Here is a 121,014-nt window from a genome sequence, read left to right as displayed (position 1 = left end):
CTCTACTACATCAGCTGCAGAATGCTAACTAGCTTAGATTAAAGAAATAAAACACTGTATCTGTGAAAGAAAACTCCCTGGTGTCCTTTGCAGCAGACCATAATACTCTGCTTCATAAAATTACAATTAGCCACGCACATTTTTAAAAATTCACGATGAAGTATGCAGAGAAGAAATGCAGAAGTGGCCACATTGCTGCGCGCTCTGCAGAACTTAGATCTCCAGCCTGCCAAAACACATCACTGGATGAGTAACATGACTTGCACTTGGCCAAAAGAAAAACATAAACGTGTTAGACATAACTGATCATTGTCTAATATTTCTTATGGATTAATTCCATTAAGTCTCCCAAAGTGTGGTTGCTATTCCCAAGTATTATCCATACCGTTCACAATAGGAAATTTCAGCATTCAGGTTGAAATACTCACCCTGTGCTGATGTTGTCCATTTGCAATTTGTGCTATTGTTGATTATTCAGCTAAGTCAAACAGTATTTTTTTTTCCATTTCCTAAAGGAACAATTTGAGCATTGTAAACAAGAAAATAACCAGTGATTCACTTTCAAGATTAAGTTTCAGATGACTAGCTGTTAATACAACAAAAAAGCACTTTCAAAAATCATTTAACATCTTCATGAATGCTGCCTGAATGTTAATCACACACAAATTCACATCAACAAATGATGACAAATCACACTCGTCTTTTTCTTTTAAAGGTTTGGTTTTGTACTTTTAAATAAACTATAGCCAAAGGCAACAACGTATCTTGCTGGAAATTCTACTTTTTTCATTGCTGCCTTTTCAAAGAGATGCTTTCTGCACAGCGAACTACTAGTGCGTATTGAGCGCTGTGACCTTTATGATTTTGATTTCAACAACAAGGTCAACATTGCTAAGAAGACAGTTTTGCCTTAAAGGCAAAATCTCTCCAACAACCTAAAACGAATCTTTTAAATGTAATTGAACTGTAACAATTCATTTCCATAGGCTTATGAAAAAAGTTGCCTTCTAAATTCGCAACCAATTTCATAGTATTTGGTCATTGACAATACAAGCAGACAGAGAAGCTAGACCTTTACTTTGGGGATTTTGCGCAATGTTAATTCAGACAAAAGTTTTTTACATGAAGACTGACAGCCAACAAGCAGAGGAATACAGAATATCCAGCGCACATTAGAAAGCAAGAAAGGCACAGAATACATGAGAAACCAAGCCCCCACTCCTGTGAACACTAACAACTGTGCACCGGAGGTGTCTTCCCCTGATGGTCCCCCCTTGGTCAGCACAGTGCATCTCGCTCGAAGCTGTACAGCTGACTCCTCTCAGGGTCTGCACTCTGGCATCACCCCAGGGCAGCTCACAGAGAAACGTGGATCTTGTCATTAAGCCATGGACAATCTCTTTTCCAAGTTAAAACTGTTGCTAACAATCAATGCCTGAAATAAAATTGTCATCATAATCGATGGACATAGTTCTTCATTTTGTATGTCTTGCATAGTCAGACCTACCCCTGCAAGTGTAATAGCGACTGCATATAAGATACCAAATCAGAATGCTAATTTTCCACTTGGATATACATAGACATCACAATATTTTAAGAAAATGCATTCCAAACTTGTAACTTGAAAACTTGCAATTTGATACTGGGGAAAGATATTTAATGTGCTTGGGTAAATCACTACAGGTTGGGTGAGGCAGCAGGAAATGAGGCTTTTGCATTTGCTGGATATCATTGTCATCAGCTCCTGTTTGCAGTTTCCTTTGGGGTAAAAGCTGCACGAAGTGGTCCTTCCCATATTTTCACAAGATCATCTTTGGCAGACAGAAAATTATCTTACAGGGGAAGAAAGGAAATAATGTTTTGTAGATTTCCTTTCTTATTCTGTCATTGCTTCATCTCTGTTACAGGCTTTTTCTAAATTTCCTCCTCCTAGCATGCGCACAGTTGAGTACGAATAACACTCACCGCACAGCAGCCCTGCTTTTTATTCAAGATGCTGTATCAGCGTACTACCTAGTTGATGAAGACTTGATTCTATCAGTGTTTGTTTGAATCTCGCTGTTCTTTTTTTTTTTTTTTTTTCCCCAAACTATCCTGAGAGCAGGATGACCAAGCATTTCCCTTTTCACCTTGTCTCTATTTCCTGAGAGCAAAATGAAACGGAGAGGAGGAATAATAGGAGGGAGGGATTGCTTCTGGTGAAGGTAGCAAATACATCAGCCAACCATCATCAGAACTGTCAGGTGTGAAAATCTGGTACGTGAATCCTCAGAGAATTTCCACTGCACACATCTCTCTCAAAGGCACACAGCAAAATCCTCCATTACAAGAGGATGAGACGGTGAAAGCCACCTTAAAAAGGCTCCACAGTGAATGGATGTCAGGGGAAGGAGGAGGGGAGAAAGAAAAGAGGTGGTCTTTTCTTTCACTGTGACTAAGCTTTGGCAGATTTGCAATCACCAGATACATTTTTTTTTTTTTTTCCAGCTAGCAACATTAACCTCCGTGAAAACAGAAGGGCAGGAAAACTGCACCATCTTTTCTCAGCATCAATATGTTCCCTGCTCAGCACAAAACAATATGTTCTTATTATTCCACCATGTAGTCTTTTATTTTCTATAACTTTCACGTACTTAAATACTACTTGCTGTCATACACATCTTGTTTTCAAAAAAGACCTGGGGGAATACCATTTACATACCTCAATTTAATATAGGTCACATGCAAACAATATATGGCTAATTTATTTGTCAAGCAAAACACAAATTGTGTTAAAACCAGTATCATCCATTTTAGCTGAAGTAGATAGCTAAAATTTGGGGGCTTGGAAGTTGTTTCAGTTAAGGGATGTATAACGGGACCTGTTGTTTTGTTGCTTTAAGTTATTTGCAAAGGATATAAAGAGAATTGTTTCTCTGAGAAAAGCAGCAATCAAACAAGAAGTTTAGGTTCTCATAATTCCAGCTCTCCCTATAAGCTAAACCTTGCCTTACTGCTTCCTTCCTTTCGCTGCAAACTACAACTTCACCTGCAGCTGAGCTGACCAGACATTTGCCATCACAGAAGGGCCATCCCCACCCCACTGCTTCCTTAATTCATCCCTCCCTCTGCCTTCTGCTCTTCCCACTTTCCTACTATATAAGCGATTCTGCTCCTTGCCCTCTGCTCTGGCTCTGCCACTTATCAAGCCCTTTCCACAAGCTGATTTAACTCGCTAAATTAGAAAAGTTCTGCCTGTCTAGTAATCAATTTTCTGCTATTTTAGTGATTTACATCAGTTCACACAACAGTGAAGAAGACCAGAAATAACAGAAGAGGATTCATGGCAAATGATATGGAGGGAGGGGAACAGATGGGAGCAGAAACTCCTTTTTTTGGTTGTGAAATGTTAAAATGCTCTGCTCTCTTAGGAAAACTTTAGTTCATGCAGTAAGTGTTTTTTCTTGGTGGCTTTTCAGCAGCATTGTTCTGTTTCCTGGTCACTGTTTAATGGATGAGACACCTCCACCAAAACTTTGCCATTTTCTGTACCCTGTCTACAACAAAATACGTCTGATCAATAACTGGGCATCCATTATGATGAATTCAGTATACTGGTCTCACTGTTTCAGGTATTTATACCTGAAGGACCTTGCCAAAATTTGTTTTCATGAATTGTGAACTGTAAGTTCTGGTTTGCACCTGATCTCGGCTAAAGCAACAGACGAAAGGAACATCCTCAAGTTGCGCAAGGGGAGGTTCGGGTTGGAAATGAGGGGAAATTTCTTCTCAGGAAGAGTGCTCAGGGGTTGGGACGGGTTGCCCAGGGAGGTGGTGGAGTCACCGTCCCTGGGGGTGTTGAGGGAGAGGTTGGACGTGGTGCTTGGGGACACGGTTTGGTGGCGCCATTGGTGGTAGCGGGGTGGTTGGACCAGGTGATCTTGGAGGTGGTCTTGAGCTCTGTGTGGTGCTGAAGCGGTTCAGCTGTGGCTCCCCACAAGGTGTGCGAGCACCCTGCTCCCCACAAGCCCCGCCTGAAGCCTGTCCCCCCTTCCCCACCCCACGGAGCTGGGGCCGGGGCTGCCTCAGGGAGCCGCAGGCCCGGCCCCGCCCGCCGACATCCGGGCTCCTGGCGCCGCCGCCGCCCGCCCGGCGGCTCGGGGAGGCGGCGGCCGCAGCAGCGAAGATGGCGGCGGCGGCGGGGAGAGCCGCTTCCTTCGGTGCCTCCGCGGCCGGCCTGGGCTCCAACGCCGGCTTCTCCTCGGCTGCGGCCGGCGCCGGGGCAGCCAGCGCCGGCCCCGCGGAGCTGCGGGCGGGGGGCGATGAGGACGACGGGCAGAACCTCTGGTAACTGGGGGGCGGCGGGGCGGGGGCGGGGGGACGCCGAAACCCGCTAAAATCCCCCCAAAATCCCAGCCTCCGCGGCCCCCTCGTTCCGTTTCGCGTTGAGGGGGCGGCGGGGGCCGGGTGTGAGCGGCTCCCCGGCGGTGATCGCTGTGTCTGTGTGCCCCGCTCCAGGTCCTGCATCCTCAGCGAGGTGTCCACGCGCTCCCGCTCCAAGCTGCCCTCGGGGAAAAACGTCCTGCTGCTGGGTGAGGCGCCCCTCCTTCCTCCTCATCATCCTCATCATCCTCCTCTTCATCCTCCTCCTCCTCCTCTTCCTCCTCTGTGTGCCTCCATCCCCGCCCAGCCGGCTTTGGGGCGCAGGGGGGAGCGGGCGCCTTCATGCATGGGTGTATGTGTGTGTGAGGGGGGTGTATCGCAGCTGGAGGGCTGCTGGGTGCTGCTACCAGCAGCTGGATCACTAAATCAGCTGCTCTGCCCCTCCTTTGTCAGCCTTTCCAGCCCTGCAGGGAGCTCTGGTCAGCATCTGGGGACGCACTCCTAACCCCGCACACGGTTACGTGGCCGCTGTGCGCCCGCTGATTCTCCCTAGCCTCGTGGTTTATATTTCCTTGAGTTCTTTCAAGTGTGTTTTTTTTTTCTTCCTCCACGCTCCTAAAGCCGTCGCTGCGACCCTTTTCTTCCTGTCTGGAGAAGTCAAGTGGTGGCCTACAGCGTCTGGTGAAGGAGAAAATTGCGCGAGGGCTGTGGGCTGGCCTAGTGAACCTGTTACATCCTCGCCCTCCGTTTGTTGCTTTTTATGCGGTACAGCTGAGGAGGCTTTCGAGATCGAAAGGTTGTGTTGATCTTAAAGAAAGGAGAGGTTGCATAACGATTGACAGCTTTTTGTGGATACTTTAAAATTAAATTGGACGACTGTCCTTCTTGAAACTTGCATTTCCTTTTTCTTCAAGCTGTGATCCTTGCCAAGAAGATTACATTCTTGGCTTTTTGGCTCTTCGTAGGCTACTGTACAGGATACTGGCAATCTGTAATTCTCAAATTGAGACTGGACTTCTTTCAAAACTAAAGAGGGTATCATGAATGTTTTCAAGCACTCATTTAGCTTATGTTTAATTTGCTGCACAGAAATATGCTATTCTCTCATTTACGTAGAGCTTACAGAATGACTAAGCCTAGCACTTAACTCATGCTTTTCTTGTTTTTTTGTTTTTTTTGTTTTTTTTTTTTAACAAGATGTGCAGATTAGTAGAAGAAATTCTAGTGCTTTCTCAAGAGTTGTATTTTCTAGAAGGATGCGGTCCAGAAAAAAAAAAAAAAGTTTGGCATGTATTTAGGAAAAAGAGCATCAGATCTGTGGACTGGCCAATGAGGATTGTGGTCGTGTTTTTTGTATGAATATGTAATCTATGTATTCTCTTGGCTGATCATTTGCAAGCCAGCGTGCTGGCCCTGAAGTACACTGCCTTTGGAAAAGGAGAGGTCGTGTGTATTCTGTACTGGCCCGTTTCAGGTGTGCAGTATGTGAAGTTTTGTCTCTTCAGGTTCTCAAGCTGTGTATTTGCTATTTCTCTGTTATCTCACACTTCCTCTATTTTTGAGCTTTCTTCCTTTAATTAGTTTTCTACTAACTTTTGTTCTTAGTGTGGATCACTTCTTGTCATGGCTATTTCCAGCTGCATCGCTCTTAGAATACTTTTAAGCAGCAGTTGTAAAGCTGCTGATGAGAATTGATAGCTCTCACTGTTTTGAGTTAGAGGAGTTACAATATTTACAGTATAAACAGTGTATTTGTCAAAATTTCCCAGCTGAAACGTGATTTGTAGTAACAAAGTAATGCTTTTTGATATGAACTGCATCTTAAAAAACAAAACAAAAAAACAGCAACCCACACTTGGTGTTTTTTCTTTTGCCAGGATGTTTTTTTTTTTGGATTTGCCTGCAGCATTTATATTTTTCCAACACTATATATACTTGTATGCCTAATTGTTCTGGGAGCCTGGTTGTTGCAGGCATGCTAATTCTGCTATTTCAGCAATTTATTTTTAGCTTTGTTAACATCTCATTTTTAAGAACCTGGAAAAGCTTTTAAAACATCAAGAAAATAACTAGAGGAAAGCAGAATGCCAAGTGTTAATCTCTGGATAGGACATGTTTTGTGAAGTGAAAGTTACCATAATACTGGTAATTTTCTTCTCAAAATTGTCAAAAAATGAACAAAGGCCAACCTACAGTTGTAGGTCTCCGATATTGTTTCATTTTTTTTTCTGTGGAGACTTCAGGCTTTGGCAGCACATGTAGTATAAAAGCATTTTTCCGTTATTGTGTGAACAAATACTAAAAATGCAATCTTCCCTAAATGTTTCTGTACAGCAGGCATGCTCTGATTCATGGGCAGCTCTGTCATAGTGACGATAGCTACCTCATTTAGCAAATTATACCAGCAGATAACATAAGACAGTCCCTGCTTTCTGAAGGAAATGGGGTGCTCTGGTTGCCATTTCTAGCTACTATTTGCAGATAGCCAAAGGCTTTCGTTGCTGGGATATATTTTTTCCCTTTTCTGCTGGTTTCTTTTTTTTCTGATCGCTTATGTAGTAAAGATAGCTGATCAGAAGAGAGTGATGGTTTTTGTCAAGTATGATGACAAAACTGATGCGGACAACTGGGAGCGCTCTTGCTCATTGCCTTCCTGCTGTAATTACACCTGAATCAGCAGGTGGAATAGATGAGACAGCTAAAAAGCCAAGACTGCGGGTTGTGGATGGAATCCATAGCACTGCACAACGTGTGAAGGGATGAATTCAGAGACCCAGGCTAGTCAATAATTCAATCAATTGCAGCACGTGCTCAAGCAGTAATATTCAGAATCATTCCAGGATGCACAAGCAAACAGGCTCCCTAGCTTGCAAGTGAACTGAATGGCTGCTTTCTATCAGGCTGCACATTTTCTTTTTTACCCCAGACATCTCACTCTGCAGGGCCAGGCCTGTTTGTTTGAATCTCTGAGCTCAGCTCCTGGCTAAGGGCTGTCAGGATGCTCGAGGAGTTCCCGCAGTCCACAGCCAATTTACAGGTACACTTTTCTGTGTGCACGTGTTTGGGAAATGACTGTTATTGTGGGAAGCTGCCGCATCTCAAGGAGCTGTTTCAACTTGCCGCTTTCTTTTAGCGGACCCTTGAACTATAGCACGCTTCAACATTCAACATTTGAACATTAAACAGCAAATTGTCATGAGAGGATATAAATTCATTAAGAAATCTGCTTACTTCTTTTTTAGCGTTGAGCACAAATTTACTTTTCCATTTGATTTTTTACCTGTTCAAATAGCTGAAAGTTTTGCTGCGATCATTTCATCGTTACAGCTGATGAAACGTCGCTTGTTGATGGAAGCCTGATCATTCATCTCAAATGCTTCTTAATTCTCTAGTCCTGCAGTTGTTCGATAACTATTCTTCCTCTTCAAATCTAAACTTGCAACCTTTTCCACCCTCTGCATGAAATTAAAGCCTTCCAGATGTAAGACAAGTTTTATTTCAGTCAACAGTCATAGTTCTAAAGTGTCAATTGTTTTGGTGGGACACTGACCTAGGTAGTATTTTAATTGTTAGCTTTGCATCTACGTTTCTTAGAACCCCAAATGTACTTTTGGAGAATGTTCTTCCTGCTATAATACGTTTCCAAAAAGCCAGAATTAAATGAATGTTGTGTGGTAAGCCTTATTTAGTCAGAACCAGCATGGGAAGTTCTAGAATTGTTGAATTGCATTTATTTAATTTGCCTGCTTTGCCAGAGGTGCTGCTGATTACTGGATTTCTCTCAGAAATAGCTCTGAAGGTGAGGATCGTGGAAGGAATTGTGTTTCTGTGTTCTCCAGGTAGGATAGTGACAGGAATACCAATAAAGACGTCCCTTCAATACCAGCACAGGATTATTCTATTTCAGTAGTGAGCCTGGGTAAAATGCACTAGATGACTTACAGGACTTAGTAGGTGATGTTACAGGTGGCTCAGTGCTTGCATTCGAGATGTGTGCTGCTCATACTCATTGTAGAAATTTCTGCAACGTTTGGCTTTCTCTGCCTTAGGTTTTTCCAAGCATAAGTAACACTGCTGTACCTGTTTCCACTGTCAGACCAGGTGTTCTTGTGTTGCAGGACTTAGCAAAAGGCATGCTGGAACAGTTGCCTACGGTCTGCTTTCCATCATGTTGTGCAGAAACGCAATTAATGTGCTCCTGGTTTAATTTTGTACTGCCAGAAAAAAAAAAACAAAAACAACAACAAAAAAACAAACAAACAAAAAAAAGGCAAGTGAATGATATGTGAGGAAAAAGGTGCATTCAGTGGAGTAGAACAAACTCAGAGGAGGAAGGTTTTTGTCTAATGAGTAAATTGTAATTTAGTGGCAAGTTATTTGAAGACTTGGTAGCTCTTACTTACTGTGAACTTGTGTGTCGTTTTTGAGGAATTCTGGGGAGGAATCTCATCAGCATAATTAATTTTGTGCCTCAACTCTCTGAAAGCAAACTAAATTTGGCTTACTCTGATTATTTTGGTCTTGCTCTGCAAAAGGCATTCTTCAGTTAGTATAGTATGTGTAAACAAGTCTTTTTCACTAATACGAGGCTGTGGAAAAGGCAGTTATTAGCCTGTGCTTGAGAGAAGTGTTTATCTTGAACGTAGCTGTAGTACACGTGCCCTTGACTCTAGCGGGAAGGCTGTTGTGTCTCCACTCCACTGGATTAAGCTTCAGAAATTCCACGAGGTGTGGAGCAGAGATCAGTCGCTCTGTGACTCTGGGAAAGCTGCTTTGCCCGGTTTGATAACTCAATTTCAGCTTTGACTTTGCTCTATCACATTTAAGTGAGGTTGGCTGTCTTCTATCAATACAAATATCTGGTGTTTTATTAAATGCTGTGAATCTTTCTACCCAAAAACTGTCTTTTTGTAAAAGCATAAAGGTAGTCCACAAAAAGAAAACCACAACCGTTTTCTAGGGAAGGGAGAGGATTAACTAGAACCGTTGTCTGTAGTTTTGCTTGGCTGTGCCTGAATATTGTTTTTAGGGATGAGTTGTAAAATTCCCATATCAGGCTGGATTTTAATTGATATTTTTAAAAAAGCAAACAACAAAATCCATCAAAGAGCCAGTGCCGTTATGATTACACATGTTGGATACATCCATGGCTTTCCAAAGCTGTTGAAAAAAAATCAGAGCCCCTAACGTAAGAGGGACAGACCAACAATGCTGATGACAGAAAGAAAAGGCTTCACTTTGCCTTTGCATATTTTAATCGTGCTTGACAGTTTACAGTGGAGAAAATTGAAATGAAAAGTCCAATGGAGATAATAATTGTATTTATGGCAACTCCTTGTATAGGCTTCTGTGAGAATTCAGTGTCTTGCTTGCTTGTTTTTTGTGCTTCCTTTCTCTTGGAGGTCAGGAGCACGAGGATGGGCACCACATTGCCCTTCCTGGTGGGAGCAGCACCATGGATGGAGATGCTTTGACAAGCACAAAACCAAGCTCGAGGAGCTCTTTGGAGGAGGAAAGGAACAGTATGGGGAGAGAAATGAAATGCCTTTTGTTTAGTTGAATGAAAGGCTTTCCATTTGGTTAACAAGACAGTGAAACACTGTGTGTAAACAGATTGTTTTGACTTAGTTTCAACTGCTTCCTAGCCTGACTTTTCCAGAAGAATTACATCTGTTGTCCCTCTTGTGTTTGTGTTCTGCTGTGGTGTGCAGCACCGCTTGCTGGCAAGCATGGCTTCTGTTTCTTCACTGTATTATTAAAGTACAAGTGCAGCTTGATGTGATGAAGAGCTTTAGTTCTTCAAGATTTATTTTGGAAAAGGAAGATCTTCTATGTTAAAAAGAACAGGATGCAAAATCTTAAATTTGCATCTATCTACCTGAGTTTTATTCTACTTTGCAGTTCTGTATCAGGAATTGTGTGTTGGAAACATTTTGCTCTATGACCTTACATGTAGAAGTTGGTTGTTAATCTGATTGTTGCGTGCTATAGAAATAAAGAAGCCAAAGGATTTTCTGTCTCAATCTTGGAAGAGGAGTTTGATGATTACTCTACTTGGAGGTACTTAGTCCTTTGTCTTATGTAGTATTTTAGTAGAGCTTTAAAATCAACTATAAAACAACTTGTTTAGGAGAACAAACTTTCCCTTTTGTCTGAAACTAAGCAGCATTGCTTTTTCATGTACTTCACAGACATCTGGAGATAACAAAAGATATTCTTAAATATATTAATGTTCATAATGTCGTGCCATATGTGTGTCTGTATATACGTACTCTTGTTTAGGAATAAATGAGTATATGCACACTTTCTTATAAGTGCCTGGCAGCATTTACACTAATTGCATTACAACGCATTACCCAACAAACCTAAAAGAGCCAATAGATTTTAATTTCATCACAAATAATTTCCTCTCCCTCTGGCAGAGAGAGGCTTCATACAGACTAAAAGTATTACTGTAGAAGACTTGAATTTTGAGAGGTCCTAAAGGTTAGCATTGCATGCAAATAGAATTAATTTGCTAACGAAGTTTCTAATAACTATTCAGGAGTTTTAGATTAGCATTGTTTTAAGGTGTTTTTTTTCTTTTCTAATATTCATACTGAAAAATAACTACAAATTAAAATTATATGCTGCTGTTTCCCAGCATGACTTTATATATTCAAGACGTGTTGAATTATCAGATTTGTTTTGAAGATTTTAGGTTGGAAAAAAAAAAAGCAAAGTTACAAATATGTTTTTGCAGCTATCACGGTTTTTAAAAGTGTATGCAACATGCTTAAAAAAAAAAAAAAAAAAAAAAAAAAGACGGAACCTGAAGTCTTAGTTGCTCTCCTGTTAAAGGCGAAGTAACCTCTTCCTAACTTACGAATTGTGTAGGCAAGGGGGAAAAAGTCCTTATGTCATATGTGATGGTCCTGTTATTCCTTTGACAGCTTTTTCAGAATATTGATTGTAATTTGGTTTATGAATATTTTGAGGTGATTGGGTCACCCACAGAATAGGGCACATCTGGGTAGGCAGCTGTCATGCACCCTTGAGAGTGAGTAGTCGTATTTGTAGACTGCTTAGTTGTTTCATTGCTTGTTTTGAACTGCTTGTCAGGATGCCTTTTAATGCTTTTCCCCGTGTATATTTTGCTTTCCCTTATATCATCTGCAAACTTCACTATTCTCTTCATTGACCTGAGTAATTAGTTAAAGTAATTGTGAGCCCTTCAAGCCCCAGTGATGCATCATTCTGGTTTTGTAGTGAGTGATAAGCACTCCTCTCTGCAAGCAGTAACTTGTAGGATAGTTATATATGCCAGTGATCCACCTACCTGATCTTGGTGTTCTGAAATGGGTGGATGTTTGATAAGAATATTCTGATCAGGCTTCACTAATTCCATGATGAGAGGTTGAAATGAGTACTTGGAGAAGAGGAGGCTCAGGGGAGACCTTATGGCTCTCTACAGCTACCTGAACGGAAGGTGTGGGGAGCTGGGGGTCGGCCTCTTCTTGCAGATAACCAGCGATAGGACCAGAGGGAATGGCCTCATGTTGCGCCAGGGGAGGTTCAGGTTGGAAGTTAGGAGACATTTCTGCTCAGAAAGAGCAGCCAGGCACTGGGACGGGTTGCCCAGGGAGTGGTGGAGTCACCGTCCCTGGGGGTGTTCAAGGCAAGGCTGGACGCGGTGTTTGGGGACATGGTTTAGTGGGTGACAGTGGTGGTAGGGGACGGTTGGACCAGGTGATCTTGGAGGGCTTCTCCAACCTTAATGATTCTGTGATTCCATACTGTGCGTGCACGTGTCCAAAGGCACTAATTTTACATCCAGTCAACCTGTCTTATGCTGTTCTGATACTTATTTCTGTGTGTGCGCAGAAGATAATTACTGGGAAATGTTAGGAGTGAAAATAAAAGTCTTTTTCCCCAGGGGAGGTTTACAGCATTGAATTTCTCTTTACTTCAGCTGTTAGGCACTATGGGGAGTAGCAGAGCACACAACACAGCCCTGAAAGAGGGCTGGCTTGTGGGATGTAGATTTCAAGTTTATCTATATTGTTTAGCTTGGGCTCTTTAAAACAACAAACTTGTACAGATAGCATTGGTGCAAGTATGGCTTAGTTTAGAGTGCTTAAGTGTACCTTTGGAAATGGTTAGAATTTTTCATAACCACAGATGTTTCTTAGATTTAAGTTTTAGGCACTTCTGTTAAGGACTGGCAGATGTAGTGTGCAGAAGGTGCTAAACTTTCCCAACACAAACAAGTTGTAATCTTTCTTACCACGTGTGTAAAACGAAGTAGAAGGCAAGATAATGTAGCTAGAGGTCAGCTATCCTGAGAAACTAGGAAAGCTGTGAAGTGCAATCCTCTTTGAAAGGAACAACATTTAGTTTTGTTTCTTGAGCAGTCTGATGGCACAAACGAATTGAAGCTACCTGCGTGTGTGCTTTTATTACCTGGTGAAACGACAGAATGACTCGGACAGATACCTTGGCAGAAGTAACAGCGCCTTCAGCAGCACAGCTTGCCGGTGTAACAGCTCTTAGTAGGGTCTCCTCAGCTATTTCTGGGTGACAAATAGAAGAAATCTGGATAAGTACTTGGGCGAGGGTAAGGGAGCAATTATATTTCATCTGTGGTGAGGAAGCTGGAGTTCTTCACTTTTCAGGCAGAATTTCTTGTTTGAAAGAATGTCCTCACAAGAAGAGGAACACTGATGAACCGAAAATAGCTGTGCTTTCCAGCGTTTCCTGTAAATTATCTGTGATTGTGTTTTCTTAGGTGCATCTACATTTAATAAATATAAGGACCTAGCTAGCTAACTTTTTTCAGATAGACTTAGAGTTTAACTGATACAACTTCATGTTTCAGTTTTAACTTCTCTGCTGTTATCCAGAACTTAAACTTCAATTCTGGTCGTTTTCTCTTTACTCAATGGAAGCAATTTAGTATTTAAAGAAAAGTCTTTCGGGTTAATTAGAGTAAATAGTTATTATGCTTTCTGGTAGCTTCTACACTGTCAGTCAAATCTGAACCTAAAGTTGAATTCTAAATTGAATGTTTCATGTGATTCTCTCTGGAATTTTATGTTGGGGAAATTCAACGCCAGTTCATTTGCCACCTTTTCTGCTCTCTTCTGTGGTTATACCTATGGTATTCTTAATGTAGCCATAATGCTGTCTGGAAGATGATGGTCAAGTTCCTTTGAAGGAGAAACTTCAGTATGTGTAACAGTGAAAATTACTGTCCTAGAACTTTTATTTTTTATGTAGTGTTTATATTTACAGTTTTGCTGTATAGGAGAGTCAAATATTCTGTTTGGCATAAAGCTGATAAGGCCCTTCTTAGGAAGCTGCTTTTAATTTTATAACCTGCGAGTGAGTTTTGAGAACTTACTAATGTCTGTCCTCAGTAACTCTTAGGTACCCATCCTCCTGTTAAACTAGAGAAGCAGAACCCTGATCTGACTTCACATTTAGTTTGATTACTCTTTCAAACTGGAAAAATTGCACATAAAGTCTTTGAGCATATACTTAGAAGATTTTCAAGAAGAGTCTCTTTGACAGGAATTGAGCTGTTTACAGTTTGCTTATGGTGTAAGGTTGACTAGTTATCTGAGCTCCCTTTTGGGGGAGAGAATAGGCGGGCATTAACAGTGGGGTGAATGGATGTGGATTGCAGGCTGTGCATGTACCCAAGTATGTGAATTCTGGTCAGAATGTAAGGCAATGGGTTACAGTTTGAAGAAACTTTAAAAAAGTGACAGAGCTGTAGAAGACAGGGTTGGAAGAAATCACCCAGAAAATGAGAAGGAAACTGTTTTGCCTTGCTCAGCCTGGTGTTCTGCCCTGCTTGATGGGGAGAGTATTCTTCTGATTGTAAGATGAGTTTCCTGTTACATGAACTCAGTAAAGACTTTGTTACCACCTCAGTTGCTACTGAAAGACTGACGTTGTTTGGAGTGTTAAACAAGGCTTAAAATGTGTATAAAAACTTGTTCCAAATAGGGTAGTCACTGCCATACTTGCATTTATAACAAATCAGAAATAAGATTTGAAGGAGAAGCACAGACTTCAAACAAATGAATGAGTTGGGCAAAACCCTCTATATTTTGAAACTTTAATTAGAGTTCAGTCATCTTGTTAGCACAATGTTTCCTTCTTGCCACAAGTGTTTTTCAATACGTAACTGAGATTAAAGATTGAGTGGTTTCTAACTTCTGTCTCTCCAGGTGAAGATGGAGCAGGTAAAACTAGCTTAATAGGAAAAATTCAAGGAATAGAGGAGTACAAGAAAGGAAGAGGAATGGAATATTTGTATTTAAATGTGCATGATGAAGATCGAGATGGTAAGTTTGTATTCATAATAATACCTTAAACCAAAGTAATAGTTCAATAGTGTGATATTTGGAATGAAAGTGGTTGGCTTGCTTTCTTGATTATTTGCAGGAGTTCAGTTTAGTCCACATGAGTGATTTCTATATATCATGAGACAGTTTCTCACTCTAATCTCCTTTAGTATGTATCATGAAAGGAGAAGAGCCAGGAAAAAGGCTGAAAAGACCAGGAAAACAGCCTTATTGTGATGTTCTGAATGGATGCTAAGCAAAAGCATGCTTATCAAACCTAGAAGAAAATGTGTTTTAAGTTCCAGACACCAAATATCTGCACCTATGGAGTGGATAATATCTGGGTATTGTTCTCAAAGATGATTTGACCGAGGTTAAGAGTATTGGGAGTCTGTTCTGAACATCTTCGCCAGAACTTGTGTAATGAGAGAGAAAAACTTACCTAAAGGCAAAATGTAAATATACTAAGCTGTCTAATTTTGAATTGCCAGCTCTTGATTCATCACTGAAGTTGTGTCTATAGGATATAAAAGTACACTGTTTTGGGGGAAGATATTCTATTTGTGTGGTGATTGGCCTTTTGCAAACCTCAGGAATAACTTCCTTGTCCTTTCACTCTCCATCTAATTCATTAAAACTTAGAAGAAAAACTTGCAGTTGTGCTCTAGGTTTCTGACAGGTCAAGGTACCTTGTGTTCTTTAAGAGTTATGTAGACATATATTGGGTGAATTCAGCCATCTCTTCTCAGCCCTTGGTCTGCTCACCTGTCAAAGACTGCCACCTCCCTGTCAAAAACTCCAATTTCCCCTTTCTAAGTTGCTTCTTGAAGCAACCCATTGTCCCTCTCAAATGGAAACGTTGAGTTCCATCTTGGGGCTTTCACTCTCAGGTAATGTGTTTCAGATCTTCAGATATCAGCCATTAAACTAGATTCTATAAACTTCAGGGTTTTAGAGGGGCAGGTCTGCACAAGCTGCTTTCTGCTCTGTTGTTACATATGCATGTTCAACTGATTGATAAAATGTGTCATTTTCTTTTTTCTTTGTATTTTACATGTCTAATTCAGATTTAATAGCTACTATGTAGTGGACTGTTTCGAGTAAATCTCATAAAATGTTTCTGCTTTTGTTGTAGACCAAACAAGGTGTAATGTATGGATTTTGGATGGTGACCTGTATCACAAAGGTCTTCTTAAATTTGCAATGGACGCAAGCTCTCTAAAGGACACTCTAATTATGTTGGTAGTAGACATGTCTAGACCTTGGACTGCACTGGATTCTTTACAAAAATGGGCAAGTGTTGTAAGAGAACACATTGACAAGTTAAAAATTCCGCCTGAAGAAATGAAAGAAATGGAACAGAAGTGTGAGTATTGCACAAATATGTAGGAATCTGTTTAAATCAAATATGCTTAATGCTTTCTGCACCACTTAATGTTTCCACTGCAGCTTTTTTCTTGTTTGGAAAGATGATTTAAAGCTAGGAGTTCCAGATCAAGCAAGTCAAATTTCAGATAAGTCTTAAGTAACTATATGAACAATGCTCAATACTAGTGTTTGTTTCTAATGGAGGTACTTTAAAGAAACAAAAAGCTTTAAGAATAAACACAGCTAGGTCGAGTTTATAATCTTGTTTCTTACAGATTTTTGTAGGTAAGATTTGACAAATTAAAAAAAAATCATAGCTTTCTATTTTATTTAAGTATTGTAAAGGCAAATCGTGGTCTTTCTACACTACATCAGTCTTCTACCTGTTCCTGTAGCTAGTGAATCTTACAGAATTTTGGATCTTTTCTCTGCCTAACAAAAATGTAGATGTTGAAAGGATTCACTATACCATGGTAATGTTTTAGGGCCCTTTCTACCTGAGGTGTTACATTACTATTGATGCTAATGCAGCTATATGGTGTGTGGTTTTGAGATACTATGTAGCTCTATCAGTTTCATGTCTTTTTAGCTTAAATACACAGAGCACAAAGTTCTTGCAGGATTCCTTAAACTATTTGATGGAACTGTCCAACGTCATTACTCCTTATTACTTTCAGGCATCCACTGTATTTCACTTGGGGTACTAAGCATATGAGTCCTTCCCCCTTCACCTCTTGAAATTCCTGCAGGAGTGAACATTTGGGAGAGCTGTGCGTCAAGATCAGATAGCATGAAATCTTACAAAATCTAGGAAATAAAAGTGATTAAGTGAGTCAAGAAACCATCTAGCCATTAAGAGTTTGGTTTCTGGTTTAATACTTAAAGACATTGATGGTCTGTGTGCAGGGTATAGTAGAAACCCTGGACACAATCCAGATATGAATTGGAATATGAATTTGAGCCTCTTACGATGTGACTTCATGCATTCATTTGGGTAGCAGGCTGCTGCTGCTGCCAAAATGAGGGAGGAATCTTGCTTGCCTGAGTTTTTGCTATGTAATCCTATTCTGGTATCAGGCTCATTGCTCATGAGAGGCTCCTGTGAGCTGGTTTAACTTCTGATGGGACTGAAATCTACTGGAGGGTTGTGCATCTAGTTTTCTGGAGGTGTTCTGCTGTGCTCGTCTTCCAGTTTTAGCAACTGAACCCTCCTCAAAGAAGGGACCCTGTGAGAACCAAGACAGATACAGAAGGCATTAAGGGATACGTAGCAGCTGTGTGTGAAGGGTTGTGAGAACTCTTCCTGTTGCTGAATTCAGCAGCCCTATTGCCTGGTTGCTTTAACTGTGCCTCTAAGGAGGACCCGAGATAATACCTCACAGCTCAAAGGCTGTGGAATATAACATTCATCTCTTCCCCTGCTTTTTGTACCCAAATGAAGACGAGTATATCATGATCACACAGCAGCAATTCTGGGAATCCGCCAGAGGACTGCCAGTGCTGGAGTAGTGTGATTTCTATTTTAGCATGTGATTTTCCCAGAACAGACAGGATGCTGTTTGAGAGATGCTCCCTTGACCAGCTGACGTATCTTGGTGAGAGGAGACCAGGGTTTAAGATACGATCGTTCTGGGAGGCGCTCAGATCAGATTGAAGCAGCAGTGTTCCCTGAATAAGAGCCTGAACTGACTGCTGAAGTAGAGATGATAATCTGTACGTGTGCTTTTTGTTAGCGTGAACTTTGAGACCTGTAGAAGGACGGAGTAACCTCACCCTCAGGTCTTCCTCCAGGGCCTCCAATAATTCAGTGGTGTGTTAAATCAGCTGATGCTTTTCTAAGTATGAACTCAGGGCTCCAATCAGTTCGGAGGAAGTAAGGATGGATTAATGTAAATCAGGACAAAGCAGTGAGGAAGTACAAGAGCAGCTAGCTGTGGGTTTGCATGATGCAGCTAAATTTGTCTTGCTGCCTGAGTTCTTAGCTGAATCAGGGAGCGCTGCTCATGGAAAAGTAATCAGTGGTGGTTTTGGGTAAAATACCGTTTCTGCCATGTGAAGCAGGACACGTGATGTGAAAGTACAACATCTGATGCCTAATATTGCATCCATGGCAGCAGGAATATTAAGTGACCCTGTAATTAAAGGCTGGGGTGTTTTGCAGCAGAACCTTGCAAAAGTTACACTTAGAACCTCATTTTTTTTCCTTCTGATTCTTGTTGTGTTCCAACTTATCCTCCTAGCTAAATTTTGAAGTTGTATCTGATCTATTGTGAAAATCATGCTAGATATTTAATACACTGTTAGCTAATAATACATCTAATCAATACTTATTTTATTTGTTTAATAGTATTGTAGATTGACTGTACAGATAGAAGTGTAAACGAGGGGTTTTTAGGTCAAACGTGGTATAAGGTAGCAGCTAAATAATATGTGTAAGGCTTTTTTATGTTTATTCTAACAGACTCTTACTAATTTTACCAAGAAGAATGCAAGGAAATGTGTTTTCTTTAAGGGACATATCAAGCAGTAATGGTTAATAGCAACTGCCTAGTGGTTCCACAGTGATAAAATAAAGATGTGTTAGTGTTGTCCTTGTGGACACTGATCTGGTTGTGTTCTTCTGCCTGTCAGTAAAGCAGATCTGACTTCCTAGTTCTCTCTCGTGCTACACAAAGCCAAGAAATGGGTGGTGCTCGATGCATGTTCAATTTTTTCCAAATAAAGAAGCAGAAAGTACTATACAATCGATAGTGCTAGAGGTCAATGGCAGTGGAAATCAATGTTGAAATAATAAAGTAGCTGATCTTTTAATACAACTTTTTTTACTTTCAGTGGTAAGAGACTTCCAGGAATATGTAGAACCAGGCGAGGATTTTCCAGCTTCTCCACAGAGAAGAAATACTTCATTACAGGAAGACAAAGATGACAGTGTGATTTTACCCCTGGGTGCAGATACACTAACATGTAACTTAGGCATTCCAGTAGTAGTAGTTTGTACAAAGGTTTGTTTCACATTTTAGGTTTTTTTCTGTATATTTTATTTAAGGAACTCTGTCAATTCTGGATTTGGGTTGGGGAAAAGCATGGTTCTTAGTTCATTCTGGATACTTTAGATAAGAATTCTTTAAAACATGTTTAATGTTAAAGATTGGGAATCTTCTGGAAGCCCTGATTGCATGTTAACTTGGAAGTAGTTTTTCCTGTGGTTATGCCAGTTTTCAGGGAATTGAGATATTTTTCAGACCTGGTTTTATGCACAGAAGTGAGCTAGTCAGCAAGCAACTAAAATTCCCTTTAATCACCACAGTCTTCCTTTCTTCTGCAAACAATGTTTTGGATTTTTAGATATTTTTGTTCTTTCTGTGAAAAAGGTTTAGGGTTCTGGTGCTGCTGTACTAACTTTTCTCAGTTGTTGGTGTTTCTGTGGCCTGTTTTGGTTTGTGTTAAATATGTAACATTTTTATTCTAAAAAGAAAGCGCTGTGGTTTTCTTTTGTGTCCCCCAGCTCTTCAGTTCTCATTGGCATTAAGCATACTGCATCTGCAGCCTCTGGCCCATAATGAAAGAGTAAACCTTTTGATGCATATGCTGTTACTTTGCTGGAAGGTTAACCCTCTCATTTGAAAAGCATGTTTTTTCTCTTTTCCCCACCAGCACCATTTTTTTCCTTTTGCTTCCATATTTCTTGCTTTTGCCCCCTTTTGCAAAGTAACTGGACAGAAAGGTGGTGTTCTGTAATACCACCGTGTAAAAACATTGTGCAGAAAATGGTGGTATCATTCAGTGAGACAGTGTTCAGCAGAGGCTTTATCATATAGTGTGGCAGGAGGTAAGGGAATGAGAAGTGTCAAATGCTTAATCTCTCAATTTAATGTTGATCACAGGACATGCATGCCAAGTTATGTATTAGTTTTAAGAGATTTTGCTCAGTTACAGCTTTTAAATGATCTCAGCAGGTTTGTGGGTTTTGTTTTTCTCTCTGCCACTCACCCCGCTCTACCCCTTATTCCCCAGTTGTGCACTGGAGGTGCAGCAGCACTGCTATTTCGGCAGATAACTGAGAGTGGTATATTAATTCTCTGCTTATCTCAACAGTGCGATGCCATCAGTGTTCTGGAAAAAGAGCATGACTACAGAGATGAACACTTTGACTTCATTCAATCACATATCAGACGGTTTTGCTTACAATGTATCCTTAAATGCATCGTAAAGACAAAAAGGACTCAATTTTTTTCATTAATTATGACTAGCTTAAAAGAATTTTTGCATCTGTACCAAAGTAGTACATAACTCCTTTACTGTGACTGGAAGTCTGCTTCAGTTACCCCCCACAGATATTGCTGAACTAAACTCTTCTATTTTCTGCTGGTTGAGTTTAATGTTTTTTACAGACCTATTAGAGCCTAGCATGTCCCCCTACTATGAATTTCGTTACTTGCCTTCATTACCATATTTAGGAGTCAGTTCCTTAATCAGTAAGTCTTAGCCAAAAAGACTAAGCCAGCACGTCCCTAACACAGCAAGAAGATAATTCATATAAACATTAAATCACGTCAGATGTGCATAAGATGATTTTTTTTTTTTTGGCCAAATATGCAGTCCCTTCAGTGTTCAGTAATTCCACAAGCGAAGGTAATAAGGGGAGAAAAACAGTTTGAATTGCTGTAAGAAAGATCCACTGGGTTTTGTGTTGGTGCAGATGCAACATACGTAAGCTGTCACTATGATATTATTACTTTTTTATAAATTAAATATGTATATTACACTGGTTAGTGTCATTTAGTCAGCTAAACATGCCAAGAACTAGATTTAGATGCTAATAATATGCCTTCATTATGTTACCATCATTGTGCTGCGGTAGAGGGAAGTTTAAATACCAGTGGGGAGAGAGCAGTTAGCAGATGGAAAAAATAGTTCAGGAACCTGGCACTTCAGTTAAGTATGGAGATGGCATTTCACTCAAAAAGCTTTTAAGACCTATTTTTCAAAATGGAATTGCAGGTAATTGTAATAAGTTTTGTAGGTGGAGGAAGAATGTGAAAGATTAGTAGGAATTAGTCCCTGCAATTGAATATGCCATGCGTAACCTGGAATTCCATTGTAAACTTCACTGAATGGGAGTTGGATGAGATTAGATTACATTCTTCCTTCAGAATTTGAATTTCATACATGTAGGAAATTCAACATAGGTTAGGGTATTTGGCATTTTTATAATCCCAAAGTGAAAATTACTTAAAACTTCCCTGGCTGCTTTTATTAATCCTGTGTATAAACAGCGTTACTTTAATATTGAAGCATGTTGGAATACTAAGCACTCTCTTAGAGCTCAGGCCCCTAATCTAAAAACACAGCTGGGAAAGCGAGGATGTTTTGCATTTTTGAAGCTACAAGTGTTAATGCTGTAGTGTGTGCATCACATCTCTACGTAGTCCTGCAGGATAGGATAATAACAAGATAAAGATATGGTATGAAAATTTTCCTATGCAAAAAACAAACAAACAAACAAAAAAAACCACAGTTTTGAAGACATCACAGGGAAGCTTTGAGAGTGAGAAAAGCCTGTACTTTAAAAGCAACAGATGAGCTGCCCTAAAATAAATGCAGGAAGAAAGATTTAAATTACTAAAAAGCTTATTTCAAAAATAGTGCTGGTAGTTGTTTGACCTGTATGATTTTGCGTTCCCCCTTTAAATTTTACAGAGGAAGTAACCTTTAAAGCAACAAAAATGCTCAATTCACCATCTCTTACCAACTGCTAAAAATGAATTTTCTTTAACAAGCTTGTTCAGATGGGGCAGCACTTATCTACACCTCAGTAAAGGAGAACAAAAACATTGATTTAGTGTATAAATACATAGTCCAGAAGTTGTATGGGTTTCCTTTCAATGTTCCAGCTGTTGTTGTGGAAAAAGATGCGGTATTTATGTAAGTTACCCGTATTATGTGTAACAGCATTTAGAGCCTGCTTTTTGTCTTATGCTTTTTGAAGTTCCCTGTAACATTCTTGTAAGCTGGGGTTTGTGAATGCCAGTGGGCTGAAATCAGAAATACCGCCCCAAAGAGAAATGTTAATCCAGGAGACACTTCTTCCTCGTTACGGTGGACCAGTCCCAATCTACAACCAGTTGTACCTGATTACGTGGAAGATAGGGAAGGATGACAACTTCCCTGGCTTTCGGTTCTGTGCAGTTGAGGATAGCATACTAGAATAACCTGAAGTAACCATAGAATTTGAAGCCAAATGATCCTTTTTCTAGTCCTGCAGGTTGGGATAATGACAAGAAGATAGGAATATTGCACGAGAACTTTCAAACACTAAAAGCAGAAGACAGTTTTGAAGATAACATCAGAAAACCACCGGTCAGAAAGGTAAATTAAGATGTTTTAAAAGGAGAATAAATATTCCTAACATTTTGGCATTCAGCTTTTTACATACTTATTTCTGTCAGCTTTTGGAGTGTTTCCTTGAGACTTTGCTTCCAGTTTATCGCAAGACTGTGATAAGTTTATCATAAGACTGTGATAAACTTGTTTTTGCTTGTCTTGTTCTCAAAGTTCTTCTTTATTTATAAAAACAAAACAAAACACTCTGTATGTGATTATGCAGCTTCCACAGTATAACCAGTACGTTTCTCTCATAGTCTTTAAGTATGTAGCTTGACAGAACTACATGCTAGCAGCAGTGGACCCATGTGTACAGAAGCTATTCAAGGCAAATATTTTTGTGACTTTTTCTAACAAAGCTAAGAATTTGGGATTGATCGTATTTCTAGATGTGAATATTTTAGCCAGGAAAATGAATACTATGCCCTTTCTGTAATCTTTAGGGGAGAAATCAAGACATACAATGCTACCTAAAATACAAAGTGTCCAACAAAAATACAAGTGGCAGGCTTTTTGCATGCTTCTAAACTCGAGGCATGGATTATAAATTTTGGTGTTGGTCTTTGCCATGTTTGTTTTGGCAGTTTTTGTGCTGAGCTTATTTGGAGGAAAAGTGCTTGAGACTTGATGCTTTGAACTGGGATCTAAGATCTCTGTCCATTTTATAGACCAGTCTAATGTAGCACAGGCAAAGAGTCACTTTTGCAAAAGTTACTAACAGTAACACCAAGGTTAGGTCTGCATAAGTTAACAGAGAAAAGGGAGTGTGCTGTGGAGGGCCTGCGTCTGTGACCAGAAACATAACTGTGTATCACACTTTAAATGCCTTTTAAACTGTTTCCTTGATGATTCTGACACCCCCTGAAGATACCTTGTAATCACTTGTCGTTCCTCTTTTATTGAACATAAAACGGATCTTTCCATAGATACATCTAGATTTATGTCAGACAGGTCAAAGGACTAAATGATCCTTCCATTTCACTTCCAATTAATGTAACTTAAATGGAATTACAAGGTGTCAGTCTTAAATACAGAAAATGTGTAATATAACATGGTGATCACGTTTCATTCATTACTGAACGCTTTGGTCATATTGACTCGGAGGTGTAAAAAGAATACTTCTTCCAGTTAAAATGATGTTTTTGGTTTTTGTATTGCAGTTTGTTCATGAGAAAGAAATTGTGGCAGAGGATGACCAAGTGTTTCTTATGAAGCAGCAGGTAACTTTCTGTCTAAAAAAACAATTAGCCATTTAACAAGATCCTTGATAGAAGTTTGGTTTTGTATTCTTAGTTACTGTAATATCTAACATTACATGGGTTTGTGTGTTTTCTTTTGCAGTCGCAGTTGGCAAAACAACCACCTACTGCTGCAGGAAGGCCAGTGGTTAGTAATAAGAATTTTAAATACCGTTACATGAAAATGATCCACTCTCATATGTTTAGTGTGGTTAAAGCAAGCAACCCTCTATCAAATAGTTTTTAGTCTTTTTTTTTTTTTTAAACTATGTAGTGTTGAAAGCCTACATCTTAACACTGCTCTAAAATGATGATGCTTCTTCACAGCTAGACATAACTTGTATTGCCAGCAAGGGCTAAATGTCATGGCTTTACTTTTCATGTGTTAGAGAACATCTAAACAGTTACATGACTGACCTTCCCATCCAAAGAGTGTGCCAGAGAGCAAATGGCATTTCAGCTGAATTGTCTTGGTGAAACTTTTCCTAAATTTGACACTATCTCTGAGAATATTGAGACTCTGGAGAGGGAAAAGAAAAGAAAAAAAAAAAAAAGGGTCAAATAAGAACTATGACAACAACTACATTTAAAATGCTATTAAAATAACTAAAAAGTTACCAGTTTAATAGAGAGCATGTGATATTTCAAAGGTGGCTTTATCTTGTTTAGATGAACTGCAATTTTACAGAAAAAGGATTTGTTATCTTTGAAGCATTTTTTTTTTTTAAACTGGACTACCTTTAGTCATTTCTACAGTATCTATGGCATGCATTGTCTTTGCAAGAAGCTGGAATAGTTCCTCTGTAATCTCATCAGTACAGTTTTCATTATGGTCAGAGGCACTACTGAACAGCACGTGGACTTCAACGTTTCTTGTTGAGGTGTGGAGGGAGTAAGCTTCGCTAGTTGCTTCAGTTGAACTGATGTTAATGTTTCTAATGATGTCATACAAGTGTGGAAGAAATCACATGCTTCAAGAAAATTCTGTGTCATTTCAGCTGTGTGGGATACTACGTTGTTTCAAAAAAAAGAGAACTGTGAAACAAGTGCTTCATTTCATGCATGATATAATTCTGTAGAAGATTGACAACTTCAAGCTTTGGCTTTTTTTTCTCATCCTCTTTCTTTGTGTAGGATGCCTCACCGAGAGTTCCCGGAGGATCTCCTAGAACACCAAATAGATCTGTGACATCAAATGTCGCCAGTGTTACACCAATCCCTACTGGGTCCAAAAAAATTGATCCCAATATGAAAGGTACCTTTTCTTTTGAAGGCACAAACGCATTTGGGGAAATAAAACAGCTGTTTTACTTCCTTTCTTTAATGTGCTTATTTAGCATAAATAACTGAAACACTAAATCAGTGTTACTAAACCTAATAAATTTTGTGTGTTTTTTGTGTCCCCCCTCCACCTTGTAGCTGGAGCTACTAGTGAAGGAGTCCTGGCTAACTTCTTCAACAGTCTGCTGAGTAAGAAAACTGGTTCCCCTGGTGGCCCTGGTGGTGTTGGTGGCAGTCCTGGAGGTGGCAGCACTGGTGGTGCTGGCAGCAATTTACCACCATCAGCAAAAAAGTCAGGTATGATGAAAGATCAATTTCTAACCTAAACTGTGGCATCATTCTTATTAGTACAGCTCATCAGACGTATGAATGCTTGTGTTTTGTTGGTACTTGATGATAATGTTTTAGACAGCAAGAGAAAAAAACACCTGGCTCCCCACTTACATTTTGTGTAGATTGACCCGGAGATAAGCTTTATTCCATCTGTGTGCTTCCTCCTTCTGTATGCAAATCTCAGTTTGCTGAGCAAAGTGCAGAAGTACTTCCTAACTGGGAAGTCTGCAGCGCTTGTTGGAGCAGCGTCTGGAGAGCGTTGTAACAGGAGCTGTTGTGTGCCACGCAGAGAGCAGAGCACCTGCTGAAACATCCCTGGGGAGTGGCTGGCAGGTGGCTTGGCTGAATTCAGCCAGGTGAGGGCAGCACTGCAGAGAAGTGGTGCATCAGAGCTGTGGCACAAATTTCAAGAATAAAATGAAACTGTTAGGGAGGAAAAAATGTTCTCAGAAATATCCTACTATGCAACAAATGAAGGGTTAGGGGGTAGCCAGTTGAATGTGGCATGTAGTTAGGTTTTCAAGGAGTTACCATGTCACCTCCTCACCTTCATTGGTACTTACTGTCCTGTGTTTAGTGTTATTGATAAAACTCACTTATTTTTTCATCTGAAAATTGGTTGGTTTGGGATCTGAGTATGATTTGAAGAGCAGCACAGGACATTTAGATGAGCTGTATAGATAGTTCCTGTGAAGTTGGATCTTCAGCAAGGATGCTTGAGACATTGCTAAAACGCCGTATACATCAGAATTGTCCTTTAAAGTCTGAGGTACTGTGCCCTACTTGTCATGGTGTGAACAGTCTCTAGTTCTGCTCTGCCTGCCTTTTCCTATGTCATCTTTTCCTCTCCTGTGGTAGAACGTGGCAGATAGAAACCTAGACTGAGTGATAAGAATGACCTGGTGGAAAAATATGGTGTAAGTTAAGCTTGAATCAGGTCTAAGTGTGATTGCACAAATGTCTGTGCCATTCCAAGATACGAGGAGGTAAGCAGGTGAGGAGAGAGAGGGACTTGCCACCTGAGGGTGTGCATGCACCCAGCTGCAGCAGTATCAGGTCTAAGCTGACTGAGTGCGTGAAACTGACCTTATTGGTCTGTGGTGAAAGCCTTGATTGCCATTCAGAATTAGTGTAAAATACAGCTGATACAGGAAAGTATATTTTCTAGCAGTTGTGAATCCTTCTAAACAATGTTATGTATTTTTAACCTTCCATTAACTCTCCATATGCTGACAATTTATATTATAATTATGGAAGTTATTTTGAGATATCTGGAATATAGAAGGATGTGACTTTATCGCTGTTGATTTTTGGCCTTAAGTCTTTACTTTGCAACCCAAAGTGTCCAGTAACAATATTTGGGATTTGTCTGAAGCAAAAATGTAGTTCTTCCATCTTGTTTTTTTTTTTGTTGTTGTTGTTCAGTTTAACAGGTGCTTCTTGAGTATTAAAGAAACCACAGGCTTTCCCAGAACTGTTTCATAAACGTGACTGAATGATGTGCATTTCTTTTGTAGGTCAGAAGCCAGTTTTAACAGATGTTCAGGCAGAGTTGGACAGAATTTCACGGAAACCTGACATGGTCTCTCCAACAACCCCTACATCTCCCACAGAAGGTGAAGCATCTTGAAGACACCAAATAAAACCAATTGTTCAGTTTTCTGGGATAATTCAAACTTGCCTCTGCCTCTTCCTTCAGTGACTGGAACTAAAGAACTGAAAGATCTTTTCAGAACACAAACAGTTTATGTCTGTCTTTCTTTCATGTGTTGCCCAACTTAACAAAAGGGAGCTGTACAGATGGAAAATGGTATCACATCATGTAGGACTGCTGTTCACAGTGCAAGAATAATAAATTTAATTTCTTGGGTTTTGTTGAAAAGTCAGCATAATTCTGTAAAACTGGCAAGTATGTCCACTTATCAGGTAAAGGTTGCTTAGAGCAGGAAACTGATACACACCACAGGCACTTAATTTATATTGATTTCCCGACCTGGTGGTCAGGTTGAATACCATCTTAAGTAGAGCTTAACCTCTAAAGGAGAGAACTACTGCTAGTTTTTGTAAGAGAAAATGAATTGCACAAAACTGTAATGACAACAATAAACTCCAAATATATTTGAACACTTCATTTGGAGTACGTTTGCAAATCTGTTTGATCTCCCCTGAGATTAACACTGCGTTCAAAAACCCATGCAAAAATTTCATTCCAGATATGTCTTCAAATTAGTGGCCAGTTTTTTTGGTTGTTTGATTAATTTCAGACACTGAATAAACGATGTATAAAGAAAAAGCAGAGGTTAAATGTACAGATAATCAGTATCCAGATTTGTCTATATATATGGCTCGGCCTTAATGTCCCCCACTATGTTTCCCACATGAATTATGGTTTAAAATTGGTCATCAAAACTGTAATCAGTTAATAAAGTATTCTCTGCATTCAAATTTAAGTAACTTTCATTGAAGCCATGGTGTTCTTTGTTTACAGTTACGTTTTATACCGCATACTTAATTTTTTTAAAACATGCTTCTTATCTTTAACCTCTCTGTGAATAAGATCACTGGGACAGATTTAAACTTCCTTAAAACATTGGTTCTGGAAGGAACTGCCTGAAGTCTGCTGCATTTGTTGCTAGGAGTAACACCAGCTTATCAGACTTGTGTGGATTCTGCTGTAATGTATTCTGAAAACACCCTAGTTGCACTAAGGATCCTGCTGATGCCTTCGGTATATTGTACGAGAAGTAGTTGACTGAGGTTAGGGCTTTACTTCAGCTTTCGGTACACAGATGTTGAGCATCCCTTTACTGATCTCTTTTAAGCTTACGGTCTCTTCCTACTTGCGGCTACGGGATAGTAAATGTGAAAAGTATATCCTTATTGAGTAATTGCCAAGTGACCTCTTCAGTGTGTTTAGGGTGGGTTTTCATTGTTGGTCGTTTGTTTTAGGTTTTTAAATAGTCTTACATTAATTTCTCTAACTCTTTAGAAAACTTCAGAAACCCCCTGATGAAGAAGAGGTTGATGCATGGAGAAATGCCTCCCTATCAGTACACTTCTGATAGTAGCTTATGCATGTAAACTTCTTGAAACATAACTCTAAGTGCTAATAGGTGCTGTTCCTAACATCAGCAGCATGCTTTTTCGTACATAGAGCTGCAGTGGTACATGTTTGTGGAGTGAAACTTCAGACTTTAGGACAATATCCTAAACTTTCGTACTGCTCAGGTTTTGGAAAGAAAACTTTTAGCTTCTGCATTTTTCATCTGAGCATCTGTCAAAGCCCAGTATCCTTTTTGAAGCTGGAAACTCGGACGTGTTATATTTCCATATATTTTCTAGTTTTCCAGAAATATATTAGGAACTATTGAACTAGGTGGCCTTTTTTTTTTTTCAGAAGCAGGGACAGGGGAAAACCTTACTAATGACTCATTAGAATTTCACTTCATAAAACAAAGTTCTAGAAATAAATGTCACTTCTGCAAATATAAAACTTCTAAATTTATTCCTTCCCTAGCCCGTTAGTTGTTTTATCTATTTTATAAAAAAAAAAAAAATATTTAAAGAACATTGGCCTTTCTATTCTACAATGCTACCTCCCTCCTTAAAGTTAAAATTCTCTTAAAGCTGCTGTCACTATCCCCAGCTTTGTGCTTTTTGGAGCAAAGACTTTAAGGTATTTTTATGGCAAAAAGAAAATGAGAACTTGTTTCTATTTAGCCTGGTGGCTTTGGCTTCTTGTTTCCATTCAGTGAGACCAAGACTACTTGGCTGCTGGCTTTGGCCTTGAGTTGAAATTTCCCTGACTATTGCTCTGACAGGAGTGTCAAGATGCAGACAAGATGAAGGTGTCACCAGAACTATCATGCAAAACAAGCCTATGTAATAGAAGATGTTTTTCACAAAATGTAGTGCCAATTAATCCTCATTCTTTCAGGCACCAAAGTTACCAGTGGGGTAAAACAAGAGAAGGATGCTTGGAAAGGATACTACTTTGTTATCATTTATTGTGCTTCAATGTCCTACCTGTAGATGTGTTAGGTTTGTTATGACCTGGATTCTAAAAGGAATAACAGCGTGAGTAACTTCTAATCACTTTTGTGTGCCTTTAATGCCTTTAGTGTCATTGGGCCCAAGGTTTTAGTCTAGTACACAAGAAATTGGAGATAGTATTGGAAGAACAGATGATTTTTCATTGGAAAAAAAAAAAAACAAAAAAAAAAAAAACAATGTTTTGTGGAATACTACAAAAATGCTATAAAGTAAATAAACCAAGTAAATTCCTTTGTACTTTTAGAGCTACTTCTGTGTAGATAAGGAACTATTAGCCCCAAAATGAATGTTTGAGGGGGATTTTTACAGATCTCCTTCCTCCTCCTTCTCTCCTTCATGTTCCTACATCAGTTCTTTGAGTATACTGGTTGTAATAAGCTTACACTACCAGTTTTAAGCTTGGAAATTTTGGAAACCTGAGCTATATGGACTAGCTACCATACTACATACACTAACTTTTAAGTTTCTAGTGGGTCGTCTGGAACTTAAGTACTAACCTGTTGGGTTGCAGTCCTTTTATGGGTAGCAAACTTAATTTGCAGTAGGACACCTGCAGCTGTAGAACCATTACTTGTCAAATACCTCATGGCTTTGTGATTCTCTTTATGCAGATAAATGCTGAAAAACAGTGACAAGAGTTAGCTTAGCCCAACATTTGGGAAATGTGGAATATTGAAGGTTTGTTTTCTTCTTGTGTCATAAGGGATACTTAGACATAGCTATTAAAAATGCTACTTAGTCTTCAGCTGTTGAAAAATCACACGTTCTAGCTGGTCAGTATGAAGATTGGAGCTTGTGAATTCAATTGCAATACTGAGCCCAAAAATACAGCCTTGAGAGAAGAGGAATCTTCAGCAGATGCAACATGTGCAAGGCCTTTCTGAGTTCTTTGTCACAGTACTTATGTTATTCCCCTTGCTAGCTAGTTGTATTGTACTTAATGCTTGCAATACACAGGGCCAGAGTGATGAAAGAAAACTGTTAGATACCTGTGTGGGAATACCAGAAATGAGACCAGGAGGAGAGCTGTGCCTCCAACTGGCTGACTTAATTGTTCCGTGGTGATGAACCTCATCACCCTTCAAATGAAAAATGGAGCCTGTCTCCTTCAGCTGTTTGGACTTTTAAGCTACTCTCCCATTCCTATAGTTCATTCTCTCTCGCCCTCCTTGAAGGAAAACAAATTAACACAATTGTATTTATGAACATGGGAAAATTGGAATATCAATTTGTGACAAGTCAGGTTAATGGAGCTCTGCTGCTAATTTTGGTTGTGAGGGATTTTGGTTTTAGCTTAATCTGTGTAAATCTGTAACACAATACGAAGCTAGTTCCAAAGGGTCACTGGGGCTTCACTATGAAAACAGGAGGGATGCAGCCCTGGTCTGTGTCCGCTATATTCCAGTGGCTGACATTTACTCAACTGCTTCAAGGAGCTGAAGTCACGCTTCTTTGTAAGTTTTTTTTTTCAGTGCAGCAAGGGGTGATAGCCATGTCATAAAACTATAATGTAATCTCCCCTAATGAGGTAGCTTTCTCAACTTAAAGTATTGCTTTTTGGCCACTATGGTGGAGAAGATGCAATGAGGGAGAAAACTAGGTCACTCATCACTAATCTGCTTCCACCAACCTCGAGCTCTTTGGCTGAATGGAGATGTTGTGGTAGTTTAAGATCTAACTCTAGGGTTGCCTCTCTGCTGCAAGCTCCTGCTTTTAGCTCTGGTTCTGCCGTTCTGGCAGAGGTTGTGTGGGTAAGAAAGGCTTTGTTTTTGGAAAGCTCCATCAGCAGGTAAACAGAAGGAAGTAGATGCACATCTGGAACGGGATTTCCATTGCATCAGAGGCTGGTAATTACAGTTATTTGCATTAAGCAGGCATGTTATGTATCGCAACTATTGTTTTGATCTGCCTTCCCTCTAAAGGAAAGTGAGGTACTTGAAAGACAGCTCTAATGAAAAGGGTAAAGAACGCCTTTAGTTTGCGTGCATAGCAGCATTTGTATGTTTTAACACAATGCCTGAAGTATTTTTAAGCTACCAGGCCCTACCTGGTCTCCTTTTCATTCCTTCTTTGTTACAGTTACTGGAACTTTGTTACTGTTTTGCTTTTCATGAATTCCCTTATAAATAAATGAAGTGGGCTAAATAAGCTAGGATTTAAGTGGCAAGCTAACCTTTATAATTCATGCATCATTGATATGTACTTTCTGGAGAAGGCCTGAACCGAAAAACCAACTCAAAGACAACAGTAAGTAGAAAAAGGTTGCAATCTATTTTATCTTTTGTTGACTTGTGTAGTGTTTATATGACTCCTTGAAAAGCAAACTCAATAGTTACATCTCTGTTCATAATCTAGTAATGTTGCGTTAAGACACTGGTAAAGATTCAGATGGGAACAACTGCAAATATCCCTAGATGCTACCGAACACCTGAAAAGGTAAACTCAGGATTTCTTCTATCTCCCTAAACCCTGTCTCCCTCAGACCAAAGTACAGTCTAGTCACACACAAAATACTAGCAAGGAAGAAAACAAAACAAGGGAAATTCCTTCAGAAAAGAGATGCCAGCCTCTGTAATATAATCTTATTTATGGTTGTACTAATGTGAAAAACAGCAATAAAGGCAAGGCAGACTCCTGAGTGGTAACAGTAAATGTTATGTGCCCAGCCCTGCGTTCTGGGGATGCTGCCAGCAGAACTGCATTAGACTCATCCCAACCCCAGGCAGAAGCTAGGCTGCCCTCGTGGCGATACCTTGCTTATTTTACTGGAAACTCCCGTGCCATGGGAATCGCGGGACTTGCCCTCCTCATTTGCCTCTGAAGCCGATTGCTGCAGCAGGCACTGTTTCTGGCACAAACAAGCCTGTGCTGCCCTGCCCAAGGGCCCTGCAGCGTTCCTCTCGCTTGTGTTTTCTTACTGGGAGGGATCGTGCTTATGGTCTGCTGGTGAATGTTCAACACAGAGCACGAACCGACCGCTTTTAGCAGGGCCACCCTACTTTACCTGGCCGTCCTGGTGGCTCTTGGCAGGGTTACAAAAGGCACCGGGGCTCCTGGGTGGCCGCATGCATCCTCCCTGCTCCTTGTGCTGGCTCTGGAAGGGAGACGGGGGCTGAGCAACCTGATCCTGAGCACAGGCTTCACTTAACCAGCGTGCATACAAAGCTGAGGTTAAGAAAATTGCCATTTATATGACGTTTGACAGAAACTTAAACAAGTGAAGTGTAGCCGAATTTGGCTGTGATGGGTGGTAGCAGTTCTGTGGCTGATAGGTGAATAGTGTAGCAGCCCAAGGCCCTGCTCAGCCCCAGGCAGCCTCCAGCGCCCAGCACCAGCCCGGTTCCTCCTCAAGCAAGGCCGGGGACAGGGCCAGGCTGGCAACCAGCCTGCGGCAGGGAGGGACTGGGACCGCCTCCACCTTCCCCTTCCCCTTCCCCTTCCTTCCCTTTCCCTTCCCTCCCCGCCCTCCTGCCTCGCCCTTTTGCTTTCGCTTCTTCCCTTCAGCTTGGCGGCGGCGGCGCGGCCATGGAGAACGGGGCCGTGTACAGCCCGACCACCGAGCCCCACTGCAAGGAGCCCCGCCAGCCCTGCGGCTGCACCCGGCACCGCCTGAAGGGCTGGAGGCTGCCGGCCAAAGTGCTGCAACCGGTGAGGCCCTTCCCTTCCCTTCCCTTCCCTTCCCTTCCCTTCCCTTCCCTTCCCTTCCCTTCCCTTCCCTTCCCTTCCCTTCCCTTCCCTTCCCTTCCCTTCCCTTCCCTTCCCTTCCCTTCCCTTCCCTTCCCTTCCCTTCCCTTCCCTTCCCTTCCCTTCCCTTCCCTTCCCTTCCCTTCCCTTCCCTTCCCGCCTGCCTTGTTGTTTGCTAAGCTGCACAAATCGGTAACTGAAGGCTGAGGTGGCCACGGTGGCACTGCCTTTTGGGCAGCTTGAGGTTGTTTTGTGGTGAGGAACTAACGGGCTTGCTCCTTCTTCATGTCCTGGCTGCAGGGGCATGTGCTAGCACCGACCTGCTGGTTGTGTGCCTCGCGTGACCGAGGTTCAGCGCTGTGGCCACTGTGGGCCCACTGCTCGGCATCCTCAGGGTTTAAAATCAGAGGCAATCCTCACAGAAAACATAGCGTACTCTCTTCTGAGGGCCTCACTGGATGTAAACAGGCAGTAGAAACCTTTGTAAGGCTGTGGGATTGCTGGGTCCCCCTCATGTCACCCCCACAGCCTGACTGTGAGCGCACCAAGCTGTGCTGTGCTCCACCGCCTCGGGGAGCACATCTCCCTCAGCAAACCTCCTGGCAGAAAGCACACCAAAACGTGCGAGCTGGGTGGTGGCCGGTCTGGATGTGTGTGACACCGCAGTGCCTCGCTTCGTACTGGGCAGCCCCACGCTCTCCTGGAATCTGGGGCTCATATTCTGCTTGTTTTTTGCCACACGTAACATTATTCCTGGATGTGCTCATCACCGGGACACCAGATATTGCTCCTGTGTGTTCCCAGCCTCAGTGATGGATCTTCCCAAGCTTGCTGGTAGCGATGTGAGGAGCACTGGGTGTACGTACCAGCAGCGAGCAGCGAAACCACAGCAGCAAAGGGCAGCTGACTGTAAATGTGTCAGCAAACATTTTCCATCGCAGTGGCTTCTCAGTCAGATGTCTCATGCTGGGAGGAATCATAGGTGATTTCCAGCCCTTTCTTGTTAATTCGCTGTGAAGAAAAGAGGACGTTCGGTTTTTAAACTTTGGCTCACACAGAGTCAAAAGCCCCAGGTGAAAGCTGAAGAAAGCAGTGCTGGTAATGCTAATGCTGCCCGAAGCAATGCTTTCTAAGACTGTTTAATAAAAAAATCACACCCAAGAATACTATATTAAATATAACAGGATGCAAAATGTTACTTCATCTTCTGGAGATTAACAAAGATCTGCTGGATGTTGCTCCCAAACAAACAGATCGTTACAGATCAGTAGTTTAATGAAATAAAACAAACTATTGCATATGCAACTCTACTGGTGTAGCAATGTCTTCAACTGCTTACCTGAGCAGAGGCATTATTTAAAAAGCTTTCTAGGAAGGAAGAAGGTAAGTTATTAAGGCCTGTCCTAACAAGGATGGGTAGCTGCTTGACAGGCTCCTAAAGAAGTAGCAGCTTATGGCCTATAACAGTCTTTCAATAAGAGGAAAAATAAAATTGAATTATAATCATTCACCTTCCTCACTTCCAACAGTTCCTCCGTCCTTTTGTTTCACTTTACCAAAACACACGGATCTTCAGCTCTTGGCCAAAGCACTTACAGCAAGCTGCAGAAATTACTGAAGGTGGAAGCCTCAATATTTCCAGTAGGAGAAGTGTTCCTGTTTTAGGAAAGCATTGGTTTCTTTTTATTGGAAGTCCTGGTGATGGTGGTGGTCATTAACATCTATTAGCCTTGTGTTAGAACAGTGATGGTTCGTTATTGTGGGGATTGCACACTGATAATCAGATGGGTGAGCTGCTAAATGGGAAGGTTTTGTGCTGGGAACACCACTGCTCTGTGTTTTAACAGGCCTGTTGGAAAGTTCATTGATTTGCTTTATTTTTGTAGCCTTTCACTTCTTAAATTTACTTGAGAAACGTGACATTTGTGCAGAAACTCGCAGTAGCATCAGTGTCAATGCAAAGTTCTTGCTGGCAGAGGACCGAGGAAGTTATTTAATGGCCTGTGTGTGTATGGGCACTTGGGACTCATCTGCATCCGCAGCAATGCAGGGCTCTGCACGAGAGGCAAGGAAGGTGGCAGCTGCCTGTTCGTGTCCTCAGGTATTTCCTCGGTCTTCGGTGTGAAAGAGGCTCTGCTCTGAAGGCTTAGCTCTGAAGAAAACGAGGAGCTCCTGAGCTGTCCCTCTCTGCTCATTGCTCAAATAAAACCATAGTGAGATTGTGGGTGCTTGCCACTGGGAAGTTTCCATAGGCTCAGTGTGGAGACAGCAAACATAAAAATACAACAGAGCAAGCTTCAGCTGCTTCATGTAAGCCTGTACTGCTCTGCGCTGACCTAGGCGGGTAGCTGTGCTTGCAGAACTGGGAAACCGAAGAAAACGTAACAACAGAGCCCTCTCATGTTTATTTGTAGTGATGTCAAGAAGCAAATTAACAAACCCAAGCAGAACTCTCTGCAGCTTATAGAGGTGCAGCTGATACACTACATCAAGCAAAGTTCTTCACATCAAAGCTTTTTTAATGATGCACTCTTTTGCTATTCAGCTCATTAATAAAAATTTGAATACTGTTGGAGAAGTCCCACAAAGGACGCCAGATCAATCCTCCCTTCTCCCCCATTTTTTTGACATGAAATCCTTTAAAAGTACTCCTCAAATGTGTTTTTTTTTTTTTTTCCTCCCACTCATTTGCACACTCAGTGGAGAGGGTTTTTTTTGCGGTTACTTAGACCATATTATAGTTACCTGGGCTTCTAAAGCCTTTTTAGGGCAGGTTGCCAAAAAGACCTTTATTTCCTTTCTGTTCTGCCTCTGGTGAAAGTGATGGCATTCAGCTGTCAGTGCTGATATACGGAGGTAGAAATACAAATCCCAGAAGGGAGGGGGAGAAAAATATTCCTTGGGCATCTGCAGTAATCACTGGGTTAGGCGTGAGGGTTTCTGAGAAATTTGCTTTGCCAGCCAAGCACAAGAGAGAAGGGAAGTATGCGGAGGGCTGATTGTAACGTGTCAGTTTACCAACTCGTGTGTGCTTTTCCCTTTCTGAGATCCTGTTTACTTTACACCGTTGGGTATTCAAAGCACGATGTTTTCTGAGGTCTTGCTTAGCTGGTGAATTTACAGTTCCCACTTGCTAAGTCACTTTTCTTATTTTTACTGTCAGAAAACTGAAACTGAAGACAGGTCATTATTTTCCAAAATAAGATGCAGATATAGCATCTGCAGCTGTTTTGACGTGCTAGTAACTCGAAAATGACAATTCTAGAATTAGATTTTTTTCATAGAAGAGCTGTCGACTCCATTATTGCCCAGATAGTATCTTTAAAAATAGGATCATCCTCCCTGTATCAGTCTTGATTTTATGGCTGAGTCTGATTCCTAATAATTGTTCCAGTCCGCTGAACTCCTTACTGCAAGGATCTATATCCTCTGTCAACTCTTTAGGATGAAGAAAACCAGCAAGAAGTGGCCAAAATGAGAGACTATTTAAAAAAAAAAAAAAAAAAAAAAAAAAAAGCAATATCCTTCTTGTACAGTAAGGTGGTAGAAGATCCAGCAGCAGATGCTTGGTGTCTGTATGGGAGTTAACTCATGTTCTGTCCTCAAAAAATACTGCTGCGGGGAGGCTAACGTAAGCTTCTGCAGAGATTAAACACTGCCCAACATAGCTTAAATGTGGTTTAAACATAGTTTGAAGTTTTGGTTCCTGCAATTGAGCTTCTGTTGTTACTGGTCATAAACACACGAGCCATTAGCTGTACTTTCTCTGAAGTTTATCGAGGGAGATAACACCAGCTGCAGGCTTTCAGGGAGGTAAATGGCTGGGTCTTCTGATCCACCCCAATCCCAAATGCATGTAAAACTAAATGCGGTTGTAAGTGGTAAGCAATAGCATTTTTGCTTGTTCTGACTGGAAGCTGTGCTTCTCATGCTGTGTGCCTGCTCTGCTTCCTACTGCTCAAAGCCACAAATGGGAAGGCTTCAGTTAAAAGTGTGTAGATGGTGGAGCTTAACCCAATGGAGTTTGTTGATTGACTTGAACATCAAGCCTAAACTGTGTCATTATATTTCTACCTGTGTTATCCATAGGTAAATAACCATAAAATAGTGCAGAACTTCACCAAGTTCTTTTTAGATTCTTTTGTTGTTGTTGTTGTTGTTTTAATTCTGTCATCATTAACCTTAATATTGCAGACATCTGTTTGCTAAGGATATTGGTGACTTGATCTAACACAAGTATGTTATTTGTTTGCAGTTTCTCTCTCTTCTGGCTGTTATTTTTGAGGAAATTGTGGAGGATTGTAGCAATTGTGGTGGACTTTACTTCTTTGAATTCACAAGCTGCACTGCTTTTCTTCTGAGCCTCCTGATCCTCTGTGTGTATTGCACTGTTGCATATGAAACCTTCGGGAAAGATAAAGTAGAGAAAGTGGTAAGATTTATTTTTTAAAAAAACAAACCATTTAATGCAAGTGCTTAAAGACTACTGTGGAGTAAAAAGGCAATGCAGAGTGAATCATTTATTATTCTCTAATTAAAGGGTAAATTAACATAGGTTATATTACAGTTAATAAATAAGTAACTTTATAACTTTATAATAACTTTAAGGCTTTATAATAACTTTATAATAACTTTAAGATGTTATATATAACTATATATAACTTTATAATAATGTTAAGAGTGTTTTTTGTTGTTGTTTTGTTTTAGATTTAGATGGGAGATTTAGATTAAATGCAAGGAAGAAATTCTTTACTGTGAGGGTGTTGAGGTAGAGGAACAGGCTGCCCAGAGAAGCTGTGGATGCCCCATCCCTGGAGGTGTTCAAGGCCAGGCTGGATGGGGCTTTGGGCAACCTGGGCTGGTGGGAGGTGTCCCTGCCCAAGGGGACAAGTGGGTTGGAACCAGGTGATCTTTAAGGTCCCTTCCAACCCAAACCATTCCATATGATTCCATGATTTTCTGAAGCTTCCATGAGCATCAGAGTTTCAAACTGTAAACTCACTGCGGATTAACTCGGTTGCTGTTAGGATGCTTGTGCTTTTTCAGGTAGTATACCTACAATTCTGTAACATTTATTTTTCATGTTTCCAGAACTTTTGGGCCATGCTAGCCATAGGTGTCATTTTCCTGTTAGCTTCAATAGTTCTTGCTGCAACGAATTCTGGGTTGGTTCATGCAACTATTGCATGGGTAAGTCTCACAATTGTATATTTTACTTTGCATTTATCTTGTATCTTAATTTGTCTACCCTTTAAACCTCACCCAGTTTGCAGGGAAAAAACCGGGCAGGGAACAGAATTCAGTGCATTACAGGTTTCAGGAGGAGCTAGCTGTTTCAGAGCTTCTGAAACTCAGCTTAGGAAATCCAAAGAGTAGGCATTCCCCGGATGCAGAGCTTTCCAGCAGTCCTGCTTGCAGCTCCCCAGCAGCTGTGGCTCACTTCTTGGTTCCTCACTTCATTTCACTGCCTTGGCTCTGTACTATTCCCTGGCATCTGTCACTGTTAATGGCACTGCCATCTCTCACGGCCTCCCAAGCTCTCTGACACTCGCCTCTGAAATGCCAACTTTTTTCCTTAATTGTGCTCCTGTAATGCTATCCTCTTGCAAAGTCAGCAAGAAACCACATCTTTTGTCAGACATTATAAAATATATGTAGAGAACGCTGGCCTGTAAAGGTTGCAATAAGAACGATAGGTTCCTCAGAGACAAAAATAGAAGAGCAACAGAGGTGCATGACAAGGCACTGTAGAAGGTGTGGGTCATAGTTCCTTACTCATTTGGTGCTCTTTTGGAATAACTTTGGAATTGTGAATATGTGAGATTAAAGATCAAATTTTGATTTTCTTCTTGAATGAATAAAAATTGAATTCTGTTCCGTACTCAGCATGAAGATACACACTTCTGTATGGTCATCTGTTGTGATGCTGATATATACAGTTCTAATGGTTTGATTAGTCTTCCTTTTCTGTGTGTGTGTGTGTGGTTTTTTTTTTTGGTGGTGGTGGTGCATTTTTTGTTTGTTTTTGTCCTGGAGCTGGAAAAACAAAAATATCGGGATTCAAGACTTCATAGTACCTAATTGTTTTGGGGCAAACCTGCTGCTTAATTTTATTTAAAAGTTAGCGTAAATGTGTGCGTGTACTTCCTTGCTTGAAAGAAGCTGCTAAAACCAACGGTCTGCTTACCACTACGTTGCTATGACTAATAATGAAAGTGGTCATTAGCAAAAGGTCACGTCAGCCCCACGTGCTGATGCAGCAAGGACTTGCTTAGGCTCTGTTAGTTTATCTCCCTTCACCTTCCATGGGTTATTCTTCTTCACTTAGTCCCTTTAAACAGCAGACATCTCTTGGATAAATAATCTGCTATACCACCACTGCCATGCTTCTTTACTAATTTTACTGCAAAAAAAAATAAAATGATTATACTTCTACTATTAAGATCTGTTTAGAACATATCCTAAGATTCACGCTTGATTACAAGAATGAGAATTGTAACAACTTTTGCATTGAATATGCTAGAATTAAGACTTCTGATCTGTTGCTAATTTAAATGGAACCATTGATTTAATATACCAGCATTATTAACATACATGAATAGTGCAGCAAATCTCTCCAAAATCATAGAATACTGTCAAAGTTTGTACTTTTTTAATTCATACATTTCTTTCACTTTCACAGGTATTTGGATTTTTCGCAAGTGGGGCATTTTTAGCTGAGTTTGTGATGGAGTATTGGGAGAGGCGGAAACAAAGCACCAGAGAACATCCTCAAAATTCAGGCAATACTCAGGGCACTGCAGAAATTCACCCACTGAATGAATCAAGCTGAACTTTCTGAAACTATTTTTTTTTGTGTGTTTTGTTTTGTTTTGTTTTGTTTTTTGAGTGGAGCAAACTAAAATGAAATTTCAGTGCTCTGTAGGTAAAACTTCTGCCTCTTCCTTCGAATCAATTTTTTACACTTTGCTCATCACAAATTGATCCTTAGGTCAAGTAACATCATCTTGAACACCATGTTCTATTTTATTTTGTAGGTAACTTGTTCTGCCATTTCTCTAGGTGGCATACATTTAAAAAAAAAAATAGTCTAAATAGAATAACACAAGGACAACATTGTGCTGATTCAATTTTGGTAGGAGTGACTATGAAAGGATAATCCGTGGTGTATAAATTCTCAGTTATGCCTTAAGGACGTTTTCTATATGAACTGGACCAAATATATCTTCTACTAGTTACAAGTTAGTACGGTAGAACTCATTCTTGTACTCACTGGCCAAACAGTAAGTGTAAAAGGGATAATACCCAATTGCAGCTTTACAAAAATGCTTATCTTTATGGAAGGGTTTTTGTTTTGTTTTTACTAACTACACTTTTTAATTCTGTCTGTGGAGATCAGTTTAATGAAATAGCTTAGGGTTTTTATGCAGGGGGTAATATAATGTGTTTTTTTTTTTTTAAGGAGACAGCTTTGCACCCCATGGTTATTCAAGTTCAGGCTTGTATGCCAGAATATTCCCTCAGACTGTTTCAAAAGTGACAAAAGTCACAGGGGAAAAAAAATAAAATTAAAAATGGACTGGCATCTGTGAGAGATAAAAGTTTAAGTATTTTCACAAAGTCACCCAGAAGTAGCAATCTGAACATCAGTGGGAGAACGATTACAGCATGTTGTAATATTGACTATCATTTGTAGGGTTGATAGCATGCACAGCTTGTTTGTGCATAGTTTTACCAGATTGGTTTGGCAGCACCATTTTCTGTGCTGATATCTATGGCACTAGTATGAGACTTCTTTCTGCTGGCTAACTCAGCTGGTGAACAGGTAAATAAGCACTCGTAACCTCCATTTGTCTTAAAAGCAAGGGGCCGGGAGACTGCAAGAAACACTACTGATGCAACGTGTATCAGACCAGTGAGAGACTAGATGTTGATGGCTACTGTGTAAAAAGTGAAGTGGTTAAAAACAAACAAAAAAAAAGGCATTTTGCAGATGCCTGAGGTAGAAACTAAATGGCTAAACCTCATTTAGAGGGAAGCCCTCAAAAGTAGGGCGAACTGCTGTGTGTCAAGAGACCTTCCAAAATGCCAAAGCAAATGAGAAAAAGCTGATTATGCAAAAACAGTCCGTGTTTGAGTTCTCGTGACATCTGTTGTGTCTTCCAGGCATTAACTCCGCTTCATCAATACCATTGTCTGATAAATGTATAGTCCTGTAACCTGTTGTGGCAGCACTGAGAGTAAGGCCTGCAGAAATTGTCTGAGAGCTATATTTGGAAAAGGATGAGGAAGCCATTGTAAGACAAAGCATTGTAAAAGAGGGTAAAAGGTTTTTCTTGTTGTTGTTGTTGGTTTTTTTTTGTTTGTTTGTTTTTTGTTTTTTTTTTTTTAACTCCCAGTACTGCTACTTTCTGACGAATGTGAGTTTGTGATGTCGTCTCTCTAAGCTCTGAGACCTAACCTTAACACTACACTTCGCTTGGGCAGTGTAACATTTTGACAGCTGGTGTGAATCGTGAGGTTTAAGCTGCAGCTTAGTTTCAGAACCGTGCATAAAATACAGACTTTCCTTCGCCTAATTTCCTGCTTTGTGAGGATGAAATGTTCCTTAGGTTGGAATTGGTTTTCCTTGTATTTATTAGTGTTATTTGCACTAACACTTGATCTTGGTGTAGGTGTGCAGAGCCTGCCGTAGCTGTGCCTGAAAGCTGGGTAGGTTTTGAGATGGTTTTGTTTACAAGCAACCTTACTGCTTACCAAGCTGGCCACAGTGGGAAATATCTCAATATCTCTGCTGCAATTTGCAGTGCCTTACTTTGGGGTTTGTGTCCACAGCTATAATTAATATTTTAAGTTTGGGTTTGGTTTTGCTTGGTTTTGTGGGTTGTTTTATTTTTATTTTTTATTTCTCTTAATTATAATTATTTTTATTGCCTGGCATTCTATCTAATCAATGCACATCAAGAAGCCTGCCGTTTCTAAACCTTGATATATAATCAAAAGCTGTAAATATAGCGTAAGAATAACGCAGTGTTGCTGATATTTTTAAATGATGCAGCACTATGGTGGGGCTTGTGTCATGGGGTAATTTTTCCTTTTTTTTTTTTTTCCTCCTTGAAAATATGTTACGGGAATTATAGGTTTTGACTGCTTTCTCTGAAAGACTTTTCCCCACCAAAGTGCTTTGTTGTTGGTGTCCACTCCTGAATTGGAGATACCGGTACTGAGAGGGATTGGTGAAGTCACCTCTCTACCTTGGCCTCCCTATCTATGTGGTGTCTACTGCCAATCCTTTACAGAGAAACGGAGTGTGCCATTTTCCTTGTAGCTGTTTCAAGTAGCTTTTACCCATTTTCTCACTGACTCACTGATCCCTGTATGGATTTGAGGATCCAGTTCTGTCGCTGACCAAAAGGGATGCTCTGCCATCAGCTAATGAAAACAACAAGTGGGTAGTTTTTTGGAAACTGCTTTATCAGCTCCACAAGACGAAAGGACAGATGCTGTCCCCATCTCCCTCCTGGCACCTCTGCCCTCACAGACTAGTAGGGTGAGAGATTTCCCTACCCCAAAGCTGCGTGGCGTGGCCCCCTGCAGTCTTGAAGTGCCCCCTGTCATGCTTTTGGTGCTGGATCCAGGCTCTGAGTGTCTCTCCCTTGGACCGATCCCAGAGAATGACCCTGGACCTGGATGAAACGTGTTTTTTTGTGGGAGCTGTGTGTGGTTGGATGCCTCTTACCCTCCCGTGCTCTGTCAGCAAAGCGGTTTGCACGTTTCCCAGCCTGTTTCTGATGAAACCAGCCTGCTTTACTTGAAGCAGTTTTTTAATTGCTTAAATTTAAGTTGGCTGATTTTGACTGAGGGTCTGTTCAGGAGAGTGGTGGGAGCTTTGGCAGAAGGGCAGTTATGAGGAACTGCCCTAAATTTCTCTTACTGTTCACGAAGCAACCATCCGTGTACAACCTTAGCTGACAGTAACACCTGGGGACAGGAGCAGTTGGCCGTGCGTCAAGCTGAGGGTTGTCTTCTCCCATCTCCACCGCAGTGCTTGGCAGTGGTGTCATGAGCCTGCTCAGACACATTGCAAGCTTTCACCTTTTCCAGTTGAGCCTGTCCAAAAATACTCCGTGCACTGAATTTCGGGCCTTGTTTACAGTGCCGTGAGAATCGGTGCAGAGGGTTCTCCAGGACGTGTGAGGACTTGCTGTGAAGGGGCTGGTCTGCGAGTTTCTCCTCTGAAAATCTGCAGGTGCCTTGTGTAGGCTGGGAATATTTTCTTGTGTGTGTGTTCTGCATTTGGCCCGCATTAAAATCACGATGCTAGCAATGCCCTTTGGATTCAAGTATGGGAAGGAATTGTGCCCTACTGCTCGTGCTCTGTGCTTTAAAAACAGCAGGGGAGGATCGTGCTCTTCTACAATTCAGATCTGCCTTTCCACCCTCTGACTCAAAACTACAGCGAGTTGTCCTACACAAGTCTCAGAGCTCTGCACAAGATGTTTTTGCATAATGGCCAGCACGGTAATCCTCGTTCTGCTCAAATTTGTGCAATAAAAATACCAAACTTACTACACTGAAGGGAAGCTTTGGTGAGACTTTAAAAACGTTACATAAAGCTGTAATGAATCGAGATGCTGGTAGTGCCTTCAAGATGGAAATTCATCTTTGTTCTGCTTTATTGCTGTAAGCAGCAGCAGATTAAATTTTAGATTAAATCTAAATTATTCATCTAGATTAAATTTTATGCCATTCAGAACTATCACTTTTGTACCTTTGAGAATTTAAGTGACTTAATGATTATTAAATCAGGATGATAACAATGGTTTTATATATTGTATACAATAATTTTTTTTTACAGTTTTGCAGTCATCGTTGCCTTGAACTTCCATTAAAATAATTTTGAAATGTTTAACTATTTTTCCATTCCAAGCCTGTGGTCTTTTTAATGTATTATGCTCTTTTGGACTTAAGAACTTTTAAAAATATTTTGTAATCATTTTTAAAATAAAATATGACTTAAGTATGTGTTTCTCGTTTCTACTGCTGGTGCTTGGTGTCAGTATATAGCTCTCCCAGAACAAACCATAGGAAATAACATCATGCTTTGTTCCTGGTTTGGAGGAAGGAGCTTGCATTGTGTTTGCCCGTTACTGGGGAAGAGGGTCCAGCCTGCAAACCTGCAAAGCCGAGCCTTTTCAGTGGATGTTTCCAGGAGGAAAGGTCCAATAATGTTGGTGTTGTCTCATCCCACGGGGTCCAACCAAGCTAGTTTGTAACAGACTTTACACCTATTGTGTAAATGTGAGTAATTTAAGTGCTGGTTTCATGTTGTCTTGATAAGTTGGAGCTGAAAATTTGAATAAACTGCTAGGGTTGTTAAAGGCAGTAGCACAAACCAGGAAAAGGTGTCACAAGAAAATCCTATCTGCTGGTGGAGAAAAATGCAGGTGACTGAGTTACTAGGTTGAGGAGAAGCCACCTGATCTTTTTAAAATGTTTGTTTGATTGTCAGTAGTGGGGGGTGAGGAAAAGGAAATCGTGTGCTTTCTGGCACACAAGATAGCTTTTTTTGTTTTATAATCCTACAGATTGCTTATTACCTGCATATTTTGTAAGCAGGAGAATGGCACTTTAAGCTGTCAGCACTGAAACTGGAACGACACTGTATTTTTCTGTATGTCATATATTAAAGGTGAAATTCTCTCGATGAAGTCGCTAGAGATGAACATAATTGTAAGGGGAAAAGGTCTCTAATGCTATTAATTAAGTTTAATTTGAAAACGAGGTGCAAGCAATCAGAGCAAAATGTTGTGTTAAAAGGGTACGTCAGTGGTGGAGTTACAAAGCCTGAGAAGACAACTGAGAAGATCTAAGAAACGTGAGAAAGACTAAATAATTTGGAGCATGACCACACAGTTTCGGTGCTGTTACTGCTAGAATCGTGGCGACTCCTTTCTCAGCAGTGTGCTCCAAAATTAATTTGCTGTAAATTAACATTACAGCAGGGCAGAACACAGGCTAGTAGGCTGCAGGTTTCCTTTGTGAGTGGCACAGGCAGCACCTGGGTGCTGCTGCCTGCCTCTTGTTCAAGGCACATCCATCTTTCCTTGCTCTCAGCTGGGCTTTCTCCTTAGAGTGAGGAGCACGACAGCCACCTGCTTGCTCACACAGCCTTCTTCAGGCAGCTCTGCAGGAACCGAGCAAGGTTAACTACGTGGCTGGGCTGTGGGTTTGACTTCCCTTTGACTTCAGGATAGCTATTCTTGGCCTGCTCAAGGGAACACGAGGAAGTCCAGTCATGGTTTTGCATTCTGGCTGTGCTGGCCACACGGTGCAGCTCCCCGCAGACAGCTGGTAAAGCTGCTGAGAAGCTGCAGGAGAGAAGTTTGCCCACAAGAGGGCAAAGATGATCCTGGGATTGAAATGATGTGGCCTGCAGGATTTCGCCCTCCTCCCACCTGGATTTTCACTGAAAGCCCCCTTGCCCTCTCCTCTCATCAGTGTGGCTATAAACTGAAGAGCGCATTTCAGTGATATTTTTTCCAAATGCTTATTTTCCAAAATGTAGCCTGAAGGATTTCTGGTAATAGATAAATGCTGTCTCAAGCAGGTATTCCATCTAAGCAGTTGGGATATGGTAAAGGTTTTGCTCTTATTCCTTTTATTTTGTAACCTGTCGAGATCTTTTTAAAAAATTCATTTTTATTATAAAGTCAGGCTTCAGCTGCATCATGACATCTGCACCTATAATGTGTTGTGCTGCAGCTTTGAAGATTTCCCTGGTCTGTATTATGCTGTGGTTTCCAATGAAAGGGCTGTGGCTCACGGGTAGGCGGGAGGCAGAAGAAAGGAATGGGGAGTACCCGAGCGTTTCTTGGACTCTGGGGAAGTTAAATGAGAGAAGCTTATTATCAAAAAAATGCAAATGATGCATGCTGGAAAAAAATTCAGGGTCTAGAAACAGAAATGTTGGCAGCCACAGCCGCAAAGCATGCCAGACAAGGCTTCTTGCAATTCCAGTCCTCTCCAGGCACCACAGCGAAATTTGCTCTGCCCAGCCCGCACGTCCTGACCACTCATTTCAGTTTGTTTCTTACAACCTATTATCTCTTGGCTGAATATTAGAACAGGACGGGGCAAATAAAACAGCCTTGGCTGTTTTGAAGTTGGCAAGTCCTGAGGTGAGAGTCAGAGCTTCACAAGGAGGTGACAGCACAAGCACATTCTTCTGTAACGCGCTTCATTTGCAGCCTGATGAGAACAGCACACCGTGAGTATCCTGACAGGTATCTGGTGTTAGATATTCTGCATGAAAGCAGGCAGTATTCTGCAGTGCTGTGTCTGGAGAGTGCTGCAAAACGCTCTTTAGCCATCACTTGGGTCTGTCATAAGACTTACTGATGTCGTAATGTTGTAAGGCATAAGCATGACAATTTTCTTTACGCACCCTACCCTGGATTAGGTGAAGTGTTGCCCAAAATAATGCAAGCCTGTCTACCCTCAACAGAGCCCTCCTTTTAACCAGCTGTCATTCCAAAATCTCAGTGCAGACATTATCCTGAAATCCTTGCTCCCACTGAGCTGTAGGTAGGGAAGGAGCGGTTACTTCACAGCTTTGTGGCCCCTGTACGCAACTAACTGAAGGCAGGGAGCTGCTACTGTACAGTAACAAGTGCTTTAGCTACAGCTCTGCTGATTTCTCAAAACAGCTGGGATAAAGTGCCTGTGGAGGTCTAGCAAGGAGGTACAACACAGCATTAGAAACCGCTGTCTAGTTAACGTCAGCCTGGCAGTTTTCTGCCTCACAGTCCTCTTGCCCAGAAAGGCTTGTTTTATGAATGAACAAATGTTGTCCTTGACTTGGTACAGTTTTTTTTTTTTAATTGTAAACTCTTGTTTCTGGCAATTGTGCCTCATTTGAGGGTAACAAGGGCATAATTATTCAGCTCTCATGCATCACAAACTGCTGAGCATGAGGTATTAATGGAGTGCTTTGCTGCCACCATCGCTTAATAGCTACAGCTGCAGCATTGTGCTCCTGTTTGGCTGGGGTTCATGAAGAAGGGGCATGCAGCTCATTAAGTTTTATGTTGAGTGATTTACAGACGTAGAAATAACAGTAGCCTGTGTTGGATGGACAAAGCTCTTCTGATTTAGAAGGCGCTATTACGCCAAGAGAGCTGCAATTCACGCCCGTGTCGGGGAAGCCACCAGCACTGGTCTGCCTTGTACAACCCCCAGTAATCTTAATTAAAAAAATAAATAAATAAAAGTTGTGCTCTGTAATTGTGTGTGCTGGCGGGGCTGTACTTTGGGGGAAAAAAAATCAAGCCCTGCCATTGTGACCAGGGTAGCAGATGTAATGAAAGAGAGCTGCAAGCTGATGCTTTGGGGTCACAGAATCATAGACTGGTGATACCCAGAGCTCCTGGCCTGGTCTCTTCCCACCCAGCTATTGCATTAGTTGTGATATTAGCTGAGAGGCAAGTGCTGGAATTAGGAGGTGTGTGTTCTGCCCCAGATCCACATGACAAAGCAAAAAGGGGGATCCCAGCCCTACCCTGAGATGTTCCACGCTGGTAGCTGGTGGAGGAAGAGGCACATCTGAATCAGAATGGAAAGGTTAACTCCTGCTCTTGAGCCTTGGCTGCTGTGAATCATTCTCTGCCCTCCTCTTTCTTCGTTGAATATTCAGGGGAGAATGGCTGGATATTAAGGCCAGTCCTACGCAAATATCCTCCAAGACACACGGTGCTTTTATTCTCCTTGGGCTGTAAAAATGAGGCTGCAGGATGACCCAATTTCCTAGTCTGTCCTCCTATCCCTACGGGTTAGGTGCCTCTAAGTCTACACCTGTGGGCTGTTTTTTTGTTTTGGGTTTTTCCTCAAGGTTTCTAGGGCCTTGCTGCAACTCCTCCTATGCCAGGAGGGCTGCCTGTCTGCTGCTGATCTACCTGCACCAGTGCAAACACTGAAGAACAGAACAAGTTTCAGAGGCACTGAATTTAGAGATGACTCTGTTAGCGGTTTGGTGGTACTCTCCTGCGGCAGATAGGAATGTCCCACCCCTCTGCTTGGCCTCCCACATCATCCACACATCAGCTCCACCTCGATTGCGGGGCTATTCTTGTCTCTTGGGTAGCCCCTTCATCAGCCACAGAAACGTGCAGGTGTTTCCTTCACCACAACCCTTACACTGTTCTGCACATGCAAACACACTGAGCATGAGGCACTCGCTTCACTCCTTTCTTTCTGTGCTCTCCCCTTTTCCCCAGGTGCTTGGTTTGCCACTCAGCTGCCCACGGCACACCCTCTGGGCTCACAGGCAAGAAGGGCTCAGAAGGTGAGGCACACGGCAGTGCTTCTACACCAGGACAGGGCTAAAATAATTGTAGGGCCAGCCCCAGTAACGTGTGGGCTTTGTAGCAGTGGGCCCTTGCAGTGTTACTTACTGCTGGCTGACTTTCCTGTTGCAGTGAGGAGGGAAGGCCTGCAGCTCGTTTGCGAATGTTTCAGGATGCAGTTCATTAATTTCAAATGGTTGCTTTGTGCAGTGCTGTTACTCTGGACCTGTAAAAAGCTAAAGATCAATATACGAAATCTACAACACCGAGGGCGTCTTGAATTTAACTTCGTTCAAACAAGGAGCCACAGAATTTTGGTTTCATCTCCGCTTTCTTTTCGAGCTCTGCTCTCCTCACTCCCACCACCCCAAAAGGCAGGGTTGTTCTCAGCCTCCTCGTTATTACCCCTCCCTCTCATACTGCTGTCCCTGCACACAACAAGCAGCCAGAGCATCAAGCCTTTGGCTACTCCACACTGTCTTTTTAAAGCCTAGCTTTAAAAACAAAGAAGAGCAATACCAAAGATTTCGGTATTTGAATTCTGTCTCCACGTAAAGCTGAAATCTCTTGGCAGCTCCCTTACCCTTGAGGCAGAAAACTCCTGTGGTGCTGCAGAGGGGCTGGTCCTGGCAGGTGATGAGATCTTGTGTGATACTTAATAAATTGTCAAGTTATTAACCTAATAAATCAGCGCAGAGGAGAAACGACAACCAAAAAGAGCATAAAGCTACTTCACCAGTTGTTTATGGACATTTTTTTTGGACTCCAACTCCAGGCTGGTGGGAACCCACCATATAGGGTCAGTCCCTAGTAATAAACACCAGCACGTACTTACCATGTGAGAAAGCAGCGTGCTGGCCCAGGGGACACGGGGAACAGGCTCTAGAGTAGCCAGCTGTGGGTAATCAGTGACCTCTAGAAGGGACGGCCATAGGAAGGAGCAGCCAACAGCTCTTATTGCTTTTCCTGTTTTCCAGCTGCTGTGCTGGAAAAAAAAATAACCATAGCTCTCCAGGAGAGGACAACAAGCACCAGCGCGACTTTCTGACCTCCTTCCATGCAGCACAGTCAAACTGTTTTGGGACCAGGGACCAAAACCAGGAGCTGCCTGATCCCAGCAGCAGGGAACAGCCTTTGTGAGGTGCAGACCCTGCAGCTGTGAAAACTGACACAGCCCAAAGAGGAGGCTTGCACAGGGCCCCTGCTCAAGAATATCCTAGAGCCCTGGGGTGAGGGCACTCTCCTGCCACGGGGGTTTCCCTCTCCCCCTTCCTCTTTTTTTTTTGGTGTAAAAGTTTCACTTCCTCTTCTCACCTTCCCAGTTTCTACCCTCACAAAGGCATTAGTCATTCTCTAGCTTATCTCAGTCACCCTCTTTTTATTCAGCATGAAACAGTTTGTGCTACCCCTTTTCTTCCTCCAAAATTTTTATTTTAATTTTCAGTGAAACTGAACCCCATGCTCTACCTGTGGTGGCTCAGAGGAACTACTGCCCTCATCTCGGGACTGAAGAGGGTGGACAACTTCTGGTGGGCTAGTCAGAGACCAGTGTATCCACACACAAGAAAAGGGGAATATTTTTTTTCCTGCAGCTTCTACAGCTTTTGTCCTCCAGTTGTAAGAGACATTTGGATGCTCCCAGACAGAAAAACACTGCTCCAGCAAAGGAATGAAGGAAAAAAAAAAAAAAAGGAGCAAGATAACAATCCAATTATCAAAGCCATTTTATCATCCAAATAGCAAACAGTTTATTTTTAGATAAAGAGCTGGAATCCCAAATTTGACAAAGTAACAGACAGATGGAGATTTCAGAACCGGGTTGACACTGAAGGAAAGTTAGAACACTTCTGCTGGCAGAGCTACAGTAGTGAGGTGCCAAAGTCCTTGTCAGACAGAGCTGTCATTCACAGACCTGCTGGTAGAGCTGGTGATACCACCAAAAGCTGTGCTTTTCCTGGTGGATATGTTTCACAAGGATTTGGGAGAAGTGAGGAAGCTGTGCCAGCAGAAGTGTCAGTTTTCCAGCCTCAAAGGCACAAAACCAGAAGCAAACTTGTACTTGATGTCCCTTGATCCAGTACAAACAAGTGCACTTAGAGCAAAATATATTCTTTGGGCTACCACACTGCATCATCCGGGAGTTCTTTGGTTGTTGGACTGCAAGAAATTCCCCTAAAGGCTTCCCCCACGCCATGGGAGCAAGTGACAGAGTGACGTGGGAGGCTGAAAACAGGTGAGCACGTAGTGTCAGCAGAGGGGACACGATCCCAGCAGAACATGGAAACAGCCTTTTCTTCACTGCAAGCCCAGCCTCCAGCCCCAGATGCTTCTCTCCAGTGCCAGCGCTGCTCTGCGGGCCCAGCTGCACTCACACCACGCGTAGCTGAAGACTCCTTCCCACAGGATTGCCAAGGCAGGTGAAAGCTTGTAGAAGGTGCCTACTATCCATCTGAGTGCTGCTTTCAAGAGATGAAGGTGCTACCAACAGAAACAGAGCACTTCTCTTTCCTTTGGGGGAACAGAAGAGATTGTATCCTTAACTAGCTATCTTGTCAATCCAAATTGAAGCCAGGGGATCGTTTTCCAAAAACTGTGGTCAAGTCAGTCTTGGCAGGTGATGAGGCACCTTTGTTGCAAAATGAAAAAGAGACACCCCACCCCGATCATATATTTATATCGCTACCTTCTGCTGGTATTTTCACTCAAAGTGAATAGTTTTATTTGAATAATCTTCCGCACTAATGTCAAAGCAATTTACCTTGGAGTGAATACGGGTATCTTCATCCATATACAGTAGACTTCTGTGCTTTCCAATTGTTTGCTGCTCTGTGTTGTTAGGAATAAGTCACTTATGAAAAGGAACAGCAGTAGTAATCACAGAAACTGTGTGTATCATGAGAAGGGGGATTTCTGCCTTTCCAAGTTTTCTGCTCAGTTATTTCCATTTAATTTCTCTTTTTTTTTTTTTTTTTTTTTTTTTAATGAATTTTAGCAGTTGGCCAATTTCCTTTGTTAAAGAATAAAAAACAAAACCAAAAAACAACCAAAGACATGATAGGATGAGAGAAGAAATTAAGGTGGCAACAAATGGCAATGCATGATAACCTGTAAAGGGGCACAAAAAGCATTTTCTAAAAGCAGATCATTAAATTACTTAGGAGTATTTATGCAGAATTTCAGACAAATAGAAAAATGCATAGCAGGCCAGAAAACACTTCCTCCAGATTGGACCTGGTAAACTAAAAATCCTATTTTTTGCAGAAACCTGCTGCACTGTCATGCAGTTGTCCTGACGTAAGAGACCAACTTAAACATGTCAGCTCTACTTCACAGCTAGATGTGAAAGGGAAGAGCACCAAGGAGGAGGAGCCTACGCTTCCCTTTTTTCTGCAAAGAGTTTCCAGCTCATCAGAGATGGACTGCAAAAGGGCAGAGGTGCCAAGAAGGTAGCAGCATTGTCCCAGCCTCAAAGTTACATAAAGCTTCACAACAACGTCAGGTTGGACAAAACTCTGTCCAGGCTTTGGGCAGAGCCCCTGAAAATATCGACCCCAGCAGAGGCAGAGGAAGGGAAAAACCACATGAAAGAGGGAGAAAGAGGCACTAGACAGATTGTGATAGATTGCTCTATTCACAATGAGCTTTCCATAAACACCATTAGCCTCCAAAGAGAGTACTTTCCTTTCTAGGAAATTCAGCAGAAATTTCCCATACAGCAAGTCTTATGAACGTCCATTCCACCAACAAGTATTTGCGAAAAAGAAAGAAAAAGACCTCGCAAATCATTAAACGCTTATTCTTGGGTAGGTATTTCCCTGCATTTGGCAGAGGGAAGTTTTTAAGAATAATTTTTGATTGTTGATAAACTTAAAATTTGTGAACAAAAAAACCCGAATGTCATCATGTGCTGTTGGGGCTAGAAGAGAGTATTTGCAGTAATTCATACAAATTGCAGTTTGTATTTTTTGACGCTGGCTGAGCTGCTGTCAGAAAAATCCATGGCTCTGGTAGGAAGAGGTAACAAAGACTTGGGTCAGCTTATCCAGGCACAGATCAGTTTGTAACAGTTCCTTTGTTAAACAAACCATCCTTGGAAGTTAAAAAATCAGGTAGGAATTTGCAGGATTTCCCTTCTGTAAACAGATGGAGGAAATTAGAAACAATTCTTCCATCCCTCTGAAAGGAGAATCAAGCAACTCTCCAAATCAGTCTTTTTTTGTAGTACTTATTGCAAATGACTGGCAATGACTGCAGCCCAGCTTGAGAGACACAAGTAGTCTTTCTCTGTAAAGCTCAGAAAAAAGTTGGTTCTCCATTATAAACTTCTTCTGGGGGGAAAGCAAACTTTTTGGATGGGGGAGAAAAAAACAGCTTTGGTTCACAACATCGTTTTGCATAGGAATTCAAGTAGATCTTCAAAGGCTGTCCAGGCTTCTAATGAAATACCCAGGCTTTCTTCTCCATGGTGGATGCTCCTCTTTGGTATGCTATTTCGTAAGGCAGACCTCTTGCAGAGATGGAGGAGTCATACAGCTGCATCTTTGAAAAGGAAGCCAGAGTCACTTTCACTGCCACAAACAAATGAAGCCACTCGATTAAAGAGCACACAGGAAACCTTTGTTTCGTAGAGGGTGGGAGAGGAAGAAGAGACAACACCGACACATTTGCTACTTACTAGAAGCAAATTATTTTGCTCTACTGCTTAGTTGTTAAAAACTGTCAGTAGCTGTGATACACGTGTTAACTGAAAGTATGGGATCATTGCTTTGTGAGGAATTTTGAGTAACAAGCAACAGGCTGTTAATAAAACCTCCCAGGTAGACGCTGCCACAGGAAGATATAAATATTCATTTTGGGAAGCATTTCTGGCAGGCACTAAGCATGATACTTACTTGTTGACTGGGTAATGCAAGAAACCTTGTAGGATGACCAGATGCTTAAAACACAAAGGATCGTAGCTAGGAATCCAAAAGTCTGGGCGAAAAACAAACAAACAAACCACAAATATTTACCACTAGATGACACACATTCCATGAATGTACGGACTCTTGTATATTCACCTACATATTTTATGATGTTAACAGACCAAAAGGAGTTATGCTTTCCTCCAATCTGCCAATATGCTTAATGACAATAATAAAAAATAATAATCCATAGCATAATAGCAGCTTATGCTTTGACAAAACGATGTCTGGAAGATACACTGAGAATCATATACATGGGAGAGAAAAAGCTGGACAGCAACAGTGTCTCACCTGCCAGACTTCTCATTAGGATTCTGCAACAAATAAAATACTTTTCTAACACCTCCAATTTCTATTCTTTTGGCAAACCCCACTCAAACAAGTCTTTCTCTGCCATCTGCCAAATAAACAACTCAGGCAAGTCTTCTAGTCCATTTTCATCTATACAACATCACCAGAACCAAGTTCCTGAAAGCAATTTATTCTGGTGGGGTTGCATTTTAAGTCCTGTTGCTGTGAAAATACTGTTGCCCACAGGCAAAAGTCATGCTTCTAAAAGCCCCTTAGACAACGCAGCCAACAGAGACAGAGTACATCTTCCACTGAGGAGGCGTGGGACTACAGTCAGTTTTAGCTCAGGGGAAATTATCTTGAACAGGGGCAGGAGGAGGCAAAAGACTAGGGTGAAGTGCTTCCAGTTGCCTTTGGTTTCAACTCACAGACAGGCCAAATACCCACTTTAGTGGTGACTCTGGAGTCTCACAACGAAACCTTTTTGCTGGCATTACATTCCAGAACATCCACTGAAATCAGCTAGAAGGCAGTGTACCAACTGAGACACCAGCAAGGCAAGTCAATAAGAAAACAAAGTGACAAGCAAGAGATTTCTAGTGCCCTAGTTAATATACATTGCAATGAAAAAGTGTCTAGACTAATAAACGGCCTTACCGCTCCAGCCACAAGGCCAGTCACATTGTAACTCTTCGATGCTGCTACGATGGATGCAATGAGGAGCAGAATGGTACCAATTAAATAATGAAGAAACTCCTGTAAAGACAAGCACAGGTTGCTTCAGTAGGGAACCTTAACAGGAAAGTATTTCTACACGCACCAGAATCAAAACAAGTTGGCAGAGGTTACTCGAGGCCAGAGGGAAAAAAACAAGTCAAAATGAAAAAAAAAAAAGTTTTGAAAAGAAAGAAAGAGACAAAAAAACAACTTGTGAGCTGTCAGGCAGTGTGCCATACCTGACCTTCTGCTCAAAAGGGAGGGGCGAGCTGCAGGTCTGCTAGTGTCACTGGAATGAGATCTACTTACTGGGTAAGGATCCAGTCCCTTCAGCTCACTATGGTACACTATGGAGGGTGAAACATTTACCTTTATTGCGTCAAATTACTCAAAGAGACAGTTCTGGAGGAAGGAAGAAGTTTTGAGGGGGCACTTCTCTAGTCTACATACATGACATGGCAATGAAGGCAGAGGAAATGCAAACGCTTCTACTTCTCATCGGAAAGTCAGCTAGTTCACTAACAACTTCCATCAACCTCGACTAGAAACAGGAGGGAACCCACAAAAAGCAAGACTGTACAGATATTCATAAGCAATATCAGGTTCCAGAAAATCAGTCCAAGTCTGTAAGGGTGGCTGCAGCTTATTAATGCAGTAAGTAATACATCATGAAGCAGGTTTTTTTTTTTTTTTTTCCTGAGAAAGCACTGAGGCACTGTATTTAAGACTTTCTCTCATGTGTCAAGTATCACTCCAGGAGTTAATTTTACCACGCTGTAAACTGGTGTCATCTGTGGATTTGGACTTTCAGTCCTCGCCAGGTTTAAGGGTGTCTGCAACATACAGGGGTTGTTCCATTTGGGGTGGGCAGGAGGGATTTCTGCTCACTCTACTTGCACTGCGTTACCAGCGTGAGCCAAGCAAATGCCATGTGTAGGGGAGAGGGGAGATTCCTCCTCAAACACAAGGAGAGAGTATAGAGTTTCAAGGAAATCCCAGAAGAGAAATAGTCTGCCATATCACACCACCTGCTAGAATAAAGTATTTCTGCTAGGAGGCTGCTCTGGCTAGTTTGCAATGCATCAGGCATGCCATTGCCTCCTCAGAGACGCCCAGTAAAGCAGTGTACACTGGCCACTACTATTGAAAAGCCCAATAGATGGGGCCAAGGTGTAAATGAATTGTCAAAGGCTAAATTACACGGAGAACCAACCCCTGGCAGGACTGGAAGAGTGCCCCTCTGGAGAAATGCTTTCCAGCTTTAAAAGGTGTCAGTGCAGAGTAACCTCTCGAACCACTTCGACTTTACTGATTGCAAGTCACAGCCCTGCAATGAAGAGATCCTGCCAGGAAACTCAGCCAAACACCAATCCTAGTTTCCCCAAGTCTTTTACAGGCCTTCCTATTCTGTTCTAAAGGTACTTAAATATTTGACTGAAAAGGAAAGTGGTTGGAAAAGAGCAGCAATGTATAAGCATCCCATCCCGTTAAACCTATCGGGGGCTGAGCAGCCACAGTCTGCAGTGCCTTAAACTCACATTTTGGAATGAACAATCGCAACAAAACCAAAAAGCAGGGTTTGCAAAGATCCAAACGGCACAGTTCTATGACAGCAGTGCACACAGCAAGTGGTGCTTGGCAAAACTGTCACTTAGCAGCTTCTTTCATTTGTATTTATCTCGGAATTTGTACTGCCTCTAGATAAAGACAGAAGTGCTTTCTGGAGACAGATAATGGAGGCACGCATTTTTAAGAAGTGTTGCAAGTCTACCCACATTATTCAATTAAAAAGAATTTTTTTTCTCTCTGGTTAGAAGTGGCTGGCTGGATAAACTGTTATCTCAGATCTGTACATTACTTACTGTAGTTTCTATTAAAAGCCATCCAACTGCTTATTGAATTTCAAAATGTGCTCTACATCTCTCCTGGTTGGCATTTTCCACCCCACCGGTTCTTTTGCTGTGGGACTGACACGCCACTATGCATCCGAGAGACGTTTGTAAGAGCTTATTAAAACCTGTGATCCCACACCAGGACGCAGGACTCTTCTGCTAGCTGACCTGATCAAAGCTGCCGAGGAAGTTCAGGTCTCTCATTTTCTGTGCTGCTCGTTAGTTCTCTGCTAGGACAGGAGAGATGGATGTGCAGGGGAAATGGGGGAACGAGGCAGAAACTTCCTGCAGGATATCCTAGGAATGGCCAGGCTACAGCAGTGAGGCTGAGGCTCCCATTCTTTGCTATTGTTTGAAGTTACCTCCAACCCTACCAAAAAGAGTCAAATTTGACTTAAATAGCACACACAGACTTTATTTTGGGACAGGATGTAGCACATCCATTCTAATGCAACGATTTGCTTCTCTAACAGCCACGCAGCTACTATAAATGACCTGAGTTAGGGCCCACCTGCTGAGGCTTCTTTTCAATTGTCTCAGAATCACACCATTGCCTTCCCTGGAGGAAATCTGGATTTCTATCTGTGTAAAGGAGAGCAGGAGCCAATCCAGGCCAGCTAAAAGAATTACTGTGTCTGCTGAACTGCATACTAACGCCAAAAGCAGCTAAAGGATTTGTCCATGAAAGAGAGCCTATCGACGTGTGGCAGCACAAGAAAACAGACTGTATAATCTAGACATCAACCCAGAAGAGAAGCAAGGCACGCAGACTGCCTTACAGACTTACCGCAAGGGGCCAGCTGACACAAGTGAGCATCCTGTAGACTCTGAAAATGTGGATGATGTAGAAGAACAAAACCATAACCAAGTCGCACATGGCGACAATCTGGAAGTAGCTGTATGCACTGTAATTCGTCCACTGAGAATTGTTTACGCTGATGAATGCAACCAGCAGCGAGATCTGAAAGACAAAAAGCACGTTAAAGGTTTTTAGAGTGGCCGTGATGATGGTTTCAAACACACCAAAATGTCATTTAGAAACAGAAGACAAACATCCAAAGTCAACTGGATGGTCCCAGCGAAATGGAGGACAAAGTACCAAGCACGAAAATAATGTTTTAAAATTTGCAGTTAAATTCACTAAAGCAACCACTAAGAGTGGGAAGAGAGCCAACTGCTGGAAGGAAGGCTGCAGTCTCAGCCTGAAGAATCCAACCTGAAGAAGTCTCCGTGTACAAAACAAGAGGCCTCAGATAGAGCAGAGGCACTGACAGCCAGGAGTTGCAGCAGCAGCTGAAGGACCTTAAACGCGTGGACTTTCAGAAGGGCGTGGATTTCTCAGTGCAGTCAAAATCACCAAATGCTGTAAAAATGAACCCACAAACACGTATCTTTACTTCTATTTCGTGAGATTTCCCACACAAAATCGTAAGGCAAGGCTCAAAATGAACTAACTATTTCACCCTTCCTTTTCTTTTTTCTACCACCTACGCAGGAGGAGTATTAGCAGGCTGCAAGGTCGTACCACAAGAAATAATACAAACTTTGGAGGAACTGATTAATTCACCCCATACCCAACGCCGTCATTGAAAAGCTTTGATATGCTAACAGGGTTACATGAGACCACAACGCATTCATGTACACCTTCTGTCAGCTGTAGGCTTGAAAAGGACAAGAGATCTCTTTATTTTTTTTAATCTGAAGCTACTCGTTTATTTTACTGATCTTGCAGGTTGCACCAACGCGGATAAACTGGGTGATAAAAATAAATCTACCCAGGTTATACCCAAATGTTTTGTTATTACAGACTTTGGCACGGAGTGTTTTCAGCCATTGTAATTTTCAGTTCATCCGGGTTCAGCCAGGAGCAGTCATGATTCACACTTTAAGAGTTTCTCCACGACATGAAAAAACTTTCTGAGGAAGCCTGCTCTTCACTACTGCACCACACTTCTGTGCACAATCATCTTTCAACCCCCTAACCTAAACTGCATCCATTAGCAGAGTAATTTAACTAAATTAAAAGGAAAAAAAACAACACCCAGCACCCAAACAACATAGCTCAGATTCTTCCTGCTGTATCTTTGAACTTCACCTGCTCAGTTGGAAGTGGACAGGCTAAACACACGCACCCTCCTGTTCCTTTCTTCCCAGGTGTGCTCCCCTTCCCAAGCACGTAACCCTGCCTGCACCATGCCTGCTCTCTGCCCCTCAGTCCAGGTCTCACAGCGTGGCCACTGGCTACTCCTGAATGCACAGAGTCCTGTATTTTGTGCACGGTGGAGGTTTCTGAGATGTTAGGTTTCTTAGAAGACACCAAAGCAATGCTCTCCACTGTTTAAAGACTTTTGGCCAAGTTCTTCAATTCTGAGATCATTTTGATGAAGCTTTGCCCTATCTGTTTTCATGAGCAGCCTTTGTCTTCTTCTCCTTACCACCCTGACTCCAGTCCCTGTCGTGTACTGGTTGGCCTCCCTGATTCAGGTGCTCTCACAACAACCAGTTATCAGCTTCAATTACACTGTAAAAATCAAGAAAAAAGCTATTCAGAGAAATGTTAGATCTGCCTACTGGCTCATTGCACGCTTGAACCATTACCTTTAGCAGCTTTTGTACCGTGTACAAAGGATAAGAAGGACGGAGGCCTTGAAGTACAACCACCAGCCAAATAACAAGAAGCACTGGTGAGCCTTGCTTTAACAGAGCTGGTTCTTTCAGCTTCTGAAGGTGAAGCACAAAAGTGTGGGGTTTTTTTTTCTTCCTTTAGACAGAAGGTCTAAAAATTTCAGAACAAGCAGAAAGACGAATGTGAGCCATCTAACAAGAAGATCAGAAAATTCACCTGAGGTGTTACATTCCTCCAAAGTAAGAAGATCCAAGGTACCAAACGGCCTGTGAAGAAGCTGTTCAGCTCCCAAGAACAAGGTGGAAGCTTGGATTTGAGCAACCAGGCTCTCCACTCCAAGTGCACTTCCCAAAAACAACTGGCACAGATTCCCCCTTTGCTGCTTTCAGGTGTGCCTCAAACTCAATCATTAAAAAGAATAGCAGCAAGTGCAGCAAACAGAGCCACAGCATATTCTCCCTCCTTTAAAAGTGACAAATATCGAAGTTCCACCACCAGATAGCAGAGTTGATGATGCTATACCAGGAATATATGATGATAGAGCAGGCAATGGCTGTATCTATTTTTTCGTGTAACTCCTGTTCCCAGAAAACTTGTGCAATAAAAAGATTAATATGCAACCGTCTGAGATACAGTTAAACATCCATCAGAATTCAGGTTGTGGCACAGACATAAATATATAAGGGGACAGAGAGAAAAATGAATGGCAAAGTAATAAAATGATCAAGGGTTATGAATGTCCTTTATGTATCTGTGCTCGGGGCAACAGGTTAATACAGCTTGGAAATAAAAAATAGAGGCACAAAAAAAATTCAGGGCATTGCCAATTCCATTTCAATATCGTATTTCACAGGTTGTGAAAGCTGCAGGCTGTGACCCACACCAGCCAGACCAGAAGCACAGGTCAAACGATGCTAAGTCTCGTTGGAAAATTTCGGTGCTTTCCACAAAACGGGACCAGGCTCCAGAGCTGCAGTCCACAAGGGGTGAGGGACACGCTGCAGGAGACTAGGATTTAAAAGCTTTCTGGTTTCTGAAAAGCAACACAAAGAGCATATGCATCAGTCAACTCCAAGGGGCAGTTCTGGGGTTTAACTTAAGTTCCATATTTACCCTGTTTCACCAAAATTGATCAGCTTGAAGTTGACTTTCTGCTGGAGCAGATATTTGAAGTAAGCCATGAGGAATGTTTAGGAACACTGGGATATTTCAGCAACTCTCTCTCAGTGAAGCCAACGTGAGCTGAAGGCAGTCAGCAACTGCCAGGAGGCACTCAACACCTCACCAGAGAGAACAGACACTGTGACAGAGAGACAGGACGAGCCCACATTCCCTTCTCTATTTTGAGCTGGAGACAAGTCAGTCCTCTCCTCAGCAACGTGCCTGCGGAAGATGCTGGCTCTTGAATAGCACTGACAAAAGTTCCCAAGCCTAAACACCACCCTGATTTGAACCAGCTTACACACATCAATGAGAACCCCTGACCCGCCTCTCCTCCAGGCTGAGCAGCTCCATCTCTCTCAGCCTCTCCTCGTGTGAAGGATGCTGCAGTCCTTCAATCACCTTCGTGGCCCTGTGCTGGACTCTTGCAGCAGCTCCAGGTCTCTCTTGTACTGGGGAGCCCAGAACTGGGCACAGCACTCCAGGGGTGGCCTCACCGGTGCTCAGCAGAGGGGAAGGATCACCTCTAAGGATGCCCACACCTTCCTCCTGCATCCCTCTGGCAGGAGAGGAGAGGAGAGGAGAGGAGAGGAGAGGAGAGGAGAGGAGAGGAGAGGAGAGGAGAGGAGAGGAGAGGAGAGGAGAGGAGAGGAGAGGAGAGGAGAGGAGAGGAGAGGAGAGGAGAGGAGAGGAGAGGAGAGGAGAGGAGAGGAGAGGAGAGGAGAGGAGAGGAGAGGAGAGGAGAGGAGAGGAGAGGAGAGGAGAGGAGAGGAGAGGAGAGGAGAGGAGAGGAGAGGAGAGGAGAGGAGAGGACTGGACAAGAGTCATAAATTCTCTCTCCTCGTGCTATAAAACGCTGCTTGAAGTGTTTCCCAGCAATGCTGTTATTCTTTAAAAACGTGCTCTGTTTTTCTCCCAGATTCTTCTTGTCCCTGTCAAAGAATGGAGTAACGAGCACCTAAAGTCCATCGGCCATTCGTCACGCTCAGTAAAAAGCAAGGAAAACGTGTAGCAGGACTTCAAGGAAGTCATCCTTCCACTGCTGGAAAACTCAACAGAAAGGGAAGGAGAGAAGTCACGCCTTTGTATTAGGAAGAGATTGCATCTCAGGATTAATAGGCTGAACTCCCCTGCACAAATAAATAATAATAATAATAAAAAAAAAAGGTGCTGGACTGTATCAGCAAAGACAGAAGAACCTAGACCGACCCTGCAAGCTCAAATCACCTGCTGCAAGGAAAGGGCAGGCAGAAATGAAGAGCTTACAGATACTGCTTTCCTCCCCAGTGCCCTGAGGGAACCATAAGGTACGAAAGGCTGTGCCCTTCACATCCCTCCCTGTACGCTGGCTGGCACCTCTCAGCATTTTCTGAGCCGGTGGTAGGAGGCTGCAGTTTATCTGACCACAGAACGATTTTATAACCCAAGAATAAATCTGGGCGAGTGCTTTATACGGTCCTTTTCTACTGTCCTGCTTTAATGGACATAATAAATAACGCTCTGATTTTATTACCAATGCTTAATTCTTTTGTAACATTTGGAGAGAACTAAATTTTCTTCAGACCAGCTACCTGCACAAATATAAATCCACCTCGATCTCCACTATTGACAACAAGAGGCTACAAAGGAAAGCCTGATGCTCTGAGCGTTAAAGACATTTCCACACACACACACTGACAGAAGATGGGAGGAGTTGAATGTCAGTCCTAGTGTTTGACCACCCTCATGTTAAGAAATTCTTCCTCAACCTCCCCCGGCCCAGCTTTGTGCCGTTCCTTCACATCCTAGTAAAGACTTGTGCTAAAGCTCTGCACCTTCAGAACACCTCAGACATGGAAAACGAGGCAAAAATCCCACCAGCTGACCACTCATGTAGCAGACGAATGTAAAAATCTGTGGGAATGGCCCTAAAGCAATCAAGCAGAGCATCACAGAACAAGTGTAAGAGTAGGAAAAGGCTGGTCTTTTGGGGGTTGTTTTTGGGTTGGTTAGTTGCCATTTCACTTACTATCACTTGCTTACTTACAGTAGACTGATACCAGGCGTTGCAAAAAACCCAAACATCCAGAAGACATCCCAAGTAAACTCCTGTTTTCCACCTGGAAACATGACCTGTAAAGGCAAGGCCACTACTCATCCCTTGACCCTTCCTGACTGTTCCTTCCCCCAAATTATCCCCGGCCTGTACCCAGCTGCTCTTTCACAATCCCATTAATGACCGTGACCAAGTATCCCTCAGAAATGCCGAGAGCCTGCTTTCCAGGCAGCTCCTGGGTGTCCCGCGATGGGCAGCAGTGAAGGAATCCCTCTTTTTGCTTTGCTTGCACGCACAGCGCCTGCTTTCCTTATAAAACTGTCCTTACTTCGATCCACGAGGCCTCTTGCCTTGCTTCTATTTATTTCCCAACCCTACAGGAGAGGGGAGTGTGAGAGCCAGGGTGGGTGCTGGGGTCAACCCGCTGCAGGTGGCTCTCCCTGCCTGGCACTTCAGCTGCTGCAGCAGCACCAGGGGGAGTGTTAAAAACCTTCACTGCAGCAGGGATCTGAAGGTGGATCTTGCAAATCCCAAGGGTGTATCCTGCATCGATAGGCTGAGCCTGCTGTCCTGCCGTGTGACCTTCAGCTATGAAAAATAGCGTGTTTTTTTATATATATATATAAGAAAGATAAGGTAGATAGGAAGCAAAACTGCCTCCAGGTACCCAGCATCCTGATTCCCCTATTCACATGAGAACGAACAACAAGTCCCACTCTTAATGTATTCCAGCTGTCTTCCCCACTGCCTTGCATCAGGCCACGCGCTGCAATTGCATAACAAAATATTTCCAGCGGAGAGGTTCGGCTTGATGCATTTAAGCCAAAACTGTCCAAAAAAAAAAAAAGTCAAAAACTGCACAAAGTATTACAGGGTTGAAGGGAATCAGGGAACTGACACAGCAACAGAGTGATTCTGTCTGTCCGTCTGCGTATCTTTCCCTGTGTGAGTTATTTTTCCAGCTGCTGTCTGTTCTATAATTAGTGCAGCAGCACAGCCCATGTCAGAACAATGGTGCCAGAGGGAGCGGCACAAGCAGCTGGGAGAGGGGGACACAAGGATGCTCTTTCTGGGTGGCACTGCCAGAAATACAAGCCTCGGATGCCCACTAGCCAAAGCACCATTTAAAAAGCAGGTGGAGAGGCAAACAAGGCATCATCTCAGAGCACTGTTAGGGGAAAAGCGTCATGGGACAGGGCTCGGCGTGGTACGAGGCCCGTACAAACACTGCAGGCAGCAGCTCTGGTTTACCAGTCTCCAGCTTGCAGTTGGCAGCATCTGAAACACAGGAAAGTGCTGTTCCTTTCCATCTTTCTTTGATAATTTAACCCTCTGGAAGACAGAAACAGCGTTTTTTTCTTGGATGCTGTAAACAAAATTGAAAGGAGAGCTTCACCAATGTACTAATGAACCACTGCACTGCTTCAATGCTCCCTCCTCCTGAATCTAAGAACAGGAGGACCCTGAGTATTATCCACGAAACTGATAAAAACCAGCTGATTTCCACTCTCTTAACATTTACCCAAGTTCTAGTGTGAGCAAATGTACAACAGCTGTGTGTCTACAGATCTGGAGCAAGGGACAGCAGTGACTCACTTGAAGTTTTATTACAGCATTTTAAAAACAAAAAAAAAAAAAACACAACATAATAAGAGCTAAATGCTTCTTTTATTTGAATGAAAAAAGAAAGTCAAAGTTTCCAGCTTGTGACACCAGCCAAGATACTAAGTGGAATTTTCCATTCTAGGCGTGCCAGGCAGGATAACCAGGCCCTGTTTAGGTGTCCCACACCGAGCAGAAATGTCACTGACTGCAGCTGTACTGTCACCGTGCGTTTCCAGAAGTTACACCTCAAGGCGGTGAAGCAACACCTTTATTATTTATTACGTATTTCTGGACAGAACCAAACGCTTTTTTTTTTTTGAGCAGCTTCCCAAAACAGAAAGACGAGTGGAGCTCGGGCCAAGGTTATGAGTGTAATTCGTGCAAGACTGGTTCAGCTAATTTAAGCAACAAAGCTGGCCGATGCTGCAGTCGAGATTTTCTTTCTCCAAAAAAGTGGTGCTGGAAACGCGGCTGTAACAGCCGAACCCCCGCTAACAAGAGAAAAAAGAGATAAAGAAGCCAGCCCACTTAAAACTTCACTAATGACGGATGAAATCAGCAGCCCTCGAGTGCATGGCTCTGTGAAGCAGTCAGTCTTTGGTCGCGCAGCGATCTCTCAGCCCCTGTGTCTGGGCAGATTTCCTTCTTGTCTGGCTGGTTTGCAAAAATACAGAGGTTGCCTGACCTCTGATAAGCACCTTCTCTTGTGCGCTGCCATCCACGGGCTATTTATTGAAGATAAAAACAGTGGGAGGGTGAGAAGGAGGCAAAATTATCTTATTCAGACCCTCAAAGACTCAGATAAAGGACAAGCAAGTGGCATTCTTTATCTACCAAAAAGAAGTTATCTATCTGTTCAGGAAGAGGCCTCGGTGGTAGAAGAGGACGCGGGGTAATCGTAGAGGCAACGTGTCAATGACATTATTAATGAGCCCTGGTTGCAGGATGTCAGCCACGATTACCAAAAGGGCAAATCTTCGTGACGACCGGCAGCAGTTAGGTGCTGATTGTGCACGTCCCAGTGTGAGCAAGGCGTTGATCCCACCTCTGCCAGCTCAGCCAGCTCCCTGCAGCAGCCCTCCGAGCTGCCTGCTCTGCCAGCACACGGTGCTGGGAGGAAGACAAAGCCTGAAGGTCCTCTTCAGGACGAAGCCAGCTCACAGCTTGCCCATCTATTAACAATGGAGGAGCAAGGCACCTCTGAAACCAGTTGTCTGAGCCATACACAGCATATATTGAGTTGTTTGAAGTCCTTTACTGGAAGTAAGACACGATATAGGAGCTTGATCCTGACTTGTGAGCTACAGAGCTCTTGCACACAAAGGTCACGGCTGTCTGAAGGCGGCTACAGCACCGATGCATGGCAGCACCACCCACAGAGCAGGAGCCCACGCTGGCTGCCCAGCCAAGCCTGGCTCAGACGGGCTGGCTGCTCGAAGCCTGAGGCACGCAGTGTGAACAAACCCCACAAACTCCACACAACAAACCACAAAGTTTCCCTTTTGATGCATATCCAGCAGCACACACCTACTCTAAACCCGATGGGAAGGTGTAACACAAAGCCAGGACCTCGTGGCAACAAACTCCCCGCGGATCTATCAGAAGAGGTCATTTTCCTGAAAAGCTGAAACGTTTTCCTCATTTTCCTGAAAGCTGAAACAAAGAGCACCCTGCAAACCGCTCAGGACAGCCTCTGTGCCTGCTAGCCCTCAGCAAGCAAGCTGTTCAGCCCCTGCCCTCACCGATGCTGCTGACAACACAACCCGCTGTTGTTTGAGGCATTTATTGCTTGGCTGATTCCCATCTCCTGCAGTTAACACCTGCGAGCTCTTCTCCCTGCCCCAGAGAACACCACGCTGACATCTGGCAATCGCACAGACAGCAGTTGAAAAGTTTGTAGCTGTCAGCTCAGCAAAGGCTTTGTTTGCCGTGGCAATGGGCTCCTCAGGTGAGAGGAGGGCTGTTTACCCCCCTGAAGTCCACGTTGTTAGATGTGTTGGCACATCCTAATTGTTTAATCAGGAAAAACCCCACCACTGGAGCGTGTGGGGATTGTGTGGGATCGTGTTTTTGCCTTGTAGATGAGACTTCTTCAAGTGGCCTTCCAGTCCCAGGGTGGGTGTGATTACAGACTTGCAGGAATGTATGCTGAGGCCTTCTGTAGTTCTGCAGTGCCTGCTGGTCATCTCAGGTTAAGAGCACATTTTTCTCCCAGCTGTGAACGCTTGCTTCTTGATGTTTCTCAGAAACAGCATCGGGAAAAAAAAAACACAACACGCCACACCACTACCAAGAACATTCCAAGTAAATTCCTCTTGAAGCAGCTTCTCAATCTTGTAATCACCTTAAGAGCCCAAGTTATGCAAAAAAGAAGCGTACCAGGTGGGGGAAAGAAAATCACAGCAATTTTGAAGTTTCATCTGTGTACCGAAAGCAGCAATTTCTGGCTGCCGTATATTTACCCCTGACCACAAAACAGGAGGGCCAGCCCACGGCGCACACGACGTGACGAGAGCACGAAGGAGGCAACGAGCTGCAGGGCCGAGTGAGTGCCTCGCAAGGACTCCCCTGGGAGGGAGCAGAGGAAACACTTACTCATAGTGGCTGAACGCTGTCTGGCTTTTGGGGACGATACCACCTCGCCCAGGTAATGCAGGGCTGATACCTGACATTCGCGTGGCCAGGAACGCTGCCCTCACTGAGCCTCTGGGGTCGCCCCTGAGCCTCCTCTTCTCCAGGCTGAACAAGCCCAGCTCCCTCAGCTGCTCCTCGTAGGACTTGTTCTCCAGACCCCTCACCAGCTTCGTCGCCCTTCTCTGGACTCGCTCGAGCACCTCCATGTCCTTCTTGTAGCGAGGGGCCCAAAACTGAACACAGTACTCGAGGAAGAGCTGATCCACTGGTTCCTGCTCTCTGTGGCTGGAGAGGCGGATGTCCACAAAGGGACGCTGCCTCCCCAGAGAGCAGATATAACCCCCTTGCACTTCATAAAGTAAAGCAACAGCAGGAAGAATCCGCTTTTCACATCTAACACTCCAGGACACCACGTATACCTGATTAAGATTTTAATTGCTACTGCAAATCTAGCTTCCTGTTAAACGTACATGTCAGGAAACTGCTGCCAATATTTCACTCTGCTCTTTCAAGCGTGCTGAACAGGGCTCAGGTGATGTGGTAAACTTCTAGGCTTCATTTCCTGTTACTTTTTGTTGTTGTTGTTGTTATTGTTTCAGAAGCTGCGCCTGCTCGCCCTTGTTCAGTCATGTCTGTACCAAGAGGACTACGTGCAATAAAGCTCCTAATGAAGGTTTCGCAAGGAATCCTAATGGATGGGAGCTCCCACTCTGTGCTCTTGGGAAGCCTCTTCTGGGATACAAATCAAACAGTCACTGACACCTTTGGATCACAGATTTCCTAACAGTAACCGCATTGCCTTTCTACGAAATGGACTGGAGCTGACTTTTTGGCCTTCTGGAACAGTTTAAAATCAAGAAAAATCACTAATATCTTTTTTGCTGAAAAAAAAAAAAAAAAAGAAAGTAAACAGTAATCTGGTAATTAAACCTCCCTGTAACAAAAGGAAAAGAAAAAAAAAGGAAAAAGAAATAAAAGAAAAAGAAAGGAAAAGGACTAAATTCTTAGCTTGTGGTTTGAAGCACGTGGAACCAATTCAGGCTCATGTAGCTCCTGCCATTATATCCCAGGCACTTGCTCTTGCTGACAATAGTCTCTGTGGCTGCACTGTTCCCTAAAAACTCCTACAGAAAGAAAAAAAAGTGAAGGAGAGTTGCAATGAAGCTACCCCAGGTCCCTGGCTTGGTGTACTCTGCATCTCTGCAGCACTGCGGTGAGGCAGAAAGGGAAAATTCCTCACACAGGGGCTGCCTGTGAAGTTCTGTCCCATGAAATAAAAGCCTGCCAGCCTACCACCAGGCACTGCTTCGGCAGCACACAGGGAGCTCACTGTTTGCTCCCAGCTCGAACACAAATACCTGGGCAGAAATTTCAACTGGCCACCCAGAGCAGAGGCATGGAAAAAACACAACCGGGCAAGTCAGCTGCTTTCAGCGATCTCAGAGTGGAAATAACAAGGCTTCCCAGACCGATTGGGTTTAATTAGTAGGCTCAGGCATTCCTCCCTCAAATGCTCTCGCTTACTTTGGAGACACCTACGATTTAGACAAATTCCTTCTCTCTGGCCAGCATGCCAAGCAAAGTCCTTCACTGGGGCTTCTAGCAGAACAACAGCAATTAGCACCTGCAAGATACAGTTCTGGCCTTTCCTGAAAACAGTAGCTTTGCTGCTAAAAAAACCGTCCAATTTCTTACTGTTTATTCTTATTTCTTCTCTGCATATCACCAGAATCCCTCTCTTCTGACTGAACAGCATTATTACCGTGGAGGCAGAGCCATACATCAGCACACTGCTGCAGAGAATTAGGTGATTTACTTCAATCAGCTCCATAGACAAAAGATGTTTCAGGCTCAAGAGCAAGTCGAAGGATTGAGAGGCTCTCAGATCATTCTAAGCAGCTTCTGCTTTTGTGCATTCCCTTCTCCTGTATCAATGGTTTTGATGAGGAATTTCCTAATTCCACTAGCAGGTTGTGCTTTCTTTTCATATTTTAACATCTTCTGAATGTAGCTCTCCAATAAATTTGGCTGATGTCATCCAACACATTGAGAAGTTGATCTCGGTTTTAACAAGCTAACTACCAACACTTTTTATCTGTCAGAGTTAGATGTATTAATATTCTCTTGAACACCATTATTAACTGTATGTCTGCATACGAATAATCCAGGGAAGTTTCAGCAAACTTGAAAGCCACTCAGAATTAGAGATGCCTTGTTGGCCATTCCAATATCAAGTATATAATTGCTTTTGTCGAGCCATACTTTGGAAATAAAACATACACTCAGCAGAAAAGCTTCAACTATTATTGCCTTAGCATTTTTAACAAGTTGAAATGATTTTGTTAAGTCAACTTTGATTGGGTTTATTCTTTTTTACCTTGCCATGTTTGTCATTTTTTTCCCCAGTCTTGAGATTTCTTTTCTTTTTTGCCTGGTGAAACTACTCTTTCCTGATTCATACTGAGCTGGAAGAACGAGCAAGGCTCTTAGCTTAAAGCACTCTGCATACTGAGGCTGGGCTCACCACGCCAGAACCACTGCCTGCTCCGTAACAGCAGCGTTATTCCGGGAACAAGCTCCCTCCATCCCCAACTGTGGTCACAGCCAGCTTGGCCCACCTTGCAGGAGGGGCCAGAAAGGCACAGGCTGCTGGCCTCCTCTGCTCCTCTCAGGGTCCAGAAGCAAGGAGCAGGCTGAGAATGGTTTGAGAAGTCTGAGGGACCAACACGAGCACATGCCTGTACAGCCTCCACTGGCAAACGTGCACTGAGAGCAGGACCTAGCCCAACGCCGTGCCTTTGCCATCCTCCAGACTTCATCTGGAAAGACACAAAAGGCCCACGAGGGCTCCACCAGGAAGCCAGCCAACACCGACCTGCTTCAACCTACGAACAATGCCACCCGAGCCACCTCGGTGACAACACATGCACAGCGCCGTGTCTAAGGGCACAGGAAACCTCAAAAGACTTCCACCCTTCATCTGAGGTCTGCTGAAAGCCGAGTAAGATAGTTACCAAGAAAGTCTCACTACAAAGCTTGCCAGCAGTAGCATCGAGCTGTGTTCAAGTTACAGCAGCTGAAGTCTGGTAGATGTTGAAGATAACTTCATAACCTCCTGTTAAAATCACAGCAGCAATTCAGACTGCATTTGGAAAACGGAGCCCCTACTAATTACTAATGTTATTATTAATACTCATGCATGAAAAGCAGCTTTCCGACTGCCTTCTTGCCATGTAAAACACACAGGTCGCACACTATTTTTCAATCTCTTCAACTTGTCAAAGATTGCTGAGTTTTAGGCCTTGTGTTAAGATCTTTTGTGCAGGATAAAACCTGTGACATTATCTTCTATTTCCCTGGTATAATTTCCCTGGTGTGTTGATGACATCTATTAAGATAATGTCATGCACATACACATACAATGAAATTATATATGTTAACTTTTTGGCTTACAGGTACTGCAAACAGCCCTTGGCACTACTATAAATGATGAAATCCTAATGTTTCTTTCCTGTTCTCTTTCACAGTTATTTCTTGGTAGAAGGGATTGAGGAAGAAAGAGAAAATAGAAACTGGAGTGTTCCACTTCAGAGCCACAGCCATTCAGAAGCCCAGTACACTACGAAGCGTGTTTTATGTCTGTCCCAAAAGACCTTATCTTCGTCCTCTGTCAGCATAATGGTTCTCCTTCCTAATAAGACTACAGCCCTACGAGACGCCTTAAAACTAATCCAGGAATGTTTTGAGATTTACCGTAGAGAATTCTTTTCGAACACAGATACTGCGAACACTTTTCACTAGGAGAACTACATCCATGGATATAGAAATCTCTGAGAAGAGATAAATTTTAGATAAAGCCTTAGGAAAGTGTCTTACTGGGTGCAGGAGGTCACCTAAAACTAGCCTATTTCTACACACTGCAGCACAAATATTTAGTTTCTTAGTAAATTGCTTGAGAGTAAGACATTATCATGATACCACATCAGAAGTGTTTCATCTGCCCAAAGTTCCTTGGATATCTGAACTAATTTCTAGTGATGTTATTTACAAGCGAGCTGGAAAGCAGAAAAATGTAAGAGGGTAAAGCTGCTCCTGGGAACTCGTTTATGGTATTTAAACCTTTAAGGCCACCACAGAAAACCACCAGCTTAAATTCTGATGAAGCTGATACAGAACAGCATTGATAAAATAGTGCCTGATATAAAGTAAGTGTTGCATTATTACATACATTTACATACACTACATAAAAATATGTAGAGTATGTAAAGCATACACACACGCTTTGCATGTGTGCCAAACCTGAAACTTCAGCAGAAATATGCGTGCCTGTGCTAGCTTTAGGAGGAACGGGGAAGTGTAGCAGCAGCAGGGTGGATCTCAGAGAGGACTCGGTATTTCTAGCCCATAAAAGGCACCGTTCTTCCCAAAGCGGTGAAAGTGAAATCAAAAATGGCCTTTTAGTTAATCAGCAAAGCACAAGTTTTAGCTGTAGGTTCACTTGCAGTGTGGATTTGTGCTCAGCATGGCATTCGTGCCACGTTGGCCCCTGGAAAGATACCACAGATCCTCACGGTGGTTTGGGATCAACCCAAGCGAAGAGAACAGGGCAGGTAACTGTTCATAGACCTCCGTGAGGTGCCCATCGTTACCCAGTGCCAGCAATGGGATCCAGCAGGCAAACCACCTCAGGGACTAACACACAGTGTGCGCCCCAGCAGGGAGAAGGAGCTGCCCCATCCCTTAGCCCTCTGCACACCTGGATGGCGCGAAGCTCCATCTCCTTTCAATTTCTGCTTTCCAGCCGTACTTCCCCCAAATTGCTGTCAGTCCCAGCGGCGGCGCCCACCCCTCCGAGCCCAGCACCTCTTCCAGCCCCTTCCCCACAAAACCTCGCCACAAGCCGAGGCACGACGACACCCCCCCCACACACACCCTTGCCTTCGTACCATCTGGGCCACCTTCAGCATGCCGGCACAGGAGCGGAAATAGGCGCCGTCCACCAGCTCCCCGTCCGAGCTCGCTGAGGCGCTGGAAGAAGCGGCGGGAGGCGATGTGGCCGCCGGCCCGGCGCTGCTGACGCCGGTGCGGATGACCCGCGCCCCGTGCGACATGGCTTCCGGCCCCGCTCCCCTCAGCGCCCACCGGCCCGCCACCGCCGGCACGGAGGCGGCGGGGCTGGGCGGCGCCGAGGGGCCGCTGAGGGGCAGGGCGGAGCGCCGAGCCTCCCCGCCCGGCCGGCTGGGGTGGGGAGAGGGCCGAGGGAGGGTTTTGGGGGATATGGGGTGAAGGAGGAGCCGGCTCGGTCCCCCTCGGACTGTGGTGGCTTGGCTGAGGTGTCCGCTGAGGGGACAGCTTGCCTCACGGAGAGTGCTCTCGCACCAAAACTACACAACGAAGCACCAAATCTCCACAGAAAACCCACAAAAGCACCACCAAACCCCACAAAAGCACCACCAAAACACCACAAAATCCCCCACCAAAGCACCACAGAACCCCCCCACCAAGCCATAAGCCGTCTGATTTGTCCCAAACGTTATTAGCACTAAATGGGGCACGGCAGGCAAAACTGGCAGAATGCCCCGGCACCACGCTTTGGGTGAAATCATGCGGAGTTGCAAACAGCGCTCAGCGAAGGAAGCTATATGTTTCCTCGGGTTTAAAAATAGCTTGCTTTGCTTTCTGATAAGCAGGGTGAGAGGAGGCCTCTGAGCTGGGCACACGGAGCTTCTACACTCAGTAGCACAGTAACCCCATCATACGCTTTGTTCTGAAGTTAGGATGTGTGTTCTGTTCATATTTAGTAATTAACAGGTTCTTGAGCAACTAAGATTGTCTTAGGAGTGAAGACAGGAAAGTTCAGGTGACCTTCAACACAGATATAGGGTCTAGCATAAGGCATTTACACGAGCAAGACAGGGTTTGTGAGTGTAGGCAACAGCTCAGAAGAGGTTTTGGTTTTTATCTAGTAGTTGCAATAAAAGATATTACCTCTCCCACCAACTTGTAACCCATCTCATTAGATATCTAAGCTGCAACATTACCAATCTACATGAGGAAAATGATGAGAAAGCAATTTTTTAATAGCTTTTTATATTTTCCATACTGTTCCACATTTATGGTTTCCTTGCAGGCCCTGTGGAGGAAGGCTCTGGTAATTTCTGTACTTCCTATTAAGAAATATATTTTTCTTGCCTGCTGATTCAGCTAGTTCTTAATTTCTCATGAAAGTATGTATATAATTGGGACCCTGCTGATCTGAGTTTAGCCCAGTGAAACAGAAATACCTTTACACGAATGCATAATAGTCATATTTTCTACTCAAAGATATGGCATTTTCCATAAACCATTGGCACAGACTCGAGTCTAAAACACCGCTGAATTTCCAGTTTTGATTATAATTTTCAAGAATTATAAGGATTTCATCACTTCCCAGCTTACTTTTAACCAAGGCTTCTTTCTATCTTACACACCAAAACAAATGTCTACAGCCACAACTCGTTTTAGTTGTTACATGATAAACCACAGCTAGGTTATCTTCTTTATCAACATTAGAATATACAGAAGCACAGGTGATAGTTGGCAAGTCACTGTTTAAGACTAACACATCTGGAAGAAACCCATGACCTTTTGGATGCTTTTGCCTTTTTTCAGGCCTGAAATAGAAGCAGAAACCTTCAGAAGTAATTCTCAGCTTGTATTGTACCCAATTTTAACTAGACATGCAGATCACTTGAAAAACAATCACTTGGTAGCTGGGGAAGACATGGGAAATGAGAAAATTGAGAAATAGCATGGGAAGTAAGATAGTTATCTTTTCAAATGGAAAGAACAAGGCAGATAAGTTATGGTTTGGGAAACAAAGCAAGGCCAAACACAGAATAAATTTGTGCCTAGTATGTATTTATCTTTTTTTTTTAACTCGGCAGATTTAAAAATTTAATTCCCAGACTTGCCTTTGGAAGACATTCTGCACGTCTTCCCTTGAGGATCAGGGCTGAAGACTCAGAGATGAGGTAGACATTTTGCCAGGAGCATTCCCTAGCTGGCAATATTGTGTTTGTAACCTTCATTAATGGGTTTACTCTGACATATAGTGGCTGTTTTCTAACACGCAGTTTTTTGGTAAACTGGGTGAAACATATTACTCCCGTGTAGCTCTTCTCCCTCTTGCTAACTCTATCCACAAATGTTGTCTAGGTTATGGTGTTAGACCACCCATCACAGTTACCACAAGGTCATGAAACATTCATGCAAAAGCAGTCATGTTCTTTGAACTTAGATATGTATGTCAAATATCATGCAAGAAAGAATTTCTATTACCACTCAAGCATTTTCACAGCTGGGAAATCACTCAGGAGATTTTAATTTTGGCTATATTTCTAGTCACATTTAATCAGGTGACATTTGTATCATTTTATGCCTTTGATTCTTTTCCAGCAATGGGAAAGAGCATATGGGATTTTAATGACACATTTTATCTGTGCAGATAAAATGCATAGTTGGTAGCCCTTCTTCATTCTCAGGACGGGATAATATTAGCAAGCAGCAGACAGCCTGACCTTTGTTACGCAGGCCAGATGCAACTGCAGACAAATATAGGCATTTAAATAATATCTTGGCTTCCCTTATATTGAAATCCTGTGACTCCAATAGATAATCAAGAACAAACCAAGGGGATTGAGAATAGAATTAGCTGGCTGCTGATAAATCTCCCTAGCTGCAGGACATGCACGTAAGTAAGCACACACCACCTACTCACAGGGAGAAATGCTTCTTTGAAGCTGCAAGATTTCTCTACTACCAAATATATTAGTTCAACAACGTCTTCGAAGACCAGAAGAGTCCAAATCCTCTTAATGCAGGAATAAAGGATTTACCAGTAGTTTTACATGAAACTTGAAATAATATCACAAAGTAATCACAATCTTACTCTTCACATAATTCCTGGAAAAGATTCCGTAGGTAATTTCTATTTGAAAGTCATTTTCAAAGGTATTTCTCTTGAAAGTCATAATCTTCCATCATACTTCTGTTTGACTCAAAGATATTTAAATGTGAGTAAAATTAAAAACTTCATTTGTTAAACTAACAACTCACAAATGACGCCAATAAAGAGGGAAGGAGGGAGAAAATTCACTAGTGTCTTGACAATTCTTCTAGGGATTTCATCTTTGTATCATTTAATAAGATTTTGATACCCAGATTTTATTTAGGACAGATTACTGGCCTAATCTGAGGAGAGAAAAAAAAAAAAAAAAGGAACAAAAAGAAACAGTTCTCAGAGAAACAAAAATTATACCTTTAGTAGGTGTTGAGTAGGTTAAACACTGAGCATTACAGGCCTGTTGTCTAGACTTATGCCTTGGAGCCTGCTGGATTTGAGAAACCTGTTGAGATAATGTGTTTCAGACGCACCACTCCTCCAGCAAGCTTCAGACCTACATTAATAGGTTCCAGAACCAATCTCATGACTAAAAGAGGTTATTAAAATATGTAAAATGACAGCATCATTGGAATTCCAAGTAGCATATACTTTCCACTGAAAAAGAGATAAAAAAGCAAACCCGTACTCCCAGGTTACAAAACATGCAAAGTTGGGTCATTTATTTATTTATTTTAAAAGTTTTTAGGGTTTTTCTTCTGCACAATGCCACTTTTTATACATAGTAACTAGACAATATCAACCTCAGTTTTGATTTGTAGCATTCAGTATCAAAATACAACTGTCACATTTTAAAAGTTAAATTTACAAAATTGGCACATCATTTCAGCAAAGTTTATTAAAGGCTTAGTCATAAGAACTACACAATGTCTAGAAAAATACCATGTTAATTTTAAAAGAAGTATGAAATTTTATTATACAGTACAACGTCAATGTTAGGTGTCACTAAATATGATATTGTATTATAAATACCCATTTTAATCTCAGTTAAAATATATTGCCAGTTCTAACAGAAATGTTCGAAAAGATCCGATCCCTCTTCCAAGCTTTCATCAAATGAGTACAATCCTCAAGGTAGTTCATACTACAAAATTCACTTTAACAAAGTATTTACTGCAAAGTTCTTGATCGCCAAGATATAAAGCTAAAATACGTATTTCCAGCATAGCAGGAGGTAACCATGAAGGCAAAGAACTGTAGAGAGAGGGGAAAAAAATAGATATTAGAAAAAAAAAAAAAAAGTATTCTCATTTCTATGAAAAATTAGTTATGGCATTTGGAAAAGGGAAAAGTACCAGATTTACTAAAATGGTGCCCTTTGGCCTCCTCATACTTGGGTTGCCAACAGTCAACACTAAGTAAGCTTATATGTAGAAATATGGGCCTAGAAGCAGCCAAAACGAGGACTATTTCAACACTTACCTCCACATTATATTCCCTCAGTATGGATGGTGTGGACCAGACGCCTGCCAATCCTACATGTGCAGCTTGTAACATCAATTTCTGGTAAAGACTGAGGGATAGCCCATGGGAATGTTTTGTAAATAAATACAATGCTGCTGTGTTCCAGGAATTGCCTAAAGCCCACCCATGCCCCAGCGTGGCACACCTTGCATCCAGGTAGCTTGTTCTTAGAAGAGACCAGGATTGAAAATTCAGGCCTAGGCACGTTCTCAAAGAGCAGTATCAATCGAGTTACTAATTTCAGTGGTCCTCTACTAATGAATAAAGGTATTCCTCAGTGCAAATAATGGTGACAACAACCATGGTGAGATATTACTGCTTTCTCAGAAATCGACTGCAGAGCGAGCCTTCTGCAGCGGGCTAGATTTATTTTATACTGCAGGATTTTAAGAACTACAGAGTATCAGTGGTGCTGCTTCCACAGCCCTTGCAGCATATGCACCCAGAAACCAAAGAACAGCTGTGAACTATTTCAGTTGTACTGATAAAGTCCAATTTGGTGCCAGTGGTTAAGTTCCTGCTAATCACTGCATGCTGTACAAAATAGCTTATGATAAGGCCAGAATGCTTTGTGCTGGTAACTGAACCAAATAAAGCTGACACTGCAGAGAGGATTAACGCTACTTTTCTTGGAGGTCAGCAGGGATAGGGACGAGAGGGAACAAACACAAGTTACAAGAAGGGAAACTTTGGTTAGATATTAGCAAAAAAAAAAAAACAGTGTGAGATTAATCAAATAGGACAAAAGGGGCCCAGAGACATTTTGGAATATCCATCCTTGGAAATGCTCAAAACTCAACTGGCCAAGGCCCTCAGCAGTGTGGTACACGTGAGCACTGCTCTGGAGGAGGACAGGTGGGACCAGATGACCTCTAGAGGTCTCTTTCAGCTGAAAAATATTCTTTTCTGAGAGCAAGGCATTGCTAGGCATGTAAACAGCCAGCAAACCTAGGCCCTCCGATAGAGGACTTTCGGTGAGTCTGATCTAATGTAAATTTAATCTGTGACACCAAAACCTGTAGACGATAATGCAAAAATCGATTACAGTAGAAAATGGTAGCATTCTTCACAAGACTATTGTTTCTTAGGAAATAAAAGCTCCATCCAAAATCTTTCCAACAGAGAGCAACTGTAGGAGATGGATGATTCGCTAAATTATCACAAACATCTATCCACGAAACCCTTAATGGGTTTGGAGAGCAAGAATCTACATTTAATAGTTTATTCAGACAGTGCATTAGATAAACACTATTAGGGGGTATTAGAAGAGATTCCAAATATCCCACGAGACACTGAGCATTGTTGCATTTTGCATAAAATGTTTATCAGCATGGAAGCTTATCTAGCAGCAAGCAAGTTCCCATCAACAGCACTGGCTGAGTAACTGATCAATAATTACACACTGCGAAGAGGAGAAGAACCTGAACAGCACTGAAGTGACAGGGATGTGGATATACCATTCCCAAGGCAAAACACAGAGCAGTTTTCAGGTCTCTGTGTTCATCGCTGTGTAAAATAAGCTTCAGATGGAAGACAGGATTCACGAATAGTCCAGAAAAGAGAACTGCTGATGCATTAACTGTCAGCAAGGTAGCTGTAATTCAGGGTTACTCTGTAAAATTCAATTTCTCTACTGTTGCCAAAACATGCAAAAAGTTCTTTTGCAACTCCCTTAACTGAGCTAGAGAATATCTTCACCTACTCATTAAGTGACACAGCTCTTATATATATATTAAAAAGTTGTTTTTTACCCATATTGAAAGCTTCAGATTCCCAAATCTAAGTAGTAAGACAGTAATGTCAGACACTAACAATTTGCATCCACTTTAAAACACTCAAGAGTTTTCAAGCATTGCCCACCCAGCTCAGAAGGATTATCAAAAGGTGAGGCTGGAACAGGAAGATCACTGTAAAAATGACAATAGCACTTCAGGGCCTTCCCACAGGGGCTCTGTGTATGGCTCAGCCTACAAAAAGCTAAACATACCTTAGCCACATCAGCGCAAAGTCAGCTGAGTTATTTAAACTGCTTTTGAAGTTGTATAAATGCACTACGCAAACCTGGTGCTCACCCAATTTGTCTACTCTGATGTACAGACTATAACTTCTGCCAGAAAGCTAGTAATAAACTGGGGCAAGGAAGGGACAGCTGCATGACCTCAAAAGCATTACAGCCTTTTTCAGACGTGACAGTCATCTCCTGGCTGAATTTCTAGTCGTCTCCAAAAACTATGAACTAAATTACAGCTCTCTATAGATTGTGTGTGTGAGTTTTCATAGCAGTCTGCAGCTTTTAAAAATCCAGAACATGTGCATTTCCACCCTCACTTTCAGAGGGCCTTTGTTTGATAACACTTAGTTAGACGTTGAACTAATTGAAGCAAAAAATGAACTCACTGAAGAAGCTGCCCAACTGTTGTAATTGTGACTGTCCAGTTCTTTGGTAACTGAAGATGCATCTACAATGGCAGCAATGAGGTACAAAATGAAGGCACTCCCATTAAAGCACAGACCCTGTTGAAAAACAAAATAAAATTAGCAATTCATATGACAAAGCATTTGTCACCATTTTGTGTTGAGGCATTACAAAGCTCTCCTCTGAAACATAACGTGCACATGTGATGTACACACAAAATGTGTTCCTCGATTTTACCTTCTTTCAAGTTTCCATCTGTAAGATTAGATTTTAACTGCTCATTTTTAACATTTGTAAATATTAATGCATGGTTTGGACCAACTGCTCTCTCCATCACACTAAATCCAGAAAGGTTTAGTTTAAACAAAAAGTTTAGTTTAAAAGTTTAGTTTAAAGTGGGTGTGCAGTGATTTTCCAAAAGTCAAAATAGAAACACAGTTTGGTTACCACAATCTAGATGTTAAGCAGTAAGAATATGACACTATATGGTAAAAGAAAAGCAAAGAAAAAAAAAGAAAAAAGAAAAAAAGAAAAACAAAGGAAAAGGAAAAGGAAAAGGAAAAGGAAAAGGAAAAGGAAAAGGAAAAGGAAGAGGAAGAGGAAGAGGAAAAGGAAGAGGAAAAGGAAGAGGAAAAGGAAAAAGAGGGAAAAGGATAGGGAAGGGGATAGGGAAGGGGATGGGGATAGGGAAGGGGATGGGGAAAGAGAAAGGGAAAGGGAAAGGGAAAGGGAAAGGGAAAGGGAAAGGGAAAGGGAAAGGGAAAGGGAAAGGGAAAGGGAAAGGGAAAGGGAAAGGGAAAGGGAAAGGGAAAGGGAAAGGGAAAGGGAAAGGGAAAGGGAAAGGGAAAGGGAAAGGGAAAGGGAAAGGGAAAGGGAAAGGGAAAGGGAAAGGGAAGGGAAGGGGAAGGGAAGGGAAGGGAAGGGAAGGGAAGGGAAGGGAAGGGAAGGGAAGGGAAGGGAAGGGAAGGGAAGGGAAGGGAAGGGAAGGGAAGGGAAGGGAAGGGAAGGGAAGGGAAGGGAAGGGAAGGGAAGGGAAGGGAAGAAAACTACAATTTGATTACATTTCTAATCTATAAAAAAATATGCTGTCAGAATGAATGGTTCCTGTCCATATGAAGAATATTTATGATGCTTCCAAAACTTTGTTTTTGCTTTTGAAGGAAATAAAGAGGGTATAATTTTTAGCCACTATTCTTAGTACCATTCAGTACTTTTCCCTTCTACCTGTTTCTGAGAGGAGAAAACAAACAAAAAACAAAAATGAACAAACAAACAAACAAACATAAAACCAATGAGGAGAACAGTCTGAATGATGAAAAGACCCATCCATGGTAGATGCTACATTTTCTCTTCTAAGGAGCCGAGAAATGTCTCCAGGGATCTACGCTCATTACTACAAAAGAAGCAAAGCAGATAACATTGATCTCACACAACACTACAGAGAATGAACAAGAATGATTTTGCATGTGAGAGAGAACAGAAAAGGAAAGGAGGCCGAAAGTCTGAGAAGAGGAAAGAGACAAAAAGGTATGAGGTGTTTTTTTTTTTTTCTTTAAAGTAATTTTAATACTTTGACATTTACTTACTCACTGTTTTGTCATGGCTATAGGAAGTTCGTTCTTGTTTTTAAAAAAATCCCCTAAAACTCCCCCCTGCTGCTTGTCTAAGACATATGAATTTGGCCATAAAATACACTTCTAGTTCACAGGTGCTGTATTTAAGTGGAATACCCCTGACACTCTTTGCACCTCGTTACAATTGCATGAATTAATAACCGTCAGTTTAGACAAGGTCCTACTATTGTAGACGATCTGCTCCCTTCAGCTTCTGGGCCTGTCTTTGTACCCGAGCATCACGCAAATATCATAACCCTTCAATCTGGTGTCCCAGTTGTCTCCAAGCCTTGCCAGACTGGTGCAGCTCCAACTTACTAATTTCCATCGTGTGACCCAGCGGACGCTGGCAATACACATCAATTATTCAGTATTGAATTCACCAGGCAACAACTCTGGCACAATCCAAAAAGAAAAAAAGAAAGGGCGGGAGGGAGGGAGTCCAGTGCCGGAGAGTTCAGTTTGATTCATGAGCTCATTCATGAGTGGTATCTCACCTCTATCAGGTCATCTAATAAAACATGCTTTCTCTCCGTGTAAATCTCATCTCTCCTATCTAAGTATTAGGGTAATAAAATCTCAAACTGTCAATTTTAGGATAGGGTGCCAACAACTGGCAAGCACAACTTTCGCAAAGCACTGATTTTCGAACTTCAAATTTGATTGCCTGGAGTATTTGTTGTTGTTATTTTTAAATTTCCTGTTCCAAAAAGACTCAATTACCCTGGAAAGCTACAAATCCCTGCAATATCTTGTCATGTAGAAAAGGAAAAAAAGCACATAATTTTTTCGAAGTGCTGCTTTGGGAAATAACACTGCTGGGGAAGATGGAATGCAATGCAAGCTGATTGGGTCTTTACTGCCAATATATTACTCAAACCAAATGGTTCATGCTAAATTACCATCTGCTTCTTAAATTCAGATTTACCAGATTTTAAAAGCTTCCATTGATTGTTTTAGCAAAGAACTGGCATTATTAAGGAGAGTCAGTCCTGAAGCACATCCTTTGGGTTAATTTGCAGTAAAGTAACTGCATCTTAAGCAATTTGGTAATGTGCTTAACCTGCAAAAACTGAATTTATGACAAAGAAGTCCAGATGTAATTTTGGGTACTGCAGACAACCGGCACAGTTTGAGCTAAGTGTCGCCTAAGGAGGCAGAGCAATAACTAGCAGAGACTGATACTTTGGGAAATGGGGGGGAGGTGGGTATAAACTCACTCAAAAGGGGTGTGTCCGTCCTGCCCCCTTCAATGAAGACATTAACAACATCTCTCTGAAAAGAGGCCCAGTGTTACTCTTGGCCAGCCAGGAGTAGCAGAAGTTCATTTCACAGGCTGCTCCCAATAGCTCTTTTAATACCCTAGAGCAAACCAAGCTGAAATGCAAGCATCTTTGATTGGTTTTGCATTTATTTTCTCTTTGTATTATCTTTTACTACAAAGGGAGTCTACCTTTTGGATCCACATTTGGGTGATCTTATCTACAGTACATTTGGAACTCAGAGCAAGAAATGCACTCAATTTCAAGTAGAAACAGATCAAAAACTCCAACTTGTCTACCTCATAGATCAGGGGCAACCCATTTACCTGCAGCGGTTGCCTGATGGTATTGTTAAACTGATGAAAGAGGGGTAATAACTAAAACGGTATCCCAGTGGATACGAAAATGCTTTCTTTTTGAATGTACTTACATCTAATGGACGGGGGAGGGACACCACCTTTAAACGTATCCAGACACATTACTGCTGTAATTGAAATAACCCAACATTTCTATAGCACTGTTATAGCCTTAATGGTAATTGCCGGTCATGAAACTTGAAAACAGAGAAGCTGTCTGAACAGAATCCTGCTTGTTCTTATTAGTAATTGCTATAGCTGACTATTTATTACAGCAACAAATGGGAAGGTGAGAAGTGTGTTCAATTTTAGTCACATACACAGTATAGATGATAACAAGCTGTTTGCAACACAGAAGTCAAATATATTTTTTCCATAAAACTAACAGAATTCTCATTAGTAGTCTTTAGCTAGTCAGGAGAAAAAAAAAAAAAAAAAAGCATTTAATTGTATCAGACAAATGCAAAACCAAATTTATATTAATTCTTGGATGGGTAACAAATAGCAGTTGGCTTACGTGACAATGACTTTGAGGATCTACTGCCCTGAACACCAACACGTTATGAAAATCATGTAAAAATATATGCTGCCATGTATAGCTAGCAGGGTTTGTTCAAACCACAAAACTTGGATCTGAATTTCAAGGGCCTGTAAAATTTTTCTCTGTAATTACCTTACTTGTTTATCTAATCTTCATTAAGTCTTGAGCTGAAAGCGAAGGATCACATGGCATGTATTTTACATATATATATATAATACTAATAACTTGCAGCACCATTTTCACTGTAGGCCAAATACTGCTAGCTCTGAACCACGTTCTCTTTTGATTTAGCAGAGGAAGACTCATGCTTTAAGATCCATGGTCCCATTTCCAATTCATGGTGTTGACTCAAGTAGAGATTTCTACTGTTTAAGCCATATGGCTGGATCTGTTAGCTCAGAGGCAGCTACAGCCTCATGGAGTGTAATCGCTACAAAAAAAGGCTGTGCATAAATATGAGTCACACACAGGCTATTAAAAATCAAGTCACTGGATCAACCGATGAACAAAAAGGTGAAACATCATAGGGAGAGTGTTTTAAAAGGGTAGTAGTGTCTGGGTAGTAGGAAGGTTAGACACGGCAGGTGTGCAGACACAAAGAAAGTAGGGAAAAATTGCAAAAAGCACCAGTGCAATTGGTTAACTACAGCTGTAGAAAGCATCAGTATTTTATTCTCTTCATAACACAGCAAAGCTGAAACAACAAAGAACAGGTTTATTTACCACCGTGGTCCATGGCACCTGTGGGATCCTGGTGTAGGTCATGGTCATGTAGATGATCAGAAAGAAGACAGTGAGAACCCAGTAAAACACAGCCACAAACATCACCCAGCCAAAGGCTGGATATAAAAAATACTCAGTTCCAGCAATCAGCGTCCACACCAGCAGCCCTAATACCTGCAAAAGTTATGGAGAAGAAAGAAAACTGTTACACGGTCTTAGACCTCACACATTTGTTCTGGGTCAAATAACAATGCTCCTGCCATTCAGATAACCATTTAATGAGCTGAGCTGGGGTGCTATACCGACACAGTACTAATCTAGCAAAAAAAGAACAAATAAAAGTGTTTTTGCTGTGGCAGGATGTCACAAAGAGAAACACCTTTCACTATTATGGAGCCATAGCTGTGGCAGTTTTATAGCTAGCTCTCAAAAAGATCTCTCATTATAGATAATATAAAAAATATTATAAAGACATCACAGTGAATTGTGTTTGAATACTAGCCTACTAGCTTACGTGCAGGAAGGTAAGTAGTAGGATTTTGCAGTCAGCAAAGTCACTTTAGAAACAGAAGGCTGTGAAGTACCACTGGGGTCTCCAGGTGCCACCTGCCACAATCACGGGTAACTGAGCAGTTGGGTCCAGGTCAAAACAGTCCATAAAACACGTGCTCTGTGGTCTGTCAGGCACCAGGGATACAAATCAACTCCCAAGACCTTATAATAAAGGCAGTAGTGAAATATCCCAGGTCAGGCTGGGAATATCACCGCTTTCCACAGTTCTCAAAACATCTCCCAGGTGACCTGACCATCAGAAGCAGACAGAAACCCACACTCAAGCAATTCCTAGCCCACCAGTCTGGGGGAAAAAAAAAAAATCCAACAAAAAACACCTCCCGCATGATCCTGAATCTGGCAATCTGTTCACAACCAAGTCATGAACAAAATACATCAGCCAGGGATTTTAACTGAGTCTCCCCAGTTTCTCCAGCCTTAGCTGATCTCCAGTGCATCAAGGGGGTGGGGAGCAAACAAAACAGAAGCCAAGCAGATATGCCAAGGGGAGAAAAGTTGTGTGTTTTACAGGTTCTCCAGCAATCATAAAATCTTAATTTTAAAAAGGAAAGGACTATTTTATACCTTTCATATATATATATAGGTATATATAAATATTTAGAAAGCACTTTTGTGGTGCAACCTACTTCTTATTGAACAGACAACAGCCATAGCGGGACAGACTGGAGAACCTTCTACCCCAAGACCCTGTCTCCAGCAGTAGTTAATAACAGCTGCCTGAAGAAGTATATAACAATAAATCACTCAACAGCAATATTTCTTGGTCTTTAGTGTGTAATCACTGACGATAAATCTCAAAACAATACATGCAAGACAAAACTCTCCTGCTAAACAGAAGATTACTGTAATTCACCCTGATAACTTTCAGCAGCGGATACCTACTTATTTTGCCTTCATTTCCCCTTCCAAATTGTCACCCAAACAAAATTCAGCCCTCAAATTGTTGTCTTGTGTATTCATAGGGTATTCCCTTGTATTATTTGTACGTTCATCCACAGCTGCACCATGCATACATAAAAAGCACCACAAGAAGCCCCAATTTTTTTGATTATTTTTGTCTTTTAATAGAAATAATAATGTGTTTATTTTTTAAGGGCAGTTTTTCACCACTTTCCCCACTGCAGCCATTCCTGTTGAGGAAGACTAACAATTCCCAGTGCTTGCAGCACACCAGGGGAGGGCAGCATTGCTTCACAGGAATGGTTCAGATAGTTCAATAGTTATATAGATTTAAAATAGGCTCTTTCTCTTTTAATAGAAAGTTACTGTCTCAGCAATGCTTCTGCTAGTTCACTCTAATTCTAGTCCCAACCACATTTTACTAATAGTAGCAATTCAGTTAATAATGCCTTAAATTGCACAGACTACACATGATTAGATTAAAAAACAACTCAAGTTTTAGTGCAACAACTGCTTTCAGAATATATGATCTGGAGAGACCATTGAGCTCGCAAAACGCCCTTTTCTTAGGATACGAAGTTGCTTTCTGATGTGTCCATCCACATTAATCTACATTTAAATTCATCACCCATAGATTAAATCAATGAATAATTGGACTCAGCAAATTCAAAGAGGGATTTATCCTCAATCTAAGTGTCTGGTACAACACCATCAAAGGAAACTTGGGAGAAGAGACAAAGGAAACAAAGAAATGAAGCATCATTAAACACCCACGGACAACAGTGCGCTATTTGAGAGAGCTTTTAAAAATAGCCAGATTTTTTTTTTTTAATAAAAAGCGCAAGACTATGAAAAATGTTTATGCTAAATTCAACCCAAACGAGATTGATAAAAACATCTCAGCTTATACAATGGGTTATTTCTGAGAACAGCAAAAACTTCACAAGCAGCAAGTTCTTACAGCCAAGAAGGACAATTTTGAAGGTACAGGAGCCCACCAACCTTACATAACCACACGGTGAAGCCGGCTAGGCATGAACTAGAGCATTGGTATTCTCACTGTTAACTGTTTTTTCCCCAGTAATATTCTAACGTGCTATTACCATCTCTCCTTGAAGACCATTTTAATACACAAACAGCCATATATCTTGCACGCAGTCCGAAAAATTGCTTTTAATGCGTGTTTTTAGCTAGCCCATATAAATGGCAGAACAATTTATCTAAGCACCGTGGACGTTTCAGATTTATATTCTTAACCAGTTCCTGGTTCGTATGCATCGTAACTTTGATGGGTTGCAGATTAGAGTGCGTCTGACATTTTCGGTTAGAGCCAGACACTCTCACTGCACATTACCGGAGCTGACAAGCTGAAATAATATTTCACGTTTCTTGATTAGACCTGAAAAGGTCAGAGCAGCTCATGGTCAACAATTCACTCTGTGCATAGTTAAACGATACGGCGAATGGTTTTATTGCGCATGTTTACATCGGCAATAAATTGATTTAAAGTTCACGCCGGCCAACAGCATCTACCAAATATCTAAGGAATCAAAGGAACATGGACAGCTAGACAAGTCTTTCATTATCAGCTTGTCTTTTCAGCACCTTAAGTACGGAGATAGCTTGGGATGTGTTAAAGCCCGTCTCCTAATATTTTGACTGCCCCTTGCATTATGTTTACTGTTCAACAGATCAGGTACAAACTGCACGGCACTGGTGCATCTGCTGGAGCCAAGAGCACCACTTCTCCTGATGACTTGATAACAAACCTCCCTGCTGGGAACAACTGGCCTATGGCTATATTTAAATGCCATCTCAGTGAGCTTCTGGTGTACAGGAGATGGCACATAAGTGATAGGTATGCAATGCTGTAAAGCAAAGACCAGCAGCTGAATACCTGGGGAGTGCTCACAGGCATCCATGTGTACAGAAGCACACAGCTTGCTTCAGGACTTCAGATGGAGAAAGCCCTGCTTAGGAACTGGGAAAGGCCTGTAGCTCATCATACTACATAAATCTAATGATGTGTATTGGTAATAGCCAAGTATTTTGATCTGAACTTATGAGCAAGTCGGAATATTCTTATTGAGAATTACAGGAACACAACATGATCCTGTCTGAAATGACTCTGAGAAAGGGAAGAAAAAACGCCAAGGAGAGAAGAAATAATACTTGTGGTAGTTACTGAAAGGGGGGCTGGCTCATCAGACTGTAAGGGTCCAGTTCTTCAAGTCAGGTATGGATTTCACTCACCAGTAAATCATAAAGGCAGGCAGTTTTCCCTTGTTTATTGCAGTCTATGATTTTACCTCGGACATCTATTCTGTGATCATTTGGCTGCCACTTGATCAGATACCTCCATTACCAGACTGCATTAATATGCCAAAGGTACTAATGCATACTTCAGCAGTTGGCAGATACCGTAAAAAGGAAATAACTTGGTAGCAGCGTCCGATATTATTGAGCGGGCAAGTTTAAAATTAGATGCTTAATTGCGTATTCAAACCCTTAAATAAGTGCCATATTTTTTTCTGCAATGCTGAGAACTTCAGAAGTATCAGACTACTTTAAAAAGAAAGGCTTTGTTGCCTTGTAGATGAGATAGATCTTGTCTCGTGTTGCTGGTGCAAACGAGCAGGTACGAAAGCAGGTGTTGAGCTTGGATCTGTCTACTCAGTTTTGCTTTCAGAAGTAGCTTGAAAATTGCAGAACTAAAACCGTACTTGCAAACTATATTTAAAACGCCTGTGATATATTCCGTGATTCCTCTCCAGTGACGTTAACGTTACAAAAACTGCAGCATTCATCCTGCCTGGTTAACTCAGCAACACAGTTAAAGATGTTTATGCATCCCTTTCAAAGGAAAAAGAAGTCTCTTTGTGGCAGAACTGACAGGGAATAAAACCCAAGGCTCATCTAGCTTCATGAAATAAAAACTTTTTGGCATGTTTGCCTCGAGCTTTTCATATTCTTTATCCTAAAGACGCTTCCCAGGACCGTTTCAGCTAACTGTATGCATAAGTATTACAGGATTTATACAGTGTTGCTACTGGCATAGATGGAAATCATGGTAGAAGGAGACCAGAAGAGCTGTGCATTTGCAGAAACAGTTGTCTCCTGTATTCAGGCACCTAACCATGGATGGGCTCCAGCACGACATCTTGCATCTCCTTCCAAAGGAAGCAGATTTACTATGAGAAGAAAGAGAGACCACTCTAAATTATTGCACTTCTTTATTTCACTATTAAATCACCAGTCAGGAGCTACCTCAGCAGCAGCACACGCAGCCTATGAATGTCTCAGCCTCCATCCTTTTCTTTCCTTGGTTGTCCTCTGCCTGCAAAAAATCCCAGGGGGTCTACTGTGGGCTGGGAGAGCACAAAAATTTCACAGACATCAAAATGTAGGCTCTGATACCACGAACCAAAATATCCAGGAAGGGAGATAGAGGGAATAGATACTTAAAAAATAAAAAGGTGAAAAAGTGGCATTCCTTTTCTATTGTGCCTGTAAGACATGACCAGGACAGGCAGCTGTAGTAACAGGAAGATTTATTTGCCCTATGTTTGACAGATACAGAATGATATTTTCTTCCAGCCAAGATGAAATGGAGTAAAATGTTTGCAATGCATTTAAATACTCTCTTTAATTGGAGTTTTTGAGCTCCCATACATGCTGTTAGTACACGAAGGGATATCCACCGATTTCACCGTCTGTCACTAGAGGGAGCACAGCCATTGCTTTTTCTGAAAAATATTTTAAAAGCTCTAGCACCATCAGCGAGAGTGGGAGTTTTATTTCCTCACACAAGAATCACCTGCCAGGAGAGAAAGGTGGAGGGGGAAGACAGAGAGCAACCTGCCGAAATAACCCCGATGGCCCTGTAATGCCAGAGGGGCGATTTGCACACAATGCTGAAACCTCACAGATTGAAAGGGTTGGAAGGATTTGGAAGGATTCAAATTTGGGTTTCTATTAATGCTCAGTGAAGATGCAAAGACAAATCAATTCAAAAGAGATCTCTCAGCTACAGTTTCTAGAAATGCCAGATCCTTCCTGAACTATCTTTGAAATTTCACGGGCCGTGTTAATTAACGTACTCTGTATTAATTTAAGCAATGCATTGTCTTAGACCTCTGTGTCTCTTCCCCAGTTGCAAATACTTTTTTGACATGAAACACTACAACAACTTGGAATAAAAATGTGCAAAATTCAGCACTTTTTACTTTCATAGAATTTCTGAACACTGTCTGAACATTTCTGAAACTCTTTTAAAGCAGTTTCAGCATCGAATCTGCTCGCTAGTCTTCTAACTTTCTGTCACACTCTTGGCTCCATGGCAGCAAGCACCCCTCATGAAAGGCCAAACATAAGAGCTTGAAATGCTGGCAATGCTCACCGTTACTTGAAAGGAGAAATCTCCCACAGAACTGTTATTGAGAACAGCTTTCACTTGAGAGGAAACTACTGGAAGCATCAAGTGTCCAAGCCTACTCCAGCAGTATGCCTTCTCGACAGAGAGAGTGACCTCTTTTTCTCAGGAGTTTAGTCCAAATCCTACTACAGGCCACACAGAAAAACCTTCTGACCCAGGCTTGAAATTGTTTAACCTCACACCCACTGACAGATTATTTCATTCCAGAGGGAGGACGCCTATCTTACAGTGAGAACTCAGACCATGTCCTTCAAGAGCTGACAGAGTCCTCCAGTGCCTTTCCCACAGCTCCAAGGATCAGAGAAGTCCTCCCACAATGACCTCAGTTCCCCAGAAAAGAGCCCAAAAGTGCCTTCGTGTGTAGTACCAGGCCAGGCCTCTCCACAACTGCGTCAGTAGAGAAGAGCCAGTCCTGGAGCACCAAGTTGCAAACTTACTTTTCTGATCAGAAAGGGTGTGCAATGCTGCAGTGCTGCCTGGGCACAAAATCATACCTCAGCGAAAGGCAGTAGCACACCCCAGTTTCGTGTTGACTTAAGGAGTCTACCGGCAGCTCGGATGAATAAATCACAAAGGCATTCCTCTTCTCGCCTCCACGGCTGATGCCACTGACTCCACCGCAACTCATTCGTGAGGAGTCTTCTGAGATCCAGTGCTCCGGCTCACTGCAGTCAAAAGCTTACAAAAATATCTCAGGGGTGGGAGGGAGTAAAGAAATCATCCTGTCTGTCCCAGCAGCAAATTATGATGTTAAGCCCTTGCTTCACCTGAGAAACAGGCGTGGAATGTGTGAGACTGGAGCTAACAGCAGTAACAGGCCAAAAAGACAAAGCTTCAATTAAAACAACCAAAGATGTTTTCTGGAAAACACAGGGTGTCCCATCACCCATCAAAATCAAGGTGCAGAGAAAGGCTTCTGCAAGGAAAGAAATGTAAGGCCGAAAAAAGATAACTCCAATTTGGTATTTGAGGCCGAAGGAGGATATGATGGAAGCCTGCAGAATGGTGGGTGGCATAGAGAAGGGAGTAAGGGCTGGATTAGGCTTCACAATGCAAGAAGCATCCAATTAAACTATCAGGCAGAAAGCTGGAAAACAAGCAGAAGTGAGTGGTAATGAAAATAAAATAAAATAAAATAAAATAAAATAAAATAAAATAAAATAAAATAAAATAAAATAAAATAAAATAAAATAAAATAAAATAAAATAAAATAAAATAAAATAAAATAAAATGAATAAACAAACAACACATAACCAAATTACAGAATTCATTGCTACGGCATGTCAAGGAAACCAGGAATATGAGAGGTTTAAAAAATATCCCACCAGGCCCTGGAAGACAGATCAGCCCATGGCTATGACCTATATACATGACAGACAACAGGCAGCCTTCAGCTCTGGAAATCCCTACACGTGCAACTTGCCCGAAGCCCTAAAGCTACAGCAAGGATGGATCTTGCTCTGTGTGCCCTCCTTCTTACGCTTTTCTCCAGATTTTCAATATTTGTTGCTAATGCTGAACGAAAGGGGCTGCTGAGCCAATCCATCACAACCACCGTGACCAGCTAATGGCTTTAACTGGCCTCGCCTTCCTGCAGGAGACCCTGGAAACAGAGAACTGGAAGCTGCAAAAGTGTTAATGGGATAGGATGGATCAGGTGCAGGCCACAGCAATATACCACCGCTTGTTTCTAAAGCAGAGCTGCGAGGAACAGGCTCACACCACGGCGAAGAAAGCGGCTTGAATGATATCGTTATGAAATCTATCTTCTCAGCAGAGCAGTGGTTGATCATTAACAGGTCATGAAAATGTGTACAAAGCATAAAGATTGGTCCGTGTCCCAGGGCACTTTCCACATTAAGTGCTTTTAGGTTTTCGTGGGCTGCATTCAGAGCACACATCTGTTTACCGACGGCTTCCCGATGCCTGTAAATTCGAGCTTAATGCTCGTGTTTTGCCTGAGGAGCTGCGCACACAGAGACATTTATATCGGCAGTGCACTTCGCTGTGCATTACACATATTAGCGCGTTATACCCTTGCTAGCCATCACTTTATCTCCCTAAGCAGAAGACACACCCTGGCCTTTGCCCGTACTGTTCCTTTACCTGACAAAAGTACATTTTATGCAGAAGACAGAGTGATGGGTCCTTCCCAGGTCAGTCAGGAGAAAGATCTGGGATCAGCCTCTGTCCTCAAACACCCGGAGCTGCCGCAGCTGACTGGGAACACGCTGGTTCCTGCTATCAGCTCCTCCATCGGTGGCACAGTTTAACGTAAAAATAAAGAGGAGTGGTGCAAAAAATCGCCGCAGACAAACAGCCTGCACAAGAAAAGCACTTAACTGGTTCTTGGGAAGGTCATTTAGTGCAACAGGGGGAAGGCAATGACCTCCACCTCCTCTAAACCTGACCTCAGCCAAGGAGACCGCCCGGCCTCTTCTCCAACAGCGGTGACAGATGTGAATTAAAGGGAAGCTGCTGCTCCCTTTTCCTGCACGGCAGGGGTTACTCCCACCACCTTGCATTTCCACAAGAAACACCTTGTTATTGTGCAGCAACGCTGCTGATTTCAAATTCACCTTTTACTGCCTCCACAGCTTCCTGACAGCGTCAGGAGAAGTAAGTGGTGCTGCTACGGCCAACGCCGTGGGCTGCAGCTGATGGTGTTGTGGGTCCAGGCATTGTTCACTTGAATTCCTGCTGGGCTTTCCTCTTTGGCAGCAGGCAGGGAACATGGAAAGTAAGAGTTTGTTAGATCCAAACACAAAATGATCTGCTTTTTACAGGTACTCTCTGAGACAATTTCACTTAGCACTGTTTCCAAGGATGAACTTCAAAATTACAAAGCAAAATAGTCACACACAAACACATGTTAGATGGGATAAATATTTCTCTGTGTTTCCTAACAGTTGTTTTTGTGCAGCCTCTAGATGTGCGTTTTAGGAAAAAATACTCTTGAAGATCCAATACAACCACCTTTAGTTTTAAAACTAGCAAATCAATTCCATATTTTGTTCTTTTTTTCTCTTAAAACCCTTGTCATAAATCATCAAAATAGGCAAATCAAGGTTAAATGTTCCTGTATTTAACATGCAAATATGAATGCATTTGTAAAGGTTGTAGCTGATTTCTCTGAGGAGTAACATTCACAAACAGGTCATTTGAATAGTCCTGGCCCCATACAGGCAGTACAGATGCAAAAATACAGCCCATGTGACCCATGAATGAGACACACGAGTAATTCATTGAGCTGGTTTCTTTGTGAGTTTGATCACCAAAACCATATGATGCCCGATTTCAATTTTAAAATATCCCCATTCATTTAAAAATTAAACAAACAGGGAAAACATACTGGCTTTTTTTTTTTTTTAATTCTTATTTTGAGATTTGAAGTTGAGGTTTGGACAAGGGAAGCAATCTCTATGGATACCAAATTTCCTATCTCTGCTTGAGACAGAAGGGGGTTCGGGAGCACAGCTGCAGTTGTACCTGTGGGATTGGGTTTGTGCCCCCCAACCCAGTAGTTTTTGGGTTAGGGTTTTTGGAGAACAAGCTGAGCATACCACCTTTCTTTTGTGCAAAATTAGTGCTTTTTAACATTGGTTCACAAAGATACGGTATTTTTTTCTGAGAAGGGCTGCAAACTGTCACCTCAAGTAGAGGATGTATTTCTGGAGGTAAAGACCATGGTGCAGTCCTAGTGCTCTGGATATAATTTCTCCTTGATGATGCACAAACTGTGAGTGTGCAGGTTTAACCTACTGCATACCTTGAATACACGCTTATCCCTGATACTGTTAGGCAGTGACACCGCTTTCAGAGAAAAATTAGAAAGAAAGACTATCAGCTTCAGTAATCTCTAGCTGCCACAAATCTCCTTTTCTTTCTTATCATGATTTAAACAGGAAAAGCTCAAAAGTGAAGTCTGAGCTTCAAAGATACACAGTCATATGTGTCTGGCTGAATGTGTTTTCCCCAGTATGGCTATTAATATCTGTTATTATTATCACTACAAGCACCATTGTTTCTTAATGAACTTAATGGTAGGAGGGTTTGCTATTTTGTTTTAATGCATTCGTATAAATGAAAAGATGTTTGACTTACCATTAGGTTCTACACTGATCTCACCTCTTCTAGCTACATACAGAATTCTCCTTTGGAAGAAGTTTTATAGTACTCTATCTTCCTTTCTCCCCACAAAGATTTCAGGCTCCTGGGGGTAGAAAAATACTGGTTTCTCAATAGACTGCAATGATTTGTACGAGTTATTTTTAAGAATCGGAGCATGTGTACATGCTGAACACACCCATCCACAAAGAGAGTCATTCTGCCATCATTTGTACATTAATAAGGTGAACTATTTTTAAAAGAGAATTCCTAGCCATGGTTACTCATGAATTATGACTGATTATTTATGTAGTGAACTTTGTTTAAACGCTGTCTACGTTCTTCAAGAGAACAATGCTGTGTACAGCTGCTTTTTTAATAATGTCACCATCTCTTTGTTGCTATTTTTACATTTCCATCTTCCTGTTAGGCCATGTAAATAGGGATGCCTATAATTAGCGGACGCACTGTATTGTTTCACAAATCTCTGCTGCTACATTACAGCAAAAAACTCATTACTTCTTTGGGAATAACTTTTATTTTACTCTATACTTACAATACAAAGTCATCAAGCTAGGCATGGTAGAATGGGAAAAACAAAGAGAATATCTAATAGAAAAGCCTATTGCTGCATTCTACTTCCATTTAAAGATGAGTAAAACATTAAATGCTCATTCTATTATATTTTTTTTTTAGACTGAAAGTATCTTTTCATTTCCAGCTGAACACACAGAAATTGGTTTTGTACAATACAAAATTTTTGCTCCCCGTAAGAGGAAGCCTTCCAGTCATCAAAAGCTGAAGCAGTTGTTGCCTGACAAACAGAAGACATATGAAAATGAGACTGCATCCAGATCTGTTGTTGTCTGCCTATCTAGAAGCTTATTGTACCTCTTGGCTACTTCAATATCTAGTCCCATACATAAAAGTTCAACCCCAGGAACCATTATGCACATTTTGGGTAGAGATTACGGATTTCACAAAGAACAATTCTCACCTGGTAGCAGTACATCATTCATGGGAAAATCTTTTTTCTGATCTGGCAAACTTGTTTTCCTTCTCGAATACATTTTGCAGTTAATGTAACAACAACAAAGAATGTCTGTAAATACCTTACATTTGCATGTACTTTTCTGGAGGCATTTGTGTACACAGACTTCACAGTCAGAAAGGCCCCTTTTGGCCACATGGGCAATCGTGCAAAGGCTTCAACCTACAGAGTGCTTTTTGGAAAGAGAGGACATCTTGGTGTACATGTTCAGCATGTGAAGGGATTCACCTTGTTTCTACATAAACTGCCATGATGCCAATTGCTCTGGTTGCTGAAAACCTTGGCTTCACTTCTAATCTCAATTCATCTGAAGTCAGCTTTCAGACGTCCTTTTCTCAAACCTCCATTTGTCACCGCTGTATTAAAGATTGCACTAAAAGCTGTGTTTAAAATTGTTGACAAGACACAACTGATGAAGAGAGAAACATAAATATTGGTGTGTTTTCTTCATCCTAGTAGCAGTATAAGGGATTTACTTTGAAGGAAGCAGCGCCAGGGCTAATAGAGAATTTGCACTAGAGACCTATTTAAGAGCTGTTACCACAATTAATATTTGCAGAGCAGTTTTGGGTGAAAAAGCAATTTTAAGATGAAGGATTGTACACAAGCAAAAATATTAATGCCAAGGGAAGAAAATTAGCTGGACAAACAAGTAACAGACACTGTGGATGAGATATACTTTTAGATCACTGCTTGTCATCATGCTCCATAACTTTGTATTTTTAAGGTTCTGGAGAAAAAAGCCCACAAGCTTGAAGGACTTCCCACAACCAGGCAGCTTTTTGTGATGAATACTCAAGTGGTGCATGCAGCATAAGAGAACAAAGTAAAAAGCTCCATGGGATACCTGACACTTGAAATTCAAACTACCCAAGTCATAAATTAAGTATATATGCCTGCGTGTGAGCCAGGGTATAATGTTCCCCAACTGCTTCAATGGGCCTTGTGTAAACAAAGAACAAAACAACTGGCTGCAAATGTCAGCTTTCTAATTCAAGTAAAACAAGCTTCCAATTAAGAAAAAAAAATCAAGGCCTGAAGACACTGGCTTATTCAGGTTTAAATAGGTGAACAGAAGTGATTTAACGCCCCTCAGATGTCTGCTTTGCTTTTCTGTCAGAGGCTGCTGCCCTGCAAGAGCAGCTCCCAAAGCTGCTCCTGAACTACTGCACTCTGCTGCCCAGCATGGCCAAGGTAAACAAATCTCTGGCTTGGGTTATCACCATACCCTGAGCTGTGTGCTGCTGCGAACAGCAAGGCATGGAGACCTTTTCAGCTGTCTGCGCTGCAGAGCTACTGATCTGGAGTCAGAGCTTCTGAATTTGCCTCCTGGAGTACATAAAAACAGAAGTCAGGAAACAATCGAGAGGACAAGTCCTTCTCGGCTGCTGCTTTCACTGCAGGCATTTGTGCTTCTCTGTTCTCACAGGAGCCTTTGGGTTTTCATGCATATTCAACTCCATTTTTGCCTCTAAATCGTATTTTCCAATACAGCTCCCAGACTTCAGAACTGCTGCAAACTACAGGGGCTATGGATTAGTGGGTGTCATATGCCTGGAAGAGAAGCATTTAGAGCAATTCCAAGTCACAGTGGAAAGATACTCCCCACACATTTTCCTTCTAGCTCCTCTACAGGCATGGCACTTTCTTCTGGGAGACAAGCAGGTTGTTAGCCCGAAGGGCAGTACAACCCCCAAATTAATCTAGCAAAGGGGGCTCACCTCCCTTGCACAGACTGGAATTTTGTCCTAAAGAAGACAGGCAAACCTCAGCCTGAGCTCTGAACGTCAATCTAAAACACAAGCACTGCTTGCTCTTCATCTCACCCTACTGGGCTTGGTCCTCACCCCTTACAGAAGCGGAGTCAGAAGGCCAAGACATCTGGCTGTGTCTCAGGGCACGGCTTCATGCGTAGGCACAGGCTGAACTGTGGGGCAGAGAGGACAAGGTTATGGCCCTGCACACTGCCGACCTTCAGCAGGGCAGCGTGGCAGTCAGCCAGGCAGAGGGCAGTCACCCCGCCAGCCTTCAGCACCAAATTTCCAATCGCTTACCATCCATCAGCTGCCTCTGCCGTGCTCGGCTCACAGCTCGTCACGGGTTAAGGCAGCAGGACCTGTGCTGGGGTCAGGCACTGGCTGGGTGGAGGTGGTCACGACCTGGCGGTACCGATACCCAAAAAATGCAGCAACCGACTCTGAAGGCTGTCTGCATTTGACCTGCAATTCAGAAACAGCAAGCGATGCAGCCTGCATGCCAAGTGTCAGGGGGAGAGCTGTACGTAGCACAGCAACACCCAGGGAGCGAGGGGGTTACAGGGCTTGCTCTGGTCTAGGAGCAGGCTCCGTTCCCACCCAAACAGCTCTTCTAAAAAACTCTAAGCCTTTTCCTGTAGTTTTGTTTATAACATCCCCGATGTATACAACCACCTAAGTGCTATTTACTTAGCTCACTTCCACACCTTTCCCCTTTCCCTCCTCCCAGATTGAGATCACAGCTTGCTAGCCAGGATTTTCAGCCGCCCTGGACCTCTGAGAGAGAGCGGGCAGAATGAAGAGGTGTTAGCAGCCTTTGTTCACATACTCTTTGCTGAGTATTTCAGCTATTTACCTCCCGCTCTGAAGTTCCTGTTTTCCCACTGAGGGGGAAGGGAAGGCCAGCAGCCCGCACAGCGACACCGCGGCATTTGGTTTAGAAAGCCTGCCTGCAGACAGGGATATTTAGTATGTTTTTCCCCAAAAGTTTCAAATAAAAAAAGGAAAATTCAAATTGAAGAGTGAAAATTCCTTAGAAAACTGGGGAAAAATAAAAATATATATATACACAAGTTGTATTTTAGAGATATCCCTTCCTTCAAGCTACCAACTATTCCTAAATGCACAGATGCTCACGTTGAAAACTCAGCCTGCTACGATGAACCACAGACAGACACATGATATAACTTCCTAGGCCACACAATATTACCTGTGTTAGTAAATAAAACCAAGGGAGCAGAAAGCAATTAGGCCACTTAAAACCATCACTAGGTGGGAGTTTTGCAAGTTCACACAAAAGGAAAAGGAAGAACACAGCGTGCACAGTGATTTGCTTTTGATACAGGAGAAAGCATATGTTGCTTGATAACCCAGTGATGAGGCAGGAAAGCCATGGGACACATTCATTTGTTGGGCTGGGACACGTTTGGATTGACTTCTGTGATGCTGAGCTGCTTTGAAGCCTAGGATCTAATAGCATCATGAAGTTACAGTGATGTGGATTAACAAAATAACTAATGCTTCATCACAGAGGAAGATGCTCGCTCGTACTGTGGGGTACATGACAATCGGGGAGCTTTAAAGCACCACGTAAATTCCTCCTTTGACAGTAAGTACTCCACACAGAGGTACTGGAGAGGAAAGGCTTAAGGGAGGGGATTTCTTTCGCTAGACTAATCCACGGCGCTGGCAAAAGCAACAAGCTCTCCAGGAAAGCTCCTGGGCACATGCTTTTCTTCAGCACCGAGCGGAAGGAACAACGCAGCTGATCCTTCACCAGATGCTAACAAGTGGGTAGGAAATGAGGATCGGAAAGGAGTTGCTGTTTCTTAAGAGCCCAACAAACAATTCGAGTGCCGATCAGCGCGTACAACCTTCTGGGTAGCTCGGCTTTCATGTTGTTTTTGTGTCACGCCCGGGTCCGTTGGCATGCCTGGAGTCAGGGGAAAATCTAGGGCAGGTTTTAACAGTAAGAAGATCTGACTCACTATTACCTTCTCTTCATAACAACACCCTCTGTGTGCATTACATCTTAGTCTGATCTCATTCCCATCAACTCCTCTGGACCCCATCTGCACCTCTTCTCAGGTTCATCTTCTTGCTTATGCACATTGCCAATGTAACAGCGAGGGAAACAGCAGCAACCACAAGTCAGAATTATGTCTTCTTCTTCCAAAACGCTGCTCTCTACAATATCCTGTTTTAAACGAGACCCAAATTGAAGAGATCCTCCAGGAAAAAAAAAAAAAAAAAGTTCAGTAGAAAACAGTTTTGAAGCGAAAATGACTTTGGGCGTAGTTCTGGGGCTTTTGGGGGCTTGTATTCCTCTATTCACTTTAGGAAGAAAATGAAAACTGAACGTAACCTAGCTTGGAGAATTCCACCTCATTTATTGCTGTGTACTCTGTTTAATTGTAACTTGACCTAGCAAAACACTTTCTAAGATTCCCCATCTCATCTTTAACACATTGCCTTGACTTGCTTACTTCAGGCAAACATTTGCTAGGTGATCCTCTCCTACTGCACAAAGAGAATGTCAAATTCCTTGTACAAGTGTCTGGTCATGTTTCACGATGGCCAAAGTCTAGAAGAAAATCCCCAAAGTGAACAAAATGCTTGGAAACCTTATTCTACATTCCTGTCCTTACTTTTGCTGAGAAGAGGAACAGGGAGAGTTCTTCAAATATACTGAACGGAATGAAGAAGATGTGATGAGTAACATGAAAAGCTGGTTATCATTATTCCACTCATTTAAAGTCTCACCATTCAACTATAGTGGTGTCTGTGTCACATTTTTAAAACTGTTTTTTATACATCTTTGCATGGAGGTCATAGTTCAAACAGAAGTCACACCACAAGAGCTCCCATCTCGTCAAGTGGCTCATTATCTCCTTCTTGCACACTGTCTTTTAAAGTGAAATGAATGCAAGAATTTACTCAAAACAGTAAGGATTCTGGTTTTCCAAAACTAAATGTAGTGTTTCTCAATGACAATTATATTTTCGCCCAGTAGGAATTTTATTTGGTATCCAGACTCTGACAATAGCCGAATTCCTACGCATTAGGACAAAAAACAACAACAACAACAATAATAATAATAATAAAGACTAATAATGTACTGATTTGTACTGTGCTGCATCTTAGTCATGCCATAGGGAAGAAGAAATATTTTTGTCTTGGAGGTCAACTATCAATCTACAACAGTACATAGCTGTTGTGACTGTACCGTACGTCCCAATGAACATTGCTTATGCATGCAGAGAGGCTTCAAAACAGAAATTCTAACAGAAATCCTACTTTTCCACATATCCCAGTTTCTGATATTGAAGAACTTGTTAGCCTTTTTCTAAAGTCTTCCCACAAGATAGTGGTAGGTCTGATGAAAACCAAGTCTGTCCAATCTGCCCAGTGCCTGGAGCATTTACGGCTAACTCAGCCAAAAGCATTTGGTTTACTCAAAAGAAAGCACCTTCAGCAATGCCAGAGCCAAACGTGCCACAATAATTCACCCACAGCCTCCTGATGAAGACCTTGGGAAGCAAACCTTCAGCACATTGCCCAAAGCTGCTGGGCAAGAGGGCTTGAAGGAATAATGGGACAAAAGCAAAACTAAAAGAACTTAAAAGAGTTACAAAATTAGGACAGGGACAAAGAGGCAGAGGAGTGAGTGAGCAAGAGGCAGGCACAAGTATTATGTTAAAATACCTTTCAGTGTGCAACACTGCAAGAAATAAAGTTCTTCATCCATCTTCATTGTATCCCTAGTAAATACAGTCTGTAATGACACGGCCACGTACTTTCCCCTTCTCCATACCACCACCTGCATGCAGCAACAGAACGGGTCGCAGCCCTCAGAATTGTAAAGACTGTAAATAAGGTCAAAAGTATCCACTTCTTGCCAAATTTTGCTGGAAAAATGCTTTTTTTCCCCTACAGTGCTTAACATGGCACTGTGTTTTGCCTCTTCAGAGCACAGCTCTTCCTGGCCTGGCTGCAACTGCAAATAATCATTTCTTTTGCCCCTCGGACCCAAAGTCAGGGGCCCGGAAAACAAGGAGAGAAGCGAGCACACTGGAAGGCCAGGCTTACTCGCCTCGTTTAGCATCACACAGGAAGACGGTGGAGATAAAAGTCAGATCTTCCAGGGAAGCTATTAGCCAGGAGAGCATCTTTTCTCATTGAATATTAAACTAAGACCAAATCAATGCAGATGCTTCAATTTGGGGTGTTTTTCCCTGCTGTGGATGAAGTAAAAATGCCATCCTCCCCTGTACATATCACGGCTGTGCCCTGAGCCTACAGAAGGCAATTGTGCATTTGTTTATGCCTTCAAACTACATCAGTGGTAACAGGCACCCAACCACAGTCACCTTCCCCTCAGCTGATCCTTGTCAGGCTCTGCCCTGCAGTTGGAGACAGCCAAGGCTGATTTTATCAGCTGAAGTGCCATTTTAAAGACACCTCGCAGAGGTTTGCCTTTTGTTGGAGGCTTCTTTTGTTTGCTCCCCTGCCCCCCGGTGTTTTAATTCCTGCCTGCAGCACCCTCCATGTCTCCGTTTTTGAGTTTCTCCTGTAGTTCCTCGTACTTCTCTCCAAACTGTTCAGCCTTGCTCAGCTGTTACCTGCTGCAGGAGCTGCGGCCTTGGCGAGAGTGCTATTGTTGAAGAAAAGGGATGATGCTGCTAAAATACACGTTAAAGAAACTCTTTAATGTAATGGCTACACATACATATAAAGGAAAAAAAAGACCCTGTTAGTGGCTGTCTCGTTTCAAGGCTGAATAAACAGAGCCTGTGCAGAATCACCATGAATCTATTTAAACACAGGCCTGGGCAAAGCAGCCCCACTTGGAGCTGATGACACCAAGCAGGCCTGGTTTTGGGTATGGAGCAGAGGCTCTTGACAGGATCCCTTTCAAGTTGTGCACACCAGGCCATCAGCTAACCACAAACAGAGATTACCAGAGATGAGGATCAGACTGCTTTTCCCAAAAGGCCTCCCTCCAGCCCTAGGCAGGATTTTTAATAGATTTATTCTTTATAACCAGATTATGATATATCCAAAGACCGTGACAACAAATTGCTGCTTATCACCACGCTGACTTAGACCATCTCAGTTCTACAAACTGATTTTAGTTCATCTCAGACTGGCCCAAAACCATTGTGGCTGCCAAGAACAAGCCGCTGGTACAACCTCCCTCTAATGACACCAATTTGATGCAACTCTTTTTGTTTTGCCTCGGAGGTTTTTATCCCAGCAAACCTGTGGTTGCACCAGCACCATCCGCACGCACGTACCTTGGAAAAATGAAGAGTGTAAATGCTCATCCTTGTGCTTGGTAGAAGTGCAGTCATGCCCAGGACAGATCCGAGTCTGTGTAGTGATCTGGTAAGGCCTGGATCCAGCAGTAGTGCATGAGGAACCGAGCCCCAGCTCTTTCATTTCACTTGGTAAGGTCAGCACCAAGCCTTCCTTTGCCCAGCCCCAGCTCCCATCTGGTTCTCCCATTACTCGGGCCCTCCTCCTCTGCAGTTTTAGCAGTCCTACACCCTGGCCACTCCTTCCAGAAGCCGGCAAATCGGCGTAGCCCCTTCCAGAGGAATTGGCTCTGAGCACTGCTGAGCAGAAGCACCTTGCCAAAGCTCTGACAGATGCTGAAATTTATTTGCAGTTCAGCCCTAGAAAAGAGGGCTTGGTGCTCTTCCTGCAGGCGCTCTTTCTACTGCTTTTCCGGAACAGAAATGGGAACGAGTGCAGAAATACGTCTCTGTTACTATATGTACTTTACCCAAAAGAAAAAAAAATAAACTAAAGAAAGACCATCACACAGATATATGCAGGGCCATTAGAAACTGAATTTATGGCACCGTTATTCCCAGGAGAGAAGAAGCTGAATGAGAAGGCACTCACCAAGCGAGGGGAGCGCATCATAATTCCTGCTAGGTTTTTCCACTTGCAAGGGCTCAGAGTCCCCGTGAGAATTTCTCTTTGGTTTTGAGAACTGAATATTTAAGAAGGATCCTTGTGCCACCGGTGCTTTAACCCTGCCTGTTGCTGTGCTGTCGGTGTGGGATGGAGGGCAGAGCAGGCTGGGCAGGCAGGCAGGAGGGCTTCCCTCACCCGAGGGCAAGGAGCGAAAGGCACCTGCTGCTGCTGTGGAAGAAGCACTTTGTTAATGGCTCAGACCAGGGGTTAGAAGCCTGGGGGACTTTTATGGTTTTGCAAGAGTCCCGTGTGACTCACAGCCCATTAACCTCCTTGTCTTCCTTTCTCTGCTTGCATGAGTATCACCCTGCCAGCACATGCACCTCTTCATCATGCACGGCATGGAAAACTGTTTCTTTGACAGGCACGCACTTCTTTAAGATCCTCTCACTTGAGGTCTTACCAGCATGAAATAAATCATCCCAAGGAGAAGGCAGGAGCCCCACCCAGTGCAGAAAAGGGAAACCGGAATGGGACATGAAGGGGAAAACAACCCCCAAACACATAGAAAAGAGACAAAGACAAGTACAGTTTTTGTATCCAATTTAGGAAAGAAAGCAGCATGAGGATCTCCATCATTTGCTGCATCTGACAATACCACTGCCCACTGTCTTCACTCACCCCTTGGGTGATGCACCCAGCCACAGCACCATGCTAAATCTCAGCAACTCGGAAGCTGTACCTATTCCATCAGAAATAGTGGGAGGACTGCACATAGACAGACACCAACATCGACAGAGGCTACTGGAGGCCAAAAATTATTCAAAACTAGCGTTGGGTTACGTGAGAACTTTTGTAGAGAAAGGTTCTCTTCTAGAGGTTAGCAGGGGTGAGGGAGAAGGAGCTGATTTATAATTACTACCTACCCTACCACAACATCGATGCTTAAGTATGTCTTAGAGTGTTCTTCTCGTGAAGAGATAATGACATTTCACACATAGTTCACCTTAACCTTGAGGTATGGAGAATACTTTGCATTTTTGACCTTTTGTCAAATATCAGCACTCACTTTCAGAGGCATTTTCATCCTCGTACCATGTTAGTCCCAGTAGTGCTTCTGTCTGCGCTTGGAGCACATTCCACACCACTTCCAAGGCTTCTGTTGTCTTGTGCGTCACCCAAGCGCTTCTCTCCTCCCAAGGAAGCACCCTGACCTCACCCAGGGAACAAAAGAGCTTTAGGAAACAGAACTTGAAAGAGTGATACGATCCTTGAGAAAGCTGGAAATCACACGGATGTGTGTATCCACTACACCAAGGACGGCACGGGCTAGCGGTGGAATGACAGCACCCAAAAAAAGGGAGAACTGATGTCAGTGAGAGTTGTAGCTGATCAAAAGCAAAGGAAAGAGCCTGGGCTTTTGTTTTCTTGTTTTCTTGTTCATGTGCAGAAAGATGAAGCGAGTGGATGAAGTGGTAGATGACTACAAATAGCTTTAACACTGTAATTCAAAGTGAATCATTTTCAGAGCACGCGTATGCGCGGCTCTTCTAAGCAAAGCACTTGTTCGACACATCAGAAGATGCCTCAGTGCCGTCACCTTCCTGCAAGCAGACATGCCTTGAGTGCAGTATTGACTGCAAAAGGAAAATAAATAAATAAACCTCTACTGTTCCAGGTGGAAGACAAAGTCTTCCTGCTCCTCAGGTAAGGGAAGGGGCTTTATGACTCTCCCTCTGTGTGTCTGCGGGCTGTCCTAGAACTGGAGGTGCAAGAGCACGGTGTCCAGGCAGAAAACTGAACTGCAGTCAGAGAAAAAGCTACATGCAAAGAGAGCTTTAAAAAATAAGCACAACTTTTGTCTTGTAGGCTTTTCACAGTACATGCTCCCACTGTATTGTTTTTCCTAACGTTTATATAATTTTATTGCTAACAGTTCAAAACCCGAAAATCTGCTAAAGGTTTCGATGCATCTCTTAGGCTTTTACTGAGGGAGAAAAACAATTTTTTGAACAAACACTTGGAAATTACCAGTTGTTCTGTTTTTGGAACCTCGGTATTTCAAGTCTAACTTGACTTTCAATGCCTATTTAATATTCTGAGGCTCACCACTCTGCTGGAATAACTAAGTTAAACAAGATTTCTTTCCTGAATTAAGCCTTCAAGGGTTCATTTGAAGAATAAAGAAACAGCAATCAAAATTATTTTTATTGTCCAGAAATGTAAAGTCTGAATCCCAATTTTAGGCGGTGCCAATAATGTAAATAACTTCCTATCAGGCTTCTGTTTCAAGCACATATTTTTTTCTGGGCATTTCACTCAAAGAATAACGCGTGGAACAGCATAAAGAATTGCGACTGCAATCACAATTTCCTCAAAATTACACCACCACAAGCTTTCACTTGCAGCTGCGGCATAACAACCTTCCAAGCCGTTTCCAGCTCTGTAATATTTGTTTTTGCCGTGGACAAATAGCCATCACAAGCCCTAAAATCACCCGGGCGAGTTTAAGAGAGACACCGTATCTAGCAACACGCTGGTGTGAAGCAAGAGTCTGAAGGAATCAATGTCGCTGTACTAGAAAGTAAATATTTTTATAACTACATCCATAGCAACCACAAAACTCTCCACTTCTGCAAAGTGATCCATAATGCTTGACTTGAGAAGCTGATTTAAAGCGCTGAGGAGGTACCGCTAGCCACCATTTATCTTAGCCATAAAATTCCCAGGAAGACAAATATATGGTCTTCCTGGGCCATCACTGTACAGAAAGAAATGCTCAAAAGACATCTCTGGAAATTGCTGTATTTGCTTCCTTTGAAAATATAAATCCCCCTTTTTTTGGGGGGGGAGGGTTGCACTATGGGAATAAGCATCCCTTCCCTTCTACAGGATGTATTTTTACTGCAGCGCTAACTCAGGCGATCGACATCTGAATTAGGGACTTTATGTACCGTGCCCTACGTCTCACGCGCTGCTTTTCACCAGGAGGTCTCGGTGTGCCTCACCAGGATTTGTATCTATATTCTACAAATAGAAAAGTCATTCGGAGAAATTACGGCAATGCAGAGAGATTCATTCACCTGTCAGGAGCCACCTGGCCAACTGGGGCCAGTGAATCCACGTTTCCCCAGCCAGAAGCCACTGCCCTGTTCAACAAACATCATCACTTCTGCGCAAAACTAATGTGGATAAGCTTCCACACACCAAAGCTGTACTTTATGCCTGTTCCCAAAAGCCTCAGTGCTTGGAAAAATGCACCCAGTGGCATTTTCTATTGCTCTTTGCAGTGAAATCAACTGACCCCAGCTCTTTCCCCAGTGGATGGGAAAACCTTGCATGCCCTCTGGTCTCGGACGTAGATGTAAAAGGCCCAGGCAATCTGTCAGCACCAGGTGATTTACAGCCCACGCTTTAATCTGCAGTCCCGTGTTCACCCCAGCTGGATGTGTGCAGGGCTACAACGCTCAGCTGAACCAGGCTTGGGCACACAGCTCTGTTACTGCTCAGTTTCCGTGGTCAGCTTCACCCCAGATTTATGCTGGCTTTAAAGCAGCTACACAAAGACAGGTAATACCTCATCCGTCACAAAGCCTGTCTTCGTAAAGCTAACTCATTTTGAACGAATTGGGAGCAGCAGATCGGATCAATGGCAGATCAGCGTTTTGCAGCACTGCAAAGAACCTCTTTGGAGGAGAGGGTAACTCTGAATTTACTGCCTCTGGTTAGCAGCCCGTCTGGAAACGCACACAGCAGCTGCTTCATCTTCACAGCACCCAAATCGGGGAAGAAGGGGCAAAACCTGCTCAAGATCCTTCATTTAATGCACTGGAAGATTTGACTGTGGTAACTTTCTGCTTTTCCATTCTCTTTGGCTGGAGAATAGCAGAGATTTGCTCCAAGCCCCTGGCTTAGCTTTAACATAGCATCCTAACGGAAGTCTGGTCTGGCTGATGAGTAGCTGCAGGGCTAAAACACGTTCCTAAAAGCAGCCCTCTTCCCGGTCCATCTAGCAGGTGTCCCCAGAGCAGGGGCAGCAGAAGCACGGGTTGCATTTACCACAGCTGATGCAGCTCGGAGCTTGGTGTGCAGACGGAAAGCCATGTATCAGGCTGTCAGCTCCTGAGACTGAAATACAGACACCCACATCAGTCCGTCCCATTTACAGGTCTACAACTTGTTAGCAGAAGGACCGTGCTGACAGCTGAGTCAGTGCTGAGGGTCAGGAACACCCTGCACAGCCAATCTGTGCAGGCAAGCCATAACTTTTGGATGTATGGGATGATCGTAACAGGCAGGAACTGGCTGATTCAGGGCCAATTTTGAAATCCAGATCTTGTGGAAAGCTCGTCATGCTCTGCTAAAGCATGGTTCCTCTCAAAAAAGAGGAAATATGCAGAACTAGTGGAAAAAGTTTGACCAAAATCCACTGCCCAATATATACATACATAAATATAAAAGCCATTTATTTGATTTAATAACTGGTTTCATTCCATCTAAAGTTAATTCCATCTAAAAGTACTCATTAAAACGTTATTAATTTTCCTTTAGTTTCACAAAACATCCACTCCACCTGCTCTAAAATAAGCTGGGTTAAGTCAAGTGATTAAAATAAGAACCAACAGTATTGCCACAACGACAGTATCTAGCCATACTCTACTTCCATAGAGCCTGCCTTACTGCTTTTTATATTAAAATTGTCTTCCATTCTCTCAAATACTTCTTTAGAAACCAGGATAAGTTCAGCTACTTCAGAGACTTCTCTTGGCTCCGTTGGCCCTGGATGGCATGTCTTCATGCTGTTGGTCAATACAAGTACGTAAGAGGAAGTTGGCAGTGGAGACACAACTCTGCCCTAGCCTAAGTAGTCAGGTAGCTTTGCGGTTCTTCCTGAAGCCAGTAAAAATGTTTTCCCTGAGGTACTTTAGAAATTTAGACCAAAATTGGCCCTCAGAGTCAATATTTGAGGGATTCAAGCACTCAAAATGGTGGCTGAAGAATCATCTTACAATTGTTCTGCAAGTCAGGAATGGCTGATAGGAAACAAAACCCTTTAGAAACCACCACTGTTCTGTTTGGAAAGGAAAGCTACGCAAATATCCTCGCCTGTCAACCCAGACTGGAAAGCACTCTTCCAAGGAACGGTCAACAAGAGTCTGCCCATGTCTCATGGCCATGTAGGTCAACATAAGCACAGCTGACACAGTGTTTGTAGCCAGACTGAACGTGTGGTATTCCAACAGGGGCACCTCTCCCGTAATTTACAGTCTGGATCACTCTTCGGATAAAACATGAGACAGGTTCAGTATTTTGTTGCAATTAGTAACCGGAAAAGAAAAGAAAGCAGCTTTTCTTTCGAAAACTAACACTTTATTCACGGATCCACCACAGCCCTGCCAGCAAAGCATCCCCTGTATTTAACAGCTGAAACCTGCCTACAACGAACTACGTATTAATGACTGCCAGCAGTCCCAGCGATGCTGCCAGACAAGTTTCCAGCTGGCTGCAGACGCTGCCTCCACGCGCTCACCACTCCTTGTCCGCACGGCAGCGGGCACCTTGTCACACGCATCCTCTCTCCAAGGGCACTGCTCCAGCCAGAGGCTCTGTATCGCACGTAAGCCCGAAGCTTTGCTTGGTTATTTTACTTCAAAGCCAGCAAACAGAAGTCATGCCACCGCCGGAGCGAAGCTCGATACTTTCAAGCCTTGGAAACGAATCTGGTCTAGTCAGTAATATTTCCATCATCATCAAAGCCCACAGCATCACACAGGAAACTCAAAAAAAACTGGCCAGGGCAACAGACTCTTTGAGATCCTTAATTATTAATAGCGTAGATGAGCTGACTTAAAACAGATGTGCTGTTTTTAAGCAGAGATGCTGTGTATCTGTTGCTTAACACACTGATCTGAGGGGCAGGCACTCCCACAGAGCAGCCCCAGTGCTGTATTTTTTGCTACCTACCACGAAGACAAGCGACTAAACCCCAGAGTGTGCCCGTGTGTGTATTCGTTCACACCTTATAAAGCACCTGCAAAAAAGTAAAACTATTGGCACATCCAAAAGGCTCATATCCCTCTTGGCATATGTGTATCTATCTAATCACCAGGAGCATAAGGAAATGGTTTTTATTGACCTACAAAGTGAAGATAAGTTGCTTAATTAACTCTCGTGTCACAGCTATCAGTGCACCGTAAACTATAAAGCGTGTAAAATCAATGTCATTAAGAAAAGCCTCCAAAAATCAGTTATCAGCCCAAATTTCGCCCGCTACAGGGGCTGACGGTACCTCAGGGGCTGTGGGAGCCCACAGGCTGCTCGCCCCCTGTTAGTTGTACACAGGCTGGTAATTTGGAGGTGCTTTTACCGAAAATTTGGAGGTGCTTTCACCGATAATTTGGAGGTGTTATCACCGATAATTCGGAGGTGTTATCACGAAAAACGTGGAGGTGTTTTCAGCAGGCGGGAGCGCTGCCTCCCTCGGAGGGCTGCCCTGTGAGGAGCAGCCCCGCGGGCGCCTCACCTGCGGGCACCCACCGCCTCTGCTGCCTCACCCACACCGCTGAAACGCCTGTTTACTTATTGCTATACGCATTTTTTGTTTCTTCCAGGCGGCGAACTGAGTGAAATCAAAACAGGGCAGGAACATTTTACAGCGATGACCCGAAACCACGTCCCGTCCCCACACACACACACACCCGGAGCCCCCCTCCCCGGCGCCACTCACGATCTCGGCCACCATGAGGAGCCCGGGCAGGGTCCGCAGGAACTCCCTGTCGTAGGCGAGGGTGCTGGAGCTGGCGGACAGGTTGGCGGTGAAGGAGCTGCTGGTGGTGGTCACCGTGTGGGACCGAGGGCGAGGCGGCTGCTCCTGAGGCGGCGGCGGCGGCGGCGGCTCCATGCTGGGCGCCGCGGGGCTGCCCCGAGCCCGAGCCCGGCTGCCGGGCGGGGGCAGCGGCAGGGACAGGGACACAGAGATAGGGACACGGGGGACAAGAAGAGGGACAGAGGGACAAGGAGAGGGACACAGGGACACGGGGGCAGGGACACGGGGGCAGGGGCGGCCGCCTCACGGGCGCCGCCGCCGCCCCGCTTTGTGTGGCCCCGGCGCCGCGGGGAGGAGGCAGGGCCCGGGGGGAGCAGGGCTCAGGGGGACCCCAGCGCTAGGGGAAGGTCCCCAGGGGGGTTGTGTGTGTGTGGGGCCGCCTGAAGCCGCCTGACTGTGGGGTGTTTGGGAGCTTGTAGTCCCACAGAGGGTGAGATGGGCTGAGAGAGCTTGTGGAAGAACAGCCTGAGGAGACAAGCCCGCGGTCGGGCGCCATTTGGTGGGGCCACGCTTGTCGCCCACCCGTGTGTGGGCAGGGACACGCGGCGGTGGCTGTGCTGCACCCTCTGAGGGGTGAAACAGGGAGGCAGCTGGGATCTTCCGTAAAAATACCAACAAAAACAAGAGTCTTCAAGTGGCGTAAAACCCTTTAGAAAAGGCAAACCCTGCAGGACAGTGGAAATGGAAAGTATGAGGTCGTTATTTGTCTGCCACCTGACAGCGTGGAGCTGTTCCCTAACCTGCATTTTTTAGTACTTTCCACCTTTCTCCTAAGCATCCCCTTAAAAATAAATCATTTCCGGGTCATTTCAGACCTTCTGGAGCAATCTTCCACTCCACAGAGAGCAGTACAGTGTTTAGCAACAAGCCAGCAGGTTATGGTTCCTTTCAACCTTCAGGAATTCTCATTAGCAAAGCATTTGGATGTGGCAAATTCAGGGAAACTGAAGTGTTTTCCATATGTCTGGTGGCTATTGTCCTCGACTTGTTTACTGCTGCTGGCCTGCTGGCTAACAAAGGCTGGATTTTGCAGTATTACCTTGCAGCAGGGGAGCAAACCAGCTGGAGAGGGAGGAGGAAGGTGGCCGAGTTTCTCCCAGCAATAGGGGAAACGGGAATTACCCAAAGGGATTGCTGCTCATATGTGATTGTGCCTAAGTGTGTCACAACACAGGCTCCACAGGGGTTCTTTGAAGGTGTCACTCACGGGCACTGGTGGCTTTTTGAGTTAAGGTGCCAGAAAAAATGTGGCAGCGTTTTGCAAACACGAGCTGCAGGCCATCAGAATGAGATGCGTATGATACAGAGGTGCCTTGCTTTGGGAGGAAAAACAGAAAGACCATTAACTGAACCACACGCTGAAACCTTTAAACATAACATCTCAGTCGTGATTAAGAGATTTTACACTTTTTACCATTTTTTTTATTGTGGCGTTATTTGCATTTCTGATTGGTTGCACTCCTGTTTTACCCATTTTTTTAAATAAGCACTGAGATGTAATATGATGTAAATAAGAGCATTTGACTGCAATTCTGTTAAAGGAAAAAAAATACATCTGTGCACTGGTCTGCTTAGAGACTAGCTTCAACTGGCTTGCAAATAAAAAGTGTGTTATCAGATCGCTCAGTGCTGCCAAGCTCTGCTCCAATGCCAACACCACTTTGCGATGCCCCTGTTGCTGTTCGTGAGGATCCACTGTAACACACTGATTTTATTTCTCCAAATGACACTTGTCTTTTCAGTTTTCCATCCATAAGATCAGTAAGTGAGGAAACATGGGGCTAAAATTCATGCCCATAGCAATCAGTATGAGTTTAAGAATGATGATTATTTAATGTTAAATAATCATGTTAAATTAATGTTTAATAGCAATGCTAAATAATGTAAATCGAATTATAATTATTTAATTAAAAGACCTTTGTGTGGATTCCGACTCTGTGCTTATTGGGGGGCTGCACCAGGCATGAACCTACAGGTAACAGTTTGAGTAATTCACATCACTTTCCTTTTGAGAGCTGATTTATTTTACCATGTATGAGTTTCCAGGACATATATTCAGTGGGCTTAACTTTGATGTATAGTACTAAAACTGTATATTGTGCTCACTAAACTTCTGGAGCTCAGTGTTGTTTCTTTTTCCACCACACATCAGACTAAGATATTTCATTGCTTTAGGTCTTTATGTCTATCATTTGAGCATCCCAGGTCCTCTGAAGAAAAGTAAAACAGAAACACAAATAGAGAGGCATTTGTTTGCTGTTTCAACTATATTAAAACTATTAATATAGCATACTTTATTAAAAAGTCTGCTGAAGAGGTCAAATATTGGGACTAATTCAACAAGAACTGAAGGACTGTATTTCTGGGCAACTTCTCTCAACGCTGGCTGCCACTCTGACTTCCTTAATTAGCTTTTTTTTCTCCAGCAAACATATTCAACAAATGAGTTTCACTAAAAAGAAAAAAAACACAACACCACACACACAAGGCAAACACTCTATAGAAGCTTTTCTATACTGCTCGTATTCCAGGAAGCAAATTTAATTTTCTAACTTGACAGAATAACCCTTTACTTTTTGAATGTTTACTTTGAGGCTCTCGTTTTTTGTTTTGCATCCTTGCACTGAAGGCTAGAACTGAAAAGCCTGCAGGGACCATCTCAGTTAAGTTTTTTTACGCATAGATAGCATCAGAAGCAAAATAATTGAATGCTGCCACTTGAACAATCAACCTTTTATTACAGAACTACCAAGAGAGAAGAAGGTGGCTCATTTTCTGTCTTTTAAATTAACCTTTCAAGGGAAGGATTAGTGAGCCTTTCAAACATCAGTCAAGATTCTTACCTTTGTTTGTCAACTAATACATCTCATCACGAAGTAAACTGTGATTTGAAAAATAAAAGTAAAGTATTGAAGCCTTTCGGTATAAATGTTTTAGTAAAAGCAAAATAACTGATAAAAGTATTGTCATGTTTCTAACCAAAGGGCTTATTCCTGAAGTGTCCTGATATCTAATTAACAGATTCTTCCATTTAAGCTGGTCTGGGTCTCAAATCCTGAGGTATCAACATATTTGAGATTTCTGACTGAGCTCTCTACAACTAACTTATTAGCAACAATCTGGCCAGCTGGAAGTGCTAATTAAAGTAGACTCACAGGACCAAGGAGCAGAGCTGACTGGAATTTCCTTCACTGTTTTTCTGGTTTTGAAATACAGCTTCCCTTCACCCTTTCCAAATCCTAAAATTTTCAAATGTCAAACTTACTTTGATTTTTTTTGTTGTTTTACTTTTAGCTAAGTCACACAAGTAAATATATAAAATAAAAGGTGATTGAAATTTTTCATTGGTCATCAGCAGATTTCAGTCAACAACAAAAAGTTACTGTTTTTTAACAACTATGGAGTGATCTGAGAAATATAAGCGTGCTTATTCTGAAGAGGGCAAGAAAGGAACTGTGCTTTCTCTGGAACCTGGGGCAAATGTAAGGAATACGGATTGGTATCAGATGCCCAGGACAAATATTCTCACCCTTGACATCCCACTGGGCTAATCCGAGGATGAGATACTTTTAGTAAGCATTAAATCAAGTGTTAAATAAATATTTGGAATATTTCCTAATGGCTTTTTGGAATCAGTGAGGTATAGGCTTTGAGCTACGTATTTAGAGTAAATTATTAATAATATACATTACTCTTTGACAGCTTACCTGAGTGTACGGGAAAACTGATTTACACTATCCCAAACCAGAAATCCTTGACTTGCACTTTATTAGTGACATACACTATAAACATGCCAAATGATCAATCAAGTTAAATGACTGTGTATGTGAATCAGTATTTTGCAAAGTAAAAGTGGTTTTCGTGATCAAGATTCTTGGCTCTTCTAATGTTGCTGCAAGAGAGAGAAAACAGATGAGAAGCCTGGCTTTTCACAATGTCTGTTGTTCTGCAAATCCATAAAGGGTCTGTGTTTGTACATAGGGCTGCTGAACATGGGAATTGTTTGGCTTTGCAGCTTGGGCACCCCAAAATGAATGAATCTCAAGTCAATACCAATTGGAACTAAAGTCACTGAGTAATGGGTGAGTGCGTGGGATTTGGTCATTAGAAATGTTACTGCCCTAATGCTGGAAAATACAAAGCTATCTGTTTATATTCCCTACACCTTTTCTTCCAACTGTTTCTTTCTTTACATGAAGTTTATTTGGATGATATGAACAAAGGCCAGACTGCAGACACTGACATTTTACCTGCCAGAAAACTTAGGACTTGTGACCGGCCATATGAAGAATTAACTCCATGCTGTGAAAGCAGCATGCTGACTTCATCATTTTTTTCATGTTCAGGGGTCAGGGACCTCATATTTGTAACGCACATGCAAGAGTATGCCTATCTTTTATTTCAAGGGCTGCTTCTCAGCCATCCTAAAGACACGGTGAGCGTGCAAGCACAGCTCCAGGCGCAGCTGATGGCCCTGCCTTCTCACACCTGCAAATCCCGAGTCACCTGAATGCTCGTGTCCGGTGCTGTGTTATGTGAGGAAGGAGCTTTTGGCCCCTGAGCACATCCAGACAGGCTGTCCCTGAGGCACGCTCATAAAATATATTTTCACTGGGGTCACCACCCCTCTGTAGACCTTTAAATATTTCAAACAGGTACTCGTGAGTACAGTACTTGAGAGTATAACCATTTCCCCTGAAGACATGTATGGTCCCTACTGGGCAAGGATGGTGCTTGCATAAGTGTTTAAATCCCAGCAGTTAATGTTTATACAGCACCTAAGCCTAATGCAAAACAGCTGGAAGAAAAGATCACCCTCAGTGATCGTCAATGCCACATTTGTTTGCAGATAATTAATGAAAGACTGAACAATTCCACCGCGGTTTCGTCACAGCATCGTCCATGTTTGGGGACAGAGCTTACAGTCACCTCAGAGCTTCTGGCACCAGCTCGCTTGCAGGCTTCACTAATGGACAGCCCTCTTGCTCTGCCGCAGTCAGTACAAACCCCTGAAATGGCTGAGACCTAAAGTGCACGAGCCATTATGCTGAATTATTAAGAGCTGAACTGAGCTTGCTATGTATGTACATACACAAAGAGAAGACATCCAGTAGCTGGCAGGCAATGACTCGACCAAGCACCATGGCTAGAAGCTGAAGTTGGACCAATTCAGACTGGAAATAAAGCAGATTTGGTTTATTCTTTTAAAACATTTTTAACACAGCATACTTAGCTATTCAAGTAGTTTATTAAGTAAAGCACTAGACTCTCCATCATTTGAAGTCTGTAATTCAAAGCCTTGGATTTAAAATACACTCTTTACCAAGCTACCCTTCATAAATTTTATGATCTGTATCATACAAAAATGGGCAAGAGATGATCTGAGTGATTTGAGAAACCATACAAATGAATTGTAATTAATTCCACAAAGCCACAATCTTCTTAATGCCCAGACAGTCCTGTTTTGTGACTACAGGATCTGCTGAGAAAGGTGGCAGCTGGCTGGGGAGAGGTAACAGAGTGTAAATGCCCAGTTTTAGGGAGCAGAAGTGCAGGAGAGAACAGTGACCCTGGCAAGAGACTGACAGAACTCTTGGAGAACACAGAAGTAGAAGGCAGAGTAATGCAGGCAGATGTTTTACTGTCCTGTTCAGCTCTTCATACTGGCTTGCACAGCCGTTCTGTATGGGATAAAGACATTTAACATCTAGCCCTTATAAGAAGAGAAAAAAAATTAACACAGGAACACATTAGACCACATAATGGACTGAAATCTCAAGTGACAGAGATATGGTATCAGCATTTTCAAATCAGCATTCTATCTTTGCAAGTAGACCAGTGCCAAAGCACTTATATAAACACAAAGAACAAAATGACCCCGTTATTTGTACCCATAGAACAATCTTAGCCCTGAAACAAAAGAAAAGAAACAAATCTCCGTAGCACAGAACAGAGGCAAGTTTAACTCAAAGCAGAGCACAGAGATGCATGCACCCATATTTGTGAATACCTAGCACACTTCTCATGTGTATAAATAATTATTAGATGCTTTCAAAGCAGATATGCATAAAAGCAGCATGCAAAGCTGCTGATACTTGCTAAGTCTTGTGCCAGTTCATGAAAAAATCAGTGCAGTGATGCAAGGCACTTCCAGCATTCTTCTGTTCTAGGTTTCTGAAAACAGCTACTGCAAGAGAAACAGGAGATTTAGAGGACAGAACGATTTGTCTGTTACAGCTGCACATGTTTGGGGGGAACAAAGTATGTTGCCGGGTTTTTTAAAGAAAATTCACTTTGTTAAATTTCCTAATTCACTTAGTCTGCTTTGAAAACTGCAGGCTTTGGACCGTGCAGGAATGCTGCATCGGACTGGCCTACGGAGCAGGCAGGGCTGGGTGACAGGCTGCGTTTTGGAGGGGCTGGAATTTCCCCAGAACAAAGGCTTATCCCATTTATGACATGTCTTGAAAAAGCTTATCCTGTCAAGTCATTTATCACCCTACTAACTAGCTACTGAGCACGGATAATGCTTCTTTGCTAGATCAGCGAGAGAAAAGAGATTTCAGAAGAAAAGGTTTTCAGTCGGGGATTTTAGGAGAGCGGGAGAAGAGCCGATGGGGGTTAGGCTATGTAAGCTCTTTGAACCATGAAGAAACATACCAAGAAGGATTTTACTAAATGCCCACAGTATAGCTCAAATGCAGCCTGTCTGTTGAGGGGAGCCTCATTACCTAGGTATTTAGATGTGAATTTAATGTGAATTGGCACAGCACTCTGGATCGTGTTATTAGATTTGGAGTACGCAGAGGATGCACTGATATGGATGGGGCTCTAATTAGTAATAGTGACGTTAATTAAATCCATCATATATTTATGAATGTCTGACTTAGCATTAACTACGAGACAGTTCTGACACAAGATTTGTTGTGACATAACCATCCCTATACACCTCACAACTAAGAAGTTTGGTTTACGATGGACTTTGAGGGTGGCTGGCATAAATGTTCAACAATGCTCAGACTCCACTGGCAGTACTTGCTGCAGAGGGGGTATTTAGATATCCATATAGTTAAAGGAATGTCTCCTAGACCTGGACAATTTTTTATTTTTTATTTTTTTTTAAGTCACTGAACATACCAAACAGATCATCTCCTAGAAGCAGCGTGGCTGATATGCCAATCAAATGTTATTTTATTCACCTTCCTCATAAGGGTTCAATCAGAGGCTCAGGAACCAAACTGTCTCAGCGCGTGCAAATGAAGGTCATGCATCAAAGTCCTGTGCTATCTTTTTAAGTGGTGTTGTGATTATTATTTCAGTGAAGTACTAATCAGGAAGATCGTATTTTTGTGATTCATTGTTCAAGCAGACAGTACAAGGAAAAATATCAAAGGTAGCAAGGATTTATTCAAACCAGTTATTGATGTGATGAAATCTGTGATTATTTCCTGCATACAATCATCCTTCTTGTGCTAGAAGCCTATTTTTATGGACTGTCTGAATTCATTAGTGCAAGATTTCTTGATATAATTCACCAATAAGAGAAATACAAGTAATGGGATTACACAAATTTATCAGTGCTAAAATGCAGGCTTTAATAAGTTACCTTCATCAATAACGATATATAACACTGGGATATTTTATGGGAGTACTTAAAGATATCTATCTAATAAAAACAGGAGGGATTTAAGAAAACTACTTACAGCTGAAATTGTACAGCCTGCAAAGTAATCCCCTCTGTAAACCAACTGAATGTAAGGCAACCAGCAGAAAGAGAAAAACACACAGAGAAAAGGAAAAAGAAAAGATGCTGGTGAAGGTACCTGTACTACAAAGTCAAATACCTAATTGTGCCTTCTCAGACGAGCTCAAAATGCTGTGAGCATGCACAACCACTAGGGAAGGGGAACGTGGGGGCAGCAGGCCCACAGTCTGCCTCCAGTGCTGTGCAAGTAATAAGGTTCAAGCACACCTGCAAATTTTGGGAAATCGAAGACAGGGAGGACTTGAAAGACTACATCCCCCAAGTACTTGCTCTGTATGTATCCCTGCCTTGCAAAAGACAGCAGTAGTCCTCAGGCTTTCATAAACAGAATTAATGCGATTGAAAATAACTTCTAGCAAGCACCAGCCATAAGAGAAGCAGCAGAGAGAGCTGTACTTTCGCCATTAATACTACACAGAGAAGCAGCCCTTCCCCTGTCGTGTGTACCCTGTAAGTCCCCTGACATAAGCTGTGCTAGAAAAAGGCATTAATGCATTATAATCAGTCAGTGATTCTAACAGAAGCAGATGAACTCCACTAGGCTGTGTTTGCTTGAAGGCTCTACAAAATATAAAAAATTGCCAACCCCAAACACCACCAACCCCAAACATTCCTAATCCATATTGTGAAGATCAGCATAGAAAAGTCAGCTGTTTCTTGAGATCTGCCTACTGGATTTCAATATATTTTGCTAATCATCTCAAGACAAACAACACTTTCAAAAACAAAATAATCTTTCCAAAACTCTGCCTAGCTGAACGAAGACTTGTGACTGATTAAGCTCAAGAACACCGCACTGAGTATAAATCTTATGTTAGCACTGCAATACTTCAGAACTGAAAGCAGACTTGAAAATCAAATATTTTCCCTGTTCAAGTGATGTCTGTGCACATGCACACACCTCCTTCTTTTAAAAGGTGTATTTAACACACAGAAGCAGGTAGACAGCAAGCAGTCCTGGGGAAGGAAGTCACCTGGTCGTTGGGACATGTTCAGCACAGTCAGCAATCCCAGCAACATCCTTTGAACAGCACAGATGAAGTGCAGAGATGTTTAAACCTCTCAGTATCTGCTCGCCAGTCCTTGGATGGTCCTTTTACTCAGCTCCCATGCTGACATGACAGGTTCTATCTAAATGCAGCCAGTTCATGTAAGTCTTTTTCATGTCTCCATCACTATAACGTGCGATAATTCACAAAGCACGTAACCAAGTCCCCTACTCTTCACTGTCAGATTGATTAAAATGGCAACAGGAAAACCAGTTGTGCTGGTGTTGCACTAGAGGAGAGCTTGCCCATAGCACACATTCTCGTGTGGAAGGAACCAGCAGGACTGCCAACCCACAAGACTGACTTAAAAATGCACCAGGAGTGTCCCCAGAGCATTCTGCTCAATTTCTATCATTTAACCTCAGCCTCTGGTAATAACACTAGGCCACAGCTCCTTGATACCATTATAATCATTTGATTGTTAAGATCACATATAAATTGTAACAGCTCAGGCTATGGTACCTTGCTCTTACTGGGGCTTCCCCTTCTAGCTCTGAATCTGCAATTTCAAGAGAGAGGGAAGAAAATTATCTCAATTTCAGGAAGACAATTTTGAGGAGCTTTGCTTCAAGAGTCCATCTCTGGCTACTTAATTAGACTGAATCCTGCTTACTTAGCTCCAAGACAACCATGAGCTGATGGAAAGGTAGCTAACGCTTCTAATTATTTCTCACTTGTTAAATGCAGTGTGTGCAAGAAAGAATGGGTGCCTTTACCCCAAGGAGGTTGCAAATCTCTGACCACTTCTTGCCAGCCTTTCTCATGAGTATCTACATTCTTCTGAACTCTCCTGAGCCCACCATGAAATGAATGAAGTGCATATTTCCTCTGTATAACCTGTCTAGAGTGCATGAACAGCATATTTTTCTAATCTCAAGAGTTTTCCATATACTGCTTGGAGAGTGATACATGGAAGGGACGAGGAACTCAACAGCAGTCGTTGTATCTCTGTGCGTTTTGATGTATTGAGTGTGCTTGTGAAACCTCTCTTGCACTTCAGCAGCTGCTAAATTCCTGAGGAGACATTTCCCAGGTCTTAGTTTTGAAGAACACGTTTGCACAGTTACTGTGAAGTTGTGCCTGATGCAGGATGACAGGCCAAAAGGGGCTTGAATCAACTCTCCAAGAGCTTTGGCTTGACTCCTGCATTTCAGCGCATGTTGCGTTACCAGCTCCTGCACTGGTCTGATCTGGTCTCTTCCCCTATTCTCTACCAGACAAAATCTCAGGAAAAAAAAAGTTATTTGAATGAGCATGGCAATAGTAAACATAACAGATACAACAGGGTGCAAGACGCAAGAGTAAGAAGGATTAAAACCAACAGTACAGAACCATTGAATCATTAAGGTTGGAAAAGACCTTCAAGATAGTCTGGTCCAACCATCACTCTGCTATCAAAGTCACCCACTAAACCATGTCCCTAAGCATATAATAGTTTGGAAGATTTTTTACTTAGTTTCTCTATTGGGCACCAAACATAGGACTGAAGGTATACCTTCTCTGTAGTAGCCTAGAGCTTGAAAAAATGCAGATGAAGAAGAAAATCAGAGGATAAGCCAAAACACAAACAAGGGAAGACTGGCATGACTAGTGCTCCTGCAATTACCACCTAATTTGAAGTCTGAAGAAAATGATGCAGATGAGGTCTACATAAAAACCACCACCAGCACAAGCATCTGTCACATTCAAATGCAACTCTGCAGGGTATGCAGAAAGTAGAGAAATTTCTAATTTGGGTTTAAATGCCCCAGTAAAAACATGTACCAAAACTGGGCTTTAACCCAAAGCACAAGAACAGCCAAGGCTGGCTCTGTTCAGTTATCACAACACATAGCAGCTCACTTTCCAGTGAGTATGGAGCCTGCAAAATCATACATTCAATATATGTTGATTTATTTCTTCATGCAACCATATACAAAGTAGGTACCGCAAAGAACAGCATGGTAAAAAAAAAAACAAACTGGCTCGCAGTCACTGAGAAGCTGATGAACATACTTTTGTGTTTGAAGTTTGCATTTTAGATACTATCTAATGCTTCATAAACGTTTCCATATTACAATTTACATATATCAGGAACCTTGCCAGTGCTTGCTACCGGATTTGGCTTGCTTTCCAATCCTCTCCACCCTTCAGAAAGAAAAGAGCAATCTAAAAACCCCCAACATTGTGCTTTCTGAGCCTACCACTTGCCTGTGTTTCATAACCAAAATGCAAGATATTCCCTAAGTCCTCTAAACACAAAATGTTCACGAAGAATCCATCCCACTAAAAACTGGAGCATATTCCTGTACAAAGAATGTGAAGAAAGAGTTAGCAATTTTTAAAATGGGGTTTACAGTAAGGCTGGCTTTGAAGAAAGAATAGGCAAACTAGCTCAGTTAATGTCTTTATTTTCACCAGAACATGGGATATACCTTATTTGTACAAACGTGGCATTTCAGAGTGTCAGAGACTTGTAGCATATTTATAATACTATTCTCTTAAAATAGTAGCCATGTTTTCAGTTAACCCAAACTGTCTTACTGCCATCCTAGCAGAGATTGTTGGATGGCTTGGAAGAGATCTACGCATTAGCTCCACAGCCAAGAAGCTATGAATGAGCAGATGAATACATCTCGTGCAAGGACAGCTGAAGACAGGTCGTCCTGGTGGCCTTTCTGAAAGCTTGTGCAAAATTCACAGCCCTCTGCAAGGATTTCTTACACACACAAACTTTCAATAAATGGCAGGTAGGGGCTTACCTGTAGAGTTTAGCCCGTATGCATGTTCGTGTACACTCGCCCACCTTTTCATATGAAGAGCCCTTCTTAAGGGTCCCTACAAATTAGCATGTAAAGGTGCAGTTCTGTAAGGAAGAGAAGGAAACTGGAACAGATTTCAAGAAAAGGCCTAGGGAGCAAGCTGCTAGGATCACAAGCAAGCAGCTAAGATCACAGAGGGCAATATGCACTGCACCGAGCAGCCTTTGGCACTCTTACCCATCTGAACAATACAGACTGCTCACATGCCAGAACTGTGCTTAACTGGCGTGAGTTACAAGAAGGGCATGCATTTAAAAGCTGTAATTCATGCTGTTTCTAATAACTTATTGAAATAAGCAACATCTGGTTCTCAATGTTCTCTACAACTAACCTCTACAGTATCTCTCTAAAATAGATACTGTAGGCAATAGGTAAACATAATAAAGAGCTGAATCCAATTTAGAGATGGGGAACTGACAACACAACTGTTCTGCTGGGTCTCACCCTCCTGTCCTCCTGTTAAAGCTGAGTTCTGTAGCTGCTTTCAGTAGGAGCAGGACCAGTCTGTAGGATCAGGAGTATTTGAAAGTCCGTACCCAAAGGACATCGGCAGGAATCTGCAATCAAGTCAGAGCAGACTGAGAAGAGAACTAGGTTTCATTTCATACAAATGCCAGATCCAGCTCCTTTGCACATGCTGGGATTGAAGGCAGACACTCTTCTCATCCATTATTCAAAATCAAAGCGTTAGCTTCTCATGCTCAGATTTCCATCAGCTCATGACAAATCACGGGAGAAGAACTCAGTGTGACCAGGAGCCAGATGGAAGAGAAATAATGTTACATTAATAATATGAAATGCTACATGTAACAGGACAATGTTTTATCTCAGCAGTAGTCAGCCCCTGTGATACCTATGTACTTCATTCATGTGACTCCAGCTTTACAATTGAATCCAGGGTGGGAGCATCATGAACAAGCATCAGCAGAGCCCACCTCAAAGTGACTTCTTGTCTGTCACATTTCCAGTATCTCAGAGCCAGCTTGTGTGTTATTTACCATCAGACAATTAAAAAAAATAAAACAAATAAAGTCCTGTAAGCAATGACTTAGTGAGAAAACATTATCCCTTCAGAGGATAATGCCCCTATGACAGAAATGTATCCATCCTAATTCTCTTGTGATGTTTTTTACCTTCCTGTTTACTCAGATTTAGAGTTTAGACAGTGCTTTTTGGACACCTACATATTTATTCTACAGTTGATT

At 42.5% G+C, this 121,014-nt stretch overlaps 4 protein-coding genes across 6 annotated transcripts; 2 read left to right on the top strand and 2 right to left on the bottom strand.

Moving 5' to 3' along the window:
- Window positions 1–4,116: 4,116 nt before the first annotated feature.
- Window positions 4,117–27,763, top strand: DYNC1LI1 (dynein cytoplasmic 1 light intermediate chain 1). Its single transcript, XM_082754407.1, has 13 exons — window positions 4,117–4,326; window positions 4,498–4,571; window positions 14,580–14,696; window positions 15,832–16,062; window positions 18,897–19,066; window positions 20,160–20,253; window positions 21,854–21,989; window positions 22,322–22,433; window positions 23,609–23,668; window positions 23,790–23,834; window positions 24,821–24,941; window positions 25,106–25,264; window positions 26,818–27,763. The coding sequence occupies exons 1-13, from the start codon at window positions 4,166–4,168 to the stop codon at window positions 26,928–26,930; spliced, it is 1,593 nt and encodes a 530-aa protein (XP_082610533.1). The 5' UTR covers window positions 4,117–4,165; the 3' UTR covers window positions 26,931–27,763.
- A 5,047-nt stretch (window positions 27,764–32,810) lies between these two features.
- On the top strand, window positions 32,811–44,254 carry CMTM6 (CKLF like MARVEL transmembrane domain containing 6). The gene is made up of 4 exons (XM_082753517.1): window positions 32,811–33,001; window positions 37,293–37,469; window positions 38,129–38,227; window positions 39,720–44,254. The coding sequence occupies exons 1-4, from the start codon at window positions 32,879–32,881 to the stop codon at window positions 39,867–39,869; spliced, it is 549 nt and encodes a 182-aa protein (XP_082609643.1). The 5' UTR covers window positions 32,811–32,878; the 3' UTR covers window positions 39,870–44,254.
- Window positions 44,255–51,336: 7,082 nt separating this feature from the next.
- Window positions 51,337–71,515, bottom strand: CMTM7 (CKLF like MARVEL transmembrane domain containing 7; the record flags this gene model as incomplete). 2 transcript variants are annotated; one of them, XM_082754748.1, is made up of 5 exons in its annotated part: window positions 71,253–71,514; window positions 57,033–57,206; window positions 54,294–54,392; window positions 53,274–53,355; window positions 51,337–52,920 (listed from the first exon to the last, which is right to left on the bottom strand). In XM_082754748.1, exons 1-5 carry the CDS (start codon window positions 71,415–71,417, stop codon window positions 52,907–52,909), a joined length of 534 nt encoding a protein of 177 aa, XP_082610874.1. In that variant the 5' UTR covers window positions 71,418–71,514. The 2 variants fall into 2 exon arrangements, with proteins under 2 accessions (XP_082610874.1, XP_082610873.1); XM_082754747.1 differs by lacking the exon at window positions 51,337–52,920 and having other exon boundaries at window positions 53,257–53,355; window positions 71,253–71,515.
- A 3,553-nt stretch (window positions 71,516–75,068) lies between these two features.
- Window positions 75,069–108,459, bottom strand: CMTM8 (CKLF like MARVEL transmembrane domain containing 8). Of its 2 annotated transcripts, none has more exons than XM_082752798.1 (4): window positions 108,096–108,459; window positions 82,624–82,797; window positions 78,110–78,226; window positions 75,069–75,442 (listed from the first exon to the last, which is right to left on the bottom strand). In XM_082752798.1, exons 1-4 carry the CDS (start codon window positions 108,267–108,269, stop codon window positions 75,359–75,361), a joined length of 549 nt encoding a protein of 182 aa, XP_082608924.1. In that variant the 5' UTR covers window positions 108,270–108,459; the 3' UTR covers window positions 75,069–75,358. The 2 variants fall into 2 exon arrangements, with proteins under 2 accessions (XP_082608924.1, XP_082608925.1); XM_082752799.1 differs by having other exon boundaries at window positions 82,627–82,797.
- Between the last annotated feature and the right edge of the window lie 12,555 nt (window positions 108,460–121,014).

The sequence above is a fragment of the Aythya marila genome (assembly GCF_965140915.1).
Source record: "Aythya marila genome assembly, chromosome: 2".
NCBI lineage: Eukaryota > Metazoa > Chordata > Aves > Anseriformes > Anatidae > Aythya > Aythya marila.
The sequence above is the reverse complement of the archived record's forward strand: the minus strand, read 5'-3'. Positions and strand labels throughout refer to the sequence as shown.

Coding starts and splice junctions, on each gene's coding strand:
- CMTM6 (XM_082753517.1), top strand. CDS start 32,879: ATGGAGAACGGGGCCGTGTACAGCCCGACCACCGAGCCCCACTGCAAG. Junction 33,002..37,292: donor CGGCCAAAGTGCTGCAACCG/GTGAGGCCCTTC, acceptor ATTTGTTTGCAG/TTTCTCTCTCTTCTGGCTGT. Junction 37,470..38,128: donor AAGATAAAGTAGAGAAAGTG/GTAAGATTTATT, acceptor TCATGTTTCCAG/AACTTTTGGGCCATGCTAGC.
- CMTM8 (XM_082752798.1), bottom strand. CDS start 108,269: ATGGAGCCGCCGCCGCCGCCGCCGCCTCAGGAGCAGCCGCCTCGCCCT. Junction 82,798..108,095: donor TCCTCATGGTGGCCGAGATC/GTGAGTGGCGCC, acceptor TAACTTTTGCAG/GTATTAGGGCTGCTGGTGTG. Junction 75,443..78,109: donor ACAGTTGGGCAGCTTCTTCA/GTGAGTTCATTT, acceptor CTCTCTCTACAG/TTCTTTGCCTTCATGGTTAC.
- DYNC1LI1 (XM_082754407.1), top strand. CDS start 4,166: ATGGCGGCGGCGGCGGGGAGAGCCGCTTCCTTCGGTGCCTCCGCGGCC. Junction 21,990..22,321: donor GAAAAAGATGCGGTATTTAT/GTAAGTTACCCG, acceptor TCCTTTTTCTAG/TCCTGCAGGTTGGGATAATG. Junction 23,835..24,820: donor CTGCTGCAGGAAGGCCAGTG/GTTAGTAATAAG, acceptor TTCTTTGTGTAG/GATGCCTCACCGAGAGTTCC.